Genomic DNA, 143,281 nt, shown 5'->3' on the forward strand with positions numbered 1-143,281 from the left:
TCTCGGGGTGTGAGCTTGAGCAACGCATTTCAGGACTGTTCTACATTCAACGGCACCTAATGGATGGAATAATTCCCCGGCAACAACAGCCAACACTTCAACAATCCAACACTCTGCTAGTCTCGGTAACCGGCCCTGGGTCAAAAGCGTCTATTAGTAGGCTATGCGAATCATAGTTTAGGTATCCCTGTGCGAAAATACCAGGAATAATCTATCCACTGTGAATCTATCAAGGCTTTGTCAGTCGGAGGCTAAAGATTCAAAACCAACCACACTTCAGACAATTACATCCTGTCTATCAGTTCATTTTGTGTTTCTATTTTTGACTATTAAAACAAAAGCAATAGGCTACGTCGTAAACCTTGCAGAGGTCGAAATAAAGGTGAAAAAGTATTCGTTTTAAAAACTTAATTCTTCGTGATAAGGTAGCCTACCGTGTTTATTTCATACTCAATAATGCATTTGCAGACTATCACTCATTCATACAACAAACGAAATATAAGTTTCTTTCTGTGAAGTATTTTACTTCCCACTATAGGGCGTAAGAGTGTTATAAATTGTAATTTTATCACTGGCCAAAATACAAATGAGTCTGTAATCTGTATTTTCTTGAGTCTGTAATTTTAATTTCTAAGATCAAACTCTTTTCTTTTTCACGCATCGTTTTGAAGATTTTCCTTATATTTAATTATGAACAGAAAGTCAGCGTTTGTGACATCTCTTTCCAGTGACTGTTGGTGTGCGGAAGAGCACGAGCAGTTGCAAATGCTACTTTTGCTGATTGCATAAACTGTAATTAAGAATTGGTTGTGCTCAAGTTTTTTGTTGTTTAACACACCTATTGCTACTGCCTCATCAGCCTTTTCAGGGGCACGTAAACATTTCTACCGTTTAAAATTTAAATCCAACACTAAAATCTCGATGGCGCTGGTTAGATTAATAAAATGAGATTGAGCATGGCCACCTGGAGATGAGATATCTTTAGGTAGCCATGGATTGAGCAAGCGAAAAAAATTGCAAAATAAAAAAATGCAGAATTTTTCCCAAATTTTTCGTGACCAAGTGCCCCCCCTGGATCCGCTATTGCGTCACATACTTTCAAAGGAGATGATTGAAACATCCAACCCGTGACAACACTATTTGCCTTTGCAGTGATTTTTGAGTATTCTTTGTAAGCTAAGCTGGCTTGGATGCAATGACATCGCGAAAGAACACGCTAATATGCGAGTGAAACTTTTTTTTTTCGATTGAAAAAATCCTTGAAAATATGTTCGTGCTTCCATAATCCATAACCCTGTTCAAAATAAAAGCATTTCAAAATAATTTTCAACTTGTTTCCTTTCCAATTAATTTTCTTGGAGAACAATTCTTGTTAGCCTACTGCGAAATTCGAGCAATGTCTTTTCATTGTCAACAGCAAGTGATGCGCACAAAAATCTCCAAACGCAGAAAGCACTAAAAGGCCTACTTGGAAGTGGGTGGCTTTGCGCCATGTTTATCCAAAACCTCAGCCTATCAGTTATGGGCTACTTGCTTTTGTAGGCTACAATATAGGCTAAATAAGTTTAGTTGAACAAAACAGAAAAGAAATCTCGTTTTTTGTTTGTTTTTTTAATTATTTTTATTGTGCAATGTGTTTTATCATTTCTTTCAAATGAAATATTCTATCTAACTTCCCTAGTGCTTCATGAGATCAAAACCACAATGTTGAGACAAAGTTACAACTAGTCTATTTATAAGTTTTATTTAGTAACGTCTGCACGCACTCAATCAGCCCGTTTGAATTCAAACAGACATTGATAATGTCGATCGAAGTAAGTTATCTACGTTGCTGACTAAAGCAGAAAAAGTATTGTAAGGAAACAGTGCACAGAGGTGTTTTCTCCTTTTCATTAAAAAAAAATCATCCCAGCAGATTGCCAATTGGCCACTTATTAAACTGAAGCGAAATGTTTGCAACTTAAAAACGAAATAAAAATATGCAAGAACAGCAACTCAGTTCATATTTCAAAACATGCATTGTAAACAAAATAACAATATCTGTACTTCGGACTATGGTCTACATTTGACAAAGTTCAAAAATTCGGATCGCAAATAAATAACATATGAGTAAGAAAAAAATATTTCTCTGATCAATGAATTGCACATTACATAAAGGCCAACAGGCACAGTACGTACCAACACATTTAATGTGTTGCATGAGCCATGGCCACCTGGAGATGCATGAACATAAATCACAATCCAGAGTAGGCAGTCACCACACACGTGTACAACTTGCACTGTAACAAAGGAGTTAATTAAAGTAAGCTACATTCTACTAACTAGGTCATGTTAATTTCATCATTTGTATTATGAAACTGTCCCAACTTTATAATGGTAACCTATCTTTTATTTAAACCAAAGGCGATAAGTAGTAACGCCAGCTGACAAAAAGTGCAAAACCTAAAGCCGCCATGATGGTAAAAATGCGCAGAATAATTGATGATTTTTCGTTTAAATCAACTTCTTTCTTGATTCGAGGTCTCATTCGTAAAAGCTGAGGTGTAACTTCCTCCATTGCAGCGCCAATAACTTCACACACATCCTCGTCTTCTGGCTCTTCATCACTTTTTCGCAGTTTGTCTCTGATTATCGTTGGGGCGCGAGCATTTAGAAGAGCAGCCTGATTTATTGCTCTAACAAATTCAGTACCTTTAACAAAAACGTAACGTTTAGAAAAGCAAATTGAAATGCAACGGAAAAGTTACAAAAGTTTAATAGCCTGGTTGCTCAATAATACACAAAAAATTTTCCAAAAAAAAAAAAATTAAAAATAGGCAAGTCAAAAACTCACGTGTCACCACACACGGGTGAATTTTAACAGTTGAAATAAACCACAGGCTGAAATAGGGTGAAAACTCATATAACACTTTTAGCAATCATATACATCGGTAGGCCACTTGCAGGAAAAGTACCACACGTCGCTTGATACGTCTTGCGTCTTTTGGTAAGCTCACAGTGAAAGAAAACAAAGTATTTTATTGATACTCACTTTGTCTTTGTCGCAAAACGTCATCGCTTGGAAACCAATCAACAGTGCTGCGGTCTGTTTTTTCTCGGAATGCATTTCGACGATCAGTGGTTGTCATCGCTGTTGTAGCCTTCTCGTCGTTTTGGTCTTCAGCAATTGACCCTAAAGGTTGATTGGTCACACAATGTTTGAAGTCTAATTCATCATCCAGGTTGTCTTCGGAAAGGGCATCTTGCATAGTGGGATGGGACACATCGTTTGAGTTTTGTAAAAGTGTGTGGTCTAAATCGGAAAGATCTTTGGTGTGTGTAGGATCAGGCATCAACTCATAAGTAGAACGTAGAGCAGAATCAAGCACGTCATTGCCTGCTTCGGGCTGAGGATAGGCAGAATGCAACAACATCTCATCTGCTTTCACAGTCGGGTTAGGTACAAGGCTCTCTCCTGAGTGTAAAGATAACACCATCGACAAATCATCATTGTCGAAAGGCGCAGTATCCGAAACGGTTGCTGCAGTGTGTTGAAGATCGTCATCACACAAAGATTCTTGCACGCCTGTTAAAATGATTGGTACCACACACTCCTCTGTGATCTTTTGTGGAAGTTCACTGGAATGTAAATTTTCTAACGTAATGGAATGCTCGTCAATCATTGGAGTCAAGATCTCATTGGATAATGTTCCATCATCCTGTGTGTTTTTGTTCAAGTCAGTTGCACCAGAAGTAACACACAAATCGGCAATTCCAGAATTGTCGACTGATGACATTTGGGTGAAGTGAGATGACATCGATTCTCTGTCGGTATCGCTGTAATCGGTTAAAGGAAAAGTGAAGCTGTCAGTACACGACCGATCAGTTTCTGTAGCGGACATAAATACGCCGGATTCAACTTCTTTATGCGACTGACTTTTAGTGTCAATGGGAACGATCACAAATTCGTCTTCTATATTCTTCTTCTCATCGGAAAGTTGGTACGTCATCGTGAAAAACGATTCACTTGAAAAAGATCTAACAATTGGACGAAAACTCCAATCTTCGTCTTCATCTTCAACACATTTATCTATGAAGCCAGTAGAAAAAGATCTTGTTACAGGAATTAAATCTTCTACGATGCAGTTTATAACTTGAAAGAAGGAATCACCTGAATGCTTATCAAAGTTTTTATTCTTGGATTCATTATCTCCTGTGTTGGCGTTTGAAGAGTTTGACAAAGTCTGCAATTTCTTGTCAAAAGATTTCTCATCGTTAATTTGAATAGAAAACTCAGTTCGGTAGTATGCCTTTGTATTTCTACTTGTTTTCTGATAATCTTGTGTTTCAGCTTGGCCAATAAATTTTTGTTCTTTGCCCGACATTTGCTGCAAGGCACCAAAAATGATATCATTAGCTCGGTATTCTGCAAATGTATTGATGCAGGATATTTTTCGAAGGATGGGTGCACCGCAGTGAGAACAAATTAATAGATTTTGGGAAGATGCTTCAACGTCTTGAAGCCACGTGTTTGACCAGGAAATCGGATCACTATTATTTTTACAATTTATTTCCTCTTTTTTGTCATAATTTGTGGAAAACATCTGCACATCTTGCAGAGCGAAATCTACGATACTTTGAGCTAGAGTGCCAGCAAATACTTGAAGAACATTTAAGCGCAGTTCATCAAGAAAAGATAATAATTTCTTCGCAGTGTTTTGAGATACATCAGAATCCTGGAAGTTTGTCAAAAGAAATTCTATTACATCTTGCACTGAGCTTCGTCGGTGTTGAGACGATCGAGCAGTTGAGAAGCCATTCTTATCTTGACGTTGGTTTGTCGTGCACTTGTTGTCCATGGTTGCTGAAACACAACTGTTGTCAACAGACCTTGCAACCTTTTCATTTTCAAGGCTATTGTTTTTCGGTGCTATTGAAATGAATTGTATATTTGAAGAAGTAACGGAAACAAGCTTGGGACTATTTTCAGCGTAAGTTTTACTTACGGTGTTGTCACTTATAGACTCTGATTGCTTGGTTTTTGGAGAGGTTGCAATCGATTTGATTGTGATCTTCATAGGCTTTCTTTTGTGCGGTGCAATATTCATGTCATTTGCACTTGCGTCAAGACATGAAGTTTGTGTGTTATTCTTAAAATCTGCAGATATGTCTGCGTTGTCTTTTATTTTTTCTTGTGTTTTTGAAATGCACTTTTGACATTCCACAGATTCGTCTGGATCTGAGCTATCAGAAGTACTGATTAGAGCTGCATTTTCTGAGCGTGCAATTTGGATGGAAAAATCCAATAAAACATCTTCTTGAGGAGGTGAGCTTTGATTGGATACAAAAATAATTTTTTCAGCGTTTCGTTGCTTCGGTTGAATAGATTCTTTTCTTTCGCTTTTCGGTATCAAAGTTATTTTCACTGCAGGCTCTTTGCAAATATTTTCAGTTTGTGCTTCACCTGGACACTTTAAGTTTTTCTCGCTTTTTTTTGTTTCGCCTAAAGGACATGGCAGTTGGGAAGAACCATTATCATCCAAACGATCTGTAAGTTGGTAGTAATGGTCGTTTTGAAGAGTTTCACTGCCGACGAAACTTTCATCGGGAGACTCAACACTGTCTGCTCGAGGAATTGTCTTTCGTTTGCGGTTGAAGACAGAGCCAATTCGCTTGCTGTACCTAAAATAGCGCTTAACGGAATCTGGAATAGCCGTCGAAAACGCGGTATCGCTTCGAGCAGTGTATGAAGACATTAGGCCGGTAGGAGAGTCTTCAGCCTGTCGAGAAGAGTTTAGCGACCATGTACTGTCACTTGAACTGTCTGCAGAGATGTTGCGCAAACCGATCGAACTCATCCAGTGTCTTGGGCTTGTATTACTAGAAAGAAAATTTTGAGATGATTTGTCACATACAGAACAGTATTAAGAAAGGTTGTACAGCTTGTGTTAGACAGTCTGTCAGTTCTTAATCGCTTTACGTTTACACATAAGTTGTTTTGAAATGCGTGTTTGAAAGCGTTAATCAGCTTAACAATGATGATTTCTACATTTCGGCAGCGTGACAAAGTGGTGAGAAGTTCCGCTCGGCGATCGTACAGTGGGCCTCAATCAGTTCTATTCTACATCTGGTTTAAAAATAATTTTTTTTTTAATTCTTCAGGTTTATAAATAATTTTTGTGATCACTCTACGGCTACTGACGTTATTTTGATGCTTTGTTATTATTACTTATTGTTGTTGTTCTATCGGATTTAAAGTGCACTGGTTGAAGGTTCTGCAAACTGCCATTAAGAATTTATTCACTGTTGAACATTTTTCGTTTAGCCTATGATGAAGAGCAAGTTATGGCAGTAGAAATATAGCGTCAGACATCACACGTACTGTTCATTTGAAGAAGTATCCGAAGTGTCTTCTCCTTCTTGTTCGTCATTCTTATCGTCTTCAATCAAAACCAAATCCAGCGTTATGTTGTAACATTGGCTACAAATCTGAAGTGAAGGCAAGTATCTGAAAAAAAGAAAGTTTTTAATAAAGTTTTCTAATGTCAAAGCACATTGGTCTGCGGTAATCACACGCGCAATTGTTGCTAAATATAAAAAGATAAATTAAGTGGCTGTCCAACTGAAACAATAAGTTCACTAGATGGAGGAATCGCAGATCACCTTGCTGGTGAGCTTGCGGTTATCTGCGATCACGCTCCACGTTGACAAACGAAAGAGCCTTGCAAACTTGCGAAATATTACCGTATTATTTCACTACTCTTGTTACATTTTCTTTTTGATTAGGGCAGCTAGAGATAGGCGAACACATCGTGACGTCGTGCGTGGTGTTTATAAACTACTGGAAAATATAGGTCTAGTGCTCTACAATGGTTTAGACTTCCATGTAATACACCAATGACACAAATGAATGATAAGCGTTTGTGTTTATTTTTGTTTCTTCTATTATTTATTCATTTATTGCTTTACTTAAAACAGCTGCCATTAGTCCAACAAACAATCAGTAAACGCTTAGAGAAACCAACTCCCACAATCATCTCAAGGGTAAAATTGTAAAATGTTTTCAAACGATAAAAGCTACAATTTGCAACTACGCTGCCGGCAGGGTCGTTGAGAGGATATTTTGGGCCCGGTACCAAATGAGATCTTCGGGTCTCTAAATCAAAACACTAAAAAAAACGCTATGTTAAAAGAATATGAGGTGGTTTCTTTAAGTTCCCAGGCCCCTTGGAAAGGTTACGAACCATTAAAATCATTTCGAGCCCGGGTCCAAAGGTAGCCTACTGCCAGCAAAGTGCCTTGGCTGATATTTGTTTTTCATGGTTATTGAACAAACTTGTAAAGCAGTTAAAAGAGTAATATAAAAAGGAGCATAAAAGTCCTCTGGTTTTCAATTTATTTGTTAAATCTTTTACAAACAGGAAATCAAAATAAATACGTTTCAAAGAATAATGAAAGTATCCATTCAAAAAAACATCACTGTGATCATTAGCCTACATTGTACTTATTTTTAAATGTCAAACCAATATAAAAGCCTAAAGAATAAAGCAACAGAAACAATGGCTTTTAAATGTAATGCGGCAGAATATCACACACAGAACACCACAGCAATAGCAAAGAAATTCCAAACAGAATTAGAGCAGACAAGCAAGAAAAATGACTATATAAAACACACGATCAAAATGACTGGATCGGTAGGACAGCTGTATCAATCGCAGTTAGGGGGCAATTGCCCACACAAAATTTTATCTTGCCCCCTCAAAAATAACATTTTAATACTATTACAATGTTTTAATGCTATCGTAATTTATGTTAAATGACGTTTCCTCCCTCAACATTTGATTTTGCCTCCTTAAACCTTTCTTTCTAGCTACGTCACTGGTTTGTAGAAGAAATAAAATGTAAAGAAAGACGGAGAAAAAGTGAGGAAGTGATGTCAAGAGATGGTCTGACTCATCTAGTATTGGATTAGACAAAACAAAGGCAGAAGATCGAGATTTGTGAAAATATTCGACAGCCAACCTTCGAATCGGACATGATGATAATACCAATTGTTTGTTGTACTAATGATAATCGTGATAGCCCACCTGTTGTTAATATCAGATGAATCAAACAATTGTCTCCACACTCGAGGAACAGGGCGGAGACGAGAAGCGTGATTTTGTTCAACATGAAAAGGAGCGCAGCATCCGCTTTTTCCTCCTCCTCCTCCAAATATTATTCCGCTTTTCAACTTATCGTAATGAACAGCGCACAAAGTGTCACCTTCTTGCAAATTGCAACGCTGAAACACAAATTATGTTGCATTTAGTTTTAGCGTTTAGCGAGCTTTTGAACAAACGTAAAAACAAGAAATATAACTGATTTAGCTAATGTCATGTGTGGCATAATAGGGTGTTGATTGCTGATGTCTTATACAACTTTAAGGATTTTAAGACGGATTGATGGCTGGATGTTTCTTTTCCACTAGCATTGGACTTACGATCGATTGCAACAGTACGTTTCAAAACATGCAAAAAGATAAAAAATCTACCATTACAACATCTCACCTTTAGAAGTCGTGGTTCTGTAACTTTTATCGTAGTTTCAGTATTTTCTGGACAGCAGCACGCTGAGCTTAAATCGGTTAAGTTTTCACAAAGGGCGCAGGTGTAAAGGTGGCAGTTTAATCTATCACCGGCTTCCATTGTGTTTCTGATATTGCACTTAGTTATTTACAAAAGGTTGGGTTTATTTTGATTTGAACTCCTAGATCTAAAAATAATAAAACAGGGATTGAAAAGCGTATGGTATTCATTCCATCGCAGCCTATACTGTGTTGTTTTACCATAAATTGCTGCCATTTATCAAAGTACAACAGAAATACAGTATATTACGAAGAAACCAAAGTTTAAAATTCTTTCATGAAGGCTTACTTACACTTGACTCAACTTTTTTTTAAACAAAAGTGTAAATTGACCTGAGATGCTCTTTCTAATCTCATTGTGTGCGAACTGCTGCTCGTTATAAGCAGTTACAGTACTGAGTAGGTCAAACCACACCTCACATTTTTCACATAAGTGCAAAGCTACTAAACGTTTATTCACGGAAGACGGAGGTGAAAGTTTGGTATAATGTTTAGAAAAATAAAAATATATATTGATTTACATTAATAATAATCACATCCTGTCATGTGCTTCCGGTTGCAGTTATTTTGCTTTCAGTGCTAAATCTTTTCCAATACAGTCACGCAATCTTGAATAAATCATAACTTGATGTCATTTCACACCGGTTAATAGTTTGCATGCTGGATCAATATCTATTTGTTTGATAGCACTAAATGACGTTTAAATTGATTGTATGTAAATTTTGTAAATATTAATATTTTTGTAACGTATGCGTTGTACGGTTGACTTGTCATTTGACTGAATTTATAGTTCATTGCTCTTAAAAGAATGCGGATACGGTAAGGCTTTAAATACGGCACACCCGCAGAAAATAGCCGGAATTTAGGTGTTCGTAGTGACTAATCTCTTTCAGTCTTTCATAATGAAATCTACCATTTTCACTCTTTTGCTTCTTTTCCGCCTTCTTACTTTTATACAATGAAACGATATGAGCATTGATAGCAAGGTAGACCCGTTAACCTATATCACCTTCTAATGCAGTGGTTTACAAAGTTTTAAGTGGGTTTGTCAATGCATTGATTTTAAGTAAAAGTACTAAAAGTAGAAAGAAAAAAACTATACAAGGGCAATACAGTATTATACTTTACAGTAATTTTACAAAGTTATCACTCAGTGTCATTTTTAGAAGTAGCCTATTGTGGCCAGTAAGCTTAATATTTTTTTGATAGAAATTACAAAATGGTTGAGAACCACTGTTGTGAAATCCACATGGAAGTCCAATTACGAGCTTTCTGATCGTTATGAGTTTTAATATTACGCGTACCTTATATTCATTAAAATAACACGAGCACATATTGAATGAAATTTGCAATATTGTAATGGTGTTAGATTAGTTAGTGAGAAGTACGGACACAACAACTTAAGGCTTATTGAATGTTTGAAGTATAATACTTGAACATACTCCAGACATATATTTTCAAACTTTTAACATTGGATGCATCCCAGCTACAACTCAACGCCTGCAGACGTCATCAATGTAATAAGGAGCAGTTTTATCTGCTGGTTTTGATTTGAAGGTCAACAGAAAATTACAACTGCTGGATTAAAAAATCACAAAAACAATATTACGTCACAGATACGTTTACTGAAGGCAAAATGTGTTTTTTTTATATTTATTTAACGTCTGCAGAATGTAAAAAAGGCAAGTTATGTCGAGTGGTTTCGTTTTCGGGTCTGGAGCTGGTAGATCTGAGATCGATTCCAGATCGGGTCAAACCGAATACTTTAAAAACGGTAGCCTATCGACTGTATTCTTTCTTGCATAACGCATCGAGAATAAGTCGGGTAATAATGTCATGACAACGTAAACTTGAAATAAAGTTAAAAATGAGCCCTGTCGCTACAAGACCTTAGCTGTTGTAGGCCTACAACAATAATGATAAATAAAACCATAACATTATTACTTGTTTCTTGCATTTGAGTCTGGTCACGCACAGGATATACTTTGCCATAAATTTATTTTAACTTGCGCATGCAAACAAGCATTTGATAAAAAAATTGATTTTTTGATTGAGAGTTATGGCAAACCACAGTGGTTAACAAAGTGGCAATTTCAGTGATGAAAAAACCCATTGCATGGTAACAAAATAAAACACTGCTGAAGATGTGAAGACTGCATGCACGTTCGCACACATCAATTTCACGGTCGACCTAGTTGGTGTACTGCAGGGGTTTTCAAACTGTAAGTCGCGATCTGCGACGCCCTGGTGTGCCGTTTTAATTTTGCAAGGGCGTTGCACAATGATTCCATGTCGTATCTTCTGTTAAAGTAACAGATTGTCATAAACTTGGACCACTTCATGTTATGGTAGTTCAACAACACGCCCTCGCGAACACGGACTTGCAAAGGCATGAGTTTTGCGCATAGCCTGTGCATCAGGTTGGAAGTTGACATTTTGACAACACAGCATGATTCAAAAATTTGTGGCAATATCCAATGACATCATATTGAAAGAATTTAAGCAAACGTTTTGATTTAAAAAGCAACATTGGCAACTTTAACTTGGCAAAATTCACATTGAGATTGCGTAATTCATTTGGCAATCGAAAATTATGTCAATCTTTTGTACGTAGTTCCAGACAATTATATCAGCAAGCTTTATGTAACACAGAAGTAGAATAACGTGTACAACATATTAAGCCTTTTGACGTTAATGGCTTCATGGATTAATAGATGTATTTCCTGTCATAGGCCTGCATCACAAAGAACATATGGCAGCAGTGACATATATAAATATTTATTGCTGTATTGATCAACAAAGACCAAAAGGATGTCAACACAAGTCACGTACAACATAAATTTTGACCTATGGTTAAGCTTGTATTTCTAACCATAGGCGTAGCCAGGGGGGGGCGAAAGGGGCCATGGCCCCCCCCAAATTTTCAAAGTTTGGATTCCGAAGTTGAACCCTTTGTTGAAAATATAATATAATTTGTATAAATTTATATTGTTTTTCAAGACATCTGGCTATTAACACCCTCCAGGACTTGTTTTAGACACACAGAAAGACACCAATGAGTTTTGCAAATCGTAAATCGCGCAAAGTTTACGCGATTTACGCTTCTTTTAACTAATCTGTGGAAGCAACTTCAGGATCGCTTACTCTGTTGGTTTTTTTTGTAGTTTTTGTGTAGCTAAGTTTTTTTGTGTTCTCTAATTTTAGCCGCAATTCTTGCCCGTTTGTGTGTAACAGCTACCTTTGATAAGTTAATAGCTGTTTATCTGTCTATAATTTTTATACAAATATTCCCTGAAAGTGTTTCCAGAAAGCGCTATAATCCATTATTTGAGTGTAATTTTGCAAAAATTTTCCGGGGGTGCATGCCCCCGGACCCCCCTAGTATACGCGTGCCTTCGGCACGCTCTAACCCCCCATCAGCTTTATTGCTTCTTTTCTTAACCCACCAGGAAACGCCACTGCAGATGTCTTAAATTAAACACTTTGTCGTTCTCTTCAATTCATCCAATATTTGGCCCCCCCAAATTTTTTTTCTGGCTACGCCACTGTTTCTAACATAACCTTTTCAAATCCATGTGTAAAGAGCTTTGTGTTGTGTCAAAACAACTATGCCTACATTTCTTATGCACAGACAATCAGACATGATTAACTTGTTTCAAGGAAATTTACACAGATAACAAGCGAAAGAGATTGATGCGGTGTTCAATGCAGACACATGCGGAGATTGTCCTCACGTACTCACTTCGTTGGTGGCTGAATTTTAATGATTTTATAAACTAACCATATCGACCATAACTTGAGCATAAGGTACTATTTTCAATGACATAACGTAGCCTGTGTAGCCTATGCGTTTAAAAAGTTTATTGAAATTCTTTTTTCAACATGTTCAAGCAGGCCCGCAACCAGCAAATATTTTCGGGGGGGGCATTTAATTTTTATCAAAGAACAAACATTAAAATGATGCATTGTGACATTTTTATATGTTAATGTCCACGCCCATTGATAGAGTGTGTGGCACTGCCATGTTACAGTTCAGTGGTCATAACTAATGTCAATCACGTTTTTGTTTAGTAGCCTACAGCATTAAAGGAATCTAGCCTTTGTAACCTTTTCTCATTTAGCTATGACTACCCAAGGAAGAAAATTACGATAATACAGTAATGTGTTCAGTCGATTACAAATAAAATACAACATCTGTAGGCTACGAACTGCATTGGCACGACTGGAGTCATAAATTAATCAATAACATATATTTACATCAACATAAACAGATACATATGAATAAACTCAACACGGTAATTACAAATTACAATCCTGAAACATTTTGTTGGCTCAACAAGTTTTTATGTTTGTAGGCCCAAAGAAGTTGACTTTGCAAATGAAAAATGACATTTTAATTTAGAGCATAATGTCTAACTTTCTACCTGATTTGGCAAGTTCGTTTAACACCAATTCTGCGCTTGGAATTTGAGTAGGCCTACGATGGATTTGCATGAGAGCTAGTCCAGAAAGCCTGCCCTGCCTCATAGTGCTTCTAAGGTAACTTTTCAAGCGTCGTAGACAGCTAAATGTTCTTTCTGCAGAAGCAATTGTGACTGAAAGTGTAGCCAAAATTATCAAGAGTTTGTAAATGTTTGGATAAAACTCTTTTTGGGATTCTATTGCTGACACCGCATCAATCGCACTTGCTGGCCTTTCACTTTCAAGAATTCGTTCCCACTTAATTTTTCACCTGGCAAGTTCATTTGTCATGGCTTCGCAGTCAAGAGTGTAGACTATCGAAACCAGCGTAGCCTACTTTCGATTTCGATAAACTACACTCTACACACAGTATGGCTGTACGTGTAGGCTACGACGTACGTCTATTCATAGTACAGTTTATACTGCATAGAACGCTTAAAAATTTTTCAAAAAATTTCGGGGGGGGCAAATGCCCCCAATGCCCCCCCCTGGTTGCGGGCTTGTGTTCAAGGCATTCAATACAATGGCGATATCCTGTAGGCTACCAACTTTGCAATTCTCCTTTCTCTTGCTAACGTCGTACATGCGTCATAAAACAAACAAAACACACAGAAACGTTGCAACGCAACATATATTCTCAGTGAAAAATGTAATGAACATTATTGTCTAAAACTTTCATTGCTAGTACTTATGTAAAACATATAATCAAGAGCGGTTAATCATAGTTCAATTCAAACACTATTTCATGCGACTTACGATCAAGGGCGGTTTTTCAATATGACAGAACCTGAGTTTTTTCAAACCGCTTTGAGCTTAGATTTTTCTAATTGCTTTCTAAACAAGTAAAAGTAAAAAATCAGCAACCTCTCAAGAATATGTAGCCCACACAGCGAAAATGACATGATTTTATAATACTTTTTCATTTTAAGAATTGTAAGAATAGAAAATGCACAGCAGAAAAAGACCAGCTGTTTCAAACTTGTTCTCATCAGCGCAGTGAAATTATGGAGTGGAGATTTGATTTAGATAGCTCCGTTTTACGAAAAAGGGTTTAGTTTCTGGGTTGATCGAAACTTAGAAAAAAAAAAGTTTCAGTATTGATATTCGAACAAAAGCGAAACGTAGTTGTTTTAAAAAAAATTTGCTTAGAAAATGATCAGCTTGTGTCATTTGCTGACTCTACTCTTGCATCTAATCTGACAGATGTTTGCAGACACAACCTTTCTTTTTCTTACAATTTTTTACGGTCTAAATGTCTGCGACAGCCTGTAATTTATAAACCTAAGCATCTTTAACGACATCGTAAGCTCTTAAAGCTGTAGTTACGTAGCCTAAATTACAAATAGCGTACTGCTGTTTTTAAACAGTAAACACTTTCGGTTTCCATTTTATTAGTTTTATAACTCTTGTTGGATGTCTCGCACCCTATACACAGCAGATGCAATTTGTCACCGTTACGACGGACCTCATAAACTGACGATTAACAACACAATTACTTTCCGTATAATTTTTACCAGTAGCGTTGACAGAGGGGTCTAGCCCAGGGAGTACTTTTAGCCTGGGCCCGAGGTAACTTTAGGGTCCCGGCAGCAAGAAAAAACCACAGTGTATTCTTTCGATATTACAGTGCGTTTTTTATATAAATGCCTTGGTTTGGAGCCCAAAAATTTCATTGGTACCGGGCCCAAAATATCCTCTAACGGCCCTGTCTTTCACAACATATGTGTCAGTCCAGCCAACCTGTAAACATCTGGACGGATAACAAAAAGCCCTTAACAAGTCTTTGTTTGGTAGGCTACAATGCAAACAAATGGTAAAACATGAACTATCGCTATCGCTTGAAGTAACTGCCAATTTTTCTACAGCAGGCTAAGTAAAAAATTACAAAACAAAAGAGCAGTTTTTTACTCGAGGATGTAGGCCTACATTGTTTCTAGGCAAATAAATCTCTCTCAATAGTTTTAGCCATGGGATAAATTGTTCGTCCTGTTTTCTTTAAAGTCATATAACAATTTTTGTAAAAGCCATGTTGAATCATCTGTCTAACTGCAAAGCTACAAACGCCCTCATTTCATACGCATAACAAACATAAACATCGGCACACTGCCACTTACATTGAGTGGAACCTTACACTGTAAAACAATATTAATTCTATTTACGCAATATCAATAATTTAGAAAAAAAGACATGACTCAACTTCTTGCTGTGCAGAATTCATAGCCTATAGTACAGTACGTTATTACAGCACCTACTTTTTATTTAACTTCTTTGACAATACTTGTAGCTACATTCGTGGTATTACTTTGTAGAAATAAACTTTTCCTTTTCATCATTTACCTCAGTTTAATTGGTTTTTATTTTGGAAGCGACTTTGCGCCAGATTTTAGTGAACCGATTATTATGCGTTATAGTTCAGATGTAGGCTATCTTGCAGGTTGATATATCAAGATCACCTACGGTTATAGCCGTCTAGTGAAGTTCGACCAACCGAATCGGTGACTAAAAGTTCTTGACCAGATTAATATGAGTCAGCTAACTCAAATTTCTTGTTTGCGCTATCGCTAGGAGACGTAATTATCAAGCAAAATACAATTTACTTCCTTGCGTAGGCGGCTCAAGTAACGTCTAATCCTCTTTCACACTACCTCTAAGTCTAAACCTAACGGATTAAAATAAAGTTTATTTCCAGTAGGCTAAAACAACAACAGGCTCTACGGCACCGAAGGTTTAATGTGCCATCTACGTGAGCGTTTACTAACATTGCACTACAACAATTACATTGAAACTGCACGTTTTAAATTCAACTTAGATATTGTTAATTTCTCCTTTGTCTGGTATTTTTTTCCACTGATTGCGTAAGTATTCATTTTTGTGCCACATACTTACATTTTTATTAGATTAGGCCTGTGTTTTGACGTCAAGCAGTTAATTTGTGATTTCCTTGCTTTTTATACGAACTGCAGCAAACAACATTCTGAAGTCTGATACTTTTCTGTTATTTTTAGCCTTTGTTTTATCGCTGAGCACTAGTGCGCAAAACTGACACTCAGTAAAATGCACGACCAACAAGTCATAACTGACCAAAACTCCCTTCACCATTGATTCGCTTTTTTTTTTACTTGAGCGACGTTGCAAATGAAAACGAGAGAGCTTAGGGGGTGTTGTTATGAGTTACAACATACAAAAATGAACGTTTGCCGATGTTGAATCGATGTAATAAAAACTTAGTTTGTTAACTAGGTGTATCAATATACCCGGCAACAGAGCAACTGTTTATTACATTGATTAAACGTCCGCAGACGCTGAATCAATGTAAAAAAACGATTGCTTTGCTGTCTGGACTGTTTTAACAGGTTTCTGTTTGGCCAACAAGGTCAAAATTAAATTCTATCTGGTGGAAAATTAATAATTACCTGGCCTGTTAAAAGAATGGAGATAGATTTATTTGCGTATACATCATAGCAGGTATGTACTGAGAGAAGTTAATCATTTGAGAAGTCATGGTCAAGTTCATTGTCTTACCACTTCCTCTGAGCCAAAGTTAGTGTGCCTTGGGAAATCACATTATTTCGGATTTGCAGTGAAATATGATGCTCAAGCAAACGAAGTGTGAATAAAATGTTTGTTTGGTCTCTGCGAAAGCGATCAGTTCGTTTCAACCTGTCACCAAATTTCTATTAAATTTTCCAGCAAAGACCTCATTGCGCTCTTTGTTGCAACAAACGTAGTACGTAGAATAAGTGGCTCTCAACAACGTCATTAAGTGATTGCACTATTTTTTTAGCTCAAACAACTTGTCAATGCAAATGTGCTGGTAACGTTAGAACTGCAAAAAAATAATGTTAATGATCACTTTGTGCTCTGCCTGCAACAAAATCGACCACATCGTCATGGGACCAATGCGGATGGCTACTCTAAGCTTTGAAATTAAACTTTACTTTTGAAGCTTATATATCGAGGCCATATTGTAAAGAAAATAACCGAGTCTTGGCCAAGGCAGTTTCAAGGAACGCCTGGTTAGTAATCATGATGTTGTTTAAACAGCTTCACGATTTTGACATTAATTCAACGTTTGCAGACATTCAACCGATGCATAACATGACTGATTTCTTGTTTTTATTTTGTGTTTCTTTATCAAAGTTACGTATTTTTAGGCTGAGTAATAGCTTTTAGCCTTAACTTAACTAATGTTAACAAAGGTCCGGTTTGTCAAGTTGAATATTTTTAGCAGACCGGTGATTAAGTTATTTCACACGCAACCACGAAAGTTAAACTATCGGTAGCGAACCATTTTTTGGGTAAAATGTAACTCGACTTGGATTTTTGACAAAATTCTAGGGGGCCCCCAGCAACTAGGATAATCACTGAAAAAACTGCTTCCTCCCAATATACAGTAAATCTGTTTCAAGAGGCCCTGAAACGTGGCAATGAGGTTATTCTTCCAGAAGCGCAAGGTGCACCAGCAACAACCAGAAGGTCCGGATTCGGACAGCGGTCCGCTAGTTGATTAGGCCTAGTCCTAGTCTAAAACTTAAAAATTCTGCCTGAATTACTGTGATATAATGAAAGCACTGCTGATGAGTGAAGACAACACCGTTTGTAAGCACAAAGATATATTAGCCAATGATACAACAGGGTACATGTGACAATCACAAAACACCAAGCAAATTCAAAGTCAAATCAACCAACAAGTCTAATGAATATCATTGCAGTCTGGTGGAAAGGTGCTGGAAAATTCAAGGAAATTTTATAGTTTTGGAAATTTCAAATCGTTTGCAACGTCGATTTCTGAACATAAAAAAAAAATTATCGCAATTTACAATCGTTTATTTGGTTTGGGGAGCAATGAAGTACACAGGAAAAGAAATCGATACTTTCAAGTTATAGTTTATAATAATTAACTTCATAAAGCTTACAATTTAAGAAACAATGTTGAACACAAACTGATTGAAAAGTATTGTGGTTGGAAATTTGAAATCCTACAGGGCCCGGAAATTATTTCTTTTGTCACAAGAAATCAATTAATCATTAAAAATATTCTGAACCACTTCAAAAGATTAATGTTTTGGTCTGGTTGTTCTAATCACATAAAAATCAAGAGCTTATTGATACTATACCTAGACAGCAAATCAACAACTTTTTTTGCATTTTTTTGCACGAACTTAAACTATCAGTAGTGGAAGTTTCGACTGATTTAGTGAAAGTTTCGACTGAATGCAAAAAACGACTGATTTACTGTCCGGGTACCGACTCCAGTAACGCATAACAATAATGCTTTCTAGAATATCAAAACAAACAACACAACGTTTTTATGAACAGTTATTCGTTGTTAATATTGTCAGGATCAGCGCTGGCACTACTCTGGAAGGGATGAAAACAGACGCTTGAAGTAATCGATGACATCATCACCTATGACCTCATGCAACTCCAAGACGTCAATAAGCTCGGTTAAAGAGTCGCAGACCAATATTTCGTCCTGGAAAAAGTAGTATTGTTTTATTTTTGAAATTCCACTCAATCTTAGTATTAAATTGTAAGAAACTGTATCTCGGAAAAAATCAACCCTGTGGTGTGATTGACCATAAACCCCACCGCACCAGATCCTAAAATTTTTAAAGATTAAAAATCGTAAAAATATGAAACATTCAACACATTGTAAATGATCGTGTGGCGTTGCCTAAAACAAAACTGTTCCACGTCAAAATCGATTCCTTGGAACCTGAGTAAGAAAGACGACAAGTAACCGCAAGGCACATTGCGTAATGTCAAGCAATTAAATGTGGCCTCAAGCAACGTGATAAATCATTAGTGGCAAATTTTGAAAATCAATCACAACTGGTCACGATGTGACAACCACGTAGGCAGCACTCGTCTTCATGCAAAACAACTTCGAACAAAAGTGACGAAATGTTGATGAGACAAATATGCGCCATACACGTGCTGTGTTGGACACTTGCCAACCGAGTTGTCTGCGTATTCGCAAAATCCACATGACTGTATAAAGATTACTTATGTTATAATGATGATATGTGTTCACGTGGCGCTGTTTTCTATTTCAGACATGCGCTGTTTAGCGATTTGCAACGCAGACAGTATCAGTGTAGCCACACAGGCGCAGACGAATAGTTGATCGCCTAAAGTCCATTCCCTCAATGCTGAAGACTTAGCAGAAACGAGAACCAGCGTTGGTTTCAGAAGCTTTTTTTGTATACGCTAAAAAGTGACCGCTGGTTTCGGCACTTGTCACTCACTGACGCTATGTCGGCTGCATAGCCGAGTGGCATTATCAACAAGTGGCTACAGAACGACATTAAGACAACACGACATTAAAAACAAGTGGCTGTGTCTTTGGCAAGACACTTAAATCCATATCTGAAGGTGGACACGAAGACTGGGTGAATCATCAACTACCTGGATAGGTTGACAAAAAACTAAAACAAAAAAAAAACTGAGGTGGGAAGCGATAAATAAAATAGGAGATTCCTCCTGACACGACCAATCGTGAACACTCGCAGCTAACAAGCGAATGAAATCAGGAACTTGAAGTATAATGATAGACAACTGATCGATCAGCACCTCAAGAATATCACAATACTCTGTGTGGATTACAGGCAAAACACGGTTCTACACCTGTTTTTTCAAAATAACAAAGATAACTTTGTTTCGATGAAAAACTTAAAGTTGAACCCAAAAATACCAAAGCATAACACGTGATCAAGATAATAGATAAACCTCACTAATCGTTATTATATTCCAAATAAGTCCCGCACAAATTGGGCGTGAAAACTTACCTGCTCATAACCTTTAACAGCATGGTGTTTAGATATCACATTTACGTTTTATGCTCATTGTTGAATTAAAAACTGTGGCTTTAACACAACGAATTGTTCTCTCTTAACAGAAAATCACACAGCTGAAGACATCTGGCTGAGCTGAGCGGAGGAAATCAACAGAAAACGTTTTTACGCAAGTTTCCTTGGAAGTTTTTATTGAAGAGATTGATCATTTCAAAATATTAAAAAGTCATTTTTTTCAAGCGGCAATGAAAACCCACGAGTTTTAAATTTTCGCTAGAAAGTCGTTGCTAAGTTGTGGCGTTTAGGCCAGTTTAAAAGTGATACAATACTACCTAAAACATACATTTTCAGATAAACAACAAAAAACAAGCGTATCTACCGTTATCAACTAGTTTACTATTTATTAACTTGGAAAGTCCTTAATCCAAGTTTACCTGGAACTTTTGCAGCATTTTCTCAGCGGTTTCGAGCAGCTGGTTGTCGTTATGACGTATGTAATTGGCTAGTTCAACGCTCCCTCCGTTGCCAGGTGCGCTCTGCAACGTTTGAAAGACATTACCAAACGTTTTCACAAACAATAGAACATCAAGAGTCGTCTTTGCTAAGATACTGCAAACTTTCGAAAAAAGTAGCAGATGCAACAAATATTTCGGGGGTAAATTTCCACATTTTGAAACTCGATTTTTTCTGCTTGAAATAGCTTTCAGGAAAACGAGTGGATATAACTTAGTCTCGCTTATCAAAAATTTCCATGGATTTGTGGCAAACCTTTAGTGATATGTCTTCCTTAAAAAGCATCATGCCACATGAATTTTAGCAGCAACGTGTGCATTGATTTATGTACAGCAGAATATCAGCTATAGTGACATTTCTCTGTAGTGACACGTTTTGGAAGATCCCTTTAGGTGTCACAATAGGCGAATTCTACTGTATTTTGTTGTGCAATGCAGTAACAACATATGAGTAAAATGAAACAGCGCCGAAAAGAATCATACAATACGAAGGAAAATAATCAAATGGAGTACGTTGCATCTTACAAGTAAATGACAACAGGAAGCTGCGAAGGAACCATGACGGTCTTCGAGTCAAGCAGCCAGCTTAGCAAAGCGACGTTAGTTGCAACCAGCGACGCTTCAACTATGAAGAAACTCTGATCTTTTGTTGTATTTTTAAATTGGCTGCTACATAAAAGTTCGAAACAATTAGGCGATAATGTAGAATTAAATGTTCAAACTTGGACTCTAGGAAATCAACAAAGTACTATAGAAATTTGTATTTTATACAAAAAAAAATCTATGTATGAATCCAAACCTCAACAAGGTCTGACTGAAAAAGCGCATGTGACATTTTCAAACAAACAAAAATGAAAAAGCCAACCTTGAAAAGCAACATAATAATGAGATCCACCAAGCAATAAAAGAGAAGGTAAGGTTTGTAAACGGAAAATTCCTTCACTTCCCGGTCTGCAAGTTTTGATATGGAAGATGACGACGTGTTCCTGGCTTGTGCTGTGATCATGAGACGATCAAAGAACTTCAATCTAAAAAAAAGCGATTGAGTAACGGTTAGGTGGAGAAAAAGGTTAACGTTTAGTATGGAAACGAAGCTGCACCTTTTTGATTATGTTTTATATCTTGGCTACCTTTTCGAGTGAAAAATACCAAAGCAAGATGTTTTCTATATTTCACAACACAGTTGAACCTTGAACCTGTACTCATCATCCTCCTAAGTCGGTTTTGATCCAATGTCTGATACTAATAGTACTAGTATAAGTGCAAACCTTTATTCACCAAACTATTAATAATACCCATTGTTGCATAATTGACGAGGAAACTGCGTGTGACAGATACATTTTTGGTCAATCATCATCGCTGGTAAAAAATATAGCTCAAACCTGTGCTCTTTCCACTTGCTGGAACTGTAGAAGAAAGGAAGCATTGCTGTCACAAAAAGAGGACCTTCAACTTCGTACGCGGATTCCACCCATTTGTCGCTGGAGATCGATTGAAAATCTGAGATGATGCGTTCTTCCTTAGACTGATTTCTTGTCCTGAACAAATAGGTTTTACATAGGAGCTGGATCATGTTCATTCACAGCAGCGAATCTCTACTCGTCATGCTTACGTGTTGATGACGTAAAGACCAGCGTGGATAAGGTAAGGAATGAGATTGATGTTGGACTGCCTCCCACCTCCACCAGTCTCTTCACTGAACGATCTTTCATGGGCGAAGCGGAGCAGAAGGAATTTGAGATCATGGACGGTGTAATGGAAGCCAGGCTCCCGTTGTCCAGTGGCTTCCTGGATGTAGGTGTTGTGCCTGGGTAGAAGTTAAGCGTTGAAATAGCAGGAAGTTGAGCATAACTTAACTATATTGAAAATCGGCAAAATTATTGAAAAAACTACACTGACTTTGACAAAACATAGAGTGTAACAAAATATGGGTATGTTTATTGCAGCTCATACATGTCAGCATCTCCGCACCGCCATTAGTAAGAAAGTTTTGAAAAGAAGAATTTACCTCGCCAGACAAGATGCAAACGCAGCTTCGGGTACTTGCGCTCCCCATAAAGGCAGAAGCCCGTTGCACTTTGTGCTGGCATTCTGCAGTAACGCCGAATCCCACTCCTCCCTTCCACGCGCCATGCGAACCTGAGGTGAATAATAAACAACAACCGAATAGATTCTTGAAAAAATGTTGGTCCTTTCATAGCCACAGATATAACGAGCCTGTTGCTGCATGTCATAAGCGTAAAATGACTAAACAAAAATGAAGTATGACTAATGGTTATATTCAGACTATGGGAAGCACCTTTGATATTGGATGAATTAACTAGACCTACTAGGAAAACGTTTTTAGTCTCTTTCCACAACGTCTATTTCATTTTCAGCAATAAAAACAACCATTCAATTGATAGGAAAATAAAATGGTGGCTATTTAACACAAGAATCCAACTCTAGTCTCCAGCATTGCTTCCCAAGATCAAAAACGTATGTTTGTTTTAATTTATTTGTGGTACAATAAACTTGCCTATTTTCTTATCAATGCATTGCTTTAGACGTAGGATCTACCGCAATTTAGTTGATATTCTATAGCAGCGACCAAATGGCTTGGAAACTTTTGTGTCAACTGGTCATTCATTAACATTAAATTTATAAAGCCCAAATTAATTTTTTTTTAAACAAATCGGGACTCACGGCAGACGTGTGGCAATCGTAGTGAACGACGTTAAAATGTGAAACGGTCGAATATCCCATCTGCTTGCGAGGCTTGTTCTCAAACTCTTCCAGTATGCACCGCCGGGTGTAAGTGTACACACCGAGCACCTACGTATACAATAAGACCGTTAGAAACAATCTTTTTTTTGTCGAAACAAAGTAGAAATCTTCAGAAATTAAGAAACCTGGACAAATAAACATTTTTCGTAGCTAATTCGTAACTTGAATAAGAAACTTCCAAAATAAGATTTCATCACTGAACTTTATCAAAAACCTTTGAATTCAACTATGAGCAAATAGGATGCATACATGCAACAACAAAAAAAAAAAAAAGTAGAGAGTATCACTCTAAATGTTGGTTGCGTGGCGAAAGCTTTATAATAAACTTGCTTTGATCGATTTAGCGTGATACCCTCTGCTTTTTTTTGAATGATTGAATTGGCAAATATTCAATGTGCGATTTGTTTCGCGTTCACAACGAAATGAAATCGCTTTTCTTTTGAAATAGAACCAAGAAAAAATTGCGGCAAAACAAAATGTTTCAAATTACTTTTTGCTTTGAACAGTCCTAACTCCCTGTACAAAGTATACATTTCAGGAGGTTAAGAAATGAACATTGAAGTGGAATTACGCAAAAGCAAGGTCAGTAGATCACCTTTTTCGGCTCAAACTTATAACCTTCCCTGCAGATAATACAAGTGAGACCAGATTCTTCAACCAATTCAGATATTTGTTGAAGGATGGTGGACTTGGATATGACCTGCCAATATAAGCATCGAACATGGTCAATGGTCATGAGCATTCTCGTAAGGAATTATGACGTATGCAACCATCTCAGTGGAAGTGGCAAAAAAGGAAATGGTACTTTTAGTAAATACTAAGTTTTGAAAAATTTTAATTGTGTTATATAACACAGCATCTGTGATGATCATCACGGTTATGTTTACTCGTTCCGTATCAATTCAATTCGATCACATGCGAACTTGCTCAAAGAATGCGAGATAAATGGATCTTTACTCCACGCATGGTATCTATGCTCGTATCTTCTGGTACATTTGTTGGTATCTTTGCTTACGCATGTGACGCCGTAAGTGTTGTGTGACGTCACCATAACGATATAAGACGTCATCACATCATATGTTAAACCTTCATCGGAATAATCTTCAAGAAAATGATACAGGACAAATCAAACCTGTCCTTTCTCGTTGGTGTGCATCCCCAGCGCGCCCAGTTGTTGCTGGCGAACTTCCATCGCCTTTTTCTTTTTCTCCGCTCTCGTTTCCCGTCGAACCTGTACCAACGTCATAATCAAGATGTTGGTTTGATGCTGAGAGATCAAACGATCTTTGGAAGCAATGAACTGATTTGGTCTGACAAGCATGGATCCACAAGAACGTTTGCTTAACCCACCGTTGATAAATTCAAATTAAATTCGTTTTTCCTTAACGGCACACAACACTTCTCCCAAAAAAAAAAACATTATAAACAAACGTGCTGCAAAGTAAAATATTGCAATCTAAACATTTAAAATCAAACATAATTCTAACAATCATCAAAACGAAGAAGCGATGAGAGATCAAAGGCAACAACAAACTTACATGTTTGATTTGCTTGGCGACGTCAGGATGTTCTTGCAAAGCTTCGAGAACGTTCTCAGCATGCGAGCCTATGCATCCCTCCGAGGAAATCTGTTTCAAGTTGAATGTCATTGAAACATTGCAAACATACGCCGAGATTCATTGATTGTCGTTTACAAGCTAGATCCATTTGATTTAAAGCGATCGTAAATATACGAGCAAGATGATTTAAATGTTTCGCCAAATTGATGATAAAGAAAATATAAGCTGTATGACTTTACTTAGCTTTTAACTTGTTTGTTAAAAGTATTGTAAGTATTTGGTGTCGCTTTGCGTTGATGTGTGGTTACGTTGTTGCAACATAATTTGAGGCTTTGTCGAAACCTTAATGGTAACTAAATGAAACAGAAAAAAAAATCTTCACAGTGACAACATTCTCTATGTTTGTGCTATTGAAATGATACAATAAAATTTGTTTCCAATGTAAGAAACGAAGAGAATTGAACCATCGATGGCCACGTCACCTGTTCAAGTCTATGCAAGCTTGGTATGGCGGTCACTCCAACGAGTTCTTGCGTCTTTTTGTGCTTCTTACATAAACCGGTCAACATCTTCAAGCAGTATGGCAACCCTGGTCGGCCTGTGAACGCTTTCCATTCGTCACTGTCGAAACTGAAGCAAGAAACCAATTTTCCACAAAGTGGCCCAACAGCAAAACCTGTCATTTTTACATTGATTCAACGTGTGCAGACGTTGGATCAATGTAAACATGACAGATTTTGCTGTCTGGGTTGGCGCAAGATATAGTTCTTAGTGAAAGAAATTACATCCTTCAAAATAAAGCAGAATGAAAGCAGCTAATGAGCTGGCAGCTCTGTTGATTCCGTGGCAAGTGACCAAGTCATCAACATGAAGTACAGTGCAGCGAAGGTCGGCAATGTTTCTTGCAAGATCGCTTCAAGGCCAAACGCTACTCTTAAAGAGAAAAGCGAAAACTGAAACATCGAAGGATAATAATATAGATCAAGTTACTTCGTTCAAAATGTATACAAAAGGTTAATTTGTTATTTTTGTGCAACCCGACAACCAACCGCTTGCAGAGTGGGACAGAGTCGCACCCAGGTGGTAGTCAACCTTGCAGAACAGTACAAGCAAAGAAAGAACTAGGTCGGCCAAGAAGCTAGGATTCCTTTCTTATGTTTGTCACAATGATCAATATAAAACTGATGCGTAATTTACTTTTTGTTTGCTGGAATGTGCTTGTTGATGTAGGCCAACGCTTCCTGTACAATTCCGTTGTTGACTATGAGATCTTTTAACTGGTTCCCGCTGGCGTTGAACTGGATTCCAGCCACGATGTCGCAGAAGCAATTCAAGTAGATTGTGTCGTCATCACTGTGGTTCTCGTCGTATCTGAGAGAAAATGTCAACTTAGCGAAAAGGCAAAAATAATTTCCACCCCTTTCGTTTGTTAAAAAATATCCCAAAACATCAAGGTCGATCAGTTGTGTGATGCGACTCCTCCATCTCTTTATTGTTGGCATATTCAGTTTTCAGGTTTTCTTTTTGTCATGTCATCTTTCATGGTGTCATCCCACGTTTTCGTAAGCCTTCCTTTTCTCATGTCACTACCTTATTTCAAACTCGCCCTCATCAAATTGTTCTCATCCAATCGTTCAAAATGTCCAACCCGTATCAGACAATGACCAGTTATCATTAAAATATAAACAGCCTTATTCAATTTTTAATATTAGAACATATGAAAATTAAAAACACACATGATTAAGACATAAGAAATTAATCTTTTTAATTTAATCAGAAACATTTAAAATATACAGAAATTTTGCAAACAAACAATGAGGAAATATACATTACATAGTCAAGCCTAGATAATAATCTGCCATCGTTTATTTGGGCCGTTTTCACTGATCTAAAATCCATGTCTCTGTACAATTTCCATCAGAATGGAACCACACGGTCAATGAGACTAATTTTACTTGCACACAAAGTGGTCCGATTGAGCAGGCTTGGCTGTATCATCAGCAGGTGACACATACTTAGCTGATCAGTAACAACTCAACGAACAACTCGGATATCTGCTCACTTTTCAAAGTTGAGGACAGATATGAAGTGATCAACAAGCATTTGCATGAGATCTGGATCGCCGAAAGACAAGAACGGAATTATGCGAAGCAAGCCTTGAAGTATGGTGGTGTGTCCTTGCACAAATTCACTGTCGACCTAAACAAAACAGAATGAAAGTTGTGAAAGGCGGAATGAAACTGAATTCAATCAGTTTGTGTTTCGATAACACAAGTGTGTAGTTGGCGCTGTGAGCAAAAACAGGCTGGATCAAGCAATAACCGTTTAAGTCTTACTACGGGTGATTAAACAACTTACTTCGGAAATCATTCACTATTCAAAAAGCGAGAGGTTTAAACTTCAAGCAAATTCGCTTCAGTTGCAAAAGAAAACTTTGGAAAGGAATAAGCTCAATAAAAAGAGGAGTGTAACTAGTTCAACGCCTCCAATAACAATACAAACAGAAGGGATTGTGCTTTGAAGGATTTTTTTCCAGTTTTCTACCACAGGATATTATCACAACTACTTCATTGAGTCTTATAAAGAAGAGTTCATCCAGTGCCACCTACTTGCTGAAGAAGAAGCATTAGCTTTTCTTTGTCTCCAGTGAGGACATGAGCGTCCGTTTGATCCTGGTTGGTGTTATCGGCAGCGGCCTCCTCCAAGATGCTCCACATGATCTGGAGGAGTTGGTCTACCATGGCAACGCCTTCCTCACCGGCTTGGAGGCCCTGAAAGTGAAAAATATCCTTTCAAAAACACGAGAGAATCAGACTTATTCTTGTGCTAAGTTGTTGAAACGAAATTTACCTCAAACAAAGTCATCATCATCATCATAATCCATCGTCGGTTTGTTCCCCACTAGTGGGGGTGGCCGATTGTTTCCGCGCAGTCAAAACAAAGTCAAATCACAAACAAATAAATAAAACATGGATTTAGAAAACCACAATGTACAACATGCAAACAGCATTTCAATGCATTTTCTCAATGTCTAAAACAAGTGCTACTCGTACTTACTAGATTAAGTGTTCCCAGAAAAGTGTTGAGGGTATTCAGCTTGTGCTGGGTGAGGTACTGTCGATTGACCTTCAGCTTGACAGCGTGTGAGAGCAACTTGAGTATGACGTCCACCAGCTGGCGTCCATGGACCAGACTCTTAACTGACTCGAGTCGAGACAACATCACCTGAGTCACACAAGAATCGTTCAATCAACTGATAAAATCGTCGTCGTATTCATGGAAATATGACTCGGTGACTTATATTTGCATGCCATCCATGTCCGTTACAAGGTAATATCGTAAATTTGTGTGTAGCTTTGTTGATCGTGATTATTTGTTCAAATAGATTGATCTTATTATTATTAATTGAATAAAAGTTTTAAAAAATAAACAAAGTTTTGCTGATGGACGATTGCGCATTTATATTTCTTGGAAGGTTTCGAAGTTTTCTCAATTCCAAAAAAACAATTACACTTGAACATGGTAACTATTAGGTTGAGGTACAGTAATTTGATAATGTTTTCAGTGAAATTTATTATTTTTGCAGTCATTTTAAAGCTATTTTGCAACAAAAATAAATCATCGTCAAAGCATGGACTCTTCGATTGGCTTAAAATTGCAAACGAAAACAGCGATTTATGAAAAGTGTTTCTGAATTCTTACGTGGATGGCAAAGTCTAGTTTATATATAGCAGGCTTCCAGAGAAAACCCTTATGCAAAAACCCGATCTGAAAATGCACTAAAAACTATAATATTGTAGATACGACGCAAAGTACCGTCGGAACTGTGTGCCATAACAAATCGGACAAGCAGAAAAACTGCTTCTAATTGATAGCACAACATTAAGCATTGCTGCAGCACTACAACATACCAGGAAGGAAGTGCCCGCGTCACTGGCTTTTATAACATGGCAAGCTCGAACACCGTTGCAGATCAAAGTTTGGTTTGTGAAAAAAAGATCAGAGTTCTACAACTGCGTTGTTACGTTGATTCAACGACTAATGATGTAAAAACTACGCAAAAAGCAAAATTATTTCGAAAGACGACTGCTTGAAGACAGGCTGAATTTTCAGCCATTCACGAAGTTGAGAAAATTAAGCGGAAAAATACAAGTAAACAAAAGCCCATGAGTAGTGTAGTAGTGAAGGTTGTGAAGCAACTGCCAGTAAAGTTTAAGTCAGAGGTGGATAGATATAAGGCCTTTTAAAAAGCAATAGAAATAACAAAGGTTTAACCAAATGCAAACGGTAATGCTGACTAACGAATGTAAATATTTTTGTGTACAAAAACAACGATACACAAAGTCTTCGACGAAAAATTTCCGTTTCCGCAACAAACAATTCTGGTTACACCCAGCATGGACGTTAGAGGAAGTAGGGTTTCAGTAGAAAAAGTTGTACACATTGCTTTGCTGTGTGAGGAGAATTCATCGCGAAGTGACTTAACGATGGTATCACACAGTAGGCCTACAATATATGACAAACCACATAAAAACACTGTGCATTTGATTACATTGGCCAGGGTATAGGAGAAAATATTGATCATAGCTATATTGTGTCATCGGTCGAATTCAATGAATTCTATTTAATGTTAACTGTCAGAAAAGCCAACAAAACGTATGCAAGAGCTGTAAAAGTGCAGAGGGAAATCACATGAAAAAGATGGATCAACAACATACACCACGGTAAGCATTTGTTTGTTTGTTGAAGCATGAATGAACTGTGTTTTGAATTGATTTAGTGACAGAGTTTACATCATGGCGTATTTAGTTATTTACTCTGTATTACGTACCATTTATAAGCTGGTAGCACTTCTTATTCTACAGTGCGATGAAAGTATGTGCCATGAGCTTCTCCCGGCAACTGAGGCAAACAGAGCAAACGAAATTTGTGGCGTGAATACTAATGCAACAAAACTTAGAGTATGTAAAGGTGTTTGCAACAATGCAAGAGTTGAGAGCGGTGTTAAATGGGTTAATATTTGTCAAAAGCAGGTGAAAATGGGTTTAACGTGGCACACAGCGCATGCAACATGTGCAGGAAAGTATTAATGCAGTTTTACTTTTTCTCAGTTAGAAATATTTAACTTCAGGCAAAAGTTAATAAATTGGGGGTTTAAGATAAACACGAAACGCCAATATACCAAGCAACAAATGGACCTGGCTTTGTACTTCTGTTTTCAGAAGTCTAGTAGTGCTGAAAAATGTCAAGATAAAAAAAAACAAATAGCAAAATAGCACCTGTCATTGTTTATTCAGTGAGGTAGATGGTATGGAAATAAAAAGCACACAACATCACTGGTTGCGGGATTACAAAAATCGATAAAGCGAAACCACACAGTTCCAAAGTGAAAGTAGCTTCACAATTCATTTCTACCAGAGTTGTTTCAGGAGTAAAGAAAGTGAACTTAAGTTAGGACTCAAAGGTTTAAAGTTTAACTAAAGCTTTTAAGTAACTCGCAGAAGTTGAAATTTAGTTTCTTTTTGTAACGTTTCTGTTTAGAAAACGTGAAAGCTCGAAGTCTTTAACCATGAAGAGCACGTTTGTCGATTACGATTACTTGATCAAAGTTGTCGTTGTCGGTGAATCAGGCGTTGGGAAGAGTCAGCTGGTGGCGAGGTTCACAAGAAACGAATTCTCAACCAACAGTCGGCAAACAATCGGAGTCGAGTTTGCAACAAAAACCATCACAGTGAGCGGTGAGTGACTTATCAATGCAGAAGCTGGCCCAGCTAGCAAAAGCTTCAGTTTTTTTTTGTTTTTTTTAAACCGTTTTTTGTACTGTATATTGCTTTAACATAAAATTGACAGCTTTTGCAAGTTGGGCAGCGTGTACCACAAGAGCAGGTGTGGAAAAAGTGTAAGCTGACGCTTTTAAGTTAAACTGAGCATGAAATCAATGGTTTTTAAAAAGTTAATAACTAAATTTAATGGAAACGACGTTTAAACTGTTTTGATTAAAACTAATAAGTAATATGACGAAATAAATATGAAAATTTGCATTTAACTTACAAAAATTGTAACTTAAGCCGCCAAGTTATGAAAAAGCAGAGTTTTTATCGTTTTGTGAAAGCTGTTCAAGTGAAAAATCTCGTCAAAACACTCACAAGTGGTTCAACTATTATTGGCTCTCAACAATGCACGTGTTCAGGTAAGAACATATGCTCACAGCTGTGGGACACGGCGGGAGAGGAGAGATACAGAGCACTTGCCTCGGCATATTACAGGGGAGCTGTGGGCGTGTTGCTGGTGTTTGACGTCACAAATTCCCGATCGTTCAACAACTTGGTACATTGGTTGTCGGAGATCAAAGCTTACACTGCACCAAACTGCCAGGTATGAGTTGTAGTGAAAATTTAATGCGATTCCGGTTCTAAGTAAGATTTCAATTACAGTTATGCCTGTGGTGTCGATACGAGTAAATTCCTTGATCTTGATCATCTGTCTTGCAGCAACTATGCTTATGTCCATGTTATGCTGGGTCTGAGCAGCGTTTTTTTTAAAGGTTTTAACTAGTTGAATATCAAGCCTGGATCCCATCATTGAAAGTCAAATGTCTTATACACGACACCATTTCGCAGCTACATAAATAGTGCTTAAGATTGAAAAGGAAACACATTAAAATAGCTACCACTACATAAAGCGACTAGGAAGAAAAAGTTGGAGATTGGTTTCATGCTGATTTCTACCAGTGTTTTACTTTTTAGATTGTTCTAGTCGGGAACAAGACAGATCTTCAAGGAATAAGAAAAGTTTCAAACGACCAAGCGAGAGCGTTCGCGCACTGTAACAACATGAACTACATGGAGACGTCGGCATTAGAGTGCACAAATGTACAGGCGTCTTTCACAGCTCTGATTTCAGACATTTATTTCAATACCATCGGGTTAGACAAAACAGGCAATAGAGAGACCTACAAGCCAATCACTCCAGCAACGAATGGAAATTTGAGAGTGAAAGGTCAAGACAATGCAGGAGAAAAGATTAAAATAAAATGTTGCGGCACGATTGGGTAAAAATGTGTTTTTGCTTTTATTCTTTCGCTGAATAGCGAGTGGAAAAGCTAAGCTTAGGGTTTTTTCAACTGACGTACCACTTTTGGTGATTTTTTGTTACTTGGCACGTTTTTCGCAAAAATAGTTTAAAATGTACAAGTGCTTGTCCTTTTGTTTTAAAACCAAAAGTCTTTCAAAATACACAACAGTTGACTTGTTACAAAGGTCAAAATTCCATGATAACCAGTGTGGCTGTAAAGTGTAAAGTGATACATAAATTAATAACTTGTAATTTGACAATGATGCAGCTTTACGACCAGGGCAATAAAAAAGAATCACTGCTGACACACATGTGACGCAATGCTTATTTACTTGGCTCTTTTGTTAACTTAGATTATACTGAAATTGTAAAAGCAGAAATTTTTATTTTGGCAACATTATTCATCAGGTTTCAAAACCGATAGAATCGTTTGCACAAATATTATGGGCGTTAGGTAAAGCAATGCACTGGTCAATGTTTTCCGTCATGTAAAAGATGAGCCATGTGATGACAGTCTAGTATTCCTTAAGGCACCTTAAAACGACATTTTTCCAACGAAAACAACAAACACATGAATTGCGTTTTCAGAGTGTCAATTGTTTCAGTTGATTTTGCTGCCGAGATTTTTTTGTGTTTTTTATTTTCTACCCTCGCCGTACCTTCACTGTTCTTTCTCTTGATCATCTTTTTTAAATTGCGCAAATAAAATAAATACAATGGTCGTAAAAGTGAGGACTGTAATTTTATGTAAACAGGACGTTTTTAAACGTTAGAAAAATGTGGCATTGTCACAGATGCCCATTTGTTGTCGATAAGTGTTCTTTTGTATCACATTTGGACAATAACATGGCGAAGGTGGTAGTTTTCCACCTAGGGTCTAATAAATAGGTTGGAGGTTAGTTGCAGAATGATAAGCAGCCAAGAAAAGGTGCCGACAATCTCTATTTTGATGACAACAACCTTAGAATTGACTCTCAATGTAGAACACAACCTTTTTTCATTGTTAAAATTATGAAATAAATCTAAATCGAGAAGTATGCGACTGTACCTCGATCCCTCCGCATTCAGAAAGGATGCTTGCAAGCTTGTAGACCTCCTCTTCATTCTGGTCAGTTTTATCCGAGTCCAGCCTCTCCACAATGTCCTCAGTCGCCTCACCAAGCAGCCCACGCATCCGGTACACAGTGTGCATGGCATCGTCCTGCGTTGCATTCAAGTTATTGATCTGGTTTTCGATGGCTCAACGTTTCAAGAAGTTGAATCAACGTTAAGAAGTCGGCTTTAATCAACGCCGCACAATATTTAAAAATGTGTAATCGTCAATGAAGTCCAAATTTTATCATTTGATTTACGCTAAGATGAAAAACAATCAGTAGTATCACCACAATAACACAGTTTACAAACTCTCACAGGCAATGTGTGAACAACTTGTAGTAAACTCTCATTTCTGTAATAAACTGTATGTGTAAGCATGACGTATTCTTTACAATGGTACAAGAGTTTTTACAAAGCACTGAAGTCCTATTAAATATTATCAGTATCATCACTGCATTAGTAGTGTCAAAAAAGAGGTGAAAAACTATTGAATATTCGAGGGTAGGTCATTGCCCGCAGTGGACGTTTTGACCATCCCTAGACAAAGTACCTCGCTGTGATTGGGTAACCAGATCTTCTTGTAGACGTCTCGGACTGGAAGATCCAAAGCAATTATTTTGTTGTTTATCAACAATTCCATGCCGCTATCATCCTCAAGGAGAGCTATCAAGTCACAGTCTGAAGAACAAATGTTGAATGATTGTTGTGTTTCAATGTAAAAAGACGTTAAAGCAATGTAAATAATGAAAGATGGCTCTGATACAAACCTCTGCATATTTTGTTCTTCACATCTCGCATGAGCGGACCCAGACCAGGCTCGTTTGAAGAATATGGATTTCCGACCATTCTTCCTTGGAGGAAGTCCTCCTGGAGAGGATCTTTGTCCAAGGAGAGAAAGAATTCACTTGTGTCAGCTTCCTCCTGTAAAAATTAAATCAATATCACCATCATCTCAAATAACAACCATCCTTTTTCCGTTTGAACAGCTAATGAAAAATATACTCACCGGGTAAATGATGTTGGCCAACCTTTCGAAAATGAACTGCGGGGTTTTCAAATCGGACATGCCTTGCTTCTTGATAGCATCAATGCACACGGCCATGAAAGCACGGGTTTCGGATTCCGTGCCTGAACAACAATCCCGTTTAATATGATGGAACGTTTTGTGTGATCTTTAGAGATAAACGAAATGACATGATCACCACTTGGATATGCGAGAATTACAGCAGTTGTAATAATTACCATACAGGGTAAAGAACAAAACTATAAAAATATTCTTAGAACATACACGGGTGCTTGATGCAGGATGAAACTTCTTTTTTAAAGAAAATGAAAAGATATTATCAAAGGTGTGGTTTTGATTAAAAAACTTTAATTTCGGAAATACATTTAAAACGATAAAGGAATAACAAAGCCATGAAAAAGTGATATCTGTATACCTGTTGTGAGTTCTTCCAGCAGTTCCAACAAAATGTCCTGAGCGTCGTCCACCAAGTTGGTGCGTTGGATGACAAGACGCCGCAAGCTCAAGTAGCTGTTCAGGACGGTTCCAACAAGGCTGCTCTTGTAGTTCTGGCGAACGTAAGAGACCTGGACTATTTCTGACAGGATTTCTGAAACACGGAAAAACGTGAATAAAAGCAAATTGAAAATATTTTGGTTTCAAAAGCTGAATGAATAACTTGATAAAAACAAAATCTCCTCAATAAATAAATAGCTGATAATTCGTGCAACACCTGTAAGCTCCTTCAAAGCATAACCTTGCTGCAGATGAAGATTCAATGTGGTTTCTTCCAGCACAGCAAGCTTGGCTATCTCTTTCTGTATGAGGGAGCCCAATCGAGGCAAGATACCTTTCGCGGCCAGATGGACCTAAATATGCCAAAATGTCAAAAATGCGAAACATCCAATGCTGTGACAATCCAGCTAACAAACCATTAATTTTTATGTTGATTTAACATCTCCAGAGGTTGAATGAATGCAAAAAAAGCTGTTTTACTAGCTGGATGCACTATTCGATTAAATTTGTAACTGCACAGGATGACATTAAACAGAAGCTTACCCGGTACTGTTTTTGCTCAATCTGTTCGTGATAAAGCGCCAGGAATCTACTGGCTGCTTCGCCCGCTGCTCCGAGCTCATCAAGGAAGCTGTGGGAGTGAACAAAATTCTAGATAACTGAAGTTGTCACAGCAACAATCCATTGTTGCTATCTGTCACTTTTTACGTTACAATAACTGTAAATTGATGTCAAATAAGGTTAAGTAAGTGATGTTGTTTTCAACAATTGCGAACGACCAGTCAAAGCAAAGATCATTGCAGTTATCTGTCGCGTGGTTGCTGATATTTTTCCCTTGAAAAACCTTCTAAAATATGACGTTCCACTCCAACTGAAACAAACCAATCACAAGCAAGCATACCTTGTGAGCAAGTCAATGATTGGTTGTTTTCGTGACGCGTCACGAGCGAGGTCAACCACGAGAAGGGAGGCGACTTCTCTGATAGAACTCGACGACGGACAGAAAAGCATCTTTCTTAAAAACGATCCGTTTGACAAAATAATCTCTCGTGGCCCCTGGAAAATAGATATTAGGAAATCATATCCAATATCCATTAAAGGTAAAAGAAACTATGGTCTGAAATCTAAGTTATATTTGTGTATTTATTGCTTAGTAGTAGGCATCCTTCCATCTTTTCAGATGATGGTAGCACTCTGGGTACGGCAGCTTCTCATATGGCTCTGAAGTCCAATCCTGGCGTGGCAGTCTCGTCCACAGTTTGGACATATGAAATCAGAGGAGTTCTGAGGCTGCTGTCTCTCTTTTCTTCTTTGTCTTCTTTCCTCTAGTTGCTTCCTCCGCCTCGACTGACCCTTTGCTAGATCCGCACTGACTTCGTAGCGCCATCTGTTGCGATTTGCTGCGATCAGTTCCCAGCTGGCAGGGTCTATGTCAGTCTGCTTCAGGTCTCGTTTGCAAACGTCTCTATAACCCGTAGACTGCTGTCCTCCGGTTTGTTTTACGCACCCAGGGATGGGGGCGACTGGAGTGGCCTCCCCAGAGTGCTGGCCTGGGCGTCTGTATGGAGGTCTTGCGCTGCCCAAAAACACAACAGGACCCCCCTCTCTGCCTCTCCGGCGTGGTCCGAGGGAACGCAAAGCGTGACACTCGGCGACGGTTTGGCTGCAGGAGTTGCCGGAAGGATGTCAGAGTTTGACAGTCGACCGCCTCACGTACTCCACTCCGGATTTTCTGTCTGGGTTGACTCCCGTAGCCTTTTCCAGGACTGGATGTAGCCGCAAGACAGCGGAGGTTTTTGAATCAGGGTTTGCCTTCCCCTAGACGAACTGCCGTCCAAGGCTGACGGGCTCCGTCTGCCCGGCTGTTGTTGTACTGTCTTTTGTCTGACCTCTCACCTGTAACCTGTCCGACATGGTTAGACCTGCCAGGGGCTACGAGCCCCCGTCGGTATAGCCCACAGGATCCTTGAGGTACTCAAGCCTCCCCACCACGGCAAGGTAACAAGTACGGGAGAGGCTTAGCAGATTTATTATTGCTTAGCAGACGATTTATTGCGTTACAGATGAGAAAAAAGACTTACGAAACGTTTAGTAAAACATAATTACCTGGTTTTTCTTCGCCAGTACAAAGTCGATCCATTTCTGAGCGTACTTCTCCTTGATATAATTTTCACGGGCGGTGTCTTTGCTGGTTTCTTTTGTTTCGACGGCTAAAGCAAGTGGGTAAATGACATTTAATATAACTCTTCAATATAAAAACATTACATAACTGACATGGACGAAACGTTATACTGGTTTGTTCACAATGAAGGTCCTTTTTAAAATTATATCAATTACTTTTTGTTTGAATGTTTCTCTTCTTCCAGTCATTGAAGTCATGCCCGTCGCTGTCCTTCAGCCATCCCTCGCAAGATACCGTGATTCTCCCACCACTGGTTGTCGGGCTACGACCTTGGTGTGCAACCTGATAAAAAGACACAAGTCTCCATTTTGTTTCAGGATCACCTCGTGTCTCTGGTCTAGCCAGACGTCATTTTGTCGCAAACTTGTTCAGACGTCATTTTGTCGCAAACTTTTTCAGACGTCATTTTGTCGCAAACCGAATAAAATACTCTTCTTTCTTTGCTTAAGAAAAAAAACAAACAGTTGAAAGCTTTTTAAACTCACCAGTTTCTGCAGCATATCCATGCAGGGAAGCGTGACGTTTTCACTCACAGCTGGAGAATCGAGAGTGACAGCTTTTTGGAAAAGTTGAACCACTGAAAATAGTTTAAGACAAAGTTGACACAACGCAATGTCACAATGCCAAGTAAAATACATGCTTTAAAGTGCTTCGGAAAAACATAAAATTGGGTGCCAGTATGGTAGATGATCTCCCTTTTTTAATGTTACTACTTGTTGTAACCCAAATCCCGCACAACAAACATCCTAGAGCACGAACGTAAATCGTGCAGACTACATGCTATACTAGAAGCGAATATTACTCTTCTATGTGACGAAATGATACATACCTGCTCTGAGGCGCAGCTGCCACAAATCATCTCTGACTTTCAACATGGATTTCAGCAATTCTATTTCATAAGCGACCGCTGATGGGGGTAGGTCGTCGCCATGGTGATTAACGGCACCGATAATGCGTGACAGAAGAAGGCCATTCAACTGCATCGATGCTTCCAGATTGTTTTTCACCAGTTGTCCAATCAAGCTGTGCACCTTGAAGATAAAGAAACATGTTCATTGTTCACGCTAATTAAAAATACCAAAATGGTGTGGTGGCATTCTGTTTGCCGTGGCATGGTCAGCCGTCTTGTCTCTTCAGTTTGTTTTATTTTATTTTTGGACAACGTAATGATCAACATTCTCGCCGACTCTTGGTCAATCCATTTTTTTACATAACAAGCTTTCGGTAGGCCTGGATTTGGGTCCAGGTTGGTTGGCCAGAATAGCAATAGATAAGCCACAACACATAGACTGTATGTCTCTTACATTGCAATCGTGAGAAAAAAGTATCATGATTTATTTTGTGTGTAAGATACCCAACATATTTGCCATTGGAGATTAGAATCTACTTTTTCATGTCATTGCAAGTGCACAGTCGGAAACGTGTCGAGCATCTGTGAGCTTGTTTTGCAATGAAAGTCATGTGACGCATGGGTCCCACAAGCAGACGAAAACAACCGAATTACGTGAATAACACAATCGAGTTATCATTGACGAAGAACGCGTTTTCACCTGCTTTCTTGCTTTGGCTGTCGTTCTTCTCAGATTGAAAGTCACCAGTTCGTGGATGACGTTCTTAGATATGAGCAATGGCTTCGCGTACTCGTTGGTGGCAAGCACTCGAAGGAGAGTCATGCACTGCCTGGATGTGGAGGAGGCACACCCGTAACAATCCGGGGCGCTCTGGCACCATGCGGACGATGATGATGGCACATGCTGTAACAACAAAGGCACAGCTATATCACAGAAAGCAATTTTAAAAAAATCGCAATTATGTTATCGCAATTTTTTTTTTCAAGGTAAATACTAGATAATTTGTCGTGATAAGTTTGTAAACGATTTACCCTCTGCTTAGAATCCGAGCCAGGAGCGCCATTCGCAGCGAACTGCTGTCGTTTGTCGTATTCCACTATCTCGCTGCGTGAGGCAAGAACAGTTCGCATGATCCCAGACAACTCCTCAAACAGAGCCTTGCATTCCTGAAAATTCCGTGGAATGATGCATGAGAGTTAACACTTCGAATAGCTCAAAAGCAATTGAACCAATACTCCATGAAAGGCAAACTGCAATACAAGCTTCAAAACAATACCTGGCAATATTTCTTGGCTAATTGCTGTATGCTGCTGCTGACTGGAGCGCTGGATGACGCAGTCCCAGCAGCGTTGCCAGCATTCAGCGGAATAGGTTGTGTGCTTTTTCCACCGCTCTTCGTGCTGGTGGTGGGCAGAGTCACTTCTGTTGTGTGCGAAGAATGTGATGACACTTGAGAAATCTAGTTTGATGAAACAATATTGAAGTGATACTTAGTTTATAACAGGTGAATAGGAGCCCGCATGAAAACTGTCAGTGTTGGACATGGATAGATTAAAACATAAAGATGAAAACGTGATTATACAATCTCCTACACGCACGTGCGCAACATAGCACAAGTCCATCAACAAGCAAAACTGAATGCGTGATAGTACACTAAGAATAATTCTTAGTTGTACAAATGTACAATCACCGGTTGTGTACAGTAATAGCGAGGTACTGCGCTACACATGATTAAAAGATAGGCAGATTAAGCAGGCCTTTAAGCCGTGGGCCAAGTGTTCTATACTGCCAGGCACACATGGCCCATGATTTGCATGCAATCCACCCCCAGATAAGCATGGTCACAAACCAATATGTGAAAATTGCACAAGAGCTCAATAAGCAAAGAAGAACAAAAAAAACTTGGTAAGTGTCAACAGCAACTTGCCTGCATGAGCAATGTCTCCAGTTGGGGCTTGTGAGCGTTCAGTTGGTTGTAGACAGCATCAGCCTTCTCCAGCAAACTCACTACCGTGCTCACCATTTTTTTACGATCTTCATCATTTTCTAATGATAAAACGTCAGAAAAGCTATTAAGCTAATTAAAGTCAATGCGAAAGTTATCAATTGAGCTGATGCAATTGCAAGCAAACAGTAAATTTGTCCAATGCATTAGATCGCACAGATAGTTTGTGTAGTAGTCGCTCAGAGGAAACTCCATTGACCAAACAACTTGTCATTACTAATTAACTGACCTTCTAGAAGCACTTGGTGAAAACAAGCTATTTGTACTTTCAAAACTTTTACACAACTTACCAATAGAATCAACAGCACAGCAAGGTCTTGCCGTTACCATGACATCGAACTTGGCATATTTTGAAAAGCCACAAACGTTGCACAAGAATGGATCCTTTTCGTCATAATTGATGCTTCTGCATTTGTGGCATTGGAACACATTCTCGCCACAGTTGCTGCAGATGCCTGGGTTCGCCTTAAAAATTTATTAAATGACGTTGAATCTGCGTTGTTAATACGACAGTTTTAATCACATTAGCCAAACATTCATGGAAAACAACATACCTGAACTGACGCGCTACACCTCGGACATTGCAAGGTTTCAGCCGAAGCAGAGACATTTTCATAGAAGTCAGTGAATTGAAGCATCAGATTGGTGGCCACGATTGGCAGGGGAAGATCGAACCTGATCTCTGATTCACCCTGAAAGATACAACACTCGATTGTCACCGTGTCCCTGTTGATTGGTTGAAAGATTTCATGAAGATGCTGACCAACCTGAGGCACGGTGATGGAACGTGCGCGATGCCACATCGATGGATTGTTCTTCAGATCAACGATGGCGGGAACTTTCTTGTTGTTGTAATAGAGCACTGCGGTACGTATCTGCGAAGTAATTGCGTTTTAAACTACGTCATACCATAGGCGTAGCCAGGGGGGGCGAAAGGGGCCATGGCCCCGCCAAATTTTCGAAGTTTGGATTCCGAAGTTGAGCCCTTTGTTGAAAATATAATAAATTTGCAGAAATTTATAACGTTTTCCAAGACATCTGGCTATTAACACCCCAAGGACTTGTTTTAGACACACAGAAAGACACCAATAAACTTTGCAAATCGTAAATCACGCAAAATTTTCTGGATTTAAGTTTCTTTTAACTAATTTGTGGAAGCAATTTCAGAATGGCTTACTCTGTTGTGTTTTTCTGTAGCTGAGTTTTTGGTGTTCTCTAGTTTTAGCCGCAGATTTTGACCGTTCGTGTGTAAGAGCTACCTTTAATTATAGTTAATAGCTGTTTATCTGCTAATAAATTTCATACAAATATTACCCTAAAAGTGTTTCCAGAAAGCGCTATAATCCATTTATTTAAGTGTAATTTTGCAAAATTTTTCCGGGGGAGCATGCCCCCGGACCCCCTAGAATACGCGTGCCTTCGGCACGCTCTAACCCCCACCAGTTTCATTGTTTCCCCTTGCTCAAGCCACCAGGATACGCCACTGCACATCAGGTGGCGATGTCTTAAACACTTTGTCGTTCTCCTCAATTCATCAAATATTTGGCCCCCCCCAAATTTTTTTCCTGGCTACGCCACTGCGTCATACCACACGTTTGAAAGCACACTTACGTAACAAAATTAAGTTTACCATAAAGAAAACACGTTGGAAGAACAATCAACTTCTGTACTCACCATTTTAGTCCGCTTCACATCAGTCACTTTTATCGAGACCTTCTGTATGGTGTAACTTCCCACCAACTTGATAATCTGTTGAGTAGTGGTGTACTTTGTGTCGGCTTTGATGCTGGACAGCTTAATGTGCGAGAAGGGAATCTCTGGTTGATTGCAGACAAGGCATGGGTTGTTTTCGAGATAGAATCCATCGAATTGGACATAATCTGTTGAAACCAGCGATTGTGAGTGAGAAATACAACTTCTAACTAGCAAAATACGTCTTTTTACATTGATTCAACGTCTGCAGTAAAGAGAAGTTCACAAATGAAAAAAACAAATACTGTTATGTAAGATAGCTTTTCGGCTGAAAATAACGTTTGGAGACAGAATTACTTTTCTAAAAGCTCTTGATGGTTTGAAAAAGTGACGATCCTCTAAAGTGCAAATTGTCAAATATCTACTTACTGGCCAACTGGCTGTAGAGAATGGCGTTTTGATGGTTTGATAGAAGCCTGTTCTGTTGATGCAACACGTCAAGGGTCGCATCGGTGAATTTCTTTGCTGCTTGCTAGATCATGGAAAATAACGCCATGAAAACATACAATTACATAAACAAGAGCAAAAAAATGCAGTTTTAAGTTGTAAATAGCTGCAAGAGCTTACCGGAGTCAGTCCTCGACTCATTGACAGATAGCCAAGCAGGTCAACGAACTGCGAGGCTTTCTTCCCGTAAGTTGACACCAACGGCCACAGAGTCCACATGGTACTGACAAGACGTTCTTGAGAGACAGGATTAGTATTCCTACAAACACAACACATTTGATAAGCCTAGAAACGTTTTTTTTTATGTCATGAGATCCATATATAAGAGAAAACTATCACAATACAATAGTTTTGTTTTAAACCAAGTATCACTATCAATATAAAAAAAATTGTTTTCTGCGTCTGTTTGTTAAAAACAGTTCAAAGAAATAGGCAAAAAAACAAAAAGAAGCTTTAATCTCACTTGAACAAGTTATGCACAAGTGCATGAGCGCTCCATCGTATAGAGGTTGTATTCATTTCAAGAAGGAAGTGGCGCAGAAATTGAACCAAAGACTCATCTCTCACGCTGTTCATGATCGCTTGCGACAACTGTCTTGACAATGTGGAAGGCGTTTTCTGGTCTTTGCCGGTCGAAACTGGTTTTGTTTCTTTGGCAGGTGCGGCAGATTTAGACGATGACTTTGCAGGTTTCTTCGATTTCTCAGACACGTCTTGGTGGGCATTGATGGCACAAAGGAGCAACTTCAAAGCGTTGACGGCGACGCTTTCATCGGCACGTACACTTGTGTCTAACAAGAACGGGAGGCACGTGCTGTTGATGAGGCAATATTTTTGCCAGTTGCGGTTACGGTTCTCTGCGATCTCGCAGCATTTCTTGATGACTTCGACCAGTTGGATCAGCTCGTCGTAGGTTAGATTCAAACTGCTGATTTTCTCTTCTTCATCCCACTTACAGAGAGTCGAACTTTCTCGCATGTAGCACTCAAGAGCATGAAGGTCTCGTTCCTCTCTGTATTTGTCCTAAAAAAAAATATTTATACATTTTACAAAAAGAAACCGAAAACGTAAAGTTTTTGAGGCAAAAGTAACGTTGATTAACTAAAAAACGACAAAATTAAAAGAGACGACTCTTCGTTTGAACGTTAAAAGTGTTAATGGGTGTGTAACAATTTCAACGAGGACATAAGAAGGGTAATTTTAGAGTGAGCCTAAGAATTTCTTTTCGTAAGCATCCCCAGACAGCAGAATCCGTCATTTTTACGTTGATTATTACGAGGACAAAGGCCTTAACCGGGTCTGCACAAATTGGGACTTGCTGGCACAAATCATGCAAAAACCAACCTTAGACCCAGAGATGTACAAGAGAAGTTTCCGAGCTCTGCGCCGCACCAACGAAGGCACGTCGGCAAAAAGCATGTACTCCGACAGCAAGCGCTTCCAATCCTGGCCGAACATGGCGCTTATGTCCGAGCCCAACTCTGTGTAATTTTTCCTCACTTGGAAGGAAAGATTCAGAGCCATTTCGGTGATGAGACGAAGGTATGGTTCAAAAATGGCGCCAGCATGACTCTGCACGTATTGGTGCAAGAAGAAAGGAGACATGTCCATCGACGTGTGGGTATGTACGGGTCGTAGCAGTCCGGTAGAAACTACTGCAGTGTCCTTGTGTTTCAGCATTTCCGATTGTTTTTTCCAATGGTTCGAGTACAGGACACTGGAATAGAATTTCAAACAATTTTTACGGGATTCAGTAAGCAATGACGTCACTCTGAGTTGTTCTTCTAAAAAACTTTTACACTTGGAATGGGCAAAATCGTAGTTAATTTGTTCTATTTATAATTCGACACATCCAGCTAACCAAAGTCAAGATGTAAAGAAATCTAAAGCAGCTTAACTCAGTTACGGTTTTCCAATGGACTAGTTAACGTTAGATTGCGAAAATATAACAATCCTAATTAAATCATACACAAAATATACTCTATGCTTTGAAAACTAACTTGAGGATGTGATAGCATAAGTGAACCATATTTTCCTTGGTGAGAATGCTTGCTGTTCTGGCATGGACACTGGCACGTGGCACATTACCGTCTGTTTTATTGTCAGTATGTTCGTCGGTAACGCTTTCTCGCTTGGTGACGTGTTCAACCACATTTTGTGACTTGGACATCATCACACTCAGAAGCCGCATCATGACCACAAAGACCTGATGAGGAGGATACGAAAAGTTGACAAGTCAAGAATGACACAATACCTCCCCGAAGAGGTAGCGTGAGAAATAGTTTAATTCGGAAAAGAAAACATTTCTTTACATATTTCCTTCGTTTCAGCCTCTTTTCTTTAAGACTCTGTTTAGCAGACTGGTTAAAAAGACTGTTAGTATTCTGTCCACTGTTAGAATTCCCACTTCAGTCATGTCACTTCTTAGAATCACAGTCAGTGTTCAAGTACCAACAACTTGCAAACACAAAGCGAGTTTACCATGAACGGCCTTGCCATTCCTAAAAAGTCCTCACAATCATATTGGTCGGTAAGAAAATGAAGCTATGGGAAAATAAGTTAAAAAACTGCCATTGAATCTTCGGTTTGTCTAACGTTTAAAAGCCAAAGTAAAACGTGGCAACAGAAACATACCGCACAATCATCAGATGACAACTAACAACACTTCCTTTGACTTTGAAAGCTTTAAGATTTACCTCATGAGCAGGAGTTTGCTGAGCAACAGTTTCAGTTTCGTCATAGCAGCCTTTCCTCAACCGACCAATCAATGTGGTCACAATCTGTTGCAGAAGTTCGACGTGAGATGACTCAGCAAAGTTGAGGGTCGACACCAGTGTTGAAATCACCTGTTTAAAAATAAATATAAGAATTCTGCAAAACGATCCAGCAAATGAGAACAGGATGAAGACCCAAAAACAAGGAGTCATCGAGCAATGGGTGGAAGTGGAACTGCAGGAGGTTAGTGCAAGAGAGAGAAGTGCAAAAAGTTTCCGCACTGGCGACCTCACGCAGCAGGATTAAAGCCACAAGTAAGTCAATTAAGGAACAATCCAAAACAGATGCAGTAGTAAGCTAAGTTACTGTATTGTCTGGAACAACGACAGACTATGCAATTGATTAGAGCCGCACATGACTAGGAATTGTGTTCCGAAAGCTAGTGCGATTCGCTATTATCACAGCGAACTTGCAGCATCAGGCTAAAACAGGTCGTTAATATCTACATTCTACATTGTGAAGCAAGCAACCACAGCTATGTTTGAATCAACAAAGAAACACAATTTGATTGGCTAGTTTTTAACAATGCTTGATTTATCGTACGTACTTGAAAAAATGGGATGCATTGTTCCCCGCCAAGATTTTCTACTTCTTCGATGCGCAAGAACAAATTTCTCAAAATGCCCAAACGCAACTCGACAAGTCTTTCCCGTCCGATGATATCAACAGTGGGCGGGGTCTCATTGGTCAGCGGCTGATCCGATTCGATGCAGATTGTGTCGCTGAAATGAGCGTGCGGATTTTCTTGCTCTGGCGAAGTTCTTTCCAGCACAGCGAGCGCAGCGTTAGGTGACTGATCTCCTGCGTCGCTGGCGCTTGAACTCCCATCTACAGATTGCTGTTGTTCAAGACCTCGCGCTGGCGCAGGAACCGGGATTGGTTGAGATTGGACTGCAACCTGCAATGTAGTGTGACATATGAAAGCCAAGAATGGAACAAGGGAAAACACACCGATTCCTCTTTATTGAGTGTGTTCATCTGTTCAATGCCTAGTAAATACGCCACTGCACTGATGAGACCCGGATTGTCGAAACAGAGCCTCTGTCTGCGGTTATTGTTTTCAGTAAACTGCAAAAGTACTTTTGCAAACAATTATACTTTCATTGATGAAATACACTAAAGCGAAATGAAGCAATTTTCACAGTGTGCAAGCGCCTTGATGTGACCATTAAAGACATGAGAAAAGATGGACTAAATTATTAGGGTATCCATGGCCTACTCAAGTATTCTCGTATGCCACGGGGTATCACGTTAAGACAACGCACGCTGGGGAAATTTACGAGCAGCATCTAGTTTATCAAAGGCCGTATTAACCAAGACACATGCGACGATGAGATGAACAGGAGGATGGATTACATTTCCTTGTTCACATAATCTAAACCTTCAACCGCCCGGCATCGGGCAGAGCCGGACACGACAAAAACTTCGCCATTCTAAAATGCAGCTTATAATTTTGAAACAAACACGACAGTGGACCAGGCTGGATCCGTACTTTTGCCTCTAAATTTGACAACAACTAACCCTGGGCTGCTGCTGCTCTTGTTGTTGTTGCTGCTGCTGCTCTTGTTGTTCTTGTTGCTGCAGCGACAGCGCGATCGCATATTCCACCATGGCCTCGTCATCAGCATCTGGAGGAAGAAGATTGGGAAAGTCCATGTCCATCAACATGCTTTCAAGGTCCTGCTGCGCATGGTCATCAATTCCTGGAAGAAGCAATGTAGACAGGATCACTAAACTATTACTAGGTTTTTGATGATGTTCAAAGAACAATTGTAATTACTACTATACGACCAGGGGCGCATAAACGTCACCGTGTGGCTGATGTGCCACGTGCCAAAAATCTTACACGGTTTGTGAGTAAGATTTGTAATCTTATAAAAAAAATTTTGAAAACATCACTATACGTTGAAATAAAAGAGACAAACAGAAAATAATCTCTCAAATAGCTTCTTCCAGGGCATTCTTAATGAGTGTTGAAAGTGACACCTTTGATGGCGGAAGTTGACAAGAAGTTACAAGGGTTCTGCATCATACCTTGCTCTTCTCTTGCAACCTCTGCAGCCATCGCGCGCATCATGTCCATCGTCAGTGACCGCGACTCGCCCATCTGCTGACCTCCTTCTTGCCCCGAAGCAGGTGCTGACCCGTTGCCTTGGCTACTCATCAGCAAACGAGAATATTCATCCGCCGCAGCGTCAGACACGGAGCCTGGAAGCTGCAAATAGATAAAATTTGCAAGTCATCACATCATACAAAAGCTACGATTGAAATGTTCTGGAAAATACCAATTTATTATTTCAATAGAAAGAATAAATTCCAAAACGCAGAAACCAAACTTATTGCTTAGCAAACCTTTTAAAAGCTAAACTGTTTTTATCGTCACTGCTACAGGTTAAAAATTGAATTCAATGAGTACAAAGATTAAACTGTGAATTTAGCTTCTACATTTTAGGCTTTGATCTAAAATTTATAAGTTAGTCATTTGGATACAACAAAAAAAGAATGATCGCGTGTCCAGTAGGTAGCGGTTGGTGCTTACGGGTTGATAAAATTCGTGGTTGCCTTGCATGGCCCCAGCACCTCCAGAAAACGATAAGGTTTCGTCATCGTCGTCTGCCATCAGCTGTTCCTCAATCTCCATGGCAACGTTATCTGAATAAAGCAGCTGGTAGAAAACTTTACACGGTTTTCAACGCGAGATACGTCATTGAGCACAACAAAATGTATTATTGGAGCAGGACTACTTGAATAATGTGTAACTGAAGCAAACAAAGCTGAAAAACTTAATTGACATAAAAGCATTGCCTGTTCATTTTTTTCACTAAACTTATGTCAATGCTACTATGAAAACAGCTTTGTTATCTTGCCATGCTCAGGTTCTCTGAACTGATGCCTGTTTCAAATTATTGTAACGAAACAACTTCGCAGAAAAAAAACACTTAAGAGTTTTGTTTTGTCAAAGAATAATAAATTAAATACTGTATTCCATGTGTGCTATGGAATTGCGCACACCTTGAATATTAAGATAACTGTTGAAAAAAAGCGAAACCGTCCTGCAATGATCCCTGAAAAAGAACAACACTATTCATTTACCATTTCCCAAATCTTCGAAATCGTCTTCATCATCATCTTCGTCGTCGTCATCATCATCGTCATCGTCGTCGTCATCATCATCATCATCGTCATCTTCGTCGGCATCATCAGTTGTCCCAGCAGTGTCATGACTGCTCAAGTGGGACCTGGGTCTCTCACCATTTACCTCATTCATTTGGAAACCTCTCGCCACTGTAGCAGTCTGCATCACAAAGAGTTTAACTCCTGTCCTCTACCACATACAGTGAACATCTTACAATAGCGAGCACCACACGAGGTCACTCGGTGTAATCTCAAATAAATTGTTAAGAGGTTGATTCAGCTAAGATAAGCATCAGTCATGGTGGTGCAATGGGACTGTATCGCACTGAAACTTGGTAGGCTGCCGGTTCGATTCCCAACCTCTCCAATGTTCAAAGGCAATTGTAATTTCTTTTAATTACTTTGTCACTCAGTAACAAAAGGTACCAATAGAGTATTCAAAGTAAAACTACATCACCCAGCAAAAACTGGCTAAAGATAAGTCAAGTAGAAAAACAGTGATGGCATAGCAACATCATATTAACGTAGTGCAACATACTTTGCTGGAGGATGTCACAGAGGGCGGCGATGCCGATCTAGTGCTGGGTGGTGTCTCGCTGCACTTGCTTGCGCTTCTCAACCTGACCGCACTGATGGAGGGATCGTGCTTCATTCGTAACAGCCTGGTCAATGCTGACTTGGCCGCATAGCTGACTCCCGGGTTGGTTGAGGTCAAGAGGTCAAAGTAGATGTCGGCCGCAGTGCTCAGCGTCTCTTCCACAGAAGCTAATATCATAATAACAATAATGATGATGCATGTCTTCAGTGTTTTGTCGCGGCACAGCCACGTGGTCTGGAACGGTGTTGAACCGAGGTCCTTTTGAAAGTGGCGCAGACGTTTCCACCACTCGGCGGATTTAATTGCATCCGATTCGGTCAGTTTAATTGAGCTAATCAGGTATCAAAAGATTTTTATTAGTGATACGTAAAAACAATGACAAAAAGAGAAGTCGGGGTAATTTTTTCTTCATCTTAGTACACTCCACAGGGCCATTAATTTGTTTCAAGAACAATGCTGTCAGTGCTGTGTACTTTACTTTCGACGAACAATTTTGTGGCTTACTTGTTTATCTATTATTTTTTTTTAAATTCTAATAAGTGTTTGTACAGTTTTTCTGTTAAAAAACACCAAAACATATTATCATTAAAAATATAAACATAATATCCTCATAGTAACCCGTTGTTTGATTACATATTTCAAAAGACAGTAAGCAACATGATATATGTAGACGTATGTGCACACTGCACAAGTATGTTTGACTACATGCAAAATAACAAGATATACGCAGCAGAAAGGGGTACAAGATGGTCAGAACTGACCTGATATCGCATGCACAATATCCACCATTGCTTGGACTGTCAATTGAACCCGAGTCAACCCTGGCAGGCAAGATGGCGCCAGCAACTTGTTTCGAGGTTTGTTCGCGAGCAGACGCCAGAATGCTGACATCATCCATTGCAACAACTTTGTATGAAACGAGCTGAAAGAATATTGCAACTTACAACTACAACTAGACCACTTTTCCTGTTCACAGCCAAAAAAGAATCGCCCCGCATGAAACTTGTAACAGTTTCAGGGATGGGTATTTCAACACAAAGCTTAAAATTTGACTGGGGCTATTAACAACAGTGATGTTAGCATATAGGTAGGTCAGGGATTGAATCCCTGGTCTAACTAAAAGTCAATTAGAACGATTGAAACTATTGATTAATCCCCAGCAAAACTATAGAGCTTTGGTAGAGGATTTGCTGCATTAGGTCTTTAACTCTCTAACATACAAAACTAAATAAAACATTACTTTAATTCAAACGATCATAAAAATCCTTTCGGAGACAACCAAAAGAACAAAATACACAATCCAAACGCTTTGAAAATATTAATTGCACTTTACATTTCTTGATCAGTACTCCTAAAAAAACGATATTACTCGACTATTCCTTTGTATGAACCAATTCTTGTTGATAAATTCTACAGTGTTGCTCAGGTTTATATGTTCCTAGCAGTAACTATGTAGATCAGCAAAGATAAATTTAGGATACAGTGTCGACATACCCCTCCGAGTCTCTCGGGGTGTCGGTCGGGGTGACGTCATCCTCGGATCTCGCTTCCAAATCAACCAACTGAAAATTAAGTTAAAATCAGACGCGCTGTGGTGAAAAAAAAACAATGCAACGGTCACACGATGATAGATATAAGTGCGTCGCTTTCTGCACTCCAAGCGACATTAGGAAGGGTATACAATACTATACATTGCATCAATAATTACAACACCAGACGTTTGCTTGTTTTGAACTCGTAACGGATAAAAAAGTTATCTTCTTTTTAAATGTTGCACCCCGGTTTTCCAACTCCACAAAACAAGAGTGTCCTATATACAAAAAAGGTATCGCAACGTTTGCCGCTTCCATTTTTAATAGTGACATTCAGCAGAGTTCCAACTCGTGAATCAACTACCACAACTGCAAGCTGCATATCACACGCACCTTCAAATCATCGCTTATCATGACTTGTTTCACTTGGGACGCCAAGTTGAGTGGCCTGTGTCGGGCGATCTGGGACAAGTGCGACAAAACACGTTGGAACGTGTCTTCATCCACCAGATGAGGAGCTGCATCTTTTTTTCTATCTCGTTCCACAGCTTCATCACTTAAGATGCTAGCGGCATGGTTCAACAGCACTTCATCCTGTGACGTCATTCAAAAGATGACGCGTCATATGAACATTTCGTTTCGTTAAAGCAATAAGAGTTGAAAGGTGCAGAAAAAGATTGGAGTTGAAGAGTTTAAAGTTGCTACGTTTCAAGAAATTACCTGGAACTTGAAACAGGAAGTCTTGACAGGGAATAGTTTCGACATCGTGCGAACAAGTCCCGAGTGAACTTTCACGGACATAGGTTGCACAAGCAACTCCGACACAATCTCCAATGTGTGACTGCGAGATGATGTACTTGAATATTTCTGCAGAGACATGACGATTAGAGATTTAAAGTATTTAATGGGTTTTGAAGAAAATGACGTTGGTACAATGCAAACATCCACTAAAGTGCTAAACGTAACGAGCTACTTCAGCATGTAAGAACAACCGTACTAGTTAAAAGTTGCCTTTTTGACATCGTTTCAACGATGCCAGGTGTAAAAATGGAAGCTTCTTAAAGTTGGGTATCGATATGCATAAGAAATAAGCACAGCAAGTGTACGGGGCGGAGAGGATTAAAAAGTCGTCATTATCTTTTAGTACTAACCACCAAGCTGTTATGAAAGGAGCAGTTGAGAGCGGCAAGATTCGAGTACAAGAGTTCATCGGCAATACCTGAAGAAAAAAAAGTTTTCATAAGTTGCAGTCACACAAAAACATAGATACAGCATTTGCATATAAATTCAGGTAAGACATAATGAACTTGCTAGGGTTGAATGAGAATGTTGATAAGTTGGCTAAAGCGAATGGGTGAGGTAGTATGGGCATGTTTTGAGAAGGGATGAAGATGATGTTTTGAGAAAAGCGCTGGCCGCTGGAGTTGCAAGTGGAGGGTCGTAGAAAACAAGGAAGACCCAAGAAAAAGGCAAGTTGAAGAGGAAAGCAGCAAGGTGGGCTTGACAAGAGAAGACGCGTCAGACAGATCGATGTGGAGGCAGGGTGTGAAGGCGATTGCGACTCTTGGAGGTGAATCCTTGTGGAACGACCAAAATCATTTTGCGGCTCAGTACAATTTTCTTACACCCAAAAAAGGAAAACAAAGACATGCGATTTTCGACGCACCAGGAGACACAGTTGCTCCTCCAGAACCATCACACGATCCAGAAATTTCCGATTCCGTGTCGCTGTTTCCGCCCGTGGAAACGTTCTTCGTCGCGGAAGGAACTTTTTTGCTCGAATTAGATTGGCCGGTGCCACTTGAGCTCTTGACAACTACATACAAAAAGTTTTGATCAAATACCTCTTCGAAAAGTAAACATATCATTACACGCATAGGCAGTCAAGTGAGAAAAAATTCAGTGGCATACAGCTGTATCGGTTTTCTAATATTCATCCGCAACGCGTAGATTCTTACCTCACAGTGTCAACCAGCACTCATGACAATCAAATTATCACAGTGCTGACAATAATTTTTTGTCATGTAAAATCTAAATTCAACGAAACTTCGGGAATTATCAACGTACCGGAAGCAGCGTCCTCTTGCGGCCAACCAAATGCTTCCTTCGTCTTTCCATAAACCTTCAAGCTGTCAATGACGTTGTATCCACTGACGTCTTCTGACGCCCCGCACACAAGCACAATCTGTAACATCGCATCGCGTTAAAATGGAGACTACGTTGCTGCGCATGGGAAGTTATGCAAGAGAAGTAATATCTACATTATCAGTTTCGAATAAAATTTCCTAGGGTAACTGACGGTACTTGATAGTCTATACAATTGCATGCGCTTTCTGGAAAGCATATTTTTCCAATTAAATAGTTAAAAATATCATAATTAAGGAGACAAACTTTGCATAATATGCAGTTTGTATATAACTTTGGGACCAACTCATAGCGCCTTGTGACCTAGTACAAAAAACCTGTCCTCACTCTGAAACCGTTGGTACTTCAAAGTATGTTTGAAAACGAATTTTCTACATCTTCCACCAAGAGGCAACGCATGGGCGAGCTGTTGAGTGTTGGTACCACATATACTTTCACTTTTTACAATATCATGTTACGCTCTCGTAAAGATCTACATTGCCAGTGCCCGACAGGAAAAATCCGCCATTTTCGCATTGATTCAACGTCTGCAGACATTGAATCAATGTAAAAAAGACAGATTTTGCTGTCTGGGTGAATAGAATGTTCACCTTAGAATGAAACTTGATAGATTCCGCCCTCGTCAAAGGCAAATCGAACCATCTTGCTCGGTCCACGCCAGGGTAGAGCGACACGCTACGATTGTCGATGCTGAAAGACGACGGAACCGTCGCCCTGCCACGAGTTCCAACGAGCACACGTAGTCCAGTTATCACCTTCATGATGTGAATGAAGATAAAAAAAGTTAGTCGTACTTTTTGTGTTGTCATGATGCTTGACACAGTTTCTACGAAGTGACTCCGGGGTGAAAGGTGAACTAGTTTGTCCAAAAGAGGCTTATTTGAATATCAAGGAATGAAAATACAAAATAATATCGCGTTTCAGCCAAATACTGGGGCAAAGGGGGCTTTTGGTTGCAAAGAAATTTACAACTTCAAGATCGTATTGCCAGATACGCATTAATTCAGTTATTTCTTTGCACTTATCTCACCATGTTTGAATTCTTTTGTGTGATTTCAATCGACATTTCTTGTTTTCCCATGAGATACATTCCTGAAAAAAAAAGATGGCAACATGAAAAATAAAGAAAATTAGCTCAAAGACGACAAGATTCGCAATCTTGCATTGCAATACCGGAGCTGTTGAGACGGTTCTTCATTTGAGCAGGATTGTAGATCTCTAGTAGCTCTCCACCAAATTCCAAGTCATTGTTGTTAATGGTCTGGCAGTTTTCGAAGAAATCGATAGGAAATTCAATGGATTCCTCAGAGTCTTTGTCTTTTACTGTAATCCGCAAAAAAAAAATGGTTTAATGGAAAATTAAGAAAATTATTCGATAAAAGCAAAAAAACGTAACTTACACTATAAAGATTCCATCTTCTTTAAATAAAAGAAAACCAGTTCAAAGCTAATGAAGAGCACTTCCCCATATTAAGCTTGAGCTTGATTTCAATTGAATGAAGTAATCTTCAAAACTTCGTTTAGAGGTTTATTTGAGAACATCACAGCTTGACCACAACCATGGTTTCTACTGTTTTGAGGAACAAGGATGAAAAACAAAAGTTACACCAGCAGTCAACCTTTGAGCCGGCCAGGAGTGTTAATTCAAACAATTTAGTTTTGTCAATATTAATAAGAAAATAGTGTTTTTACCTTTTCCAGAAAAATTCGTCAACGCCTTTCTGCTCTGTTTGCCGTTTCCTATAAACAGAAGCACGTTAGGACCGGAGAAAAATCAATGAAATAACAAAAGCAAGTTCTTACACATCTCCTTACCCAGAATAACAGTCGGTCTCAGGCTAGGTTGAAGCCAATATCCGGTTTCTTCCGCGGATGCAAGATAGATCCTCAAGGAACCATCTTCACAGAGGACGATGACAGTAGTTCGTTCACCCGTCTCCTCACCCATTGAAGATCCATGCCGGACAGCAACAAGATCTTGAACTTTTCCTTTACTGGAGGTTACCTAAAAATTATCATCATACTTTGACATTGATGTAGTGCAACTATCATATCTATTCTATTTGAATAAGCTTGAGAGGCTGTTGCCAAGCACGTGGATAAAAAGCCTCTTAATAAAAATAAATATTGCAAAATTAATGGTTGTGCCAAATGCTACTGTTCACAGAAAAACAGATGAATCTTGCACTTACATACCACAACAAAAATACATAACTTTCCTTCAACGAGCCGACATAAATAAAATATTCAAACCTTTATTTCTTGCAAAGTCATCTCCTCTGGTTCGATCATGAGGACAAGAGGGCATCCATTGGTCTGTGAGAAACAGGTTACCAGCCCAGGATGGTGGATGACCTCCGACCATGCGTATAATGTGCTTGAGCCGGTGCTGCCGTTCCTTGAACTGCCGGACCCACTGCCAGAAGGCTGGAAAACGAAATAAATTTCAAAGCTTAGAGCTGAAGATGAAAATAGTTTATTTTTGAAACTTTTGCAAAATCGCTAGTGTCCTTTTCTGGACTATGGGCGCTGTTGTCTTAGTTCATGTCAACCAATAGTTTTATTTAACAAAGTGCAAAATTTTCAATAAACAATATTAACAATGGAAAATTATTTTTCAACAAAATAATGCTAGTTATTGATTAAAGCATAAATGTTTCTCACACCTTGTAGTCAATGCAGAAAAGATTTGTAACCGCCTCGAGTGTAGGAGTCAGAGCAGCAGCGAAGTTGCGTCCGTTTGAGTAACTGAAGAAGAGCAGGCAGAGGGAGTGGGAATAGTAAGCGGACACTCCACCGCCGCCAATTTGTCCGCCATTTTCCTTCAGTTTTTCATGCGTCACCTAATCATGTAGAATTGTTGAGACAATTTTGAGTTACGGTGTTGCTCCGAGACAATTCTGTCTAAGCCCGAATTTCAAAAATTATTGAACAGGCCACAGAGAAAACTATTCATTCGATGTCTGGTGAAAAATCGTGGTTTGTGACATGCGAAGTCGTGTTCTCTGGCTAAAAGACTATGTCAGTAACTAGTTGTGAATACAGCAGTCTATCTGCAAACGAAAGATGGATCAATATTACTTTGCTGCCAAAGTTCCAAACTAGAAAAGGTCCAAATTTAAAACTGACTTATCACATATCTGCCAAATATAAAATCTTTCAACAAAGTGATATACAAAACAGTCTTACCGGTAAAATATTAGTGAGATAGAATGTTCCATGCACAGCTAGACTCTCTTCGTTCAGCCTTTGAGTGTAAATATGACCGGTGGATGACATCACTATGACGCAGGTGCCGGCTTGTTCTTGCTTGGAAACCACAAAGGTGGCATCCCTGATCTTTCCGGTCGGAAGCAGAAGATAGTAGGAAGGAGACAGAACATCCTAGTAGTTCCAAGTTACATAATAATCAAAAGTTAAGCAATTTTATTTAACTTTTCACAACGTGTGTAGATTGTCAAACTAATTTCTTTCGACAACTACTGTACAAGATTGTTATTCTATTATGAGAATTTTTTTTTTTGGTCTTGAGGTCATCATCATATGTGCGGTGCCAGCTGCCAGGTAGTATTCAACCAAAACTTTCTACTGCAGACGTAATTGGCATGCAGTCAGTTGGTGCTTCAATGTTATATGACTGATGAAAGGGTTCGAGGTTTAGTTTGAAGCAGGAGACAAATTCGTCTTTTCATGGTTGATTGCTGATGACGTGACAATAATGATTAGGCGACGTGATAATACAAACATAAAATATAAGGAAAACATTTTGAACTGTCGCAATGTTTAAGTACGCTTTGTTTATCGCTAGGTATTGTGTAGGAAAAAGAACCTATCAATATCAGCACATGATATTCCGGTGTGACAATAGACTGGGCGAAATGATGAAACATTCTATGGCTTAAACCGAACGTCATCTTCTAATGATTTACAAAAAAATAATCATTTACCTTTGACAAGTCATAGATCTTAATGAATTCCGCGGTTATGAGCGCAAGCATTGTGGGAGCGGCAGGAAGCCACACAGCCCGGATGATGTAATTGCTTGTTGCGAGTTGTGGGTGCAACACTAGATGCTGGGTGACGGAGCCGGAGGGGGCAGAAGCTTGGGGGGAGGAGGCGAGGGTGAGAACGTGACAATCTTTTAGGCCGCACACAGCTAGAACCTCTTCATTGCAAGGATTGGCTGAAACGGATCAAATTGTGAGTTGTTAGCTTTCACTATTTTGATTTGAGTTCATTTTTTTCTTATTAGCTTTTTGCTGCAGATCAACTTGATGTCAGCTGCAGCTCAGAGCAACCTTTATAAGTCTACCAAATTAGAAACAAGCTGTAATCCAAGTAAATTATTGCATTTTCAGATGTTAAATATTACAAACAGTCTACTGTAAAGAGCATAAAATTATGACAACGTCTGCAATAAAATTAGACATTGAAAGTTAAATGTGTGAAATCCTTCAAAACAAAAACTAAGAATTGGTTGAAAGTCTTAATCTAAGGGGACATTCGTCTTGAAGCAATGACCAAGTTATGAGGCATCTAGTGAAAGCAGTTTTAACAGTGTCAACCCTTCATAATTGCAAAATCTGTTGAAAACACATCACTGATTTTCAAAAGAATAAAAAATGCTCAAAAATTACAGCACTTAATACAAACAAACATATACAAATAAAGCACACCATAGGGAAATTATAGCTAACCTGTGATGGTGATTACAGCAAAAGGCATAGCGGTTGTTGACAACCTGGTCAGAGTTAGCTTTCGTTTACTGGCATCAGCCTGCTTCAACAACGCAGAAAGTTGAAGAACTGTGACTTTTCCCTTCTCGTGACTGACAGCTAAGTGTTGACGGCGACCTTGAACATATATAATAGGGTGTTTCATTTTTTCACCATTTTTGAAATTCAAAATGCCTGGGGTCCCATCTGGTGGTATTTGGGGTAAAAAGTTTACATCCCAATTTTTTTTCAATTATGACGTCATATTGAGGTGGTCCACGAGGTTTGAAATTTTTAGGCCTCAAAATCTCGAAATTTGGCCGTATCTCCGGAACCGCTCATCATAGATCGACAAAATTAGTATCAAAATGCGCAGAAGGGTCGGTTTCCTATACCTGATGTAGAGAATATTAAGGTCTATCTGCTTCAGAAAAAAAGTTCTTTAAAAAATCTGATTTTTGGTCTATTTTCTCCTGATGAACAGAGATCAGGTGATCAAGATAAGAATTTTTTCTGTATTTTTCCATCTTAGAAGCTGCTATTGCGTAATAATAGTCCTTGTTCGTTTTGCAAGAGATGAAAATTAATGATAATTTGAAGGTATTACTATTTTTACTTAATGTAACCGTTGAGGAAGAGGTATGCTGCTCAGTGCTCACCTGCTTTAGATTAAGTGTCATTATGGCATTAAGGTCAAGTATTAGTAAGTCGATGCAAAACTTCAAGGAATTGGAGAGAAATGTGCTTCCCCTTAATTCAGATATAGTCAGTCACTATTTTTACTTGAGGAAGAAAGTAGCCGAAGCTAATCCTAAGTTTTTGAAGAAAATACCCCATTTAAAAGATGAACTGCTGAATGATGTAGTTGGCATATGGAACAAAGCTGGTCTTCCAGTGCTTAGCAAACAGAGAAACCTAGCACTTCTGGCATACAATCTGCCAAAGCATCGGCACTACTATGTATGAAACAGAGAAAAATAAATGAAGTAGTTAGATGTCTACACAGTAGCGAAAGCGACTCTGATGGTGATATGAATTGGGAAGATGATAAAGAATACAAGCCTCTGAAACCAGCTGTTGGGGAAAAGTGTACAAGAAAGTACATTCTTTTTCAGTAAATGATAGAAGTTGTGTACTTGCTGATCGTAGGATGACTTCGGTACGCCGGCAGTCAGATCTTATGAGGTCGGTTCTTGGAAAAGATCAAGTGGCTGCAATGCTGCATCACCTTCGACAGTATATCGCCAACGACAAAAAACGAGAGAAAAATCTCTGATGGAAAGTGAGAACCTTCTCAACTCAGCTTCTGCCATGCAGTCTGTTATGTTATGACGGGCGCGTTGTCGATAAAATAGATCGATACGTTTTCTTGGGCCAACTGGTTGATGATAATGGCATGAAGCACGAAAGTGTGCTTGCTGTTAAATCTTTTCCCAAAAGTGTGTCGGTCACTGCAGAACTGATTTTTGGCACCATGATCCAGGAGGCTTGCAGAGTTCACCTATCCCAAGTATATTCAGTCATGGCTGATAAGACTGCTCTCAACGCAGGAAAAAAAATCCGGAGTCAATACTCGACTGGTCAATTATTTTAATGATGAAGTTGGTCATGATATTCATACCCTTTAATGCATGTTCCACATAAACGAAATATATCTTTCCCATGTCATTTCTTTTGTGGACGGCGCCAAGAAGAGTCCCGGAGCAATGCATGACGGGGCTTTGCTTAACCAGATAGCAAGACTAGACAAGCCCAGTACTGAAACCTTAACACCACCTATTATTACGCAATAACAGCTTCCAAAAGTAGAAAAAAACAAAAAAACTTTCATCTTGATCACCTGATCTCTGTTCATCAGGAGAAAATAGACCGAAAATCAGGTTTTTTGGAATAACTTTTTTTCTGAAGCACATAGACCTTAATATTCTCCACATCAGGTATAGGAAACCGACCCTTCTGCGCATTTTGATACTAATTTTGTCGATCTATGATGAGCGGTTCCGGAGATACGGCCAAATTTCGAGATTTTGAGGCCCAAAAATTTCAAACCTTGTGGACCACCTCAATATGACGTCATAATTGAAAAAAATTTGGAGTGTAAACTTTTTTCCTCAAATACCACCAGATGGGACCCCAGGCATTTTGAATTTCAAAAATGGTGAAAAAATGAAACACCCTAATATATAAGCCTGGTAAGTAACTTGGACTAACGCTAGCTCATCTAATCCTATCGAATTAGGCAACAACACAAGTTTGAAGATATGAGTGGTGATTGTCATACCTGTTGAAGGACAGCACATTGCTACACGACGGATCAGCCGAGAGTTTATCAATTGACGAATGGTCTGACCCTGCAAAGTGGGTAATGTTATTAGTTTTTTTTAAGGTAATAATTTTTTTAGGGAAAATATTAAGAAATAACGTGGCTATATTTTTGGGAAATTGTGAAGTCCCGAGTAGAAAACAAGCCCTAACAACACATGCCAAAAAACAATTCTTTTTGACTACAACCAGCAGGTAAACACAATTACTCCGATTAAAAAATGATAGGCTACTTGTTCCCAACATATGAAACAGGTATTCCTATCAAAGAACACCTGAGATGAACGTTGTTGGAACTGTTCGCTCTAAGCTTTTTGATTATGACAGTGATCAACGCAAAACCACCCATTACCCAAAAAGCTGCTTTGCAAATCAACAGAATTGAGAACGCTGATTTATACTTCACAATATTTTTTTTCGTTTGTGGTACCTAAACAACGAGCTGCTGCTATAAAAGATTTGATCAGTGGAAAATAAGCTTACCTGCTCCCCACTGAAATTAGCTTTCACATTTTCAAAAGCTCCTTCCTGTGAGCTCAAGGTTGGAACCATCAGTGTATTGGCAACGGTGACTGTCTTGTTCAGAGTGGATAGGTCTTTCATTGCTTTCAGTGCCCTCAAGGAACTGCTTGCTGTGAATATCATAAAAGAATCATATTGAACAAATCAATTATGGTCTTCAAAAGAACATGGTAAATCTAGAACAGCATTGTAGGACAAAAAGATAAATTTTCGACTTTTTGCATTTGGCGTTTAAACCAAGAATAAAAAAGTGAAACATTGAGGTTTTAAGATGGTGACAAAAGTCCTGTGGAGATAAATATGCTTAGCGTTGAGTTGAGGAGATACAAAAGATTGTGATAGGCGGAGGAAATAGATTTCGACCAAAGCTGCCCAACCCTTGCGTGAAACAAGGATACAAGAAAAATTTGCCAGCAAAACAAACAAATGGCAAGACCAAGCAACGCAGGTTCAACTCTTGAGGCGTGCGCTTCAGCAACGCACCAAGAACAGATCTCCAATCGAAAGAACCTAATTATTAATGAAATGATTTACCAGCAACAACACTTCAACAAGCGAAAAACTTAACTCTGTCAATCTCGGTGATCGGGTCTGCCTTAGCGGTCCGAAGCTTCCATTAAATACGCAAAACTGCCAGGAATCAGGATTAAGCTTCTGAAGAGACTTTCTCAGTACGAGACTAAAGATTCAACTTCAACTATCAATTACATTTTCAAGTTTTTACTGGAAGTGTGACGCACCTGATCTTTTAAGTCTAGTTTTAAAATAATCGCAAAAATTACGAGGATAAAAAATTATAAAAGTTATGGGTACGGTATGAGTATGGAGTAAGTTATGAATTGTCCACTAAACCTGAATTGAGTTTGTACTGATCAGTCTTCACAACTGCTCGCATTGTTTCCAACAGTCTCAACAGTGTGTCGGATATCCCTGTTACTTTTGGCATTTGATCATCAGTGCTTTCTTTACCTCCCAACATAGCAAGCAACTTGTCGTGGCAACCGCTCACAATCACCTGAGTCCCCGACACTGTGGTCTGATCTTTGGATCTGAAAAGCGTCATTTGACAATTACAGAATGCTGATAAGTGTGGAAGCTCATAAAACTTAATTAGTTGTCTTTTTCATAATATAACATTTTTCCTTTTTCATATAAATCATTTCAAGTATTTTTGAGACAACGAAAAAACTTCAACTGCTAAATAGCTAACGTTGAAAAGTATTGATGAAAATGAGAAAACGAAAGCGCGACGCCACTTTCCATACAGCAAAGGAACCCGTTTGAGACGTTGAGCCAATGTAAAAAACAGTTACTTTGCTGTCTGGGTTGCTGGCATACCCAAACTGACTTACTTTCCCCTCTTGTCAATGAAGCTCTGCAGGCGAGCAGCGGCAACAACAGCTGTCGCTGAACCTTGCTGCGACAATTTCGAACCCTGAAGTGAAGAGTTGTTGTAAATGTAGAACAAAAAGAGTTTCTTGAAAACATGATATCAAGTGAGGTTTCGTTAAGATATAATAAGGGAAAGAGGGACAATGTCAAAAATCTTGGAAATTACAACACGTAGACTACTTGGCTGGTGGTTACAGTTGAACTATAATTAATAATACGTCTCTGCGGCTATCCATGAAATAGCCTATTTACTTTAAGTGGAAATCGAAGTTAGTACCGTACATACGTACAGAAATGGATGGTGCCATTACATCTATCAAGCTAAACCCATCAAGCAGCAAATCAGTCGCTTTTAAAATGCAAAAAGAACAGTTTTTGGTTGGCAAGATGCAACGATCGTAAAACTAGCTGATATTAACATTTTCTTGATAATGAAATTAACAAACCTTTTTCGCAGCTTTCTGCGACGTGACTGACGCAGACGTGCTCGCCGCAACAAACGTCGACGCTGATGACGCTGACGCAGACGCTGGTCGGGAAATATCAGAGAAGGCAGATATCCCTGACGCAACTTTGTCACTACCAGGGACACGCTTCACCAAAGCCTAAACGACAAAGAAATGAATAGGACAAAGTTAAAGTATAAACAATATTAAACATTAAACATCGTTCTTCTGACGAGTTAGAGCCGGAGGTTACATGCAAGTGTTGCAGTAAAAAGTGTCATGGTGACACAATTCCATTTAAAACAAGCATTTAATCAGACGAATGTAAACAACGGCTCGCATTATCATGGTACAGAAAAATAGTTCGCAAACATTTTCGAATATGCAGCTCGTTTCGTTTGCACATTTTTATTTAATATTGTACTGTGATGAATGCCGCATAGTCGCTTGAATTCTTTCATTTATGCTTTAATGAATTCAACGCTAAAGTTAATCACCAGTTGCAGTTTACTTTAAACCTTTCTTTTTGAACACAGCACAAGAAAAAGCTAACGCGGCTTGTCTGCCGTGCTTTAATGACCAGAATTAGGTTCAATAAATGATATTATGTCATTTTTATAACTTTCTCAAAACGAAACGCATTGAAGACCTTCTCCTTCAAACCAACGATAAAATAATTCTAGAAAATCAACCTACCCTGCATGACTTGTCATCTTTGGCACCGCAGTCACAGAAAAACGAACTGAACTTGGCGTAGGAGAGGTCGTGACCTTTGTGACAAACTTTTGCACAAACCGAACACACCCCAACCCCGTCAACCATACCACATGTGTGACAATGATACCTGGAGAGATTACACAATTCACAATTAAGTTTATGCGCTGTCTGAAAGATTTTGTAACTTTTTCCTCATGAAACATCTCAAGTGAACCATACTTTTTGTAATCACGCTGAAGAACGGTTACAAAGAGCAAAGGTCTGTAACGTCTACGTGACTGTAAGTGTCTGTAACTTTGGGTTACAACTGTAGGTCTGTAAGTGTCTACTGTCAGTAAATTTCTACGTTAAACTCGCCAACACCGTACTGAATCTTGCAGCCGAGCTTCACCATACCAATGCTGATTCATAAACTTCTTCTGAGTGATTGTGTAAGTGCATAGTTTGTTCCATAATCCATCTTCCTCCTGCGGAGCGTCGTCTTCAATTGGAGCGACCGCGTGCGCATCCTCATCCTCAAACTCGCATTCTTGTTCGAAAGAATTGTCGATCATCTCCTCAAAGTCAGATTCATCTGCATCGAAAGTCAAAATGTGCGAACGAAAAAAGAACGTCATTTTACGTCAAAACAATAAAATCGCTGAATCAGAAAGTTTTATAAATGAGCGTATTACCGTCATCGTTTAACTCAGCATCCGAGCTGGCTCCCTTCTTCAAAGCGTTGAGAACATCGCGCACATACAGAAGTAATGGACTGCATGTTGCCATGGCTCTTGTAATTTCATTCTGGAAATGAAAGTTACGTCATCACAGAAAAGTTACAATTTTCTGAAAATATCGCTAGAAGTGTATAATCTGTAGTATTGTTTAGCTGGTAAAAAGTTGATTTTTTTAAAACAAGTAAAAACTAAGGGTGCTTATTCATCCATAACTTATCACACCACTGTAATCGGCCACCTCCACTAGTGGGGAACAAACCGACGATGGATTATGATGATGATGATGTAGGACGAAAGTAATGTTGGTAGCATTCCCACAGGATGTTAAGTTATAGCAAAGAGTAAACAAACAAAAAAATTAGGATTTTTTTGCATGCACAATTGCACATATATTGAACTCAAGCACGAACAGCTTCAAACTATCGAAAAGGTTGACGCCTAGAAACTACCTCGGTCTCAGAATGCATCTTTTCAACGCTCTCGTCTTTCTGTAGCAGCTTGACACAGGCATCCAGCCACCAAAGAGCGTAGTGGAGGAATCGATAGTGACCGCTGCCGTTTTGCGCATTGGCGAGAGTAGCAAGAATGACGACGAAGGTTGGTGAGATGACTTGAAGGGTATGAACCGCCGCCGCCTCACTGGTATCTTCAGGTAGGATCGCATCAAGCAGTGTGAGCGCAAGTTGCTGAACTGCAGAACTGGGAAGGTTTTCAATCGTAAGTTCATGGTTCAGTGCGGTGTGCTGTACGTCTAGGTTCAAGCAGAACCATAAGAGCGGTATATTTTTTTTACTAATCTTTATTCTAAAATAAATTGGAAGTCTATGCAATGCAACAAGAAGCAACTTTGTTCAGAACTTTTCACAAGGCCTGTTCAGCCATATGTTTGAAAGTCGTAAAACTACAATGGTCGATATTAAATTCCCACAAAGTAAAACAGAACAAAGAAAAATAATAGTTACACAATCGATAAATTGATCGGAAATGTTTCCACAGGCACTAAAAAACTGGCAAACTTAAGCAATCTAAGAAAAGAATGACTTTATAAACACTTCAGGTCTTACTTCTTTTTGCTGACAATGAAGTGGGAAAGGGTGAGGAGTGCTGACGATATTTCGTCTTTTAAACTCGAGTCCATGTCTAGTTCAAAGTGGGAGACCCAATTCCGCATTTCCGGCAGGCTCAGGTCGAACGAGCACAGTTGAGTACATACAGGTCCCAGTCTGGAACAGCTATCTGGATCTGAGCTGTTGGCTAAGAAGAAAATATCACTATATTTCAATAGTCATTGTACTGCAAATATTAATTAGTTTACGTTGCAAGGAAATGTCAGCAAAATATTTGAATTTCGAATATTAAAAAAAAAACGAGAAAATAAAATCAATGTTATTTTACGTAAACAACGGAACTTTACATTGAAAGTTGTATGTCATAAGTACCGACCTGTTTTACACAATTTGGCAATGAACTGCAGCAATCTGTTCGAGTAATCGGTAGTTGAAAGCTGCATGTTGCTGAGAAGAAGGTCTACAATCGATCCTTCATGCGGCCCCACGTTGCCTGAAAATCATTGCTTTGTTCGTCACTGCTCTAAAGCTTTATTTATCACACTAAGTATTACGTCCGTTTCCAGCAGCAACCACGTAATAATAACCTGCATACGCAGGAAGACTTCAAGCCTTCATAGAATACTTCAATGAATTCTTATTTTTGTATGACATGTTCGCAGCCACGGACTGAAGAGAATTTAGGCAAACTGTCAAACTCATCGCTTTTTATGTCAAAAAGTAAATCACCTTTGAAAGTGACGTTGTTCTCCTGCATCGATGGTGCGGTATCTTTAGCGTCACTACTGGTTTCGTTTGCTGTATCCTCGAAGTCAGCAGGAACGAAAAAGTGATTCAGCGCTCTGAGTAACAAAAAACCGAGTCAAATCTAAATGACAAGCGCTTTCTTTCTTGAGCGGTCGAAAACTGATTCCACATAGCAAAACACTTGAATGGCCAACTTTTATTCAGCACTGTTAGATTTTTGTCCTATCCAGGCTTAAACCTGGTGGTTGAAGATTTACATTAAGTGGACGGGAAGGCAAGGAAGCCAAGCTTCGAGTCCACCTTCAAGCATGTCATTAAGTGCCCTAGCAAAGACAGACTCTTGAGCGGTGTCGAACCGGCGTCCTTTCGAGCTTTACCCCAAAGCTGTCACCACCCGGCCATGAAGCCGATACTAGTTACATTGATAATGAGGAAGTATCGTCGTCCAACCCTCGCAATACGGAGAACAAAATACATTAAATCATATAGGTGGATAGATCGACTTGGAAATGACCCAGATGGAAACATAGGACCTGAAATTCGTTTGCGGAAAGCTTTGAACTTCTTTGCATTAAATGTTACGGCGAGTTGAAAACAAAGTGTCTCACTTATATTTCCCACTTTAGATATGCGTTGCATATGACGTAAAATCAATGTCATTAGAGACAGCATCACCGATGAAGATATTAATAAAATGAAGTTAATAAACTGATTTGCCTACCTCTGCATACTGGGGTTAGCAAGAGCCTTTTCAAGATAGGACAAATATTCCAAAGCTATGGTCTTGTTGGTGGCGTGGTTAACCAGAATATTGTAGGATCCCTGTTACGAAAATTGACGTCATCTCATAAGCTAAATTTTCATAAAACGTATCAAAACATCGTACCAACGTTATTGTCCAGCTATGACGACCGTGTCAAATTGCGATCATAAACTGTTTGTCATTGAATTCAAACAGATTTTTATGAAATCAGTAGTTTAACAAATCGGAAGACTAACTAGTGACTACGCTACGCAAAACCATAAGCACAGCCATAACAGTCAATTTGCTAATTGCTATGTCGAAAACATATCATACCTTTACGGCATAGAAGTTGAGGGTGTCGTCATACTGATTCGAACCGGCTTTTCCGCCAGTTACTTTCTCCAAGGAATGCCGGACCTGATCGGAGCAACTTTCTAAACAAGCCTTATCGGCTAGCAGCGGCACTAGAGTGTCGCATATTAGCGTGGAGGTTGCCGAAGTGGCATCTTGGACCCACATGACAAGGTCATCGCACAGACGATGCTGAAAGTAAAGTGTAAATGCACGTTGATGTGCAATCTGCATGAATGTCATACTTTCTATTTCATGACAAGCAATAGTAAATGGAAAGCAAGGATAACATTTTCCCCCTAAAAAGCTCTCACTTATCTGATTGGCACATCTCTATTTTTTAATATGAAAAATAATAGAAGAGCAATGAAAAAAAATACTTTATGAATCAAACTTTAAAAAATATAACAATGAATAATAATAATAAGCAGCGAAGTGGTATAGTCTTCGAGTCAGCTGCTTCCCTTAGTTTGGCTTGCCAAAGTGTCTTTGCCGAAACACAGCCGCGTGCTCTAGAGCGGTGTCGAACCCACGTCCTTTCGAACGTCGCGCAGACGTTCTCACCACTCGGCTACGCAGCCGGTCAATGAAGTTATGTTTAAGCTGACAATAACCTTCAACCGCTTTGATTTCTTATTTCTTAAAGATTGTTATTCATCGCCGCATTTCAGCCGTTGACAGCTTTTAAATTCCCAACTTACCAAGGGCTCTTGCAGAAGCACCAAGCTCAGCGATATGTCTTTGTCGAGGTCATCGCCGTCGTTGGTCGATAATGCTTTGAGATGAACCTCCATCGTGAGATCAACACTCTCTTCGGATTTCTGAAAACGATTCTTCTAATTACACATGAAACATTTTTTTTGTTTCTAGATTGTAAGCAACATTTCCTGAGTGCTTGTGACTAGAAAGTTTAGGAAATCACTTTTTTTTCTTTTTAAAAATTGTTTTTGTGGTTGAGAGTGAAGCACTTAAATTACAAAATTTGAGACGATAGGAACAATAATTGTGTTACACAGTGTTATCAGTGACGTACTGAGTCTCTAGTACGGGATAGTTATATGATGACTGAATCCGATTCGGATATTTACGGGGATTTGCGAAGACTTTGAAGTGATTGGCTTGTCAGTGATGATATTAATAATAATAATCACTATGATGCTTACAGCTTGTTTCTAAACTAGCAACACGTTTACGTTATGTAGAAGCTCACTTCGAGAAGCAAAGCAAATGATTGATCAGTTTGTGAAACATTTCATAGAAATATTCCATAATCTCAAATACTTGCACAACCACGTCATAACTACTTGCAGTTTCCTTCAGACACACTCTAACAGACTAGACCACTTGCCTTCTTGCGTTTCATGTTGTTACATAATATTAAACGAGTTAACTGATCCGCGACTCTCCATTCAAACTGAATATTGCTAACTCTCTGGACTGGGAATGACAATTTATTCACTGTGTTACATTACAAAAGCGTATCACCTGGCAATAGACTGAGCTGTAATTGAACAAGTGCTCTGATGACTGTTTCCACTATTCCCTGCTGGTGAAATGAAAAATGGAGTGAAAGATGTTGGTTTAGCTGACTTGCTGCTAATACTAGGCTAGTGTGGTTATTTATTTTTCAGATTAGAGTTTTTAGTTTAATAAAGCCAAATCATAGTTACAACAATTTTATTATTAAACTTATGCTTTAACCATGGATGTCAATTGAAGGTAACACAGATTTTAAACCAACAGATTTATAATCAACCTTTGTCCGTATGTCTTTGAAGCTGATTCGGTACATGTCCAACACAGTCAATACTTTCCCGATGACGTAAGGGATGGGGATCAAGGTGGACCCTTCAGTGATGCGCCCGATGTCGATGTTGGAAGATGCAACTAACGCATCCAGGGACTCTGTACGCATGTCCTTCATCGTTTCTTTTGGATCGCTTTCGGCAGCAAGACGAAGAACATGCGATCTTTAACAACAAGATGGAAATCTTTATGATGATATTTGTGTTCTTTTTCTGTGACTTGTAACAAAGGCTGCTGTCCAGCTGCTGGCTGTAAAAGGATGCTGTCCAGATGGCCACATATTACGGTACTTTGCAGTACACCTGGGAATCTTTCAGAGGGGGTCAGGATAAAATCACATACCGCATGGAATAATAAACAATTTTCCATTTGAAGCGTAACAAAAACATGTTTAACTGAAGGACTAAATAAACGTAGAAGTTACGTTTCGTCGGTGAAACGGGTAAAAAACTCCAGTTGATTTGATACATGTAATCTCAGGGCACCTTATCATTGCCTTGTTAACAACAGTGAGCGAACAGTGCAATTTGGCAACGCAATGTCGTTATTATACCTGTACAAAGCTGCATGCTTTGTTAAGGCCTTCAGCATTTGAGGCAGTAAACCGTCAGACAATGACGCGTTGTTGTATGGGTCGCTGCTACCAGATGATTTTCCCAATCTCTCCCATAACAGAACTTGAGTTTGAACTGCCATGCATTCAACCACCATCAACTGAACAAAAGATTCACAATTGTTATCGTTTTTAGGGACAGAAACAAGCCAGCACGAAGCTCTGTACATTCAGTCTGAAGCAGCAGAAAATAACGCGAAGTGATGATCAAAAGCTGCACATATCAAACTTAGTGTGCAGTGAAGAACACAAGATCCGCGTCATATCTACATCAAAATCTGCAATGCGATTCAAACAATAGAAGGAAGATGAAATCACCTCTATCAATGTAGGCCCATCTTCTTCGGTGTTGATAAAATGTTTACCCAAGCACTCTATTGTCAATTTCACAATTTGTCTGATTTTTTCGTCTCGGGCAGCTGTTTGAGAAGTGTCTTCTGTTTCAACTACAGATTTGTTCTCAGCGGTTGGAGTGACAACTTCATCAGATGATTTCAGTTCCAAGACAATGCTGTGATAAGCCACAAGTGCCTCAGCAGCAGAGACAAAACTGCAAGCTTCAGCCCTGCACGAGAATACATCAAGCTAGTTCAAGAAATCATAAGAAAATAATACTCAAACAAACAGTAATCATACGCATACACCGAGTTTGATGAAGAAACTCTTGAGAAAAACTCACATGTTCTTGAATTGCGTTGATGGGGGCAGAGCTTTTATTAGTCTCCAAGTCAATTGGATACAATACTTAGTGATCCGATTCAAACCTGCTTCCCGAGACAAGTTATCTAAGCATGAAACAAAAGTGACAGTAAAGACGAGGTTTTAAAATCTATCACCGTAACAACAATATGATTCAATGGGCGCTTGCCGTAGTGCCATCTTGAGCAAGTGGTCCAAACTCACCCCCAGACAGCATAACACATCATTCATTACTACATTAGCCACATCTACCAACTCGAGATAAAAATGCAAACATAACAAAGCTAGATAACAACATAGTCCAATGGCTGCAGCGGCTGGATGGAGTGCTGTGACTGCCACCACCTGATATGTGAGAAGAAAACGAGGAATTTTCAGTCTTTACTAAAGTAAGCAATCCCAAAGAAACATCATAGCAGTGTGGTACTTTAAATTTTGTAGCTGTTTTGTACACTTTTGCAACAGAAAATATTAAGCCAACAACTGCAACACTCGGAAATTGACCACGGTCTACTTTCTTACCATGTTTGTTTGCCGTTTTTTTTATTCCAGTTCTATCAAGGATCCTTTGTGATGCCGTGCCGGCTTCCAAGCACTTGACCAGCGACGTGTAGAGCGAGTGGTAACCTTCAGCACTCTCACGAAGAAGAGTCAAGGCCTGCAACACGAAACAACTGCTTGTGAGAAAAACAAGTTTTTAGCATCACGTACATGCAAGACATGCATGTTATGCAATATACAGCGCGTACAGCTATACACATTACACATGCACTCGGTACAAAGCGGTATTACTCGTAGACGAAATAGCATTGTGTCTGCAACAGCAAAAGTATAACGATCTGCTACTATTCGGAGAATCCGATTCGGAGAAAGCCCTTCGCAGAGAATTCTAAACTTCCACAGCGGCATCTGTTTATTAATAGGAATTATCTTATAATGGAGGTTAACCAAGTAAAGTGTCAACTAAAGAAAAAAAGGGTTATCAAACGGCGTTTCATGATTGATAATAATAAAGGTTAATTAAATAAACTTTCAGCCAACAAAAAAAACAAGTGGTCAAACAGAAAGCAAGTAAAGTGTCAGCGAAAAAGTCTCAGCAAACAAAAAAATAACCAGCTATGAAACGTTAAATGGCTTTCGAAACTACTGTGCTGGTAGGCGATGTTAGGCCGCTTCCACAAGCCAACATTTCTCTATTCCGTTGGTATTCGAATTTTTTTTCTCTGCACTCGCATTCGCAATATTTTTTCACCAACAAGGCAAAGTATAAGCGTCCCTGTCGTTTGTTTGTCTTGTAAAAACTTTTCGTTGACTAGTGTTATACGTTGTTAATTGCCTAGCCTTTTGCACGGGTATTGGGTATGGAAAGGTAAACACAAAAACCGCCTACCTAAATAGTTGTGATCCCTACAAATTTTCGAAAATTATCCGATTCGGTTTTCTCTGAACGGATTCGCCGAAACGGGCCATTCCAAAAGTATAAATCTAACATCTAGACCTGACGCTGCGACTTTGTATATCGGCAGTCGAGTGTGGTCAGAATAACCAGCAGAAACCTGTTTAAGACAATTGCGTCTAAAAGTACCACAGATATATTTTGCAAATGGTTCCATTGCAAGCATTCAGCCTTTTTGCTGATAACTATTAAGAACGATACGTAGTCCTGGTGTGCATGTGCTTCGGAGGTACCTGAGAATCGATGTCATCTTTGTCGTTTTCAAATGGGCTAGAAGCGTCCGAACGCAATTCAAAATAGACTTGGGCGGTTGAAGATCGTTTCTGAAGAACAAGCGGAATCGTATGTAACCAACAGTGAAGTTTCATACAATAATAACAAACAGTTTCAAATGAAAATTTAACATCACAAACAAAAATAATTCACTTTGTCCGTCACCACTGGCGTATCTCCCTTTTCTTTTTCACCAAATGACTTTTTCATGAACATAGGAAGAGTGAAAACAGCACTTGATTCTTTCTTAGTTTTCTCAGGCTCCGGAGCCTTTTCCTCCACTTCCCTCACTCCTTTGAAAGTTGAAAACTTCTTTAGCGAGTCGTATCTTTGCCGAGTGGTGAGTTTTGACTCCGTGGGTGAGGAGGAAAGCATTCCAAGAACTGTGAAGAAGTTCCAACGAACCTGCAATAAAAAATCAAGCATTTTCTATTAAAACTCGACTACAGTTGGAAAATGAAAAACTAGAAATATATGGAACATTCCGACTGTTTGAAATCAAACTTTAATAAAACAAAAAGGTTCATTTGTTACATCCTCAGTAGGTGAAAAATGGCATTTGTCTTGCTAGCAGGGGCACGCTAGTTTTTGCAGCCTTTCAGCTTCATGCTTCCCGGTTGTTGGGGTTAATTTCACTCACTTGCCTTTCTCTAATCTGTCAAAGATTTTATGGTTTCACTTCATTAATCAAGACTAGTAAGTTGTGAAGTAGTGAATTTCATGATTCAGCCTTTAAACTTCACTTGGATTGAAGAACGTTGATCAAAGGTGACATCAAAGTAGACCTTTGAAATGGAACTAAATCTCGTCAAACACACTTATACTAATGCACACCTGTTGAAGAAGTTCATCGGACGGGGTGGCATAATTGTGCACAAGATAGTCCAGCAAAAGTACAAGCCTGCTGATACACAACGGGCTGTTGCTTTGTACTTGCTGCATGGCATCGACAACCTGTTGATAGAAAGATCAACATTATTTACGACCTCACAAAGTGATCTTACAAGAAGGATTACCATTTGACCAACTGCTGTATGGCTTGGTTAGCATTATATTCGCCAAGCAAAATACAAACGTGTGCAAGAGGCTATCACAAAACAAGTCTAAACTGGTTAGTTCCGGACAACTTATTGATAACTTAATAACATTGCAACCAAAACGTTTTATACCTTTTTGAATACGCGTTTCTTTCCATCGTCAGTCAATGTGTGGAATACGAATGCCACCAGTTGGAATACCTCAACTTCCACGTCAACGCTGGCAGGGCCCTACTTGTGATCAAGAGTTAAAACATCGCTCTGGTACTCACAAAAAACAAATCTACGTGAGTTTTTCTACGTTTCGAGACGTAATAAATTAAAAATGACACATAGAAGTAGGAAACACGAAATGTGTTGTCCAGTGTAACTAAAAAAGAGAAACTATGAAAGCAATGTTGCATGAAATTGCGCGTGGAAAAATCATCTTACCGTGTGGTTGGTAACTAATGACATCACAAAATCCATAACTTCGCCGTCGTCCGCTTCTAGAGCCTTCGCGGCTTGCTGCTGACGCAACATGGTCTGAAAATAGAAGTTCAGGGGAAAGGTTGATGAATCCAACGCAAGTGAATGAAAATAATGCAACAATTATTTTTAACAGCTGTACCTGAGCTTGGATAGACATTGCCATTGGTCCCAACTGTAGTTTGTTACCTCCTTTTAAAGCTAAAGATTTAGCCAGTATTGTTGTGCTGATGTGCAAGCGACGAGCCTCATCAAATTCATCAAAACTCATCATGTTTTGAATGAAGACCATCAAAGCAATACCTAACCAAAAAGTTTAAAAAGGATAAGTTTAGAGTTTACATCGCTGAGGGTTATTTTCAACTGTATTTTTGTTAAACTTTGCACTTTCTTCAGAGTGTGACCACATTATTACTCCAATTTGTGCCCTCTGCTTTACGCAAGAACACAATAGGTCCTGTTTTTCCTTGCTCTGGTATAATCAGACTTAGAATTAGCCGGTCCACCAATAAACTGGTAACTTTACGTTCTAACCCTTTTGTTCATAATCTACGGAATAACTACACTGAGCAATGTTTAAAAATCGAAAATAAATAGAATTTGTCCAAACCTTCGGCCTCGACGGCTATTCCGTCATCATCAAGCACGCAAATCATCGCTGACATGTCATCTAATATGTCGTCGGACAGGTGCAAGCTGAAGTACTTTGTGAGGTGGCTGTTGCGTGACTGTACGAAGCCATTACTGAGCAACTTCAGAAACGCGATGCATTGCTGAATAACCTTGAAACAAAAATTGATGATCTATAAAAAATGGATTTAGGTATATACGTTTATATACGTTATTGTGGTACTTGATAATTTTTGCATTTAGTTCTGAGATGCAAGAATGGATCCAAGGGGGGGGGGGGGGGTGGGGTGGGGGGTGCGCATCCCCCCAAAAAAAATTTCAAACTGCCATTATTTTAATAAACTAATAGTATTACTTTATATTTTGATAGATCATAGCATTTGATATCAGCATGTAAGGAATTGATGCTATGTAGATTATGGAATGTGTACCAATGGAAATAATCATGTGTTTTGTACTGCTCATGTTTTTAAACTTTAGAATATTTCCCAAAATTTCATTACGTTCTTGAATTTTGTTATACCATAAGTGTTTTTTATTCATGCTTGTTTTTAAGACTTGACTTTTCATGCACAATTTCTCCGCTTTCAGATCTTTATTAATATTAAACAAAAACATCTGTATTAACAACATGAATGCTTATCAGTATGCCAAATACAGCAGAGACACATTTTGACAGTGCCACACTGATGAACCTCCTTGAATGAAAATAGATTTCAACAGCCAGCCCCCCAAAAATTAGAGGAAGGATCCATCCCTGCTGAGATGGTATCATTGAATCTACACACAATCATGTTCAAACTTAATATCAATTACCCCAAAGTCGGTGGAAACGATTGGAAATAAATCTTTGCTTGTATCGACGTTGTTGGAATCGTTTTGCGGTTTCGTTCTTATGCTGCTGGTAAGTGACCTGCCAAACACAATCCACACCCTCAAATACGCGTCATCAATTACATATTACTGAAGACATTGAACTTCAGTCCAAATAAGAGATTTAAAAAAAAAAGGTTTTCCCACATCCATGCACGAATGAAAGCTTATTATAAAAACAGAGTGAAACTGTTCACCAGGCATTTGATAAAGCTTATTATGTTACAGATGAACACGGTTAATTGTAAGTTATAATAAAATTTGTTTAGTTTTTAGGTTAAACAAGGTCATGCAAATATGTGATTAAAGCAAATGACCTGCAATGGCTTGTTGTTTGCAACCCTTTTGCGATAAAAACGGGTTATGCAATTACTTGGAATCTAAACCAGGGGTCCCCAACCACCGGGTCGCGAAAAGGAAACTAACGGATCGCGAGAACGCAGTGCCAAAAATGGCGGTCACGAGTGCAAGTTGTTTGAAAGTATGTTCTTGATTACGATGGAAACAATTTATTGCAGCCATGCACTAAATACGTAGGCTACAAATGAATATTACATAACTGCCTGTTGTATATCTATTGAAGCAGTAACGGATCTAAGAAGAGGGCACTTGGTCACGTATCTTCCTCAAAGTCGAATAAAAAAACGTAATTTTCTACATTTTCTCGTATGCCCAATCCCATGTCATTAACCTGACTGGTGGCATTGGATACTGGGTAGCCAATACTGATGGTTTCAACAATGAACTTAAAAAATAGAACGAGTAAAGTTCTAAGGATCCCTCAAAAAACAAACTACTAATGAAATATTCAAAAGTAAACACCTTGTACACTAACTACCTAACAATTCAATTGACCTATTTCAGGTATGAGTTGAAATCTGCCTTCCATAAGGTATAGGCCTATACGAAAAGTGGAAACCTAAGATAGATTTTAGAAACTTTATTAGCCCGAACAATGCTATACAAACCTTCAACTAATAAAGTACTGAAATACTTTTAATAGTTGTGAAAAAAAACATTAAAAGTAACTTAAAAAAATCCAATTTTAATTTGATGATATTGGTCAAACACAAAGCGTGTGTCTTGATAAAAAAATCAATGCTAGGCCTAAAAGTGCACAGGAAGTGATCAAACCAACGTTAAATCAGTCAGAATATTCTGGGCAGAAATCCTCCCAGACCCCCTGCTAAAATAGTTTCCTTTTCCAACCTCAATTATTAAATTGTCTATTTTATTTTACGAATCTGCTTAAAGTGCATTCAAATCGGTATAAAAAAATTAAAGCGCTATTATAGCTTAGGTATTAAACTTCGTTTTTTCATCGCCGGTCCGCGAAGCTATTTCCATTTTATAACCGGTCAGCGGGAGAAAAAAGGTTGGCGACCGCTGATCTAAACAACCGAATTTAACGTACTCTTCAATGCACAAAACTGGCAAATGAACCATTTCTGGTGTATAAGCCACATTACTGAGTACAGCTACAAACGAGGTGGAACCTTGGGCTGCGGGCATTGGGTTCAAGCGTGGGCAAATCCGATGCAGGAACAATCGATTTGTTATCTTCTGCTTTTGGTTTATTCCCATAGTAGGAAGACATGAGTTCGATCATCCATGCTCCGAGAATCAAACCATCACTCTCGGCGCCATCTGGAAAGTAACAATGGACATGCTAAAACACATCGAATACAACAAGGGCAGGAAACGCAGGGCAAGATATTGGTGTTGGGTCGATAAAACATTAAAAAGTTAATGTCAAAATAACTTTTTATAATACTTCCAAAAAAGGTGTCCTAGTTTTGGGGTACGGTAATAATTATGTAGTTTGTATCTGACAAGTTACCAAGTGGGACACCAACGCTTGGCTATTCAACACTAGGGCAACATAATGATATAAAAAAAACAAAAGTATTCTTACAATAATAAAAGTTTCGACTGCATTCATATGAATTGTTCTTCTCAATCTCATCTTACTACAATAGCATGTGACACTGTCATCAAAATATTGTCACAAAACTTGCAACCTGTATACTGTATATAGAAAACAACAGTTCACTTATTGTTGTTTACAACACATCATGTGTTGATTGAACAAAAATTCACCAGATGCGTCTGACTCTTCTTCGGAGCTTGAAAATTCCTCAGATCCATCATCATCATCGCATTGTCCAAACGCCTGTTCATCTTCAGATGTCCCGGAATCCACAGCTGACTTTTTCCCCGATACATTTGATCCCGAGCGTTTGGCGGCATGTGCGTGTTTCTTGATCGGCTTCTTGTTGTATACTTCATCGAAACAATGGTAGGCGCAGTTGAATACAAGCTTGACAAGATTGCACTGAAAAGAGAAAACGATTATTAAAAGAAAAAACGAAAGTGTAGTTGGCATTGTGTTTAACGAATTATTTGTGTGCCGAAGGAACATTTGCAGTCCTATCTTGCCTTTAATCATCAGCATTGTCAAGGTAAGAATTAACAACTTTTTTAATACAGACAGTTGTGTGACCGAGTAGTGAAAGCATTCTATCAAAGATCAAGAGCTGTCAGTTTGACGGTCACAGCACTGTTGTGTGGTGACAACTCAAGATTGGCTCCCACGTCTTCTCAATCAGAAAATTTTTCACTGCTACGATGCCCACATTTCACACACAATCAGAACATTCAAGATGATTTCTTACAATCTTTTTTTTTTTAAAGAGAAAACTGTTATAAAGATCCAATACTGAAAAACAAGAAGTGTTTCACCTTTACTCCGAAGATGCGCTTTGGGAAAGCATGCAGTTGCAGATAGCAGAATGTTAGTAAAAAACACACTTTCAAACTGCAGTCTTCGATTATAGGCTGAAGTTGAACATAATGAAATGAGAATTACCACACAAGCTCAAAGGTTACCTGCTTGATCAAGAATGTAAACCGTTGTGTGGGGGTATTATCCTTGAGTAGTTCAATTGACGCTGGTGATTGAGCGTCACTGCTTCCTTGTAGCAGCATGCGGTGGCTTGAATCGCATTCGTGGAATAGATCGTTCACTTGCTCGGCGAATAGCGACAGGAGCGGAATCATTAAGATTTCACTGCAAAATATACAAGGAATAGATGAACAGCGGAATGTATCAGATTTCTGGATATAAAGGCTAGTGAAGCATATCTCTGCAAAACGTTCCACAAATGTTTAGACATCGATGGTACTCGTGACAAAATTCTGTTTAAACACTTTGTTGCTTAAAATAAAATCTTATTATTTCTTCGGTTATTTTGCATATTCTCAAGTGCTGTGTAATATGTCTGACAACTTTGTCCTGACCTTTTTTTCTTTCCTTTACTTTTTGTTGTGACAGGATTTTGCTTCAGAAAACTCTGCACAGCTTCGATTCCTTGAATCAGGTAGAAAGTTCCAATGAGTTGGAAGTTATGATAAACCTGGCCTCCAAACTGGTTGGATTTCTTTAGGTAGTCTTTCATTGCTTTATAGATGCTCACCTTCACAAAGCACAATTTTGCATATTTTATGACCAAGCGTAGGCAACCTTTGCCACTAAAAACAACAAAAGTTTTCTGTTTTCCTCCTTTGAAACCACAAATTTATAATATTTTACCGGCAATCCAACCAGAATCTCCGTAAATATTTATGGCCACTATTACGGGTAATAGAGGTACATCTCAAAAACTTTTGCATTATCACAAAGTCTAAGAAGCAACATCGAAATACTGTATAAGTTAGATTGGTTGCATTATTGTTCTTACCCCATCTTTTACAATGGACTCAGCAGTGGTGTCCCATATGTCGGACGAACGTTCCAAAGGTTTATCTCCTGTGGGAAAAAATATCACTTAAAATCACACAGAGCCTCAGCTAAAAGCAGAACTTTTTTTACATTGATAACAACGTGCGCAGTCACTGTGCAGAGGCAAAAAAACACAATGACAAAGGTTTTCAATTTGATGTTTATTTTGGCAAATAAACACAAAACGAACAATTTGAAAATCAATGCTGTTGAGCAACTAAATAAACACATTGACTCCTGCTAATGGTAAGATCTAAATCAAACATAAAATTTTAAAATTTGGAGTATAAAGGGCTACCACTTTTTGAAAGCTCACAAAATACAATGGTTGAGGCTAGATGATGTAATTTGTAATTTGGCAACAAAAAATAAAACGAAAAACTACATAAAAAACAACAAAATCTGTTTTGCATCGCCAAAATGGTAAGAAAAAAAACTAAGTGGTAGTTCTCACCATTTTCTAAAACGGTTATGGCCACGGCAACACTAACGCTTGTGCACAGGCAGCTGAGTACCACGTCCGAGTGAGATTTAAGTTGGTCGCTGTTGAATGGATCCACGATGGGCAGTTTCATAGCGTCCAGGACCAGTTTTATATTTCGTTGCAAAGGTCCAAGTCTGAAGAATATGAGAATGAATCAAAAATTAGTAGTAATATTTTCAACTGGGGTGCTTACTGCTTAGATTTGTTTAGGTCTCACAGAAAAAACACTACTGTACTTTTAAATAAACAATATTTAGGAAATGCGGTAAGGTTAAAAGTAGAAATTTGCAATCTTCATGTACTTTTCTAAATTGCACTTTCAAGTAACAGCCTCTTAAAATCGATTTTACAAGACTCATGTGCTTTCATTTTTTTCAGTATAATACAGTAGCAAATTAAATACTTCAATGACACAGATTGTGGTGTTGGTATTAAGATGGAGCTAAATAGCACATGGTCACCAGAGCTTGCTGCACCACCATAGTGCCATGGAAAATGATGTCAAACAATGAATTAAAGCATTGCAATCGTTGTGCAATTGGAAAGCATGATATCTTTAGATTAAGTTCATCGGGCTATATGTCTTTTTGGTGAGAGTCCCTCAAATAAACGAAACAGTTCACAAACTTCCTTTTAAACACCAACTTACCCATTTTTCACAGCTAAGGCTTCATTAGCAGACAGAGGCAAGACGAGTGGTTTAGGATCATTGGTAAGATAACTTGCCACTGTGCTCTGATGCCTGTTCACATATCTCAACAAATATGGCAAAGCTAAGAAAGATTTAAATAAACTGTGCTGCACTGCAAGATCTTGTAAGGTGATGATGTTTGTTGAAAAAATATATTCTTCAACATTTTCCTTTCCTGAAAAAAAAACAACGTTAAGTCAAAAATAAAGAAAAATTGTACAAATCACTTGTTACCACACCAACAATCAGAAAAATATCGCCTACAAGTACGTGCTCTTGATGTAGTAAGATCATTTGGATAAGGAGCAAAAGTAGGCGCAGACACATAGGCGCCCACACTGTGGTACCGGGCAAATTGGATGTTGTTCCGAGCAAATCGTTTTTTTATTATTATGATTCTGCTGTATTTCGGTGTTTTAGTCCCAATAGCAACGCAATGCCCAAAACTATTGTCATGGACTTTCTGTTTTTATTGGTAGTATAGACTGTCAATAAAAATACACAAAAGTCGTGATGCAAAAATGTACTGAGAATAAGTTGCAATTAAGAGGAAAATAAAATTAAATGGATAGTAATTGCTCAGCACCTACAGAGCACGGCACTACAGTACTGTATGTGTGCCTACCAGCCACGGTGTGTAGACTAGGCCTACGTGTCTACGCCTACAAGCATGGACACTTTCTATACGACTAATGACACAAGACTATTTTCCGCACATGATTTGCAACGTGTACTATTTGAGAAGCTGAGAAGTAGCTTTCTAAGTGTTGGGGATTAGTTTTTAAGCTAATAAAATTCTTCTGAAATGTGGCTATCACTCGTCAGGCTATTTCAATTTTGACGATAAATAACAATATTTGGAATAGAGATTTATGCACAATGCAAAATCTATTTTCGTCAAATAGTCCTGTGGCGAGATGCAGATCGCGTCAAACCGCAGGCGGTTGGTACTGTCACATCAAAGTGCCCATGTCAAGACCTCATGACACGCATTTTGATATATCAGTTGTCAGTCAGCTTTACCTTCAAAGGCTTGTATTAAGGTTGTTTTCTCGGAAACTTCACTCGAAAGAAAAGCAAATAAATCATCAGATTTTAGAGTAGATTTCTGCTTTTCTTTGTTTTGTCTTTCTTGATTTGAACCACTGCTGCCTTTGGTGGAGTCATCTAAAAGCACTCCAACATGTCACACACCAAACGAACAATGAAACCAAATAGTCAATATAAAGCACCTTTTGAATAAATTAGTAAAGGATACTTCAATTGCTTCATAAAAAATAATAATTCATTATTAAAATGATATAAAATACAACCTTTTCTTCTAACCTGCTAAGTGATTGGTAACAAGCATTGGAACATTAGCAGACTTTATCATCGCCGTAAAAGTGATGATATCAGAACGCTGAAGATCTTGTTTGCCTGAAATAAGTATGTACATAATACACTCAAACTACCGTACATAATTTCACAATATCAAGTGATGGCAATAAACTTATAAAACTCTTCAACACAACATCTAAAAAAAAACACCTCTTTTGTTTAAAGGTTTAAAAGAAGCATGCAACACAATATGAGCCTACAAGCCAAAACTTAATTGGAAATTAATTGTGCCCCATGTTAGAGAAAAAAAATCTCAACATTAATTGAAATACAATATGAATGGTTTCAACTAGATAATAACATTATAATCGTTATGGTAAGTTTATGCAAGTCCTAGTGCACAGCTCTACATGCCGCTCCGAAACTTGTAAGCATGCAACAAAGTTTTGATTGACAAAGTGCAGCGAGTACTTCCATCAGCAAATTTGCAACCAGCAAAGTATTATACTTTATATTATAACTACAATGATAAAACTATAGAAATGTGGACTAGGTTGATAACTAATTGGACACACCTGGTCTAATAACTTTTCTATACAAAATTGTGCTGAATTATAATAATACATGATAGTAATACAATAAACTACCTTTGAAAATTATTCAAGTTTTGGAGACACTTTTAATGTCCAATTTTGTTACTTGCTTTTATCGATAAATGTAGCTGTAAGGACGTTATTAATGTAGATAAACAGATCAGCAGATGTCGTGAGAAATCCTAATTATATTCCTTGTACATTAAAGCAAGTTTGCATTTTGAAACTTACAACAAACTTACCACATAAGCATTGGATAATTTGGCTGAAATTGTTGAGTGTAACGGCACATTGGCATGTTTGTAAATCAAAGCTGACAATCCGTTTCACACAGAACTCTAGAACTATTCTGCATGCTTCAACCGCGGCTTTTAAGTGATCCCGTGGAACTGAAAAATATTTACAATGAAAACTCTGACAAAAATTACAAGAATAAAACAGGGGTTACCGCAGAAAACCCACCTTGTCAACAGGGCAATGTCCTTTAAGCTAATGCTAAACAATGACATAAACAGTTTTAATATCAGCAGAGCAACTGAGCCTCCTTAACAGGGCATGCTATAAACGCGCATGGTTTTAAACTCATGAAAGTCCATAATCGATTATTTAAAAATATTCACTGCAATAAATTTTTTTTTTCAGAAGCAAAGTTTCAATCCTGGCGCAACTTCGAGATTATAGCAAACTTGCATGTTGATTGTTGACAAAATAAAAAATTAGAAAAAGAGAAAAAGTATGTTGCTCAAAGAATGCAATTAAAAATGGGCATTTTCAAATTATACAGACAAAATCAGTTAACCATATAGACCTCGGAATGGCCCGTTTCGGCGAGTCCGATTCGACTAGTCCGATTCGGCGAGTTCCCTATTCGGCGAGAGCCTTTTTCGGCGAGTGCCCTCGGCGAGTTTTTGAAATTTTTAAAAGGAAATTATCGGGTACCGTAGCCTAATTACAATTGCCGTTTTCACATCGTTTTAACGTCGCTAAATGTTGAAATCGTGCAGAAAGGAATAAAAAGAAAATGTTTGAACTATTAAATTAAAATTCGTCATGTCAGTTCAGTTATTTTTATTTTTGACCATCATATCAAAAACAATACACGTCAACATAGCAAAGGTAGAAGCGACAAAACGCGAACGTTAAAACGTGCTTGAATTCGTCATGTCAGTTCAGTTATTTTTATTTTTGATCATCGTATCAAAAACAATACCCGTCAACATAGCAGAGGTAGAAGCGACAAAACGCGGACGTTAAAACGTGCTTCAATTCGTCATGTCAGTTCAGTTGTTTTTATTTCTGATCATGATATCAAAAACAATTCACGTCAACATAGCAAAGGTGTAGAAAAAGGTAGAAGCGACAAAACGCGAACGTTAAAACGTGCTTGTGACTGAAGTAAATTATTGAGTTGAAAGAAATTTGGCAAGGTTGCATCACCTTCAGAAAAACTTAAGATATGAAGGAAAAATAAAACAAAGAAAATGTTACAAAAAAATAATGTTTATGTCTATAAGTTAGTACTTTTGAATAGTTAAAATCATAGGCGCCTAACTATTTTTTTGGCCGTGGGGGCGAAAGCGTGTTTCATCAGCAGCAACGTAAATTCAGCGAAATGTCACGCAGATGGATGACGTAATTATGTCGTCACACTAGGATTGCTTTTGTTGCCACACTCGGAGTTATCGCTACGTTCGACCTGCCGTTAATTATTATAAACAAAGCTCGACCAAAACACATGCTATGCGTCTGCGTTGGCTAGCGGTTGATGGACTGCAACTCTTTAAGCTAAGCACAACATAAAGTTTAGCAACGAACAAGAGACGAAAAGGTTTACTAAAAGGCATACTGTAAATGGAATGAAAATACTAACTTGATCATATGCTTGAAAATATACCTGTTGAAAGCAAAATCATTCATGTTTACATCAATTCAACAGCACGTCACCTTTAATAAATTTAAAAGTTGCTGACATCCGTAAACAGCCCTTGAAAAATATTTACAGAGAGACGTTTGATTAAGTTTTCGACTTGACATTGCTCCCTTTTCACTACAATATCGCAACTTATGGCTGACCAGCTTTCAAGTTTCAATTCGCTGTAATACGCCCGTTTTCGTGTTGCAGATGAAACAAAAGATGCGCACATTCCCCGCCTTTGATCGGGTTTCCATGGCAACGGACGTGTGTGCGCCATGCAGTTTGCGCGAGTCCGTTGTTGTGTTGATTATGCCGCTTGTGCGACTGTGCGCAATGCGGTTTGTACCAGCCCTTATTACGTTGGTTAGTGGTAACCTCGGGCCGAGACTTCAAGTTCATTTTCACAGCAACCGATTCACTGCCGCAACAATTCTCTGCAGAGGTTTCGACTTTCGAAAGCGACAGCGAGACTGTCTGCAAGCGTCTGCAGACGTTAAATCAACGTAAATATGACAGATTTTTTTGTCTGGGGTGGGATTGTAGCATCGCTACTCGTTCTAGTGATTATTTACTGCAAAGCTGTTGCGGTTTGCATTTAAAAATGTTTTCCTGCTGCCGATCGCTAGTTCATCTATTGTTTTATGTATCAATGCCGCATAAAAAGTTGCTCCCACGCGGAAATATGCGTGGGGGCCTGGTCCCCACGGCTTAGGCGCCTATGGTTAAAATGATTAGTTTGGATCAACAAATGTGTGACCTACACTCCTACAGCTTAGATTGAAAGGAAATTATCGGGTAGGCTACCGTAGCCTAGTTATCCCGACCAGCAAAAATTTGTTCCAAGAACCCAGTTAGCCTAACAGTTCATTTTTACATTGTAGTAACAGAATGAAAAGGCTAACCAAGTGTGTGGCCTATCGTTTTAACGTCGCTAAACGTTGAAATCGTGTAGAAAAGGGTGCTTTTGCTGACTAGGATACGTTGAAACTGAGAAACATCCAAGCACGTTTTAACGTTCGCGTTTTGTCGCTTCTACCTTTGCTATGTTGACGTGTATTGTTTTTCATATGATGGTCAGAAATAAAAACAACTGAATTGACATGACGAATTTTAATTTAATAGTTCAAACATTTTCTTTTTATTCCTTTCTGCACGATTTCAACGTTTAGCGACGTTAAAACGATGTAAAAACGGCAATTATAATTAGGCTACGGTACCCGATAATTTCCTTTTAAAAATTTCAAAAACTCGCCAAATAGGGCACTCGCCGAAAAGGGCTCTCGCCGAATAGGGAACTCGCCGAATCGGACTAGTCGAATCGGACTCGCCGAATCGGACTCGCCGAATAGTAGCAGACCCTATAGACCTACCCTATCTGCTAGATGTTTTGATACAAATATCCAATTACTGTATTTGACCAATCTTCTCAAGAACAAAGGGTTGTCATGAATGTCAGAATGGGTGATAGTGTTAATGCGTTTGTGCTAATTTAGTTACAATAAGCAATACAACTGTGTGATGCAATCCTAAAATTGTTTACAATATTGGTTAAAATTGATTAGTAAGTTATTACACAACTATCAAAGCTCAAATTAAAAGACATCGGTGAAGTTCTCCAATTAGGCAGACTGAGATGGCTTGGTCACGTTGAGCGCAGCTCAAGCTGGATCTCACAGGTCAGATGTGTCAACATCGCAGCATAGCGGGGTCAAGGTAGACCAAAACTTTCTTGGGAAGAACTTGTAAAACGTGACCTTGTAGCCCTGAACATGGACTCTGCCAACCCAATAAATCGCGAAGTGTGGAGGGGAAGACTTCGTTCTCGACAGACAGACAGGCCACACCCTCGACATGAGGATTAATTCATGGCCTGTATAATCTAAATTGGTTGATGATGATGATGATGATGACATGCTCAGCAATAATTTTTTCCAGAGCATACTATACAATCAAAGCATTTTACAGCAACTTGCAGTAATTGGACTTTTTTTGTCTTTTATGATCAATGATCATGTTACGTTACAATGCAAATTCTGACCGCCTGTGAGTGTGATAATTTTCATGCCTGTTTTTTTTTAAACAAACTCCATCTGTGCGAAGATTAGATCATTGCAGCATGAGGTCTTAAACATGAGATTACAGCAATGGACTACAGTTGCTTGTTTTTCTTTTGATGGTATGTGTCAGTCTCAACAACTCATTTCCTTCACTTTGCCTTTGCAGGAGGCAGACGATCATGGGAAAGAAAAGGGGATATTCTCCTATCGCTTACCAGTAAACGTTAGTCACATAACTCATTTCCTGCTTTCGAACAACTGGCCAAAAACAATGATACGATAAAGTGAATGAAATATATATACAAGCAAAAACAAAATCCTGATGCAATTATCTAAATTAGTATATTCATTTAATTGGTATGCGATTAAATGAGTTTAACATAATATCAGATAGGAGTTGGTTTAGGATTTCGGAATTTGATACAATAAAACAACCGATACATTTAAGCAAAATGCAATTAACTGATTTCATCCTGAGTTGACTTAAAAGTTTGCGCTATGCGTATGCCATATTTAAATATGGCTCAAATCAACTTTTTATGTAGTATCATCTTACTTAAATTCGCTTGTTGAGCCAATGTATTTCCAGCTAAGGCAATAAAAGAAGAATAGAAACATTCGTGCATTGGATCATGATGAAAAATCTTCTGCTTGCTAAAAATATATAAACTACAGATTACTATCAAAACATATAAAACTGAACAAACAGAATTAACTACAATAGGGTATGCAAAAAATTATGTAACAGAGACCACACCGTCACATGCTGCATTGGCATACAAATTCTTTTACGACATTATATATTAGGTGGGGCAAAATTGAAACCAATATTTTACACTTTTTCTGAAAGGTTTTACACCTTTTTTTGTTTTAGGTGTAATGTTATGTGTCAAACAAACAAACACTACTATATATATCATTTTAAACTAACAGCCAAACTATGCGGTGCAGAACGTAACTTCCAATGATAATTTTCAGTTAAAAATTGATCGATGTGACTGCTGAATTTTCGGCAAACTTCTCACAAATGTCTTTTTTATTAGTCTTTTGAATTTCATCGTGAGGTGTTTCTCTCAAGTTTTGTCTGATTGTGCCCTTTACTAAAGCTGTCCTTCCTTAGAAAAGCTTTCTCTAAAAGTGAACCCTAAGTATTGTATGTCATCGGATTGCAATTCGGAGATTGGGGAAGTCATGCATAAGTTTAACAAAATATGGAACGCTATTTTTGAGATAGCTTGGAGTTTTAAAAAAAATAATGTTGTATTTCTATCTAAAACTTTGCAATTTTTAGACAAAGTTTCAAATTGCGCAACCTTAATGTGTCCCAAACTTTACAATCTAAGCTTTTCATTAACTTTTGAAAAATTTGGAGAGTGAAGTGTTAGCATCTTTTTTTTGTCCCACCTGAACTTGATATCACAAAAACCGAGCTCAAACAAATATTTCTAATTTGATAGATTCCAAGTGTAACACGAGAGATTGGCAAACAAAGCAAACCTTTTAGGCATTTAACTACAAAGCAGCTACATTTACGATCAGTAAAAATAGTTTCTTCCGATTAAAAATTTTTTACATTGCATTTCTACTGCCGAGGCCAGAAATGCCTCCGAAACTATTGCACCGGTAGGCTATGTTTGATTGCCGACTTTCACAAGTCAACACTCTCCACTCATGTTCAGATAATCAGATTTCCAATGGCATGTGTATGTGAAAGTCTCTTCACTTGTATTCACAACCTTTTTTCACAAACAAAGTCTCTCACACGCCGACAAGAAATATTGCTGATAAAAGTTTTGCAACAAGTCTGAGTGTCAACCTATGAAATCTTGAAGACTAGCTGAGTAGCTACACACCTACTTGGAAAGCAGTGCATTTAACTACAACTGCAAATATGTTGCAGGTCCTTGTTTGCAATGTTCTTACCTGAGTGAGCACAAAAACATAATATTAATTAACGGATTTTTAAAAACACAATTTTTTTATTTTTACTGCTGGCACGAGAATTTGACTGCCAGGAAGAAGCTCTGGTAGGCCATGCTTGATTGCCAAAAAAAATAAAGAAGCTTAGAGGCCTGCAATGGTTTAGCAAGATACTTGCCAGGTTTAAAACAGTGGCAAACAAAATTAAAATTGAAAAAACTATGTTTTTAGAAACAGCAAGTGCATGGTGATTAAAACTGTTAATTGAAAATCATTTAATATATATATATATTTCGTTTGACAATTGGACAATTATTGTTTAATAAAGTTTAGCATTTGAGAATCGTAATTGATGAAGTGGTTTATGTGTATCATTGATTGCTTTAGACTTGTCCTTGGACTGAGAAAACCTCTTTGCAAACTTAATCTTGTCAGTTTTGCATACTTGTACAACAGTGGTTCTCAACCTTTTTTCTTGTAGGCACCACTTGATCACATTGGCACGTTAAAATCACCAATCAGTTTTTGTACCCAGTAGTAAAATAATTGGAATGTATTAATCATCTGCAATCTAGACTGTAGGTAACAACCGATTGAACCGGTGTGATTGACTAGTTTCGTCAATATTGTGTACAATGCATTCAAAACAAAATTTCACAATTTAAAAGACATAATTTACGTAACAGGTATGTAACATGTTTTATAAGGTTACATGCCGTACTACTAACTAAACAAACACATTTAAAAAATACAGTGGCTATTTTTATCCATTGATTGGAATGAGTGGGATCAAAAAGCATTGTTTCGCGGCAGGTATTGCCAGAGTTAAGAAAAAGGTAAGGTTTTGTTCTCTGTCAAAAACTTCAAATATTTCCAAATTACAACTTTGTCTTTAATAGTTTCAAACTTTCTCAAATTCCCAATCCGCCAACACAATTGCTGGAAATATAGCCACTGCCTTTATAAGAAACCTGAGTAGCGTAATATAAGTAATGTATTGTATAATTTAGATAAATAAGTTTACAACTTAAAATATGTTTAATTGTTTATGTTGTTATTTTCATACCTTTCAATAATTGCTTCAATTACAGAAACTGCATCTTCAGATGTAAAGTTGCTTGAACCACCACTCAGCAGTGGTTTCACTGCTAAGTTCCAGTCAATCATTCCTTGTCAACGAAGATGAAACCGCTAGTCAAATCCAAGAGGTACATTCAATATAGTCAAACCAAGAGATGTTTTCATGTAAAATGTTTGCTATGAAATGTTTTTGATACTTTTACCAAAACGTTTTCTGAGAAAAAAGGGAAGTTGAAAAAAAGGGTATTATGCCTTGACAACATCTTACTGCTTTGGCAGTTTTCGTTCATTAGTTTTGAACGACATATCTAATGTACCATACCTATCTCCTTGGTCTCCCAAGTGTAGGCTGCGACCCCAAATGTGGTCGCCTAAATTGTATCTAGGGTCGCCATAACTCACCAAATACTTTCTGTTTTAGTATAACTATGTGTGCTTATGCTTGAATTATTTTTCTCCATATCGGAAAACAAAATGGGGTCACATGTAATGCAAACCATCTGCAGGGGTTCAGGTTTCTATGAGAGGATGATTTAAAACACCCTGAATACAGCAGAACCGCTGCTAGCGTAACTATTCTCCAATGATACAGAAGTAGCTTATGAGTCTCCAGAAATTGTTTTATTTGTGAGAAATTGTTTTATTTATGAGAACTATATACAGAATTTTGAATGCAAATGTTAAAACTTTTGAATAATGTATATAGAAACTTTGAATTTAGGAATAATAATGCCAAAGATAATATGTGAATAAAACTTGTTTGTGCGGAAGTGACAAATGGCTTTTAGATTTAAAGAAAATGCAGATATCAGTAGTAACTTAATTTAAATTTCCAAGATTTCAACAACATATTTATGATTTTAGAACATCTTTGTAAACTCATTATCAATCAATCAATCATTTTATTTTTCATCATTAACGCGTCCGGGACGAAAAAGATACTAACTACAAAAATCGATATAGACCTACCAGCACGTTAACGAACGGGAAAAGGTAGCAAAACCTTGAAAGGTTTAAAACGTGCCTGAATGAAAAATTAGGTAGTAGGCTACCGATATATATATATCAGTAGTTAGCACGGCCACAAAACCCAAAAAACAAATAGCAAAAAAATAAAACAAAAACAGAGAGAAGCACACATGTAATAATGAATGACAGCCATCGTAAGTAATGAATAACACTTCATCGTAGGGTGAATTGAGGAGATATCAGATATGATTATGTAATGGTTACGGTAGCCAGAGATGGGCAAGATCACCAGTATTGGTGATCTTGAAGATCAAGATCAAGATCACCAAGAATAGGTGATCTTGAAGATCAAGATCAAGATCACCAAACTATGTGATCTTGAAGATCAAGATCAAGATCGTGATCTTGAAGATCAAGATCACTTTCAAGATCACTTTTTGTGTACTTGAAAAATAATGAAGTTTTTGATCAATGATATTGCAAAAAATAATTACTATAAGCAACCTGGGTAAAGGTATATAGTTGGTATTGCTAACTTTTACTTTTAACTACTCGATCGCTGGCCTAAGAATTGTAATAAGTTAGTGACTGTTGCTATTAGACCTATCAATTGTTGACGTAGTTTGCCTAGAATCGCAACGTCACACCCAAGGCCGAGGTTAATTATAGTAGTTCTGAAAAAGTCGCAAAATTTGCAATTAGTTTTATACTTTTTATTTATAATAAATAAATAAAAATAAACTTTGAACTGCATCATTTTTTACCAAATTTTAGTTTGGTTCATGTGGGAGTTATTATTCGTGTTACTAAGTAGTTTTAACTTTCACTGCATTATGTCAATGTTTATTGCACCATTTACCCATCTGGCAACCTTGATACTGTTGTCTGCTATCAAAAAAGTTCAGAGGTTTGCGGTCAGACAAACCGCTCCATACTCAGACCGTAAACAAGTCTTGGTCTGGTTGATTTGCTGCAATAAACCACTTTACATGACCAAAGTCGGCTAGAGTCCAGATTTTTTAACACCGCCATTCTAGACTTTTGAAACATCTAAAATTGGGTCAAAGAAGGAAAACATTTCTTTAAAATTCACACATGGAACTTGTGAACAAAGTTAAATCATTTTTTATTATACGTCAACATAAAGTACACGGAAGTTGACTTCTTTATTATGACCAACACAGAAAACTTTTTCAATTTTGAAATGGCAACACTGACCAGATTAGATGGAGACTTTAAATCGTCTTTTGTTGGACACATATCATATTAACAGTGACTTAATGTTAGTAGTTGCCACTAACTACTTTGTACAGTACGAGTTCTAAAAAAATGACTCTATCTAGTAAGTAAACTTCAATTTTAAAGTGATCTTGATCTTATTGTTCTTCAAGATCAAGATCACTCAAAAAAAAGTGATCTTAGATCAAGATCAAGATCACCAAAAAAAAAGTGATCTTGAAGATCAAGATCAAGATCACGATCTTGATCTTCAAGATCACTTGTGATCTTCAAGATCAAGATCACGCCCATCTCTGACGGTAGCCTACCGTACTTTACAATAATTTGAAACCGACACAATTTTACAAGTTGTGGCTAGTGAATTCACGGTATGACTTTAAGTTTTGCTGAGTTACTTCTATTGATAACTATTAAGTAAGCCTTTGGTGAAAACTACTGTGGGCTGCTGAGTGGAAAGTGATTTATCAACCAGGTCATTTCTGGGTGCAAGTATAGAATCCGCCACCTTGGTCAACATGACGTCACAAAACGGACGCAACTATTATTGGGAGGGTGAAAAAAAGGAAGGTAAAAAGCGGCGGAATGGAGGTGATAAGGCGGAATGGTTATGGTTTTTTTGACAATTTTATTGTGTTTTTACAATGAAAACATTAAACCAACGTCGAGTGTTGAATATAACTACCTAGAATGACATAAAATTTACCAAATTGCATCAATTCAACTAAAAATTTACCCAATTAAACTTTAAAAATAAAAATACGAAACGTTTGCAACTAAATGTGTTGTAGCTATCTAATTTCTGCTCGCATTTTAATTTTTACAATAAAAGTACCAATCTAACACAACTGCAAATAGTATGTCTTGCTTTATGCACGTGGAAAGTTTCAGGTTTATATCTTATCTACAAAACGGGCAATCGTCGTTCAAACGTAGCCGCTGGGCGACACTTTTTTCCAATGCGTTGTAAAGGCGAATCGATCCTTATTCAGTATAAGCCACCCCCTGTTTGCTGCGATCGGTAAATAGTGCTTCCACTAAACTTGCTGTAGTTTTCTTGTTTCTGCTCGGATTTTAACAATTTTGCCATCGTTGGAAAGCACGATCATACATCTACACGAATCAATTAAATAGTAGCACAAAATAAGTACTAGCTTTATCTTGTGATAACTTAAACTTTACCAACTTGTAACGATTCTCAGCAATTTAAGTTTTGCAACAAAATCATTAAATCTTTGCAAACTAAAAGAATATGTCTTGCTTTATGCACATGAAAAGTTTCAGGTTTATATCTCATCTACCAAACGAGCAATCGTTGTTCAAACTTAACCGCCCAGCGAAGCTTTTTTCCAATGCATTGTAAAGGCGAATCGATCCTTATTCAGTATACGCCACCCCTGTTTGCAGTGATCGGTAAATAGTCCTTCCACTGAAAGTGCTGTAGCTTTCTCATTTCTGCTCGGATTTTAACAATTTTGCCATCGTTGGAAAGCACGATCATACATCTACACGAATCAATTGGCTACAAATCCAAAACAAGTACCATCTTTTTGTTGTAATAACTTAAACTTCACCAACTTGTACCGATTCTCAGCAATTTACTTTATACAATGAAATTATTAAACTTTTGCTAATTGAAAGAGTATGTTTTGCTTTATGCACCTGAAAAGTTTCAGATTTATATCTCATCTACCAAACGAGCAATCGTTGTTCAAACTAAACCGCCCAGCGAAGCTTTTTTTCAATGCATTGTAAAGGCGAATCGATCCTTATTCAGTATACGCCACCCCCTGTTTGCTGTGATCTGTAAATAGTGCTTCAACTAAACTTGCTGTAGTTTTCTTGTTTCTGCTCGGATTTTAACAATTTTGCCATCGTTGGAAAGTACGATTATATATCTACACGAATCATTTAAACAGTAGCACAAAATAAGTACTAGATTTATCTTGTGATTACTTAAACTTCACCAATTTGTACCGATTATCAGCAACTTAATTTTTACAACAAAATCAAAATCATTAATATGTTACAAATTAAAAGAGTATAATGTCTTGCTTTATTCACCTGGAAAATTTCAGGTTTATATCTTATGTATAAAACGGGCAATCGTCGTTCAAACGTAGCCGCTGGGCGACACTTTTTTCCAATGCACTGCGAAGGCGAATCGATCCTTATTCAGTATACGCCACCCCCTGTTTGCAGTGATCGGTAAATAGTGCTTCTACTAAACTTGCTGTAGTTTTCTCGTTTCTGCTCGGATTTTAACAATTTTGCCATCGTTGGAAGGCACGATTATATATCTACACGAATCAATTAAATGCAAGCACAAAATAAGTACTATATTTATCTTGTAATAACTTAAACTTTACCAATTTGTACCGACTCTCAGCAATTTAATTTTTACAAAAAATTCATTAATTCTTTACAAATTGAAAGAGTATGTCTTGCTTTATTCACCTGAAAAGTTTCAGGTTTATATCTCATCTACAAAACGAGCAATCGTCGTTCAAACTTAACCGCCCAGCGAAACTTTTTTCCAATGCATTGTAAAGGCGAATCGATCCTTGTTCAGTATACGCCACTCGGTAATCGGTACAAATTGGTGAAGTTTAAGTTATTACAAGATAAATTTAGTACTTATTTTGTGCTACTGTTTAAATGATTCGTGTAGATATATAATCGTACTTTCCAACGATGGCAAAATTGTTAAAATCCGAGCAGAAATGAGAAACCTACAGCACTTTCAGTGGAAGGACTATTTACCGATCACTGCAAACAGGGGGTGGCGTATACTAAATAAGGATCGATTCGCCTTTGCAATGCATTGAAAAAAGCTTCGCTGGGCGGTTAAGTTTGAACAACGATTGTTCGTTTGGTAGATGAGATATAAATCTGAAACTTTTCATGTGCATAAAGCAAGACATACTCTTTCAATTAGCAAAAGTTTAATAGTTTTACTGTATAAAGCAGGGGTGTGCAACCTTTATTACAGGAGGGCCATATATAAATATCTGGGTGAAACCGCGGGCCACACGTTTATTTAACATATGTTTTCTAGTAGTTGCAGGCACAAAAAAGTAGTTTTTTTGTTATTCATGTTAATCTTATGGCATTATTAGAGGTTATCTCCTTGCAGAAATAATAAGTTAAGACACATAAATTTCTAAAGAAAACTGCTATTCAAATTTATTGTCACACCGACTACGAGTTCAGTGAGAAATTTGCAGCTGGTTTCTTTTCCGGACGACTTTTTCCAAATTTACTTTAATGGAAGTGCTCGCAATTCGAAGTCCATTTTCCAGGTGTTCGCCTGTCAGAACGGATCGATGGGGATATTTTATGACGCCCATTTTAGAAAAAATCTGTTCGCACAAATACGTTTAGCCAAAAGAGCCTCTTTTGAAGTCATGTTTTTTTCAAATGTGGAAAGTCATCTTGGTTGAGATGTTTTCGGTAAAATCAAAAAATTTACGACTTCTTTCCGCAGTTCGTAAAATCGTTGCAACATGCAGCCCTTGCTTAACCAACGCACCTCGGAAAAGTAAAGTAGATCTTTATGTGTCGTGTTGAGATTATCCAGAAACTTTTGAAACTGACGATGGTTGAGCCCTCGTGCTCGAATGAAATTGCTGCCTTAACAACCGGACTTAAGACGTGTTTGAACTTCAAGGATTTTGCGCACAGGTTTTGCTGGTAAATGATACAATGAAAATTTGCTATGTCATCATCGATTTTTCTCTTCCTCAAGGTAGACTTCAAGAGACCTATGAATCCAATGCCAGTTCCGGACATGGATCGAGCACCATCAGTTGCGATTCCGCATAAGCTGGACAAGTCCAGTTCGAAGTTGTCAAAAGCATCAATTCAGTAAAAATGTCAACACCAGTAAGTTGTCGTACCCTTCATTGACTGTAATGACAGAAGCTCTTCCGTTTCGTTCAATTCTTTGTCCACTCCTTTTCAAATATGGCCAACTGTGCTGTGTCCTTCTGGTCCGTAGCCTACTTTTATCGATCGCAAAGCTCCATGAAACAAAGTTCTTCACCTTATCCTTATTGAGAGTGTCACTAATATCACAAGCAAGATCATCGATAGCCTACGCCTCGCTATTGTCCACCATTTTCTCGAACGCACTCTTCATTTTAGAGCACATTTCTTCTGCGACATCGATAAGACACTGCTTCACAAAATTACCGTCAGAATACGGTTTTATAGTTTGAGCTATTCTCTGTGCAATTCTGTGCCTCTGATCTACTGACGTTCCAAATAATTAAATACAATCGGATGAGCGGTGGCCAGTGGGAGATTTCTAAAATAGTTAACAGAAGGTGCGAAATGTACAATAATCCACTCTATAATGAATTGTTCGCACGTACCAGACTAAACTAAATTATAAACACGTTTCGCGGGCCACACACAATTCAAAATTGCCACATCTTCGCGGGCCGCACAATTTTTCTTCGCGGGCCACATTTGGCCCGCGGGCCGATGGTACTCGTTTTGGATTTGTAGCCAATTGATTCGTGTAGATGTATGATCTTGCTTTCCAACGATGGCAAAATTGTTAAAATCCGAGCAGAAACAAGAAAACTACAGCAAGTTTAGTGGAAGGACTATTTACCGATCACAGCAAACAGCGGGTGGCGTATACTGAATAAGGATCGATTCGCCTGTACAATGCATTGGAAAAAAGCTTCGCTGGGCGGTTTAGTTTGAACAACGATTGTTCGTTTGGTAGATGAGATATAAACCTGAAACTTTTCATGTGCATAAAGCAAGACATATTCTTTTAGTTTGCAAAGATTTAATGATTTTGTTGCAAAAATTAAATTGCTGAGAATCGTTACAAGTTGGTGAAGTTTAAGTTATCACAAGATAAAGCTAGTACTTATTTTGTGCTACTATTTAATTGATTCGTGTAGATGTATGATCGTGCTTTCCAACGATGGCAAAATTGTTAAAATCCGAGCAGAAACAAGAAAACTACAGCAAGTTTAGTGGAAGCACTATTTACCGATCACTGCAAACAGGGGGTGGCGTATACTGAATAAGGATCGATTCGCCTTTACAATGCATTGGAAAAAAGTGTCCCCTAGCGGCTACGTTTGAACGACGATTGCTCGTTTGGTAGATAAGATATAAACCTGAAACTTTCCAGGTGCATAAAGCAAGACATATTCTTTTAGTTTGCAAAGATTTAATAATTTTATTGCAAAAATTAAGTTGCTGAGAATCGTTACGAGTTGGTGAAGTTTAAGTTATCACAAAATAAAGCTAGAACTTATTTTGTGCTACTGTTTAATTGATTCGTGTAGATGTATAATCGTGCTTTCCAACGATGGCAAAATTGTTAAAATCCGAGCAGAAACGAGAAAACTACAGCAAGTTTAGTGGAAGGACTATTTACAGATCACAACAAACAGGGGTGGCTTATACTGAATAAGGATCGATTCGCCTTTACAATGCATTGGAAAAAAGCTTCGCTGGGCGGTTAAGTTTGAACGACGATTGTTCGTTTGGTAGATGAGATATAAATCTGAAACTTTTCAAGTGAATAAAGCAAGACATACTCTTTCAATTTGTAAAGAATTAATGATTTTTTTGTAAAAATTAATTTGCTGAGAATCGGTACAAATTGGGGAAGTTTAAGTTATCACAATATAAAGCTAGTATTTATTTTGTGCTACTGTTTAATTGATTCGGGTAAATATATAATCGTACTTTCCAACGATGGCAAAATTGTTAAAACCCGAGCAGAAACGATAAAACTACAGCAAGTTTAGTAGAAGCACTATTTACAGATCACTGCAAACAGTGGTGGCTTAGTAGCCTATACTGAATAATAGTCTGGGAGCCTACGACAGAAGATTTCACCCCATAAGGTACAAAAGGTTTGACCCCTTGAAGTTACTGGGGTCAACCATGTCACTCACAAAAAGTATGGAAGATTGACCGCACCGGGTGGATCTGGACCCTAGAGCCCCCTAAAAAGCCCAAAAAGGGGGTTAATTTCACCCCATAAGGTACATGGACCAAACTTGGTGAAAACGAAGTTCTATGTCAGGACATCACAAAAATATCAAATCTAACAATATTTTCGAGTGGAAAGGTGATGTAAGACTCCCCCCAAAGTGACCCCCCAGGGGGTTAATTTCACCCCATAAGGTACATGGACCAAAGTTGGTCAAAACGAAGTCTTATGTCAGGACATCACAAAAATATCAAATCTAACAATATTTTCGGGTGGAAAGGTGATGTAAGATGCCTTCAAAGTGACTTCCCTTAATGTGACCCCCTCGGAAGGTTTATTCCACCCCATAAGGTACATGGACCAAACTTGGTCAAAATGAAGTCTTATGTCAGGACATCACAAAAATATCAAATCTAACAATATTTTCGGGTGGAAAGGTGGTGTAAGATGACTTCAAAGTGACTTTCCTTAATGTGACCCCCTCGGAAGGTGTATTTCACCCCATAAAGTACATGGACCAAACTTGGTCAAAACGAAGTCTTATGTCAGGACATCACAAAAATATCAAATCTAACAATATTTTCGGGTGGAAAGGTGATGTAAGATGTCATCAAAGTGACCCCCAGAGGGTTTATTTCACCATAGAGTACATGGACCAAACGTGGTCAAAACGAAGTCTTCTAGGGCAGTGGTTCCCAACTCGTTTTTAAGGCGACCCATTTTAAAAAAAAATTCAGTTCGGTAAAATCTTGCGACCCAAGCAAATTGTAATATTTTAAAAGCCATACAAGATTGTGTTGCAAACAAACAGCACTACAAAAGCAGTAACTTTTTCCGAAAATAATATGTTTATCAAATCACTAATGAGATAGCTGTGCTGGCTTGCTGTCAGTGAGTTTTTTGAAATCGAGGCGTTATTTTGCTTAGGCATAGCCGCATGTCGGCTTTAACTTCCAGCCAGTTTCGCTGTTCAGTTTTCAATACACACATGGCGCTAAATCCAATCTCACAAAGCCAAGTTGTTGCAAATGGAATCTGTTTTTGAATCCCTAATTGTGAAACTGTGGGATACACTTTGTACATGGAAGCCCAAAAGTGGATATTTGCAGAATCTTTGGGGTATTTGTCTTTGAAGGACGCAAAAGAAATACAGTTTGCTACTTCGGTCGTTATGTCCATAAACTGTTTTGCAACATGGATGGAAAATTGAGGCAGATCTTTTCCAACAAATGGATCAATTATCCAATCATTTTGGTTATTAAGTGTTAGAGATTCTCCATAGTAGTGCACAAACTTTTTGGCAAACTGTTCCAGGTGTCTAATTATCGTTTGCTTAATATCAACTTCATTGCCACAGATATATTACGTTAGCTGAGGAAATATATCGTACTCATCTCTGGTGACATAACTTTTCCAGAATATGAGTTTTTTGTGTTAAGCAGAAACATTTGCGGCGTGATCAATCACCGTAAAACCGTTGCCTTGCATAGATAAATTTAGAGAATTCAGAGAGTCAAATATATCGGCAAGGTAAGCAACTTTTGCGTTGAAATCTTGTTGCAAAAACTTCTCGGCTAATCTCACACAGTTCTGTTGCTTCAGGAAGATAGCAATCTCCTCCCGCACATTACAAACTCGCTTCAGAACTCAATCTCTTGACAACTATCGCACTTCTGTGTGCAACAGCAATGCTTGATAATAATCAGAATCCACAAAGACGAAAACAAATGCCGATTTAGTGGACTTGTTTTGATGAAATTTACACACTTCACATCATTCAACACTTTATGCAGCTCTTGAGACAGCTTTTTTGCAGCACAGGCCTCTCTGTGGAGAAAGCAATAAGTCCATACAGCACTTGGGGCTTTGTCTTTGATGCGTTTTACCACACCAGACTATGCGTGGTCCAACGTGTGGAAAACTTTATCATAGTTTGTCCGACATAGCGTTTGTGACATATAGTGCACGTTGCAATATATATCCCGTAACTTTGTCAAGTTAATTTATGTTTGAGACTGGAATTTTTGTTGGGTTTACATTTAATAATAATAATAACAATAATAAAAGCGAAAGTTGTTAAAACTTCTTGCACTACGATCATGCTACAAAGCTTTCCGATGTCTCGACATGAAACGCTTCATGACTTGTGTTTATATTTTCCAGTTTTGTGATCGATCTCATCACGTTTTAAATTTTTTTTTATTGTTATTTTTTTCGCCCAAGATACAATATGCCTGAAAAACAAGCGACCCAAAAAAATTATCAGGCGACCCAACTTTGGGTCGCGACCCATGAGTTGGGAACCACTGTTCTAGGGCACCACAAAATATCAAATCTAACAATACTCTCAGTTGGAAAGGTGATAAAAGACCTACCCAAAAGTGAATCTCCTCCTATAGTTTAATTTACTTCATCCCTTTCTCGAACCAACCTTGGTGTAACGAAAGTGCTATGCCAGGACAGTACGAATGGATTAAATTTAAAAATATTTTTATATAGGTTTTGATGAAATACATTCACAAGCTGTCCCATGATGCATGAAATGGAACTATAGCCTACTTTACAAAAAGTTTTTGTATAAATCATATTAAGTCAATCGAAAAAAGGCAACAGGACATGACAATACATGGCTTTGTAACACCAAAAACAGAAAGTACACAAGAAGCATATAGGCTACAGTAGCCAGAAAATTGATCCAAGATCTTGATACCACCACTAAATGTGGACTTAATCGAACAACTGACTATCCAAATCAAAACGTTTCGAAATGAATCATTTGGAACGTTAATTTAGGCAGTAATGAACATTTTCCAGCTGCTACAATAAATAACCTAATAAACCCAATGCAGTAAATTTTTGTTTAATGCCATTTGCTTCATGTCTCCAATCAGTTATCGTAACTGTTCATTCATAAACAGAGATTGTTCGTGTAAATGTAAACGGTCGTTTCTTTATTCTTCATTGTCACTGCTGTCGCTTTCACTTTCTTCATCTTATTCTTCAGATTCATACAATTCTCCTGTTATATACAGAGATAAAGCAAGCTGTCTGCGATGTACCAGCCCCAAGCAATGTGGTTATCCGCACGTCTGACACTGACTGTCTTGTAATTGGCCTAGGTTGCTATGGAACTTTTGATCCTTCATTAAAGATATGGATAGAAGCTGGCTTGCAAAGCAATAACACGCAGCGGTACATCAACATCAACCAGCTGCATAGGCCTACCGCACTTGGAGTGACGATTTGCAAGTGTTTACCTGCATATCATGCCTTTACAGATTCTGATTACACCTCGTCATTTAGCAGGAAAGGGAAAGTGCGGCCGCTGAAATTACTCCAAGGAAACCACGAAGCGCAGGCAGCTTTTAGCCAACTCGGACACGACAAAGAAATTAGTGAAGACACTATCATCGCCATAGAGAACTTTGTGTGTAACATGTACAAAAACAAGAAAATTAATTATGTCAACGAAGTCCGTTTACAAATGTTTTTAGACGGCTACAAATCCAAAAAAGAAAATGAAAGGATATCATGCATACCAGAAGCTACTGTAGATAGTAGTACTCTACCACTTTGTTTACGAGTACTTCTCCAGAAGACAAGGCGCACACATCTCATCACAAGATGGTGGTTATCTTCAACTAGAAGTGAACAAGCAGCAACGTTGCTGCTAGAGTATGGCTGGAAAGAAGAAGGAGGTTCTTATAAAGTGGTGTGGTTTGAAGGTAAAGGTATAAAGCATCTTTAGATGTCTCTGCGTGGAATCTGATCTCATCCAGGAAAGTCAAGAAGGTAAACAGCATTGGATGTCGCTTGGGTTACCCTTTATAAATATAAAACTTTCTCCTGGTCTATCAGTCGTTTACTTTCTTACTGTAAACATTAGCCAATAACTGGCTGTAAAGTTTCGTTTTAGGAACCTATAACCAATAGTTTCTGCAATCTTGAGAAAAATGCCTGGGTGCACTAAATAACAAATAAATGTTGAACTTTTTCCAGTTAATAGTAAGTTGCAATGTTGCATTATTCGAAGAAAAATAGACGTCTGTAAAAGATAATAAAATTACTATTGTATGTTACGCATATCTGTAGTGCATAATAGCAATTGTTTCGTACAGTCTTTATTTCTCTGTATATAACAGGAGAATTGTATGAATCTGAAGAATAAGACGAAGAAAGTAAAAGCGACACCAGTGATTGATTGATTGATTGAATCTTTATCCTCGGACTGGGAAAGCTTCTTGCAGAGCTTAATCCTGGCAGTTTCGCATACTTGTAGAGGCTTTGAATCACTGGCGCAGGCCCGGTCACCGAGATTGACTGAGTGAAGTTTCCGATTGTTGAAGGCTTGTTGTCGGGGAATTATTCCATCCATTAGATGCCGCTGAATGGAGAGCAGCCCTTAACGTGCGTTGCTCAAGCGCACACCCCGAGAGTCGAACCAGCGCCGCTATTGATCTTGAAGCTTCTTCGTTCCAGAAGTGACGCGCTAACCAATTGAGTTACCGTTTACATTTACACAAACAATCTCTGTTTATGAATGAACAGTTACAATAACTGATTGGAGACATGAAGCAAATGGCATTAAACAAAAATTTACTACATTGGGTTTATTGGGTTATTTATTGTAGCAGCTGGAAAATGTTCATTACTGCCTAAATTAACGTTCCAAATGATTCATTTCGAAACGTTTTGATTTGGATAGTCAGTTGTTCGATTAAGTCCACATTTAGTGGTGGTATCAAGATCTTGGATCAATTTTCTGGCTACTGTAGCCTATATGCTTCTTACGTACTTTCTGTTTTTGGTGTTACAAAGCCATGTATTGTCATGTCCTGTTGCCTTTTTTCGATTGACTTAATATGATTTATACAAAAACTTTTTGTAAAGTAGGCTATAGTTCCATTTCATGCATCATGGGACAGCTTGTGAATGTATTTCATCAAAACCTATATAAAAATATTTTTAAATTTAATCCATTCGTACTGTCCTGGCATAGCACTTTCGTTACACCAAGGTTGGTTCGAGAAAGGGATGAAGTAAATTAAACTATAGGAGGAGATTCACTTTTGGGTAGGTCTTTTATCACCTTTCCAACTGAGAGTATTGTTAGATTTGATATTTTGTGGTGCCCTAGAAGACTTCGTTTTGACCACGTTTGGTCCATGTACTCTATGGTGAAATAAACCCTCTGGGGGTCACTTTGATGACATCTTACATCACCTTTCCACCCGAAAATATTGTTAGATTTGATATTTTTGTGATGTCCTGACATAAGACTTCGTTTTGACCAAGTTTGGTCCATGTACTTTACGGGGTGAAATACACCTTCCGAGGGGGTCACATTAAGGAAAGTCACTTTGAAGTCATCTTACACCACCTTTCCACCCGAAAATATTGTTAGATTTGATATTTTTGTGATGTCCTGACATAAGACTTCATTTTGACCAAGTTTGGTCCATGTACCTTATGGGGTGGAATAAACCTTCCGAGGGGGTCACATTAAGGGAAGTCACTTTGAAGGCATCTTACATCACCTTTCCACCCGAAAATATTGTTAGATTTGATATTTTTGTGATGTCCTGACATAAGACTTCATTTTGACCAAGTTTGGTCCATGTACCTTATGGGGTGGAATAAACCTTCCGAGGGGGTCACATTAAGGGAAGTCACTTTGAAGGCATCTTACATCACCTTTCCACCCGAAAATATTGTTAGATTTGATATTTTTGTGATGTCCTGACATAAGACTTCGTTTTGACCAACTTTGGTCCATGTACCTTATGGGGTGAAATTAACCCCCTGGGGGGTCACTTTGGGGGAGTCTTACATCACCTTTCCACTCGAAAATATTGTTAGATTTGATATTTTTGTGATGTCCTGACATAGAACTTCGTTTTCACCAAGTTTGGTCCATGTACCTTATGGGGTGAAATTAACCCCCTTTTTGGGCTTTTTAGGGGGCTCTAGGGTCCAGATCCACCCGGTGCGGTCAATCTTCCATACTTTTTGTGAGTGACATGGTTGACCCCAGTAACTTCAAGGGCTCAAACCTTTTGTACCTTATGGGGTGAAATCTTCTGTCGTAGGCTCTCGGTCTATAAGGATCGATTCGCCTTTACAACGCATTGGAAAAAAGTGTCGCCCAGCGGCTACGTTTGAACAACGATTGCCCGTTTTGTAGATAAGATATAAACCTGAAACTTTCCACGTGCATAAAGCAAGACATACTCTTTGCAGTTGCGTTAGATTGGTACTTTTTTTTTAAATATTAAAATGCGAGCAGAAATTAGATAGCTACAACACATTTAGTTACAACACATTTAGTTGCAAACGTTTCGTATTTTTATTTTTAAAGTTTAATTGAGTAAATTTTTAGTTGAATTGATGCAATTTGGTAAATTTTATGTCATTCTAGGTAGTTATATTCAACACTCGACGTTGGTTTAATGTTTTTATTGTAAAAACACAGTAAAATTGTCAAAAAAACATATCCATTCCGCCTTATCACCTCCATTCCGCCGCTTTTTACCTTCCTTTTTTTCACCCTCCCAATAATAGTTGCGTCCGTTTTGTGACGTCATGTTGACCAAGGTGGCGGATTCTATACTTGCACACATTTCTGTTCACAACACATGAGTTTTGAAGAACGCAAATATTATAGGAGAAAAACATTATGAAAAGTTATGAACAACAGCAGTTCATCAGAGGTCCCTACACATCCAATTCCAACAACTCAGAGTATACTATGGGGTAGCCTACACAGTACCCAACCCTAACAGTGCATCAAGACGTGTTCCCCTTACGACCATCAGCACTCTTGATAACGCACCATGGCCGATCTTCATAGCAACTGTCCATACAAATCTTCAATATATCAGCTAAAGTTATGTAGGCTAATAAAGTTATAGCCTATATATGTTTATTTGTTTTGTAACATTTTTTATTTTTTTATTTCCCCTTTATATCTTAAATTTTTCTGAAGGTGTTGCGACCGTGCCAAATTTTTTTCAACTCAATAACTTACTTCGATCACAAGCACGTTTTAACGTTCGCGTTTTGTCGCTTCTACCTTTTTCTTGACCTTTGCTATGTTGATGTGTATTGTTTTGATATGATGGTCAGAAATAAAAAAACAACTGAACTGAACTGAACTGAACTATCCTATCTCACTCAGTGACTTTATACCATATTTTTGAGCTATAGTTACCACGTCTCCAAAGCTGCAGTTACCTAAGATCACTCGAGCATGATCTCATACGCAAAAGCATAGCCGAAATCGTTCGCTATTTTGTTTTTATTATGTTACATGTTAGTTGGTTTTGAGTCTTTATCTTCGGATTGACAAAGCCTTGATAGGGTATTCCTAGTAGTTTCGCATAGCCTACCTGTAGAGCAGGGCTTCCCGATTCGTTTATCACCCCGCACCCCATAGGATAGATGAAGCCACTCTCGCACCCCCTGTTTTGAAGCGGAGTGGTTCTGAGAAAAAAATTCAAACTACGTACAAAAACAAAGCAGAAAAGCCGCTCACCGGCCTTTATATGGCTAACGAATAGGAAAAAGGGCAGCCTTCAACAACGAAATCACACAAAATGCAAAAGCGAATAAATAGCCTAAAGAAATAACACAAACTGAGAATACAATAGCGTTATTCAAGATCTTTGACTTTTCTCCTGCCTCTTTGCAATTATCTGTTCGACTAGTTCCTGACACATTCCTTTTCGTAAGTCAATCCACAGTCAACAACGTGAAAAGCGTTCTTTCCCAATATGTACGATCATGGGCGCCGATCGCTCTCTAAAATTGGTGGGGACATTTACTAGGAAAGGTAGGAAGGGGCGACGAGCGAAGCGAGCTAGAAAGATCTGGGGTCTGTTCTGACAAACAAACTAATACAGTAGGTACAAGTCTGATGCGATGTGTATATATTTTAATTGTCAGTGTCAGCATTGGACAGCAGACGTCCCAACACTCGGCAATGAGTCTCCGGCGAATTAAAAACGAAGTCCTTGGAGAGGTCATGAAGGTGGATCGAATTCAAAACCTTGTGCCGTTGCATGATTTAGTCGTTTCTGTGTTATGGTAGATCGTAACCAAGTTTTGACACGTCGCAAAGTTGAAAATGACCATTCAGCTGAACACGAGCTGGCTGGTGAAATGAGCAAAAGTCGCACAAAAAGTTCCACTTTCGGAAACATTTGCCGACCAGCGGATGGCATCTTCTTGAATAGCCTATCATTCAAAAATCTTCCACCCACTTTCCATTGTACTGCTTTCGAAAGAAGCATAACTTAGTTCTTGTGCAAGGGATTCTGTGTCAGAGAACTCAGAATAATCGTCTACCACAAGTGATTGTATCTTTCCACTAAAGAGTGATTCTTGTAGAATTTTGTAGTGCTCTAGAACGATCGACTTGAAATAGTCAGTAAGATTTTGCTGGGCGCTGTCAATGACTGCAAAATACTCTGACCGATATTTCGTCTCTGGTGTTTGAAAGTTGAGGAGGTTAGCCATGTCCATGCTGAAGACGATTTGGTATCTTTTTGGGACGTGACAGTTTCAATGATTCAGGGTTGCAATCTTCCATTAGCCTCTCAGCATTTACAAAGACACGATGAAATTCTTCTTCATTGCGTAGATGGCGGAGCAGTAGGCTACTAACTTACAAAGTTTAGCACATTCAACTTCAAGCATGCCAGCCACAGTCACCATGCAACCTTGCAAGGCTTTGTTAAAACGTTCCATACACTGAATGACAGACAATGCCGCTAATAACCTAAGCACACTTGACTCACGAGAAAAAGGTTTCAAAAGCCAAATTGCAGTTGTTGCTACATTTGAATCAAATTGACTCACGGCTGCTTCTATGGCTTCCAATACTGACTTATTATTATACTGACGTTAGAATCATCAAGCACTGCTTTTACAGCAGCTGCACGTGTGAGCAATCTGGTTGGACAAATTAGTTTCAGTTTTGATGCAGCCTGAGGCGAAGACTCTTTAGAATAAAAATTCAGGTAGGCTACATATGCTTGAATTTCCCAGAAACCTTTTAGCCTATAGCCTATACGCCTAGCTTTCCGAGTTCTTGTGTGGAACTTGGAGCATCTCGAATAAACGGCGAAGCTACAACAGCTTTTGATACAATTAGATTAGTAAATATGTGCCCCACAATGCACATTATTTAGCAAGAGGTTGAGATTTTTTATTTCAGCTTGACCGCTACGGGGTTTCCTCCCATAAAACAAAAATGTTGTCCCCTCCTTTCAATAGATTTTAAACGTTTGACTAATAAAATTGTGACATTCGGTTAATATTTTCCCTTTTACGTTATAAAAATAATGAAAAAAGATGGTGGGGACATGTAAAAAGATGGCGGGGACATGTCCCCGCTGTCCTATAGGGATCGGCGCCCATGTGTACGATAAGAAATTGCCAACAATAAGCAAACAATTACAAACAATGAGGAAATTGCTGACACAATATCATCGCATTATCCCGCCACCAATCACGTGAGGTTCGGACCACAGCCTTTTTTTTGTTATCAGCAACTCGTCGGGTGGTATTTTCTTGTTGTTGTGCATTGTGCTGTATAGGCCAACATAGAATGCTCTGAGAGACAATCACCACCTCTCTCGTTAAACAAAATCCATCTCTATATAGCCTACGGTATAGCTCTTATTCCTCGGTGGATTCTCGCACCCCTAGCAACACCTACTCGCACCCCCAGGGGGTGCGAGCACCCCCAATCGGGAAGCCCTGCTGTAGAGGCTTTTGACGCAAGGACGGATACCAAGATTGACAGAGCGAAGTTTCCGATTGTTGAAGTGTTGTTGCCGGGTAGGGACTAGGGATGGTAGAAGTAGGGGGTTGCTCACTCAAAAGTAAGGTGGACAACTGGAGGGTGATGATGTTATGACAAAATTTGATGTAACTATAGCTTGAGGTCTACTGCCATATGTTGCATACTCAGGTGCACTTTATAAGACCTGCCCACGTGTGTACAAAGTGTGTGTCGCTAAAATAAATGTTGGAAATATGTGATATCATGTTTATTTAATAGTATTCAAGTCAAGATAATGCAGGAGTAGACTTCACGCAACATCGGTAACGGTAGGTAACCTCACACTGCGGGTTTTGCAGATTTTCTAGCACCCAAAATTTTAACCAAATATAGCAATTCATTCAATGAGAATGAATTTACCTAAAAGCAACAAAAAAAAAACGTTGTGCAGTTCTGCTGATTTTTGAACTTCTTAGTAACCCTCCAGCTGTCCATTTCGCAAGAAAAATCAGCAAAGTGAGTCATCCGGGTTGCCGGGTAATTATTCCATCCATTAGGCGCCACTGATTGGAGAGCAGTCCATAGTTAGAATGCGTTGCTCAAGCGCTCACCCCGAGAGTCGAACCAGCGCCGCTTGATCTTGAAGCTTCTTCGTTCACGAAGAGTCACCCGCAAACCAATGAGCTTTCGCGCGGACGATGTAGCCTAATGTTGCTCAGTTATGTCTGTTTATGTTTCAAAAAAAAACTCTCTCTGCCCAAATTGTAACAGAAAAAAAAACGCCAAAACCAACACGTTAAAATGTAGAGCTTTGAATAAAGCAAACTTTATTGTATCGTAAACACACAAGACTTGGTAGGCTAACATAAATGGTCTCTGTTTCTCGGCAGCCGATTTGTAGCAAGAATTGACAGCGATAGACACCGTGTTTCGCCCATGAGGCTGGGCTCGTCAGTATCGCACCACTAGTGTTAAACTGTTTTATTTGCATCAACAGCGCACGGGTACAAATAATTGACACGGCGAGAGAGCACAAACAAACATAGCCAGGTCGAAGACTTTAGAAAACCGGCCTGCCACACCCCGCGGCGGCGGGGAGCGGCGTGATTTAGGGGTGACGATGCACCCGGAGGGGTAAGTCCACCAGCTTAGGTCGCGGGGGCCAGGCTGGGGAGTCGAGGTACCTGTGGAGGGAAAGTGTGGATCGAAAACGTTACATGACCCGTCCGCAAATTTAGAATGGCGGAGCGGGCCAGGGAGACAGGCTCTTTCTGCATTGCCCAGAAAAGTGTTAATCTGTTTTATTTGCATCAACAGCGCACGGGTACAAATAATTGACACGGCGAGAGAGCACAAACAAACATAGCCAGGTCGAAGACTTTAGAAAACCGGCCTGCCACACCCCGCGGCGGCGGGGAGCGGCGTGATTTAGGGGTGACGATGCACCCGGAGGGGTAAGTCCACCAGCTTAGGTCGCGGGGGCCAGGCTGGGGAGTCGAGGTACCTGTGGAGGGAGAGTGTGGATCGAAAACGTTACATGACCCGTCCGCAAATTTAGAATGGCGGAGCGGGCCAGGGAGACAGGCTCTTTCTGCATTGCCCAGAAAGATGGCCTGCGACGGGCCGGGCGACCCGTCGCGTGTGGATGCTGGAACCGGCAGTAATTGACCGCCGGGCGGCGCCCACGTCTCCCTCACGCGACCTCGGCGCAGGTACTTGACTCTTATACCCGGTCTGCCAGTAGGAAGAGCGGATAAAATTGGGGTCTACCACGAGGAAGAGAGTCAACTATTTAAGGATAATTTGGCTCTCGTGGCAAACACAATGATATTCGACCACCGCTTTACCAGTCAGTTTAACTCTTATCTTTGTGGAAACAAAGAAAGAGCCAACAAAACCAGCAGGCGCCAGGGCAGAGGACATGTGAAGAGAGGGGCGTTCTTCCCGGCTATCAGCACAAGGCTGAGCGCTCGCTGTACTAGCGAGTGCTCAGCCTTGTGCTGATTGCCGGGAAGAACGCCCCTCTCTTCACATTGGTCACAGCAGTGAACCATAATCTCTTCGTGGGAAAATTGTAACATAAGATTCCCAAATCCGTTCGTCTGTATGTATCGACCGAAAAAGAAACACTCCTTGAAACGTCTATTCAATAAGTGTATTCCTGTAAAATTAGCCCGCGGCTATCGAAATCGAGATGCAACGCCGTACACCTCTAAAAACTGTCACTACGATACAGATTACTTGGTTAAAAGACGGAACTTTTGTCCAGTTAGCAAGCACTAAGCCAACAGTTAAATGTGCGGCCAACTTTCAAACAATCATTTTACGAATGACGAGAATAGATAGCAATATCTCAAACTCACATATGCAGTACTGTGACGCAATAATGAAAGACAATTATGAAGTCATTCAAACAGGTGTTTAAAGCTGATGTAATATTTCCTGTTTAAACAGGTTTCAAACTGAAACAGGCCCAAACAGGTCCAAACAGGTTTGACACAAGTCTTATGAACGATGGTGCAATTTTGGCACATTTTCTAGCAACTTCCATGACGTAATATTCAGTAGACTTGAACGGTTTTTTATATGACGTTTGATTAGGTGAACCATTGTCTGGAACACACATGTCCTCTGCCCTGGCGCCTGCTGGTTTTGTTGGCTCTTTCTTTGTTTCCACAAAGGTGCTCTCTCGCCGTGTCAATTATTTGTACCCGTGCGCTGTTGATGCAAATAAAACAGTTTAACACTAGTGGTGCGATACTGACGAGCCCAGCCTCATGGGCGAAACACGGTGTCTATCGCTGTCAATTCTTGCTACAAATCGGCTGCCGAGAAACATATCGTTGATTGGAAAGTCTGAATGGCTTGCGTGGAAGCTACACCGTTATGGTTAGCGAATCGCAGCTGCTCGCTGTACTAGCGAGTGCTCAGCCTTGTGCTGATAGCCGGGAAGAACGCCCCTCTCTTCACATGTCCTCTGCCCTGGCGCCTGCTGGTTTTGTTGGCTCTTTCTTTGTTTCCACAAAGATAAGAGTTAAACTGACTGGTAAAGCGGTGGTCGAATATCATTGTGGCAGAATTAGTGGTGCGATACTGACGAGCCCAGCCTCATGGGCGAAACACGGTGTCTATCGCTGTCAATTCTTGCTACAAATCGGCTGCCGAGAAGCATATCGTTGATTGGAAAGTCTGAATGGCTTGCGTGGAAGCTACACCGTTATGGTTAGCGAATCGCAGCTGCTCGCTGTACTAGCGAGTGCTCAGCCTTGTGCTGATAGCCGGGAAGAACGCCCCTCTCTTCACATAAATGGTCTCGTGGTAAAATACGCCTAGATCAATCAGTAAAAAATTTTTTCTATCTTTCTCAACATATTGTTGTGCCCTCATCAAGAACTGGTTTGGAATGGCGCTGCTAAAGCTACCGAAACGTAGCGCGCTTGTTGCTGTGATGCAAAAGTAGCGCGCTACTGCCCACGTTTGGTTGCAATAAATGGGTTATCAGCGGCTATAGCGTTGAAACTTGATGCTAAATCAGCACCACCTGGGAATTCATTTAATATAAAAACCTGGAGATAGCAGGGTTTAATTTAAAATAGGCTATAACCTAGCCTACGGGCTACCTCAGGTTAAGATTTGGTTTTGCAGGGTTTAGCTATGTTTTAGTTTCATTAATAGGCTCCCACTTATATATAGCCTAGGCTATGTTAAGAATAGAATATTATGCGTGCACTGCAATTTCACATAATAATTTGCTTCACTTGTTCGCTTTACATATTTTTCAATTTTTCTTTTTGATCCAAACGAATAATATAGGCTATCTATTTTTTCATGTGTTTGGTGAAAATGCTATAGCCTATTGTAGCGCCTGCTACGTTTCTTATATTTCCTTGCGTCTTATCAGAGCCAGTCTTTTTGTCGTTGTGAAATCTGTATTTGTTGGGAATTTGAAACGCTGGCTAGAATTTGGGTGTTGTTTTAGAATTTGTACCAATGTAAACCGCGGCTAGCGTGTAGTTGGGAATAGTTAGCCCATCTGCAGAGGTGCAGTGGGTTGGTATCCGAGTTGGTATGAACTTTGATCTTGCTTGTTGTGTAGCCTTCAATGGAGCTGCAGGATGGTGGGACGTGTGAACTTGTCCATTGCTCCCTGCAGCTGTTCCGCCCGGGTGGAGGCTCTTAGTCGACAAGTTTCGTTTCTCTTCTGGCTGAGAGTAAATACTTAGGCTACAAGAGGGGGCACAAGAAGCCACTTGTCGTCCATTTTGGAAAATATCTAGTAGACCGTATGGTCGTCTTGTTGTCTCCCTGTTAGTATGGGTATTTGTGCAACTTTTTTATTGCATTATCTTGTATATTACTTGCATATTTCAAACAGGTACTATGTTCTTGTTACTGTCAAATTAACCATTGATTGATTTAGTGTAATTTTGGCACTTGTGCTAGAAATACAAAACGCATCTGGCATCACTGGTAATAAGAAACGATTAAGTGAGAATCAAGATTTGTCAATTGGTTATTTTTATTTTAAGATTCATGTTCACAAAGGCTTACTACTTTACATGTCTTACATGTTTACAAAGGTAACATGTCACTGATACATTGTAATTATTTGTAGCCATTAGTCATTTTTAATGCATCTTCAATATGTTTTTGTTTTATTCATATACCGTACCAGTTTTGAACAGCTGACTAGATGACCAAATGGTCTGGATGACCCAAGTCGGCCAGGGCAGATCCATACCAGGAGGGCCTGCCCCTGGGTGAGAAATAAAACCATGGAGTTTGGTGTCAGTGGCACTGATTTAAGCTCTTTAGCACACTAGAATTAGAAAAGATAGTTGTTAGTTGCAGTAGCGTAGCCAGGAATTTTGAAAGGGGGGGGTTTTGACCAGCCAACGGCGGGGGGTCTGGGGGGCCTCCCCCAGAAAATTTTGAAAAATTACTTTGAATTTGGTGCATTCTGAGAGCATTTTCAACAAAAATGTGGGTACGAATATTCCTGTAAAATGGTGCTGTCCGGTAGCATAGCAATAGGATAAGATCATGTTTTCTTCGGCATTTTTCGGAAAAAAAAGCTAAGTCTCTGTGTTTTCTTGTTGCTAATTCCTGGCTGAGATCTTTGAATGTTTGGTATTGGCAAAACTCGCTGTTTTAATGCAATTTTGTTTAAAATTAGGCAATTTTTTTTTAGACTGAAAGCATCATTCTCAATATCGTGACGTCACACGCCTGCCTAAGGGGGGGTTGTAACCCCCAAAACCCCCCCCCTTGGCTACGCCACTGGTTAGTTGACTTTCTAAGAATTTCTTGTTAATCAGCGTATGTAACTACGGTAGCTTACATGATATTGTAGTACGATATCGTACTTCTTAAATATTAAAACATTCTTGAAGTTCTAGCCTATCATTCTATATTTAAAGCCACTTAGTTTTACAGTATGTTTTACTGCAATACCGTGTGATTAACTTGTAGGAAAGACATCTGGTGTCGCGCAGAGTGCAGTTCAAACATCTTTATTTCGGGCGACACTAAAAGGCGGAACACGGAAATAAGCCGGGCGTGAAATGGCGTACGGTATTGTCCGCAGAAGTAGCGATTTAATGCCGATGTAGAAAACGCGGAAATACGATCTTGGTGTCCATATTGTTCAACATAGCGATAACTTCATCATGAAAGAATGAAATGTTGCAACATGGAAAAAGGCGGAAATGCGATTTTTAACAACAACTCACCACCGAACCTACTTTTATGACATGTTGAAATATCATTGAAAGATATTGTTTAGAAGCAATTGTGAGGTCATTAAATACTTTGACTGTTTTAATTCCACAGTTATTGGAGTAAATTTCGAAAATTGAAAGGAATTTATTTAAACAGGAAAAAGGCGGAAATGCGGTACCTCTAAATACCCATTGTCAGGCATTGTACGCATTGTCAGGCATTGTCGGGCATTGTCGGGCATTGTCGGGCATTGTCGGGCATTGTCGGGCATTGTCGGGCATTGTCGGGCATTGTCAGGCATTGTCGGGCATTGTTAGTTTTTTAAGGGGTTGTGGAGCATTTCTAGGGGTTGTCGAGCATTTTCAGGGGTTGTCAGGCATTGTAGAGTAGCTACTTTCAGGCATTGTTGATAATTTCCAGGCATTGTCTAAGATTTCCAGGCATTGTCGATCATTATCAGTGGTTGACAGGTTTGTTAGTCATTATAGAACATTTTCAGGCATTGTCGAATATTTTCAGGGGTTGTTGAGCATTTTCAGGGGGTGTCAGGCATTGTAGAGTAGCTACTTTCAGGCATTGTTGATAATTTCCAGGCATTGTCTAGGATTTCCAGGCATTGTCGATCATTATCAGTGGTTGACAGGTTTGGTAGTCATTATAGAACATTTTCAGGCATTGTCGAACATATTCAGGGGTTGTCGAGCATTTTCAGGTGTCAGGGGTTTGGTAGTCATTATAGAACATTCTCAGGCATTGTAAAGTACTTTAGATTCTTTCTGGCAGGCATTGTCGGACATCTTCAGGCATTGTTTAGGATTTCCTGGCATTGTCGAACATATTCAGTGGTTGATTGGTTTGTTAGGCATTGTCGAACATTTTCTTGGGTTGTCGATCATTACCAGGTTTTGACAGGTAGGCTATGTCAGGCATTGTCGATTTTACACAATAGGCTACACAGAAAAAAACAAACATTAACACATGCATAGGCGTAGCCAGGGGGGGCGAAAGGGGGCATGGCCCCCCCAAATTTTCAAAGTTTGGATTCCGAAGTTGAGCCCTTTGTTGAAAATATAATAAAATTTGTAGAAATTTATAACGTTTTCCAAGTCATCTGGCTATTAACACCCCCAAGGACTTGTTTTAGACACACAGAAAGACACCAATAAATTTTGCAAATCGTAAATCGGGCAAAATTTACGCGATTTACGTTTCTTTTAACTAATTTCTGGAAGCAATTTCAGAATGGCTTACTCTGTTATGTTTATGTGTAGTTAGCCTATTGAGTTTTTGTGTAGCTGAGTTTTTAGTGTTCTCTAATTTAGCCACAGGTTTTGCCCGTTCGTGTGTAAGAGCTACCTTTAATAAGTTATTAGCTGTTTATCTGCTAATAAATTTCATAGAAATATTAACCTAAAAGTGTTTCCAGAAAGCGCTATAATCCATTATTTGAGTTTAAATTTGCAAAAAATTTCCGGGGGAGCATGCCCCCGGACCCCCTAGAATACGCGTGCCTTCGGCACGCTCTAGCAACCCACCAGTTTTATTGCTTCTCTTGCTCAACCCACCAGGATACGCCACTGCACATCAGGTGGCGATTGCTTAAATCAAACACTTTGTCGTTCTCTTCAATTCATCAAATATTTGGCCCCCCCCCCCAAATTTTTTTTCTGGCTACGCCACTGAACACATGTTTTGATAACAAACAGTCATACAATCCTGATATAGGCTAGCTTGAACAGTTTTTGCATTCTATCTGTGAAATGAAGTCACAAACTCGATGCGACGGGTTTGACTTCTGGAAACAAACTCATCTACGGTTTCGATGAGATCAAGGGCTTCCACATGATCTCAATAAGTAGCCTACTTATGATAGCCAGGTCATTTAAACGCTGCTGTGTTTGTGTATACCGTAAATACGTTACAACCTACGCAAAATAAAAAGGGATCATTCTGAGAACCCCTGACACCTGAAAATGCTCGACAACTTCTGAATATGTTCGACAATGCTTGAAAATTTCCGACAATGCCTAATAAGCCTGTCAACCATTGATAATGATCGACAATGCCTGGAAATCCTAGACAATGCCTGGAAATTCCCAACAATGCCTGAAAGTAGCTACTCTACAATGCCTGACAACCCCTGAAAATGCTCGACAACCCCTAGAAATGCTCGACATCCCCTAGAAATGCTCGAAAACCCCCCGAAAAGCCGAGAATGCCCGACAATGCCTGACAATGCCCGACAATGCCTGACAATGCCTGACAATGCCTGACAATGCCTGACAATGCCTAACAATGCCCGACAATGCCTGACAATGGGTATTTAGAGGTACCCGCGGAAATGCGATTTTTAACAACAACTCACCACCGAACCTACTTTTATGTTGAAATATCATTGAAAGATATCGTTTAGAAGCAATTGTGAGGTCATTAAATATATACTTTGACTGTTTTAATTCCACAGTTATTGGAGTAATTTTCGAAATTTAATGGAATTTATTGAAATAGGAAAAAGGCGGAAATGCGATTTTTAGCCACAACTCAATACCGAACATTTTCTTATGTTGAAATATCATTGAAAGATATTATTTAGAAGCAATTGTGAGATCATTAACTACTATGACTGTTTTAATTTTAAAGTTATTTTGGCTTATTTCCGCCTTTTAGTGTTGTCCCTTGATTTCTAATCCTTGACATTGACATATATTTTAATAAAGTAACCTTAATTTTGTATTTTAGTTACAGCAGGTTAATTACATACATGAAATTTAATATAGCAGATGTTGTCATGAACTAGGGGGAAGAGAAACATGTCAAGTCAGCGTCCCAAGGAATGGATACTTGCTGTTTTATCAAGGTTTGATAAATTGGTAAGCTCATGTTTTCAGTGGTTTTTAGTTAAATTTAAACTTTAGAAATGTAGAATTGTAGATATATGATTGTTCACAAAATACAATTTTTTTCATTGTGTTTTGTAACTTTCTGCTAATGAGTGTCAGGAATGCTCAGTAGGCTATGGGTGTGTGGGAGTGCACAGCATTTTCCTGCTAATGTTTTTAAAAGGTTTGTGGAAAACAGAAGTTTAGCTGGTTCAATTTTCTGACTTCTGTTGTGCTGTGCATCTGCCTTGAGTTACTATGTATATATGTACTGTAGGCTACTATTGTGAAGCAGAGTTCAATTTTGATGTGCTATGGTAAGTATGGTAAACAACAAAAGCAATTTTGTTTATTTACTGATCATGGTAACCTACATTTTTCTGAAAAACTGTAGTTGAAATTGCCTTTTAGCAACTAGATAATTAAAAATTATTATATATTATCGTTATTATTACGAGCTTAAATTTAAACTCCAGAAATAGCGCGACGAGTAGTAGCTAGTCTTCAACTCACAGCCTGTACTTGGCCTTGACAGCAGCCGCAGTATTAATGTATGTGGATCTGAGCACTGCTAGTATTTGAATATCCTGAGTTGAGGCAAGCGAGTAAATGAGAAGATGATCTGGAGTTTCAGTTCTTCAGTATCTTGCCTAGCTGTTCAGCTTTAGTGAAGTTGAGCACTTTGATAACTATGTTCATAACACCCTTCATGGTTTGCTAAAGGCAAAGTTTGCTAAAAGTTTGCTAAAGGTTTGTTAAAGGCAATGAATCATAGCACTAAAAATGGATTTTATTCTTTTTGCATATAGGGTCATTCCAGCCCAACTCAACCAACATTAATAAAAGTTCCATGGGCACCGTCTCAGATTTTGCTCAAAATTGCACCAAATGTACCTCTAAGGGAGCAATGAAAAATCCCCAAGTTTCAGATGAAAATTCCAAGCAGCTTAGATTTTACGGCCGTTTAAACTTTAAGGGCCTCATCCCTTTTTCGTAGCAGTGGACCGCCGCGTTCATTTTCAATGGTTTTTGAAGGCACATATCTTCATTTCTGTGCATGCAATATCCCTGAAAATTGGTATTATGAATATTTCTGGGCTGCTCTTTCAGAATCTGCTGTCATAACTGGACTAGGATGTGTAGATAAAAAGTTACAGGCATCTCAAAACTGGATTTTTGTTGGTCAAAATGTAAATTTTTCACATTTTGACCATCAGCTGTGAGTCCCCCTCTTGGCCAACATCACCAAATTTGTGTAATTTAGGCAATAAGCATTGTGTAGAAGCAATAGAAGCAAAATGTCTTGATACAAACATGAAATAATGGTTTTAAAGGCTACTGAAAATGGTCACCACTTAAAAAATACCCCTCGGGGCCCCCTTTTCCGGGGGGGTAGATAACCATGTAGATGGTACCCCAGAGTGATGAAACTTTCACCACTTAAAGATACATGTCTTGGCTATGCCTGATATAAATTAGAAGATCTCAACTCAACTCCTTCTTATATTACTCAGCTATTGAAAAGAAGCAGTTTTCCTGTACTCGGCCTGTACATTTTTAGGGTCATTTCATATCAAAACAGCCAATATGAAGATATCTTGTATATGGTACCTCTCAGATTTTGCTGAAAAGTTGTCATACTATGCTTTAGGCTACCAAACGAAAGAATCCTAAGTTTTAGATCAATTTGAATTTCGGGCGTTACCCTCATTTTTGACTTGGGGGGGGGGGGGGGGGTAGCGAATAGCAACTTCAGCCATTTTCAGAGCCCCATAACTTTTATTGTAGTAGAAGACTAAACATTGCTGTGCTAGTTCATCATAAACTATACTACACAATTAAATAGTAGAAAACAACATCTCTTGATGCATAAGTGTTAGGTGGGTCATCAAAATCCTACTTTTTTGCCTTGTTTAAGTGTTTTTTTCAATTTTCAAATGCTTGTACTACCCAAACCAATCAAAATATTTCTCTAAAACCTAATTATTTGTAATATTGGGAAACTTTTCTTCTGCCAACTTGAATTTGAGAGTTGTGGTGCCATTAACAGAGATGTCATGGGGGTTTGAAAACCCTATCAGGCAGAAATGGCCCTTTTTTACCCCTATGTTTAGAGCCCCAAATGACCACATGGGCATTTTATAGTCATACTGAAAGTTATACCAGACAAACACATACATTTATTCTTTCATTTCATGAAATAAAATCTTTGATTATCAAACTCCTTCACTATAAATTTTATGACTTTAAAATGTAACATTTTGGTAATTTTTGGCAAATAATCTGAAGTCCGTAATGTAGGTCAGAGAAAATTCAACAATAATTTATCATGAAGACAGTGAAAATAATTAGGTACTATGCTTACTGATCATAAACATTGGAATGCTGACATTGTTTACCATTAAATTATGTTCAAAATGATGCTTTCACCCCTTCTCACCCATAAAAAAGTACCCACCTGCTATCAGTAAACTATGATGTGGTTATAAAATTTAGATAAAAAAGCATCATTTTGAACATATATATATTAATGGTAAACAGTGTCAGCATTCCAATGTTTATGATCAGTAAGCACAGTACCTAATTATTTTCACTGTCTTCATGATAAATTATTGTTGAATTTTCTCTGACCTACATTACGGACTTCAGATTATTTGCCAAAAATTACCAAAATGTTACATTTTAAAGACATAAAATTTATAGTGAAGGAGTTTGATAACCAAAGATTTTATTTCATGAAATGAAAGAATAAATGTATGTGTTTGTCTGGTATGACTTTCAGCATGACCATAAAATGCCCACGTGGTCATTTGGGGCTCTAAACATAAGGGTAAAAAAGGGCCATTTCTGCCTGATAGGGTTTTCAAACCCCCATGACATCTCTGTTAATGGCACCACAACTCCCAAATTCAAGTTGGCAGAAGAAACGTTTCCTAATATTACAAATAATTAGGTTTTAGAGAAATATTTTGATTGGTTTGGGTAGCACAAGCATTTGAAAATTGAAAAAAGCACTTAAACAAGGCAAAAAAGCAGGATTTTGATGACCCACCTAACACTTATGCATCAAGAGATGTTGTTTTCTACTATTTAATTGTGTAGTATAGTTTATAATGAACTAGCACAGCAATTTTTAGTCTTCTACCACAATTACAATAAAAGTTATGGGGCTCTGAAAATGGCTGAAGTTGCTATTCGCTACCCCCCCCCCCCCCCCCCAAGTCAAAAATGAGAGTAACGCCCGAAATTCAAATTGATCTAAAACTTAGGATTCTTTCGTTTGGTAGCCTAAAGCATAGTATGACAACTTTTCAGCAAAATCTGAGAGGTACCATATACAAGATATCTTCATATTGGCTGTTTTGATATGGAATGACCCTAAAAATGTACAGGCCGAGTACAGGAAAACTGCTTCTTTTCAATAGCTGAGTAATATAAGAAGGAGTTGAGTTGAGATCTTCTAATTTATATCAGGCATAGCCAAGACATGTATCTTTAAGTGGTGAAAGTTTCATCACTCTGGGGTACCATCTACATGGTTATCTACCCCCCCGGAAAAGGGGGCCCCGAGGGGTATTTTTTAAGTGGTGACCATTTTCAGTAGCCTTTAAAACCATTATTTCATGTTTGTATCAAGACATTTTGCTTCTATTGCTTCTACACAATGCTTATTGCCTAAATTACACAAATTTGGTGATGTTGGCCAAGAGGGGGACTCACAGCTGATGGTCAAAATGTGAAAAATTTACATTTTGACCAACAAAAATCCAGTTTTGAGATGCCTGTAACTTTTTATCAACACATCCTAGTCCAATTATATATAACAGCAGATTCTGAAAGAGCAGCCCAGAAATACCCATAATACCAATTTTCAGGCATATTGCATGCATAGAAATGAAGATATGTGGGTCATTCTCTGTCAACTCAACCAGAAAAATAGCAAAATTCAACCCAAAGTCTCAGATTTTTCTGAATTTATGCTTATTTGAAAGAGAATTTAATTCTGAGCAAAATAAACTTTGTTTTATCAAAATCGTACAAGTGGTTGCGATGTTACGGCTTTTTAAAAATACTTAGTTTTTGTGCTCAGTGAACCGTAAAAAGTAGTAGTTTTTTGGGAGGTTGTTTACAAACTGCCACAACTTTATTTTGAGTTGGAGTTGGAACTTGAAACTTAGCTTTTTGAATAGGTTAGTCTTTAAACTGTACTTAGGAACAACTTTTATGCATATTTAATTGAGGTCAAAGGTCATACATGGCTGCAAAGTTCATATGATTTTCAAAATCACTCATGCGGAACACAAGTTCAACGTCTAATTTCTCAAAAGCATATCTTTCAATTTTTTTGAGTAAGGTATCATTGGAAAGCTTTTTTTATATACTTTCTGCTCACACTGGTCCCATTGCTCATATCAAATGTTATGATAATCATATGAGGGTTAGAACACAAGCTACCAAAATTTCGACAAAAATTTTCCTAGGTACACTGAAATTGCACCAAGCAGTTTTTCTGCTTTATTTATGTGTTGCAAACTGATACCTGATTTAGACTGTGACAGAAATTCATCCCAAAGTTATCAAATGTTATTATTATTATTATGAAGAAAGGTCTTTAACAGTGATTTGCATGCATCATTGCATGGCCGCATGTATACTATAGTAGCAGCTGTATAGCATCAGCTCAAACAAAACTTCTAACGAAGGACCCTGTTCATCTCATCCCTAATGAAAATTTGATGTATACTTCAATAGTTAAATTCTCAAACACACGCAAGTGAAATAAAATTCATGAATAATATGAAGCTGGAAGTAATAAAACATACCAAATAATGTAAACTTGAAATGAGGGTTGCAATTACTGTTTTTGCTAATTCTTTCCTCTACATGTTTTTCTCCAAAAATGCTTGCCAAACCAATGAAATTTTTTTAACAGTTGCAGATGATAGCTGATATTGACCTCGTGCTGTTGTAACTTTTGGTGTCTCAATCGGACATAAAATATGATCCACTGGAACCCAACAAGTGTCTTGCTGTTTTGGGAAATGAAATGACGTAGCTGGGCCTTTTGGATGCAAGAAATCCACTTTAACATCTCCATTGTCCCGATCCACTTCAGCTACCACCCCAACATACCACTCTCTATCATAAACAGCCACTACATATCCACACTGCTTGATAATCTCTCTTTCAAGGTTTGGTTTACAAAAATCAGCAATGTATGTGAAGTGTTCATCATTACTTATTCTTTTTGTGGCAATAACCGATTTTGACAAGGGTTTAAAGTGATGGAAACTTCTTGTGCCTTTTATTGTATTTGCCTGTTTAATCCTTGACTGAAGCATCTCTCTTGTTGCTGCCAAGCACTGTTCATCTAATTCTTCGAAATGAATACTCGGCATCGATATCTTGCAGTGTGATAACATATCTTTCACATTTAGAATTTGATTTTGATACGGTCTTCTTAGGCTTTCTAATGCTGTGGAACGCTTTACTGTCCCACCAATACCATCACACGCGGACTTCCCGTGGCTAGTGGCAAAGAAAGACCATATTGCATCAACATCAAAATCTTCTTTGTGATAACACAAGTTGAGGAAGTTCTTGCTGTTTTTGTACTGAGCAGCACAACCATCTGTGAAATATTCTAGTCTTTTTATGTGCTCAAACTTCTGTTTTAAGTAAGCAATTGTTTGATTTTGAATTTGATACACCATACAAACATCATGACTTAAATTTTCAGACAAAAAGCACAAGCTCACATGAGACACTTCTTTCATTTCCCTGTAGTAGCATACCACTGGATGCACGGTGCAGTTGTTGTGCGTCCAGTGGTAGCCTTGCGCCTCATCCTGGACATGAAATGAATAATTTTCACTGAAATCCATTAAGCATAGAACATCTCCGTTTTCCAGTGTGTCTTTTCTGTTTTTAAGATATATTGACTGCTGCTTTGCAATAAACGAATGAGGTAGAAGCTTGTGAAGTTTGGCTACAAGCAGGTTGAGATACTCAATGACTGACAGTGTTTGTTGGATCATTTCTGTTCGGTCTACTGTTACCCATTGATTGAAAGTAATATTTTCATTTAAATCATCAAACTTGCTTTCCAGAAAATTCGTGACAATACTATCACCAGGACAACTTTCACATCGTTGCAGCATGCAATTTGTACTGCCTAGATCACACACCATCATTGCCAGTAGATCATGATATTTCTCTTCAATTTTGGTGGCATTCAGCATTAAAACAACATTTTGATGGATGGTGCATACACAGACTGAATGTGTTCCAGATGATCCCGCAAGCACACACCATTTTGGTCTTAATGTAGCAAAGGTCGAAAAACCAATTTGAACATCTGGATATCTTTGTTTAAACAATTGATAGAGTTCTTTGAGTGTACACAAAATCAACCTTTTTTGTTCATATACATTGGGGGCTACACTTACTCTGTCATGAGCACCAGGCATGATCCTTGCATTTTCGTTATCGCAATAAAAATCTTTAACAACCTTCTTGACATGTTCACTTAAATTTTTACCTTTTCTTGGTTGTGGCATGCTGCAAATACCGTGGGTTTTAACCACTGATTTAGCTGCTCTGACCATATAACCAGGAACTTGAAAATAATCAGTTATTTTATCTCGTGGCCATGAATCCGGAGAGAAAGTCAGCAGCTGTATTTTTTCTGAGCGAGTAGTTCCTTCTTTGTGTATTTTTTCCTTTATCTTTCCCATTAATATGTCAAACTCATTGGCTTTCCTTTGAATATCATCGAAGTCACACTCTTCTTCATCATCAGCTTCAACACCAAGTGCAATGGCAACTCTTTTTTTCATTTCTTCTTGAACGAAGGAAAGCTTGCGCTTGGCATAGATAGGTCTGCTACTGGAGGCGACACCATGTACTTTTATTGGAGACTGCCCAATCTCCACCAAGCTTGTATTTAGGGCACTAGTGGACAATTCAGCATCATAATTGCTTGCTTCGCTGTCGGTACTGTGACCTGTCAATTCAGCGGAAGATGAACTTGAAGCCTCACATATCTGATTTAACCGAATTTTGCAGTTGCCACAAACTTTTTTTCCAGGGATTATTACATAATGTTTTTCTCGTAAAAGCTTGGCAAATTTTGTAGAGATTACTTGTAGCCTTACTTTGATATCTCTCTTGTGGGCTTTAAACGGATCACAGCACTTTCGTTGCTGCATTTCATATTTTTCAATAAATTGTGCTTTGTGGTGTGCACAAACAGTTACAATCTCATCCTTTTTGTTTTCCAGTTGCGTCCGATAGAGAAGTTTTTCTTTATCTTCTTCTTTTATTAATGCAAAGTAAACCAATGCTTTTGTTTTAGCAAATGTGAGCTTGTGACACTCTGTTTCCTTATTGATGAGGATTCCAATACTGCAGCTTTCCAGATCCATGTTCATTTCAAATCAAGTTAGGTAATGTAGATGTTAGTATAGGCTGTTAGTATTAAGAAAGTTTATCTGCAAGGTCGAAAAAGAAAGATGATAAATTATACATGGACAGTAGACAGCAACTTCACTAAAGTGTCATACACTATACGAAGGACCCTATAAAAACTGAAGTTTTAGACAGTGTGTGACAATGCAACTTTTGGCATTCATGTATAATTTTCAGTTTTGGGATGAATTTCTGTCACAGTCTAAATCAGGTATCAGTTTGCAACACATAAATAAAGCAGAAAAACTGCTTGGTGCAATTTCAATGTACCTAGGAAAAATTTTGTCAAAAATTTGGTAGCTGGTGTTCTAATCCTCATATGATCATCATAACATTTGATATGAGCAATGGGACCAGTGTGAGCAGAAAGTACATGAAAAAAGCTTTCCAATGATACCTTACTCAAAAAAATTGAAAGATATACTTTTGAGAAATTAGACGTTGAACTTGTGTTCCGCATGAGTGATTTTGAAAATCATATGAACTTTGCAGCCATGTATGACCTTTGACCTCAATTAAATATGCATAAAAGTTGTTCCTAAGTACAGTTTAGAGACTAACCTATTCAAAAAGCTAAGTTTCAGGTTCCAACTCCAACTCAAAATAAAGTTGTGGCAGTTTGTAAACAACATCTCGAAAAACTACTACTTTTCATGGTTCACTGAGCACAAAAACTAAGTATTTTTAAAAAGCCGTAACATCGCAACCACTTTTACGATTTTGATAAAACAAAGTTTATTTTGCTCAGAATTAAATTTTCTTTCAAACAAATATAATTTCAGCAAAATCTGAGACTTTGGGTTGAATGGCCTGGTTGAGTTGACAGAGAATGACCCATGTGCCTTCAAAAACCATTGAAAATGAACGCGGCGGTCCACTGTTACGAAAAAGGGATGAGGCCCTTAAAGTTTAAACGGCCGTAAAATCTAAGCTGCTTGGAATTTTCATCTGAAATTTGGGGATTTTTCATTGCTCCCATAGGGGTACATTTGGTGCAATTTTGAGCAAAATCTGAGACGGTACCCATGGAAGCACTGGTTGAGTTGGGCTGGAATGACCCTATAACGAACCCAGATTGCAGAGCAAGCGCAACAAAAGTTCCATCTGCACACAACCTTTTATCAGTGATACCCAAATTCTTAAAGAAATGTGACTCAGCAAAAACAGTAGGCTACAGGAAATTGAATTCACTGCATACCGTACTGCAAAAAGTTTAAATAATGATCTCACCCCCCTTGTGAAATGGTTGACTCCCCCCTTAGGGATCGTGCACTCCTGGTTAAGAACCACTGCGATTTGCCATGGCTTAATTAATATACAGTACATATATATATAGATTGAATTGCTGTTGTATGCTAAATATTCATTCAGATATGACAAGAAAACTTAACCTTGTAAGACAGATGGGTGTTTGGTCGATATGGCGATAGTTATATATAATATATAAATACATTTAGGTAATTGTGTGTTTATGATGTTTAAATTGTATTTTGGTTGGTGTACACTGTAACTCACTAGTACGTACCTGTAAAATAGCATCTGAACATTGTCATCGTTGCGCAGTTGCATGGTGCCTTTTTTCCCTGATTATGTCACTGATTTTACACACCCGGGTATACTTTGAGCTTGGCGCCTTGGTATATAATAATATATACCGGTACGGTATATATATTTGTATGTTGTATAACAAACTGTAGTTAACCCCAACTTTGCAAGATTACTTGTCAAACACCCTGCAAAAAACAAACGTCAAATGGCAATTTGTTTTACTCTAAGTATTGCACAATTAGCAGCATGTTTTGAAGACCACTCTGTACTCGGGTCTGCTACTATTCGGCGAGTCCGATTCGGCGAGTTCCCTATTCGGCGAGAGCCTTTTTCGGCGAGTGTCCTATTCGGCGAGTTTTTGAAATTTTATTTTTGAAAGGGAATTATCGGGTACCGTAGCCTAATTATAATTGCCGTTTTTACATCGTTAAACGTTAAAATCGTGCAGAAAGGAATAAAAATAAAATGTTTGAACTATTAAATTAAAACTCGTTATGTCAGCTCAGTTGAGTTGTTTTTATTTCTGACCATCATATGAAAAACAATACACGTCAACATAGCAAAGGTAGAATCGACTTAACGCGAACGTTAAAACGTGCTTCAATTCGTCATGTCAGTTCAGTTGTTTTTATTTTTGATCATGATATCTAAAACAATTCACGTCAACATAGCAAAGGTGTAGAAAAAGGTAGAAGCGACAAAACGCGAACGTTAAAACGTGCTTGTGACTGAAGTAAGTTATTGAGTTGAAAGAAATTTGGCAAGGTCGCAACACCTTCAGAAAAATTTAAGAAATGAAGGGAAAATAAGAAAAAAGAAAATGTTACAAAAAAAATCATGTTTAATGTCTATATATAAGTTAGTATTTTTGAATAGTTAAAATGATTAGCTTGGATCAACAAATGTGTGGCCTACAGCTTGGATTGAATGGAAATTATCGGGTATCGTAGCCTAGTTATCCCGACCAGCAGAAATTGCCGTTTTTACATCGTTTTAACGTCGCTAAACGTTGAAATCGTGTAGAAATGAGAACTTCGCTGACTAGGATACGTTGAAACTGGGAAACATTCACAGAAGCCCTTCGATTTGTTCCAAGAACTTATTTAGCCTAACAGTTCATTTGTACATTGATTCAACGTCTGAATACATTATCTTAAAAATGCATAATCTTAAAAATGCAATGTATCGAAGGGCTTCTGTGAATGTTTCTCAGTTTCAACGCAGGCCTTAAAACTCGTGTTTTTTTCCGGCAGCTATCGTGGCCTACCGAGAGCTCCTCGGCGGCAAAATCTGCGTGCTTGGAGGCCAAAATACAATAACGATAGCACAAGTAAATAGCATTAAACTTGCAACAATGTTAAAATGATTACTTAGCGTTGTTGAAGTCTGGGCGACGTCCTGCAATAGAATCGTTGTACCACGCATTAAATGCTTTATCGGGATTGGAATCCGGTATTGCGGGACCATCTAACGACCCTAAATTGTTTTAACTGCTCGCAGCTCAGTAAATTGTTTCAACTGCATACCGCCTTTCATAAAACCTGACCATTTATTCCATTATGATGTCACCATTGAGGGTGTGAAGTCACTAACCCACAGCGTTCTCAACTGTGAAGACACGTGTTTTACCCACGGATGTCAACTAACCTAGTTCTCCTTTTTAACAACAATTCAATGTCCGACAACATTGAATCGATATAAAAACGACAATATTGCCAGCCGATGTCAATTAGCACTTCGGATTAACACTTCGTTAAAATAAACATCGGGAATTGCAAACAAGACTTACAGCGCTGGTGATCGCAGCTGGATATATTTAATACAACAGTAGTGACTATGATGGCTGACCTAATTCTGCGTCACTCTTTGATGCTACATATTTTCGACATTTAATCCACGATCATTCTATTGCGAAATTAAATAATTGGCTAGAATAACCGGCGGCCAAACTTGGCCGACGGAGGAGGTAGCACATGCGGTCATTCAAGCACTACTTAGCGGCCATGGCCCATGGCCGCCGCTGCTTTAAGGCTTGCAACGTATCCTAGTCGTCAAAGTTCTCTTTTCTACACGATTTCAACGTTTAGCGACGTTAAAACGATAGGCCACACATTTGGTTAGCCTTTTCATTCTGTTGCTACAATGTAAAAATGAACTGTTACACTAACTGGGTTCTTGAAACAAATTTTTGCTGGTTGGGATAACTAGGCTACGGTACCCGATAATTTCCTTCCAATCCAAGCTGTAGGCCACACATTTGTTGATCCAAACTAATCATTTTAACTATTCAAAATCAAAAGTACTAACTTATAGATATAAACATGATTTTTTTTGTAACATTTTCTTTTTTTTATTTTCCCTTCACATCTTAAGTTTTTCTGAAGGTGTTGCGACCGTGCCAAATTTCTTTCAACTCAATAACTTACTTCAGTCACAAGCACGTTTTAACGTTCGCGTTTTGTCGCTTCTACCTTAAAAACAACTGAACGGACATGACGAATTCAAGCACGTTTTAGCGTTCGCATTTTGTCGCTTCTACCTTTGCTATGTTGACGTGTATTGTTTTTGATATGATGGTAAGAAATAAAAACAACTGAACTGAACTGACATGACGAATTTTAATTTAATAGTTCAAACATTTTATTTTTATTCTTTTCTGCACATTCAGCGACGTTAAAACGATGTGAAAACAGTTAGGCTACGGTACTCGATAATTCCCTTTCAAAAATAAAATTTCAAAAACTTGCCGAATAGGGCACTCGCCGAAAAAGGCTCTCGCCAAATAGGGAACTCGCCGAATCGGACTCGCCAAAACGGGCCATTCCGTCTGTACTCAGTGCCACCAAGTCAATTAAAATAGCTAACAAACAGGTTTTCTTGCCCAGTATGTGACAACTATGCACTGTCAAGCATCAACCTTGATCAACCCGCTTGTGTCAATGGTTGAGTTCCTCTACATTGTACAAGAATGCAATTTTTTTCCACCTTAACATGTTCTATTAATCAGCAATATTTGAATGATTGTCTCCTCTAGCAAGAATGCCTCATCAGCATTTGTTCTACCAATACAGTGCTCATCCTTAGTAGACGTTCTTTATTTAATAATTTTCATTGTGTTTACAGTTGGAATCTTCAGTAACTCAAAATTCTCCTTTACCCAGCCAGTTAGACGAACATAAGGCATGTCTGATACACACCAGTCAGACCAACTGCTCAGTGATTCTTGGTGGATTAGCAAATAGCTTGAAAAAATTGTTTAGTATTGTAAGTATCATAGCAATTTTTCAAGATTTTCAACATTATGTGCAATTTTCATCTTACCTCATATTCTATATTTTTGTTATTAGTATCATCTTCTTTGTAATTTGTGCAGAGAATATATGGAGAACGGCAAGAATTTAATCTTTACAATGCACAGATCATTGTGTTGGATGTATTGGAAAAATGTATTCGCACAGTAAGTTGGTAGTCTGTTTTTCCAATCAAACACTTACAAAACTGTTTTAGACACCTTTTGTGTAAAAAATCTTGTGTTTCTACTTACATTTTTATTTACTTTTCTTGCTACATTTGAAAAATATGATTCACTTAAAAAATGTAGGCAATGGAACGAGCATTGTGCGATAGAGCATCGACACAATATCAGAGTATTGCCTGGTGCGCGTTATTCTAGCATACAACTCATTCCCCAAAAGGCTACAACAATCTGATGAGGCCACTAAGTCGTTTGCAGCAAAATCGTAAAGCTGTTTTCCTATTTCGAAAATATGAAACGATGGAAATTTTTTTACATTGTGGTACGTTAACAGTATTTTGCTAAGAATAACTGTATTTGCAGAACGATTCGTCATTGCCTGAAGATTCGGGTTTAATGAGACTACTTTTACCGGAGATTTGCCAGGCAAGTAATACCAATTGACATGATCGCATAGTTAGCGAATTGCTTCTTTAAATCAACCGCTTTTTAATTTTCACTGTTTCCGTTGTTTGCTTTCCTTTCAAATCATCAACTTGTATCCTCGTCCCAACTCCTATATGAACCTATCGATTATCGATACCGCGCTACATTTAGAAACGGATGCACCAACAGCGGATCTTTTAAGCGGCAGATTAAACTAAGGTTTTGATTGGTTAATCGAAAATCAGTTTTTGCAAAGTTCATCTGCGGATCTGTAATCGGTTGTCCTAATCAGCGGATTAAATCTGGTGCATAAAGGGAAAAAACAGTTTATGGATGAAGCTTCTCAATCGTCGGATGATCCATTATTGCTGCATCTAACCTTTTGTGTGATCAATTAATCTCACTTGGCTCTTGACAAAAGTAACACCGGATTGAATTCTATAAAAATTGCTTGTAAAAGCAACGCAAAATCGTAACAAACTGAGTTTTGGAGTTTTTTTGACAAATAAATCTTCTTTGCTGGGTCTATGCATTTTTAAAAATCGGCTAGATTTTTTGCATACACATCTACTGTATGTCCATTGTCCAACATTGCCACAATTCGCCGAACTAGTGTAGTTTATAGCCTAATCTGTTATAGTTATTATCGTATTCATCCTTAATAATGTCTTCGTTCTTTGTGACTTTCAATTCCGAAGGTCATGTTCTTTAATATTATTTTTTAGTTGCTCCACCAGCCTTCAAATGACAAGCCTGTCCTCACGCAACTCCAAGCCTCGGCTTCTCGTGTTTTGTATTGCATCAGTCAGAACAACTTTAACGTTGTTTTCAGCAGAATCTCAACAAGGTTATATTATTGTAATTTGTATGACAAATGAGTTTTCTTCCTTGTCTTCGCTATCAATGTTGAAAGTTGTGCAGCTGCAGTGGATAACAACTAGAAAGGAGGTTGATTTCACTAATAATATTACATTTACTTTTAGAATTCATGACTTTGAGCACATGCCAATGAGCACAGATGATCTTGCTGACCTCAGCGACTTGGGATTAATTCAACACATTTTCATTGACTTGGCCAGGATTACGAAAATATTGGAAGGTAAGTGAGCTACTATCTTGACACTGGTAGGCATTGTGTAATTTTAATTTTACCGTTTGTGTTCATGCAGACGTTGTACAGCGATTTCGCAATCTTCGAAAACCGGCACAGATGGCACTCGCTGGGAGTTTGGACAAGGTATGATCAGACAACTAGTACAACTAGACTAGACAACTCGGCACTTTTTTAATCTTTTGCAAAACGTAAAACGTGTAAAAAATCATTAGGTTTTTCTCGCTCTATTAATGTATATCTCAAATGCTTGTGCATGCATACAAAAAAGAATAGTTCTGCAGCACCAGATTCTTCTCTAAATGCTATTTTCAAGCTTGTGAACTGGGTAGCCTATAGCATAGCCTTGTAAGGCCAATCATGTAGCCAGCAAAGAAGTAACTTTCATAATTATTTGCTTAAAAAGCGGCATGTACAGAAAACAAACGTGGTTCTTTTGTCTAAACTTTGTCCGCACGCTTCCACAGGCGCTGTGGAACTGGTTGAGCTCGTATCCTACTGAATTGAATATCCTGTACAAGGCATCATCTGACACAGTTTCTAGTCCGTCTAATCAGGCTTCTGGACAAGGTGTTTCTCTTTCGGTATGCTTGCGTTGTTTTGATGTAATCGGTGGTTTATCCAATTAACATTAGAATTGCTTTATTTATTTAAAACTGTAACTGCAGTTGTCTGCGATTTTGGACAATGAACAAAAGAAGGAGTTTCCCCACGAAGTTATACCGATAGCTCGCATTAGTAATACAGTACATTTCGATCTTTGGATATTTTAACACAAGGACAACTATCGTTTCTTGGCAGTAACAAGAGTTAACAGCGAGAGACACGGGTTTCTCCCATCAGGGCAACTATTATCAATCGCTTGTCTCTTGCTCAGCGTATTTACGGATCGCAGTCATGGGATTGAAGCACTCACTGACTGCATTTAGTTTGGCTTAATCGAATGCTTCATAAACTTCAGGTCACCCCAGAACAAAAGAAGATGAAGACACAACTTGCTGCTGTGGCTGGGAAGCTCTTCGACATTCTTGATGCTTTCACTGAAGGCTCTAAAAAGAAAGCCGCTTTGTTTTGGCCATTGCAGACAATACTTCTGATCTTGTGCCCAGTAAGTTGTTAATTTTCCGGCTTTGATAAGCGAACATACTTTGCTGTATCACGAATATATCAAAATCGATCTATTAACAAATGCTTGAAAAAACGTTGGTCAATTTGTAGTTAAACAATTTTTGAAGCTTGGTAGAATACTAGGCTCATCATCTAACCTTTTTTTCTTTTTTTTTTTGCAACATCTTGCCTCATTGCGTGAACAACTGCTGCAATATTTGTGTATGTATATATATTTTTAGGATATCCTTAGAGATATAGTCAGTGGAAACGAGAGTTCGAGAACAGGAAAGGTAAGAAAGGTTAAAAATACTTTCAAAAACAAGTTCTTGGACATTGAAATTGCGAATGTAAGATTTGATTTCATGAATTGTTGAATATATCAATACAATAAGATGATTGGCAGTCGATGCAACAGCTATAGTATATATTTAAAATGTGTTCATTCGATACAAAAACAAATAAAGTTTGTTCTTTCAGTTCAAGCAACAAGAAAAATTGCAAAGTAATTATCAAATATATCTGTATACTTGATAGTTTACGTCACCAAGCATCTAACTCAGGGCTACTCAACTGGCGGACCGCGGTCCGAATCCAGACCTTCTGGGTGTTGAAGGTGGACCTTGGGCTTCTGGAAGAATAGCCTCATTGCCACATTTTTGGGCCTCTTTAAACAGATTTCCATCAGGAAAAGCAATTTTTTGTAATTATCCAAGGAGCTGGGGGCTTCGCCCCCAGACCCCCAACGCTTTGCCGTCTTCTCTGATGTGCGGTCTACACAGCTACACTACAAAGAAACACAATGCATTTTTTTGTTTTTTATTTCTTTGTTTGTGTCAGACAAAAATCCAAGTCGTGTTACATTCAACCTGAAAAGTGTTTCGGTGCTTGTAGGGGACTGGTTGTTTAATTTTCGTGGTTGTATATGAAATATTCACCGGACCGCAAAAATATTCAACTTGTCAAAATGGACCTTTGCTAACATTAGTTGAGTGGCCCTGATCTAACTTCAACAATTTTCAATTTACAAATGTGTTCAACTGTTCATAGTTTGTATGAAGTTAAAATTTATACCTGTGCAGCATGATCTGTTCGTGCAATTGAAGAAGGTTGTGGTTGGCCGTCACGTCCTTGAAAGCTGCGCTGGCTCCTACATTCGTATACTGAAAGCCGCAACGTGTATCAAGCCGGAAAATAACTATCAGAGTGTCCTGCATAAGTTGGTGAAAGGATTTCTGCCAGATTTGCAAGTACGCATCATTTTTGCAAGGAAATTAATGTCAATTGTGACGAATTACATTTGAAATTGTATATTACGTGCAGAACTGGACACTGACGTCAAGCAGCATGTAAAATTTAATAGATTTGTTGACCAAATTATCAATTCATAGATATCTAACATCACCTTAAAATTTAGTTTTGTCACATCGATGATTTTGCTATAATTTAACAACATTTTCATCATACGATAGCAAGGATTCAATCGTTTTTATTGGTTTCATTCTTGAAATTTATCTAAATGTCAAGAAGTTCTATCGTTTTCACGCAGACATACTTGTTCGAAAACGGCTCGAAATACTTCCTGAAGACCTTGGATCAAGAAGCTTTAATTGAATGTTTTGTTTCATCATTTCGTCTATACCCTGAGAAAGTAAACCTCGCCAAGTTGTGTGCTTCCTCTAGTTCAAGTGTGCATCATAAAATGGTTTTCGTGCAGTCTCTTCATTGCATTTGCACTCAAGTAAGTTGCTACTCTTATCTCGGCTTATTGTTTTGAAAGCTTTTCCCCATTGTATTTTAACATGGTAAATTAATTTTTCTTTTACTGTCGTAGGTACACTAATTCTAGTTAGAGATTTAGATTAATTAACTAAAAGACAAGGAAGGCAATATTTGTGTTTTCTAATAATTTTGTTTAGTGTCTTACCGAGACATAGTCACGTGAGTACGTGTTCTAGGTAGGTTTCGAACCTACGCCCCTTCGAGCGTCGTGCGGACGTTCTCTTCACTCGGCCACATAGACGATCAATTTAAATTGTGATGGCGACTTATCACTATCGATTAGTCATCATTTATTGCCGTCTTCGCCATGGAGACTGACGACAATTATAGTTCGTCATATTGTTCTACCGTCAGCTTACATTGTGATGCTCTGACGTTTGTATTTACTGTTTTCAGTCTTTTGATCTGTTTGTTTAATTTTTGGTCCTCTTTTACCTTTGACCGTTCGCTTGTCTTGTCGTTGTCGTGTGGCGGAGTTTCATATCAAATTTTTTGTTATTCAACGATGCACTCGGCGCTACTTGACGTTACTTGGTTTCACAAGTTAATATTCCACTCTACGTGTTTTTCTAGCCCTGTCTGGAATGGTGGCCCCGTATTGAGTTGTTGTACGAGTACGGCTCGGATATTCGCAAGATATTTCACAACTGTATGGAAAAGCATCAGCTCCAATTGAGCAATTCTCCAAGAGCAACTCAGGTAGATTTTGTTGGTATTTTACTTCATGATTCGTGTCTGTTTCTACTGGTGAATTAGTGTGGGAACGCACAGAAAGAAATAGTTACGTAGTATGACGATTTTCTGTGCGATTTTTAAAAAGATTTGTCTGTCGGGCAATAGGATCTTGCATCGTGTAACAACGTTCAACCAGACAGCTGAATAGTTAATGCTATTGTTCTCAAATTATACCTGGCTTATTTGCATCAAACACGGTTAGGCTATTAGTGTTTCTCAAGCTATCGTTGTACATTCTGCGTGGTGATAAACTACAGCTTGAGCGGCGCCCATTGAATGGCATCCAAACACGACCGACAAAGGCTAGCGTCTGTGACCTTAAAGTAATTAAATGTCTGTCTTGTGAATTACAAACAGTTTGTTAATTAACATGCTTCACAATATTGTCTCTAAAAGTTTGCTAGCAAACTTAAAACAGAAAATTGATGTGCAAGCATTTTGTTTCTGGGGAAATTTGGTTATTTACAGGCCAAGACTAAAAGTCAAAATACGTTCTAACTTGTAATGTTGAAAGCTAACAGCTTTTGCACAAAAACGTGATGTTTATTTTTGTAAACAATGCAAATATGCGAAATATCTGTGCATGATTTTTCCATTAAGTTAAAGATATTATGTTTTAAGTATAACTTTGCAAAAGAAGTAATTCTCTGTACCACAAACAGACGATTAAAAGCACAACAATAGGTCGAATATAACTATTCAAACAATAATAGCAACAACGGGACAAGTTCAAGCGTTTTCTGAGCACTACTGTGCACGTTGTCAGGAAAAATTATAATCAACAACATGCGATGAAGTATAAAATAATAAGTAAGTTTCAATAATATTTAAAAGCTATAAGCGAAAATGCATCTTAATCAAACCTTAAAGGCCTACTAAATGAAAATTTCAAACGGGAATTAAGCATTAAAATGCGTAAACTGAACATTCAAGAATACATTTCAAGAAAAATTACCGAAAAAAAATTGTTTTCAATGGCGCTGGCAAGGCCCAAAGTCCAATGTTTCATTTATTTTCATTTTTTTCAAAATAACCAAAAGTGCGAACACTGCTCGAGAATACGTCACAAAAGACAGCAATAACAAAAGCCACGTTACCACATCTGATGTTTTGATGTTGAAATCTGATGTTTTGATGTAGGCTACATACATACATAGCCTACAGTCAAATTGCCCGCAGTAACAATTATTGCGAGATCAGCTGATTGCTAGTCTCTAGTGATGCAGACTGTACACTGTACAGTCGCACGCTTCGCTGCTCAAGCCCAATCTTGTTTTGAAAGCTCTGACAAAAGCACGCGCGCAATGGTGGTCAGACCGCAATGGGGCAAAATTTTATTGAAAATCGTTTTATGGTAGCATGTTAAACAGAAAGAACGTGGAAAATCGCCAAGTCAGGTTTTTCCTTTAGTATTCCTTTAATAACCTATATGGAAGCTATTTTGTGTCAAGAATAACGTAGGAACAAGACAGAGATAGCGATGAGAAAGATACGATAAACCCCCATGAAAATTCGTGTAAACGACGTTACAAAGCAAAAACCAAACGTAATACTTAATATTACAAAGCAGAAAAGATGCCCTTCCAGCATAAAGAAATATTTTTTATTTGATTCCAACCATACTTTCTTGCAGCTTTCACTTTCAATTTCAATGAATATATCACAAAACACATCTATACACTCGCAATGCTTTTGTAAAGTACCATCACAAAAGTAAAACAATGAATAGTGGAATGAGGACGATTTTTAAGCACTTTCTCTTGGCTATATTAGGCCTACTATAGTTTTGTTATCTTAACCTCCGGCCGGAAAATTGATTTTAGTCAGACAATGCTATCCATTGCGTCACTATGAATACTGTCGTGGCGCATAGAATCGGTGAATGTTTGTTGTGGTAATCCGAGTTAGCTTATAATGGCATTGTGCAGTCTTTGCGTGAGCGAATGGAGAAGATGAATGTCGGTTTGAAACGCACACAAGACGAAGCGCCCACCAACAAAGATTTGCTTCATGTCATCCTTCAACTCATCCAAGGAGATCCTTCTATTTTACTCAAAGTAAGTTTCAGTTTTTATTGGTGTAAAACTTTCGCGTGTTATCTTGCTACAGAAAGATAAACACAGGCTTTTCTACCTGGCGTATGATTCATCATACTGCTACTGCTCACATAGCAAAATCATAATGACGTCTGCAGACGTTGAATCAATGTAGAAATGATGGACTTCGCTGTCTGGGTGCACATACATGTTATAACCGCACGACGGATGTCTTTCGTGTAGTATTGCCAAAATAAGTATGTCAGCGCTGAAAGCATTCTAGTCTTTTTCTTCACACCCGCGTGCTATTAAAAAAGTCATTTTGTCAAGTTTTGTTTTTGCTTATCTCTTGCAAGCGTTTCACTTTTTTCATGTTTACAACGCGGTGGGCTTGCAATATTGCTACTTGCTACTGTTTCTTGCTTCGTTTTGAAACAAAAATCGTTATTTACGTGTCCGCCACGAAAAAGAATGTGCTAACTCAATATTTCTAAAACTTTTATAGTTCGTGTTCACCTAAGTCCTTCAAAGTTACGATAGAAAGTGTAAAAGTTGTAGCGTAGAAGTGTTGACGTTGCACGATGCACGGCATTAGTTTATCCTGGACGAGTAGGCTGCTGCTTAATAAAACAAAGTCAAGGACCTGCTTTTTATATTCCCTCTACGCATGCTCTTTAGCTCTAACAGTATGTTGCTTAGTCACAACTTTTTCAGTTAATGTCTCCGCTCGTAGCCCCCCGTTAAAAGACCATATGCTATCTGCAATACACAATACACATTGACCAATAAACGGATAAAGTAGCAAAATGAATGCATGAAAAACATGTATGAACAGTTTTTTAGGTAGAAAGGTACATGTTTTCAGGTAGCGCGGTCAAAACATCAAAATGTATCATTTTTTGCTTCGTCATAGGATCTTGGGTCTACAAGTCAACAAGATTACACGACAGTTAGGAATTTCTTTGTGGCCCTGGCATCGCTATTCACTGTGCACAACTCGTCGAACCTGCAGTTGTCGTTTGAAAGCATGGACGCTTTGCTGAGGCTCCATGAGCCGCAGATAATACCATTGTGGAATTCAGAATGCCCGATGTTTCTCCTGTGGGATATCAGGCAAGACAAAACGTTTTAAAAGTTTATTTTATCATATTGTGTTCAAAACTAAGGCTACAATGAGAATAAAAACTGACTTTGTATATTGGACTGATTTCGATTCTCGGTTAAAGCACCAGCTAATGTGCTGTTATTGAGTTAAGCCATGAGTAGTACAGTCAATTGAGACACAGTTTTGTTTTAACTTTCAATTCATTTCAGCTCCACTATTTTGTGCAACATTTGTGAGACTCTCCTGCAGTATCAGATGACCACCCCGCCAGAAGTTTCCTCGCATTCAATCAAATGGATCCATCAGATTCTTGTCTGTCGAATAGAATTTTTTATGAGAAACCAAGACAAGAATCATTTTGGACAGAAAGCTGACATTGTTAGCCAGGCTCAGGTAGGAACATAAAATCTACAGTGTATTGTCATAAATTTTTTGGCAAGTTGAAATTGGTAAAATTATTGCTTATTTAATTTAACTTCTCATTATTTGAAAATTGAAAATGTGTATTCTTGGTCACGCTGAGTCGTTGTCAGACTTCATCTGACTCAGCGATAATAATCAACTTGATGTTGCAACAAAGCTAAGAAGTTGCCAAACATTTCACGACCGAATAATGTTTTTCATAGTTGAAGCTGGAAATGACACTTTTAGAACACTTGTGGAATTCTGCTTCGGAGGTCGTGATGTCTGTTCTTTCATGTTTGCAATGCTTGCATGAGGAATATGAACTAAGGTAATTCAATTAAACTATGTTCAATCAATATCCTATAAATTATGAAAGGTTTGTCTTATAACCTGTTTTCGTGTCATTGATTTTTTTTATAAGCTTACGTTATAGTCAGTGCGGTTCCTTCCACGTTGATGATCCAGGTTCGATCCCCATGTCGGCCAGCCGTCACTTTGTTGACCCAACACTTCTTGGTAGACTTCAAGTCAAAGTAAATTCGAAGTGTAACAGACGAATCCTACTCCCACATGTTGTTGGGTTAATAACCCCTCTGGTGACAGTTCTCAAAACCTGAATCAGGCAAGAGACATACTTTAATTTTGTACAGTGTTACTGGTTTACGTTTAAAATTCTTTGACGTCAAGATTTGGATTTCATGATGGCTTAGATTGCAGGAACAAACATTGTTGACACTTACGCACTTAAGCGGTTGATTATACACTATTTAATTTATACAGCTTCTGTTATTGCACCTTTTGGCATCCAATGTCTTCAGTAAAGTGAAATTAATGTTGAAGTAACCGAGATCCAATGAAATGTTTAGATGGGCAAGCAACAATGCCAACACTGGAAGACTCCACGTTGAAAACTACGTTGTATATCAAGAACTGTCGTCCATCTCAGTGCTGAAGGAATGCGAAACAGTCCAAGCTCGGGTGGCCAGCGTACTGCGACATATCCACAAGTTTCCGCCTGCTTGTCTTAAGGTGCATTGACTGTGTGTGATGTTGTTCTAATATCGCCAAATCAACATACCAGACAACAAAAATCGTCATTTTTACATTGATTCAACGTCTGCAGACGTTAAATCAATGTAAAAATGACGATTTTGCTATCTGGGAAGTTACAGTAGAATTTTTGACGATTTCAAAGTAAGTCTTAAAACTTTTACGTCAATAATTAGAATAAACTTATTTGACCTATCAGGCTTGGGAGGATCTCAGAACGAAATGGGAAAAGAGGATGGTGATGAGCTACAAACAAGGGAAAGAAGACACAGTTGGAACGCGAGCTGGTGGCGATTTTCCTGTGTCAACCAAGAATCCTCCCCAAAAAAGCTTTCTGAAGCAGGTGATCATTTATTTTTTTTTATCTTGCCTCATCATCTAAGTTTGTTAAGACTTGTTATAGTTTTGTTTACTTCATTTTTTTTCTACTGTAGTAGTGTAAGATTCAATGGCAAGGTGACATGGGAACTTTATCTATTCCATATTATTGTTGCTTTGTCTTTTGTAGCAAGATGTCATGGATTGGATCAACATGACGAGGTTTCTCTGCGCATTGGGTGGTGTGTGCGCAAAGCCGATGGAATCAACGTAAGTTTTAGAAGGTTTGACGATGTCAAAGCTGTTTGGAATTATTTATCTTTTAGAACGCCAGAAATAGTGAGTTTTATTTACGGGAAGAAAAACTTTTTGATTAGAAGCCTAAAGAACAGTGTCATTTTGTAACAATCTCTCGTAAAAAACCCCTACTCATTTCTGTTTTTTTCTGCAGCCCAATTCCAACTGAGCTGCTCACAGGAACAGCATCATTTTATAACAAAATCTTGTTAAAAGTTTTTTATTTCAACTTTGCAGCATCAGTCCGGCGACTTCAACCCCAGATCGACGCGTCAGCAATTCCTCCGTGCCGTCATCCAGCGTGTCTTCACAGACGGATTACTCATGCATTGAGAAAAGCCAGTTCGTTCCCAAGAACACGGTCTCAGTGACCCGCGCAAGCCGATTCCTAACCCACCTCCTGAATCTGCTGGGAACCTACAATGCTAGAACTGTGGACATCAACAACTCTATAAGGTGATTCATGGCACGATTTCGTGATCTGCATGTTGTTTTTCGTGATCTCACCTCATCACAGCTAATCTCGTAAAAATTCATATGATTTATGCTCTACTCCCCTTCATCCACGATTAGTGTTCTCTCCAACTTCTGATGAACGTTCACAGTCGTGGTCCAGATCTTGACATGTATAAAATTCATGCGATACAGCTTAGATGAAAAGCTGACTTTGCTGGGTAACATGGCATAACAACAACATCACAGTATTGTAATATTTCGATTTTAGTACTTTATTATTTCTGCACGTTTGCTTTACTAGTGTCGAACGCGTGACAACTGTGTTACTGCAGCTGTGATGCTACTCTGCGTAACATCCAACGAATAAAATACAAATTATTTGTACCATATGTATGAATGAATGGTTGTTGCTGAGATCGTAAATCCACTATTACTCGTGTTTATTAATTCAGTATAATAATAATTCCCATTGGTCATTGCATGTGTCGGTATTGAGCGTACATAAATGGCTTTACCAATGGAAACTATAACAGCAACGTATGGTTGATACCTTCAGAGATCTTCTAGGAAGTAGTCTCCATCCGGCTTTGTACCCGACTCTATTCCAACAAATGAAAATCTTCCTCAAAAGCAACTTACTAGACTCCTCCAGCCAAGTGAGTTCACATTACATCTTTGATTAAACCTTTTCTGTTCATACTTGCATGGATCAGACTTAAACATTTTTGTTGTTGTATGATTGACAGCATTGATAAAAAAATGACGTAATACGACCAGGCGCAAAGTGGGGTCGTTGAATTGGGCATGCCGATAATTATCGTTTGAGTTGTTTCTTTTGTAACCTTGCTTGCCATTAGACTGCTTGATAAATAAAGCGTTTAGCAAGCACAATTATAAACAAAACTGACTTAAGAGAAATGTCAACCTAGGTCGCAGACAATCGCCCGCCTTTCCCAAACAGCAAATCAACCATTTGTTACATTGATTCAACGTCTGCAAACGTTCAATCAATAAAAAAAGTTGATTTGCTGCCTGGATCAGAACGTTTGCATGCACACCAGTTGGTATTTTTACATTCTTTTAACGTTGACAGACGTTGAAGCGGTGTAAGAATCGTAGCTTATTGCCAACTGGGATTTTATCATTTCAAATTTGTGATGTGCACTTTCAGATGATAATGAATCAGAGCAACAATTTGTTCGTGCAATACATGATCGTCATATTGCAAAAGATATTTGAGCAGTCTTCTGATCAAGACGCTGAATATTTGAGCGAGGAAAGCATCGAGTGCATGATCTTACACATTGTCAGGTATTACAAAAATACTTTTCATATTTGGTTTGATGTAAGAAAGGTTTGTTGTACCTCTATTTTGACAATTTTGCCTGCTTGGACTGGTAGAGGCGTTGAGCCCCTGTCGCAAGTGCGGTTAGGGTTAAGATGACGTGGCCTGCTTAACGTTGGCATTGGTTAAGATGACGTTGGCTTGTGTGACGTTGACGTGAGTTAAGATGACGTTGGCTTGTGTGACGTTGACTTGGGTTAAGATGACGTTGGCTTGTATGACGTTGACGTGGGTAAGATGACTTCGACATTGTGTGGTATTGTGTTATCTTACCATATGATTACTTTGTCGTGATTGCATTTAAAACTCAACCGCAGCACTTTTGTAGATATGTGCGTCACACCGGAACATCTAGCTTTGCTGTGGAGTTGCGCATTGCATTTTGCAAAATGATTGGAGAGGTAAGAAAATCTTTTCATTGAGTAAAACGCTTGTTTTTCGTCGAACCCAACTGTTCCAGACATTTAGTTTCATTCCTTGTTTTATTTCATGCGTTTGAGCCTCACTGGCGCGTTCATTTAAAGAGTGGTCGCATTACGTTGTTGCCACTCATCAGCTTGAATTTTGTAAGACGTCGCAATGCTGTTATGTTTCGTCTTTGTCACTGTTGCCTTCGCTTTTAGATGATGAGCTGCAAGGACCATCTTTTCTTCCTTTCCGAAATTCAATTCCGCAACAAACTCGTTGAGCATCTGACCGACTGGATCATGGCCTCCCCCAATCAGCAAGTGTCATTCAGCAAGACTACCCCTCGGTAAGTCAAAGCTCATTAAAAACTTCCAGACACCGCCTATCCCAGAACATTTTTCTTTACATTGTAGCGGGTGCCTAGCCTGTGATATTTACCTAATTTTGACAAAATTTTAACTCGTGTTGATAGCAGGAAATATTTGACTTGGAACTTTATTCCGATATAGACAATCATTCGCTGGCTATGTAACCGTTATATGCGAAGTTTATTGTGTTTTCGGTGTGATTAGTACAACTTTAGGTTATGAAACATTTTACACAATTTTGATGTAAGAACAAACTTGAACAGCGTTGCTCTTTCAGTGACTTGGATGAAGCAGCGATAAGTGCCGTTGGGATTCTCCTCGACAAACTTCCTCTTCATCCGGATGAAGGAGATGGAGGAGACGTTCCTGAAGCCAAGTCCCAGCTCTTCCTGAAGTAACTCACTGTAAAATTGCCTCAATTATGCGAACTTCATCATTAATTGCCTAAAGACCATGCGTTCTTGTTCTCTCCAGACAAACTTACGGCGGTGATTTCATTTCTCAACAGAAATCGTTATCCATTCATTACGAAATAATTGGCAGGTTTGCTGGCACTCACGTCTGGCTGGCTTGTAACGGCTTAACCAAATTAGCTAGCCAGTTATGGATTCAAAGTCTAAAGACATTGAATCTATGTATTAGAGTAGTGAATCAGACGACTAGGAAGCCGCTGGGTGATCGGTATCGAGACATCGTTAACCATATAGGACCCATGCCAGTAAAAAAGGTTACTTTTTTGCATCGTTTGATCGTTTAGTATCATTGAATCGATGTAAAACAGCTAGCTTTTGCTGGATTGACTATAACCCACTTCCCTATTGAATTAATTATTCACCTAATCACTTTCAGATATTTTACTTTGTTCATGAAGTTATTGAGCGATTGCACTGATGAGTTGACAAAAAGTGAACGCATTGACGACAACTTGTTGGACGTCAATCAAACCGTCGCTCTCAGAAGAGCGTTGATCGTCGCTATGTCAAACATGCTGAGCGCCAACATTGAATACGGGCTGGTGCACGCCATGAGTACGTCATCTTTGACTTAATTCAAAAACTCGTTTCACTTACATTTTAAAAAATAACGATTTTTTTAACGTTTTATGATAATTGTGTGTTTGAAAACCTAGTTGTATAACTTTCAGCTAGCTAAAATTGTCCTTTTTTACGTTGTTTCAGCGTCAGTAGACGTTTAATTGGTTGAAAAACAGTAGCACTTGCGTCGCAAGTTTGCACATTAGATAATAATTTGACATTTAAGATATTGTGTTTGTTGATCAAAGTATATATGAATCAGGATTTCAAATAAAAGGTTGCTCAAATTTTACCTATCAATCACGTCAAATTGCATCACTTTATGCTCACAATGATGTATTCTCAACAGGTTTGGCCTATCACGATGACGTGCAGACGAGGGCCGCTTTCCTTGAAGTAATCATAAAGATACTGCAGCAAGGCACTGCAGGCTTCAAGAGCCTGAGCGACTGCGTCCTTGCTGAGCGCTTTGAACGCTTAGTTGAGCTCGTAACCATGATGGGAGACAATGGGGAACTCCCTATCGCCAACGCTCTTGCCAACGTCGTCCATACAACCTACATGGTGAGACGCCCAAAACATTGGCTAAGTTTTTTTTTTATCAATTCATGTGTTGTTGTAAAACATATTTTGTTACACCGATGTCAAAAGTTCTACAATTAAGAATATTGCCGCATGTGCTCACCGCAATTTTGTATTTTTAAATATGTAGTCAGAGAGAATAAGTGTCTTAATTCAGCTTTAAGCTGAAATAGAACGACTCATTAAATACTTAAGTATCCGTTAAAAAGGAAATAATTTGAAATAAGTGTAGTTGTTCTGTTTGAAAATGTTGATATAATTATTGACTAACTTGTATTTAAATGACGTTTCCGTCTTACAAAAATAGCTTTACCGGTAATTATCTTGCATTACCTCATTCGATGGATTGGATGAGTGTAAAGAACTCTAAGATTTTCATTTAAACTCAGGACGAACTTGCCAGAGTTTTTGTAACTCTCTTTGACGCCAAACATTTGCTCTATCAGCTCCTTTGGAACATGTTCTCAAAAGAGGCGAGTTTTGCTATTGTTATGCAACACTCTTCGTCGTTTCAATTTATAATTTCTTTACTTAACAATTTCATTCTTTGTTTTTGCATACAATGAGAATAACGGATTTTACGAATTTGTGTCTGATAAATGACGTTATTGTATTGATATTGTCAATTTACTGTTAAGTTTCCTCCATATCTGTAGCCTTTACTTAGCTCACTGCGCAGGTGGATGAAGCAGACACAGTGCAAATGCTGTTCAGAGGGAATTCACTCGCCAGTAAAATAATGACCTTCTGCTTTAAAGTTTACGGCGCCAGTTACCTTCACAACTTGCTGGAGCCCCTTGTGGCTTGGAGCTTGACTCCAGAGATATCGTCCTTACAATTTCACGTGAGTTAAAACCAATTAAGCGTTCATACTTAACTTAAATAATTGGTCAAATGTTTATGTTTGAATACTTTCTCTTTGAATAAAGATCTTTGACGATTGTGTTTGTTTGCAGATTGACCAAAAGCGTATTCCCCCTGGCGTCGACATCATCCAGTGCAGAGCTAACCTACAGAGGCTCACTGAGAGGTTTTTCAGCAGGATAATGACGTCAACGGACAGGTAATGCTGGTCGTCGTCGTGCCAGTTTAAGGCTAACACCTGGTGGTGACAATTTGAACTGTGGGGAAGCTTTGTGTCTGCCTTCAAGCATATTATGGATGTAAAACGCAGCAGCGTACACTCGGTAGCTGTCGATCCGAGTTCTTTTTGAGGATCAGATAACAGCTATAGATTAATTAATGTCAAAGCCTTCATTTTATGAAGTTTTTATATGTCTGTCTTCATTGTTAGTTAATTTTCTTAGATTTCCTCCGCAATTGAAAAGTGTGTGTCACTGCCTGTACCAAGTCGTGTCTCAAAAGTTCCACGAAAGCGGAACCGGGGCTGTTGCGAGCGCAATCTTTTTGAGATATCTCAATCCTGCCATAGCTACTCCTTTCGAATGCGGTTTATGCGAAAAACCACTTCCTCCCAACTTAGCAAGGGCTTTCAAATTCATGTGCAAGGTGGGAATGTTTTAGAGGCGTTGATTTTGCGTTTTTTGCAACAAGCTTGAAAAAGATTATTTTGACTTGAATGTAATTAGCTTGTTTTGTTTCTGTACTTTTTACTCTGCGATATGCCGTGATGTTTTTTATTTAATGTGATTTCTATGTGACAGATCATGCAGAACATTGCAAACCACGTGATATTTACTAAAGAAGAACACATGAAGCCTTTCAACGATTTTGTGAAGTTGAGATTCGACGTCTGCCAACAGTACGACTCTTGAAAAAATATTTTCAATTATTTTAACAGTTGATTAGTCGCATGTTGAGCGTTATGATCAGTGCATACTTTACACTGTTGATTTTGCTTTTTGGTTTTCAGAAGTCTTAGCAACTCATTTCCAATTCCTACTGTTTTCTTGATGTAACTTGTGTCGCTTTGTCGTTTGCAGATTTTTCATGCAGATATCAACCCCGGAGTGCAGCAACGTTGAAAACATTGTCCATAGCACTTCGTACATCAACGACGCTAATGTCGCTGCGCTGCATCGCCTGCTATGGAACGACCAGGGGAAAATCGGAAAGTTTTTGGCCAAAAGTCGGTACGTGATATTTCTGCATAACTAATTTTACTATGTAACCATTTTATTAATTGAACTGGTTTACTGGCCTAATGAAAGACGCCCTCCTCTGGTTGTGCATATGTGGGTTTCTTCTTCTGCTCTCATATTGTCGCGATATATCAGGGCACCCGTCGGTTAGCCACTGCCTGGTGTCATCATCGATGGAGACTAGGCCTTCTATACCACGGTCCACGAGCTGGTCTGTACAGCGGGCAATCCTTGAATGATCTTAGGTTTAATACACAATTACACATATGTGGATTTGCTACCCTGTCAGGTCAAATTAAAGATCATACA

General features: G+C 38.5%; 7 protein-coding genes across 8 annotated transcripts in view; 2 read left to right on the top strand and 5 right to left on the bottom strand.

Annotated features, from left to right (window-relative positions):
• Positions 1-1,707: 1,707 nt before the first annotated feature.
• On the bottom strand, positions 1,708-8,724 carry LOC145772787 (uncharacterized). The gene is made up of 5 exons (XM_082584662.1): positions 8,529-8,724; positions 8,067-8,263; positions 6,362-6,487; positions 3,032-5,859; positions 1,708-2,691 (listed from the first exon to the last, which is right to left on the bottom strand). The coding sequence occupies exons 1-5, from the start codon at positions 8,664-8,666 to the stop codon at positions 2,393-2,395; spliced, it is 3,588 nt and encodes a 1,195-aa protein (XP_082440788.1). The 5' UTR covers positions 8,667-8,724; the 3' UTR covers positions 1,708-2,392.
• An 8,944-nt stretch (positions 8,725-17,668) lies between these two features.
• Positions 17,669-64,193, bottom strand: LOC145771501 (E3 ubiquitin-protein ligase UBR4-like). Its single transcript, XM_082583196.1, has 75 exons — positions 64,087-64,193; positions 63,708-63,897; positions 63,093-63,342; positions 62,599-62,710; positions 62,321-62,498; positions 61,904-62,051; positions 61,208-61,366; positions 60,722-60,804; positions 60,222-60,418; positions 59,331-59,479; positions 58,807-58,876; positions 56,508-56,663; positions 55,758-55,993; positions 55,000-55,194; positions 54,477-54,653; positions 54,064-54,237; positions 53,626-53,815; positions 53,503-53,550; positions 52,984-53,133; positions 52,841-52,902; positions 52,401-52,565; positions 51,733-51,850; positions 51,332-51,481; positions 50,817-50,884; positions 50,386-50,532; positions 50,059-50,259; positions 49,628-49,695; positions 48,895-49,055; positions 48,070-48,300; positions 47,494-47,715; positions 46,940-47,052; positions 46,435-46,615; positions 45,922-46,103; positions 44,948-45,298; positions 44,322-44,471; positions 43,626-43,831; positions 42,970-43,342; positions 42,089-42,648; positions 41,746-41,884; positions 41,548-41,650; positions 41,101-41,306; positions 40,194-40,301; positions 39,981-40,118; positions 39,717-39,891; positions 39,349-39,467; positions 38,698-38,880; positions 38,453-38,587; positions 38,121-38,324; positions 37,400-37,601; positions 37,056-37,147; positions 36,726-36,852; positions 36,495-36,598; positions 35,290-35,444; positions 34,932-35,019; positions 34,606-34,741; positions 34,309-34,482; positions 33,876-33,997; positions 33,637-33,790; positions 33,420-33,547; positions 32,823-32,975; positions 27,758-27,925; positions 27,310-27,471; positions 26,763-26,899; positions 25,898-26,071; positions 25,183-25,330; positions 24,680-24,769; positions 24,274-24,372; positions 23,737-23,841; positions 23,061-23,189; positions 22,384-22,514; positions 21,988-22,182; positions 21,758-21,913; positions 21,241-21,403; positions 20,298-20,399; positions 17,669-18,542 (listed from the first exon to the last, which is right to left on the bottom strand). Exons 1-75 carry the CDS (start codon positions 64,151-64,153, stop codon positions 18,423-18,425), a joined length of 11,862 nt encoding a protein of 3,953 aa, XP_082439322.1. The 5' UTR covers positions 64,154-64,193; the 3' UTR covers positions 17,669-18,422.
• On the top strand, positions 29,270-32,713 carry LOC145771994 (ras-related protein Rab-11A-like). 2 transcript variants are annotated; one of them, XM_082583794.1, is made up of 4 exons: positions 29,270-29,424; positions 30,242-30,438; positions 30,891-31,075; positions 31,447-32,713. In XM_082583794.1, the coding sequence occupies exons 1-4, from the start codon at positions 29,393-29,395 to the stop codon at positions 31,753-31,755; spliced, it is 723 nt and encodes a 240-aa protein (XP_082439920.1). In that variant the 5' UTR covers positions 29,270-29,392; the 3' UTR covers positions 31,756-32,713. The 2 variants fall into 2 exon arrangements, with proteins under 2 accessions (XP_082439920.1, XP_082439921.1); XM_082583795.1 differs by having other exon boundaries at positions 30,254-30,438.
• A 60-nt stretch (positions 64,194-64,253) lies between the features above and the next one.
• Positions 64,254-68,321, bottom strand: LOC145772523 (uncharacterized). Its single transcript, XM_082584392.1, has 8 exons — positions 68,291-68,321; positions 67,913-68,073; positions 67,310-67,523; positions 66,255-66,374; positions 65,536-65,745; positions 65,179-65,279; positions 64,440-64,552; positions 64,254-64,297 (listed from the first exon to the last, which is right to left on the bottom strand). The coding sequence occupies exons 2-8, from the start codon at positions 68,068-68,070 to the stop codon at positions 64,254-64,256; spliced, it is 960 nt and encodes a 319-aa protein (XP_082440518.1). The 5' UTR covers positions 68,071-68,073; positions 68,291-68,321.
• Positions 68,322-68,466: 145 nt separating this feature from the next.
• LOC145772524 (E3 ubiquitin-protein ligase UBR4-like) lies at positions 68,467-74,854 on the bottom strand. Its single transcript, XM_082584393.1, has 11 exons — positions 74,823-74,854; positions 73,352-73,448; positions 72,516-72,687; positions 72,048-72,208; positions 71,870-71,962; positions 71,570-71,668; positions 71,235-71,354; positions 70,554-70,805; positions 70,361-70,450; positions 69,194-69,329; positions 68,467-68,537 (listed from the first exon to the last, which is right to left on the bottom strand). Exons 1-11 carry the CDS (start codon positions 74,852-74,854, stop codon positions 68,467-68,469), a joined length of 1,323 nt encoding a protein of 440 aa, XP_082440519.1.
• A 19-nt stretch (positions 74,855-74,873) lies between these two features.
• Positions 74,874-87,336, bottom strand: LOC145772525 (E3 ubiquitin-protein ligase UBR4-like). Its single transcript, XM_082584394.1, has 12 exons — positions 87,236-87,336; positions 84,806-84,903; positions 80,520-80,666; positions 79,691-79,783; positions 79,388-79,531; positions 78,323-78,539; positions 77,644-77,807; positions 77,149-77,216; positions 76,709-76,884; positions 76,298-76,478; positions 75,509-75,743; positions 74,874-75,055 (listed from the first exon to the last, which is right to left on the bottom strand). The coding sequence occupies exons 1-12, from the start codon at positions 87,334-87,336 to the stop codon at positions 74,874-74,876; spliced, it is 1,806 nt and encodes a 601-aa protein (XP_082440520.1).
• Positions 87,337-113,715: 26,379 nt separating this feature from the next.
• Positions 113,716-143,281, top strand: part of LOC145771502 (neurofibromin-like) — a 53,878-nt gene continuing 24,312 nt past the window's right edge. Inside the window, exons 1-34 of the mRNA XM_082583197.1 lie at positions 113,716-113,803; positions 125,954-126,094; positions 126,204-126,287; positions 126,669-126,731; positions 127,457-127,578; positions 127,715-127,830; positions 127,901-127,968; positions 128,310-128,412; positions 128,772-128,950; positions 129,192-129,242; positions 130,032-130,199; positions 130,499-130,690; positions 131,305-131,430; positions 133,395-133,523; positions 134,416-134,615; positions 134,817-135,000; positions 135,234-135,340; positions 135,879-136,041; positions 136,262-136,405; positions 136,571-136,650; positions 136,915-137,133; positions 137,690-137,789; positions 138,305-138,444; positions 138,807-138,879; positions 139,102-139,232; positions 139,532-139,648; positions 140,104-140,282; positions 140,638-140,852; positions 141,260-141,343; positions 141,550-141,714; positions 141,827-141,933; positions 142,178-142,379; positions 142,535-142,632; positions 142,814-142,963. Of these exons, the coding sequence (XP_082439323.1) occupies positions 113,744-113,803; positions 125,954-126,094; positions 126,204-126,287; positions 126,669-126,731; positions 127,457-127,578; positions 127,715-127,830; positions 127,901-127,968; positions 128,310-128,412; positions 128,772-128,950; positions 129,192-129,242; positions 130,032-130,199; positions 130,499-130,690; positions 131,305-131,430; positions 133,395-133,523; positions 134,416-134,615; positions 134,817-135,000; positions 135,234-135,340; positions 135,879-136,041; positions 136,262-136,405; positions 136,571-136,650; positions 136,915-137,133; positions 137,690-137,789; positions 138,305-138,444; positions 138,807-138,879; positions 139,102-139,232; positions 139,532-139,648; positions 140,104-140,282; positions 140,638-140,852; positions 141,260-141,343; positions 141,550-141,714; positions 141,827-141,933; positions 142,178-142,379; positions 142,535-142,632; positions 142,814-142,963 (4,460 nt within the window). The 5' untranslated portion in view covers positions 113,716-113,743. The remainder of the gene's footprint in view (positions 113,804-125,953; positions 126,095-126,203; positions 126,288-126,668; positions 126,732-127,456; positions 127,579-127,714; positions 127,831-127,900; positions 127,969-128,309; positions 128,413-128,771; positions 128,951-129,191; positions 129,243-130,031; positions 130,200-130,498; positions 130,691-131,304; positions 131,431-133,394; positions 133,524-134,415; positions 134,616-134,816; positions 135,001-135,233; positions 135,341-135,878; positions 136,042-136,261; positions 136,406-136,570; positions 136,651-136,914; positions 137,134-137,689; positions 137,790-138,304; positions 138,445-138,806; positions 138,880-139,101; positions 139,233-139,531; positions 139,649-140,103; positions 140,283-140,637; positions 140,853-141,259; positions 141,344-141,549; positions 141,715-141,826; positions 141,934-142,177; positions 142,380-142,534; positions 142,633-142,813; positions 142,964-143,281) is intronic.

Source organism: Aplidium turbinatum, chromosome 6, assembly GCF_918807975.1.
Source record: "Aplidium turbinatum chromosome 6, kaAplTurb1.1, whole genome shotgun sequence".
Lineage (NCBI taxonomy): Eukaryota > Metazoa > Chordata > Ascidiacea > Aplousobranchia > Polyclinidae > Aplidium > Aplidium turbinatum.

Excerpts from the sequence above, each read along its gene's own strand:
- LOC145772525 (XM_082584394.1), bottom strand. The coding sequence starts at position 87,336 with ATGATTGACTGGAACTTAGCAGTGAAACCACTGCTGAGTGGTGGTTCA. Across the intron at positions 80,667-84,805 it reads GGCTCAACAAGCGAATTTAA|TTCCACGGGATCACTTAAAA; the intron begins GTAAGATGATAC and ends AATATTTTTCAG. Across the intron at positions 75,056-75,508 it reads AGAAGAGTCAGACGCATCTG|ATGGCGCCGAGAGTGATGGT; the intron begins GTGAATTTTTGT and ends GTTACTTTCCAG.
- LOC145771501 (XM_082583196.1), bottom strand. The coding sequence starts at position 64,153 with ATGCAGCTTTCAACTACCGATTACTCGAACAGATTGCTGCAGTTCATT. Across the intron at positions 36,599-36,725 it reads GAGAAACATTCAAACAAAAA|CCGTCGAAACAAAAGAAACC; the intron begins GTAATTGATATA and ends CACTTGCTTTAG. Across the intron at positions 23,190-23,736 it reads ATAAGTTTGAGCCGAAAAAG|GTGCTCGGTGTGTACACTTA; the intron begins GTGATCTACTGA and ends TTGTATACGTAG.
- LOC145772523 (XM_082584392.1), bottom strand. The coding sequence starts at position 68,070 with ATGGTGGTTGAATGCATGGCAGTTCAAACTCAAGTTCTGTTATGGGAG. Across the intron at positions 64,553-65,178 it reads GCTAACCCCAGTATGCAGAG|AGCGCTGAATCACTTTTTCG; the intron begins GTAGGCAAATCA and ends TTTGTTACTCAG. Across the intron at positions 64,298-64,439 it reads GAACAACGTCACTTTCAAAG|GTTATTATTACGTGGTTGCT; the intron begins GTGATTTACTTT and ends CTGCGTATGCAG.
- LOC145772524 (XM_082584393.1), bottom strand. The coding sequence starts at position 74,854 with ATGGTTCATTTGCCAGTTTTGTGCATTGAAGA. Across the intron at positions 72,688-73,351 it reads TCGTTTCCACCGACTTTGGG|GTTATTCAGCAATGCATCGC; the intron begins GTAATTGATATT and ends TTTTGTTTCAAG. Across the intron at positions 69,330-70,360 it reads AAGATGACATCGATTCTCAG|GCCTTGACTCTTCTTCGTGA; the intron begins GTACCTCCGAAG and ends TTCGTGTTGCAG.
- LOC145772787 (XM_082584662.1), bottom strand. The coding sequence starts at position 8,666 with ATGGAAGCCGGTGATAGATTAAACTGCCACCTTTACACCTGCGCCCTT. Across the intron at positions 8,264-8,528 it reads CAGAACCACGACTTCTAAAG|CGTTGCAATTTGCAAGAAGG; the intron begins GTGAGATGTTGT and ends TTTGTGTTTCAG. Across the intron at positions 6,488-8,066 it reads TCATCTGATATTAACAACAG|ATACTTGCCTTCACTTCAGA; the intron begins GTGGGCTATCAC and ends TCTTTTTTTCAG.
- LOC145771994 (XM_082583794.1), top strand. The coding sequence starts at position 29,393 with ATGAAAAAGATGGATCAACAACATACACCACG. Across the intron at positions 30,439-30,890 it reads AAAAACCATCACAGTGAGCG|GTAAGAACATATGCTCACAG; the intron begins GTGAGTGACTTA and ends GCACGTGTTCAG. Across the intron at positions 31,076-31,446 it reads ACACTGCACCAAACTGCCAG|ATTGTTCTAGTCGGGAACAA; the intron begins GTATGAGTTGTA and ends TTTACTTTTTAG.